Below are 144,179 nucleotides of genomic sequence, written 5' to 3'. Positions count from 1 at the left end.
GCATTAGTACTGCTACAGTTCTGTTATCCCATTAAAGTCAGCAGTCATCCACCTAACTAATTGCAATGGCGTAAGAAACCAAGCAAGAAGCAAAAATGTTTTCATTGCCTCGGATAAGCCGTAATGAAGTGTTAATTAGGTTCAACTTAAGAACAAGTTGTTGAACATATATTAATTTACTGCCCCGTCTTACATTATGCGTTGAAATGAAAAGCTTGTGCTTCCTTTAATGGAAGTAAATAAGAGTTTCCCCGTTACATTATTGGTGGGATCTATTGTGTAAATATAATGAGTTGATAATAATGAGTCTGGGTCTCTGCTGCAGTGACGTAGGAGGTGGGTCTCTGCTGCAGTGACTTAGGAGGTGGGTCTCTGCTGCAGTGACTTAGGAGGTGGGTCTCTGCTGCAGTGACGTAGGAGGTGGGTCTCTGCTGCAGTGACTTAGGAGGTGGGTCTCTGCTGCAGTGACGTAGGAGGTGGGTCTCTGCTGCAGTGACTTAGGAGTGAGTGAAGGCTATTGTGCTGTATTGCCTCCATATAGGAGGAGTATTTATGGGGTTAAACCTCTGCAGTTAAAGACTAAAGTAATTTCATTAATGACTTCCCTGCTGACTGTCCCAGTTGTAGGAAAGAGAGAGAGGGGAGGAGAGACGATGGGAGAGAGGGGGGAGTAGAGACGATGGGAGAGAGGGGGGAGGAGAGAGAGAGAGACGAGGGGGAGAATCTCTGTTGTATTTACTTGATTCTTCGCGTCCCTCTCAAAACGCATTGGTTGAGAAGGGGAGGAACCTCAGATCTTCTGGTCCAATGAGAAGGAGACAAGGAAACAAGGAAATACTGTTGAGATTCACCTGAGGACTTGGGAAAAGTGTGTGTGTGAGAGAGATGGCGCTGACGGCAGAGGCACTGCCTCAGCAGAGAGGAGTTTGGTCCACTGTCTTTAAACATGGCCTGTGCTTAACAACATGGTAACTAACTAAAGCCCACACAGCACAGCAGGTGAGTCCATAGGTGCGCTGATGTTCCTAGTCCTATTTTTAGTGTTACTTAGCAACACTGTTTTATGAGTTCATGGGAGCTCTGATGTTCCTAGTCCTATTTTTAGTGTTACTTAGCAACACTGTTTTATGAGTTCATGGGAGCTCTGATGTTCCTAGTCCTATTTTTAGTGTTACTTAGCAACACTGTTTTATGAGTTCATGGGAGCTCTGATGTTCCTAGTCCTATTTTTAGTGTTACTCAGCAACACTGTTATATGAGTTCATGGGAGCTCTGATGTTCCTAGTCCTATTTTTAGTGTTACTCAGCAACACTGTTATATGAGTTCATGGGAGCTCTGATGTTCCTAGTCCTATTTTTAGTGTTACTCAGCAACACTGTTATATGAGTTCATGGGAGCTCTGATGTTCCTAGTCCTATTTTTAGTGTTACTCAGCAACACTGTTATATGAGTTCATGGGAGCTCTGATGTTCCTAGTCCTATTTTTAGTGTTACTCATCAACACTGTTAAATGAGTTCATGGGAGCTCTGATGTTCCTAGTCCTATTTTTAGTGTTACTTAGCAACACTGTTATATGAGTTCATGGGAGTTCTGATATTCCTAGTCCTATTTTTAGTGTTACTCAGCAACACTGTTATATGAGTTCATGGGAGCTCTGATGTTCCTAGTCCTATTTTTAGTGTTACTCAGCAACACTGTTATATGAGTTCATGGGAGCTCTGATGTTCCTAGTCCTATTTTTAGTGTTACTCAGCAACACTGTTAAATGAGTTCATGGGAGCTCTGATGTTCCTAGTCCTATTTTTAGTGTTACTTAGCAACACTGTTATATGAGTTCATGGGAGCTCTGATATTCCTAGTCCTATTTTTAGTGTTACTCAGCAACACTGTTATATGAGTTCATGGGAGCTCTGATGTTCCTAGTCCTATTTTTAGTGTTACTCAGCAACACTGTTATATGAGTTCATGGGAGCTCTGATGTTCCTAGTCCTATTTTTTTGTGTTACTCAGCAACACTGTTATATGAGTTCATGGGAGCTCTGATGTTCCTAGTCCTATTTTTAGTGTTACTCAGCAACACTGTTATATGAGTTCATGGGAGCTCTGATGTTCCTAGTCCTATTTTTAGTGTTACTTAGCAACACTGTTATATGAGTTCATGGGAGCTCTGATGTTCCTAGTCCTATTTTTAGTGTTACTCAGCAACACTGTTATATGAGTTCATGGGAGCTCTGATGTTCCTAGTCCTATTTTTAGTGTTACTTAGCAACACTGTTATATGAGTTCATGGGAGCTCTGATGTTCCTAGTCCTATTTTTAGTGTTACTCAGCAACACTGTTATATGAGTTCATGGGAGCTCTGATGTTCCTAGTCCTATTTTTAGTGTTACTTAGCAACACTGTTATATGAGTTCATGGGAGCTCTGATGTTCCTAGTCCTATTTTTAGTGTTACTTAGCAGCACTGTTTTTTGGGACACAAAAACATCCCATTCCCCTGTGTCTGTGTCTCTGACTCCCCATTGCTGGGAATAAAATACCAAACGTTTTGTTCAACACGAGATGTGAAGAAAGATATGTTGAGAGATGACAACAAAGGAAAGTCCAGTTAAATTAAATATATATTTCACAATGTTCTCTATTTAGTAATAAACTTTTTATTTACCTAATTATGAGGGTGTTATCAGCTTTCGCTCTGCCTTCAGCGATCCAGGCGTAAAAAAAAAAAACAGCCACTAAATCTTTTAGACGGTTAATTATTTTTCACAAACACATAAACAGGGCAATGGTTTTAGTATTAAAGATAAATGCACCAGAAGTTGACTTCAGCGCGGGCTTAAGCCAGTCTAAACATTTAAATGTGCTCTTGGAAGTATTTTTTTTAAAAACATGACACGTCCTTGTAGCGTTTTAGTCCTGATGTAATTCAGGTGTCAATATAATATCATGGCAATGTCAGATTTTATAGGAGTCTGTGGTTGGTTAGTTACTTTGTACATGGTTGACGCATATAGCCCTCGGTGTAGACAACTCAGGTTGTTCTTGCTAACTTTTCCTTTACTTGTTACTTCAGAGGTTTTTCCGTTGTTTCCCACCGCTTATAACAAACCTCTTTCTTTTTGACGAAGAAAACGTGGGACAGTAATAGCTAAACGGAGAGAAACACATGACCTCCCATCTCAGGGACTCCTCCCCTCTTCATGCATGTTTGTGATCATGCGTGTTACCCCATCAATCGCCATCCCCGCTCTATTTTCTATTACTTTGGTCTGGTCGGTAATACCTCGGTTGGCGTAATGGCAAAGCTATGGAAGTCCTCTGACAATATGGAATGGTTGTGATTTTAAATGACAGGAGTGTTTCAGCGCTGGGTATTTCCTACTGTTCAGTGGTTATTTCTATAAATAATAATATATATATATACCCATTGATTATTGAAGACTATAACTTATAAAATACAGAAACAAACTCGAGAACTTGAAACATGCTTAATACAGCATCTTATGTAAAAGCAAAGTGCAGAGTTGGACAGATGTTACTGATAAGTTATTGAAGAGGCTTTTATTTTGGAGTACACATTTAGCTTGAGGGTTTATTTAGCCATGAGCTGAACATTTCAGACTAGATTTGTGTAAGGGATGGCCTACGCTAGAGCTGTGAAACATACATTGTTAATCCACATCAATAATTGGAAACCTACTGATGTATTCAACCTGCAATTGCATGGGACTCTTGAAACGTTTGGCATTTTATTTATTCAATTGATCTCTCAATCTATACATTCATAAAACTAAATCCATAGCTCCTATCTGATCCCCGGCATTTCATAATTGTATTTCTTCAACTGATATTTTTGAAATCTATACATTCATAAAACTAAATCCACACCGTGGGGTTTTAATTTCTCTCCCTCGTCTCATATCTCTCTCCTCTGTGCTCGTCTTTCTCAGGATGACGTGCACAGTGAGACCCGTAGAAACCCCAGAACCGGACCGACTCCTAAACTGGCTGTGCAGCAAGATGAGGTGAGACACAGCTTTTTTATGTTTGAGCAGATGTTAGTTTGAACAGATACAAACGTGTTTTTTTGTCCCCCTGTCAATAAAACGGTTAAACGGTAGGGGAGACACAGAGGCTGATCAGGGAGGACTATGATAAAGGACTGGAGCCTGGCCTGTAGGCCGTCATGATGTGGAAGTGTCATCTAGTCACAGCCTTTGCCTGGCATGAACTAATGCACGTTTGTGTGGGTAGGGAGGGGGATGTATGATGACAATGCTACTCTATGCTGGGCTTCCGAGTGGCGCAGTGGTCTAAGGCGCTGCATCTCAGTGCTTGAGGCGTCACTACAGACCCCCCTGGTTCGATTCCAGGCTGTATCACAACCCGGCCGTGATTGGGAGTCCCATAGGGCGGCGCACAATTGGCCCAGCGTCGTCCGGGTTTGGCCGGTGTAGGCCGTCATTGTAAATAAGAATTTGTTCTTAACTGACTTGCCTAGTTAAATAAAGGTGACATATGCACCTTGTTTCAATTGATTCTATGTATTCATGTAGAAGCACTAGCACTGTCAAATTTCCCCTCGGGGACAATAAAGTATATAATCTCACAGTCTTTCCATTACTTATTGAACTACTTATGTCATGGTTTCTCCTCCATCTGTAGCCGTCTCCGGCCGGGGGCAGTAAAGACCAGGGCTCCATGAGGCCCCAGGACTCCCAGTCCAGCCTGCAGAGCAGGAAAGAAGGAACGATGCGGAAGATCGGGAGACTTCCTCCAGAGCTCCCCAACATTCTTCGGTAGCAAGGGTAAGAGTTGACACTAACAGTAGCAAGGAATGGCTTGGTGCAACTCTGCACTGACTGCATGACTGTCTATCGCACAAAGAACGGCACTGCAGAGTATAGAGCACCGAGCAGACTGTGTCATTATCATCAGATCAAAGAGACAGAAACAGAAACCACACATCTGCAGTGACACAAAACACACTCTCTCTGTCCACAGCTAGTCCATGGCTGCTGTCCGGTCTCTCTGTCCACAGCTAGTCCATGGCTGCTGTCCGGTCTCTCTGTCCACAGCTAGTCCATGGCTGCTGTCCGGTCTCTCTCAGTCCATGGCTGCTGTCCGGTCTCTCTCAGTCCACAGCTAGTCCATGGCTGCTGTCCGGTCTCTCTCAGTCCACAGCTAGTACATGGCTGCTCTCCGGTCTCTCTGTCCACAGCTAGTCCATGGCTGCTGTCCGGTCTCTCTCAGTCCATGGCTGCTGTCCGGTCTCTCTCAGTCCACAGCTAGTCCATGGCTGCTGTCCGTTCTCTCTCAGTCCACAGCTAGTCCATGGCTGCTGTCCGGTCTCTCTCAGTCCACAGCTAGTCCATGGCTGCTGTCCGGTCTCTCTGTCCACAGCTAGTCCATGGCTGCTGTCCGGTCTCTCTCAGTCCATGGCTGCTGTCCGGTCTCTCTCAGTCCACAGCTAGTCCATGGCTGCTGTCCTTTCTCTCTCAGTCCACAGCTAGTCCATGGCTGCTGTCCGGTCTCTCTCAGTCCATGGCTGCTGTCCGGTCTCTCTCAGTCCACAGCTAGTCCATGGCTGCTGTCCTTTCTCTCTCAGTCCACAGCTAGTCCATGGCTGCTGTCCGGTCTCTCTCAGTCCACAGCTAGTCCATGGCTGCTGTCCGGTCTCTCTCAGTCCACAGCTAGTCCATGGCTGCTGTCCGGTCTCTCTCTGTCCACAGCTAGTCCATGGCTGCTGTCCGGTCTCTCTCAGTCCACAGCTAGTCCATGGCTGCTGTCCGGTCTCTCTCAGTCCACAGCTAGTCCATGGCTGCTGTCCGGTCTCTCTCAGTCCACAGCTAGTCCATGGCTGCTGTCCGGTCTCTCTCAGTCCACAGCTAGTCCATGGCTGCTGTCCGGTCTCTCTCAGTCCACAGCTAGTCCATGGCTGCTGTCCGGTCTCTCTCAGTCCACAGCTAGTCCATGGCTGCTGTCCGGTCTCTCTCAGTCCACAGCTAGTCCATGGCTGCTGTCCGGTCTCTCTCAGTCCACAGCTAGTCCATGGCTGCTGTCCGGTCTCTCTGTCCACAGCTAGTCCATGGCTGCTGTCCGGTCTCTCTCAGTCCACAGCTAGTCCATGGCTGCTGTCCGGTCTCTCTCAGTCCACAGCTAGTCCATGGCTGCTGTCCGGTCTCTCTGTCCACAGCTAGTCCATGGCTGCTGTCCGGTCTCTCTCAGTCCACAGCTAGTCCATGGCTGCTGTCCGGTCTCTCTCAGTCCACAGCTAGTCCATGGCTGCTGTCCGGTCTCTCTCAGTCCACAGCTAGTCCATGGCTGCTGTCCGGTCTCTCTCAGTCCACAGCTAGTCCATGGCTGCTGTCCGGTCTCTCTCAGTCCACAGCTAGTCCATGGCTGCTGTCCGGTCTCTCTCAGTCCACAGCTAGTCTATGGCTGCTGTCCGGTCTCTCTCAGTCCACAGCTAGTCCATGGCTGCTGTCCGGTCTCTCTCAGTCCACAGCTAGTCCATGGCTGCTGTCCGGTCTCTCTCAGTCCACAGCTAGTCCATGGCTGCTGTCCGGTCTCTCTCAGTCCACAGCTAGTACATGGCTGCTGTCCGGTCTCTCTCAGTCCACAGCTAGTCCATGGCTGCTGTCCGGTCTCTCTCAGTCCACAGCTAGTCCATGGCTGCTGTCCGGTCTCTCTCAGTCCACAGCTAGTCCATGGCTGCTGTCCGGTCTCTCTCAGTCCACAGCTAGTCCATGGCTGCTGTCCGGTCTCTCTCAGTCCACAGCTAGTCCATGGCTGCTGTCCGGTCTATCTCAGTCCACAGCTAGTACATGGCTGCTGTCCGGTCTCTCTCAGTCCACAGCTAGTACATGGCTGCTGTCCGGTCTCTCTCAGTCCACAGCTAGTCCATGGCTGCTGTCCGGTCTCTCTCAGTCCACAGCTAGTCCATGGCTGCTGTCCGGTCTCTCTCAGTCCACAGCTAGTCCATGGCTGCTGTCCGGTCTCTCTCAGTCCACAGCTAGTCCATGGCTGCTGTCCGGTCTCTCTCAGTCCACAGCTAGTCCATGGCTGCTGTCCGGTCTCTCTCAGTCCACAGCTAGTCCATGGCTGCTGTCCGGTCTCTCTCAGTCCACAGCTAGTCCATGGCTGCTGTCCGGTCTATCTCAGTCCACAGCTAGTACATGGCTGCTCTTTCTAGCCTACAGTAATGGCTTGCTCTGACTTTAACTTTTTATTGGCTTTATGCTGCTCAGCTTTTTAAAAGCCCTTACGTCCCTCTTTTTCTCTGCAGCTAAAAAGATAATGGGATTGGTGAGCAGGAAATCCCCAGAGACGGAAGGGGGGGGTCCATGAGCTTTAGACCCATGAAGTCCAAGTGGAAGCTGTACAGGCCAGAGATCTCCTCCCACTCGGTGAGAACCCACAGCCAGCTGCCCGTCCGTCTGATTAGGGCTGGGGGGCGATATGGCCAAAGTACATCACAATATTTGTCTTATTGTTGACGGTATAGCGGTATTTTAATGTTTCTGAATAATACACGTTTTAAATATGTTTTATGAGTAGCAGGGGTTGGAACCGGTTCAGGAAACGGAACACCGGGAAAATAATGAAAATTTTCAAGGAACAGAAACGGAACCGGGAATGAAAGTGATCCATACTGTTACGGAACAGAACCGTTATTTTTAAAAGCATGGGAACCGGTTAATAATGTCATTTTACGTTCCAGGCATTTTTGTATAGTTGCGTCTTGCGCCATACGCTACACTTGTCTGTCCATCACTCATGGAAACAACTAGCTTGCCTGCTCTATCCCCACTGGTTGGTGGAGTCATTTAATGAGCCAAATGTAAAAAAACGGTTGATTTCACAGGTAGAAAAAGGAAAAGAATGGAAGAACATAAACCAGTACTTTGTTTGGGGTTCGAACCAGTTCAGAACTTCATTTTGCTGGTTGGAACAGTGGAACGGAACGAAAAGAATAATGGTTCAGAACGAAACAATCGGTTCCAACCCCTGATGAGTAGTGCAGGACCCTAGGATGGCTACAAATGCATTCTACATGGTTTTAATGGGCTTTCTCCATTCTGGTTTTAATGGGCTTTCTCCATTCTGGTTTTAATGGGCTTTCTTCATTTGGGTTTTAATGGGCTTTCTCCATTCTGATTGGTTTATACTCAACCAAAACTGACAGGGAAGTAGTCCAATTTTGTATAACTTGTTTATTTATTTAGCACTGTATAAACAAATCATTAGAGTCGTGTATTGTAAAAATCCATACCTGTAATGTGGATCCATCCGTACGATATAAGGCCCAGCCCTACGTCTGATGACTACAAACAGGGAATATATGATTGGTAGGGCTGCTCCAAACCATGGCCAACATAACTGTTGGGACAGCAGGTCTTCATTTTTAGATTTATTCATCAGCAGGGTTCTTGATCAATTTTCGGGGGGGGGATATGTTGTTTATCACAGGTGTGTGCCCAAATAGCAAGGTGTGCACGAAGGCAAACCTAGCAAGTTCAGGTCCTACGCTGGTCAGCCATGCCCTATGGATAGTGATTCCCATTCATTTGAGGTTGATATGGTGGCTGTCATGTAAAAGGTACTTGTTGATTAACTTCGGTCGTAAATCTGAACCTGTTGACCTCTGTCTCAGATCATCAGTGGCGTTCCAAACGAGAAAGAGAGTGACCATCTCATCATCAAGAGACGACGGAGAAATGAGTTGATTTCTCTCTGTATGACAGCAAGGAAGTCAGACGCTGCTCTTTATGCTACAGGGAAATGAATGAATCGATTTTGTAATGAAGGACATCTTCAGGTTGACTCTTTTTAAGGTAATTTTCCTTTCTAGAAGTCGTGTATTTTTTTAAATCACTTGCACTTCCTCTTAGCTGCCTATTTTCTATCATATACCCTTCATTTATCACTTCATTCTATTTTTATTTCTACGTATTTAATGTTGCACATAGTATGATTTATTTCTCTCATTGTGTGATATGTATAATATGATTTAACAGAATATAATCAAGTATTTTTATTCTCAGTCCAGAACGTCATGGTGGTAATGCACTAACCTGAGGATGTACAGTGTAGTACACGTGCTGATGATACATGGTGTAACTTATAGATGTAGGGCCTTATCCAATCAGCGTAGTATCTAGGGTGAGACGGAACACCGTTACAAACTGCTCTTTTGGTTTCACTCAGTAAACCTTTTTTTATTTCCTAAATGAATCTAAATGTCTTTCCCAGTCTTGATTTACTGCACCCTTCCTTTTCACTGCTACTGCTAACATATACCAAGGTGGCTTAATAAAACACTACTCCTTTGTAATACTGTACTGCTAACATATATCAAGGTGGCTTAATAAAACACTACTCCTTTGTAATACTGTACTGCTAACATATAACATGGGTGTTTAATAAAACACTACTCCTTTGTAATACTGTACTGCTAACATACAGTACCAGTCAAAGGTTTGGACACACCTACTCATTCCAGGGTTTTCTTTATTTGTACTATTTTCTACATTGTAGAATAATAGTGAAGACATCAAAGCTATGAAATAACACATATGGAATCATGTAGTATCCAAAAAAAGTGTTAACCTAATCAAAATATATTTTATATTTCAGATTCTTCAAAGTAGCCACCCTTTGTCTTGACAGCTTTGCACACTCTTGGCATTCTCTCAACCAGCTTCATGAGGTAGTCACTTGGAATGCATTTCAATTAACAGGTGTGCCTTGTTAAAAGTTAATGCGTTTGAGCCAATCAGTTGTGTTGTGACAAAGTAGGGGTGGTACACAGAAGATAGCCCTATTTGGTGAAAGACCAAGTCCATATTATGGCAAAAACAGCTCAAATAAGCAAAGAGAAAAGACAGTCCATCATTACTTTAAGACATGAAGGTCAGTCAATCCGAAAAATGTCAAGAACTTTGAAAGTTTCTTCAAGTGCAATCTCAAAAACCTTCAAGCGCTATGATGAAACTGGCTCTCATGAGGACCACCACAGGAAAGAAAGACCCAGAGTTACCACTGCTGCAGAGGATAAGTTCATTAGAGTTAAATGCACCTCAGATTGCAGCCCAAATAAATGCTTCACAGAGTTCAAGTAACAGACACATCTCAACATCAACTGTTCAGAGGAGACTGTGTGAATCAGGCCTTCACGGTTGAATTGCTGCAAAGAAACCACTACTAAAGATAACCAATAAAAAGAAGAGACTTGCTTGGGCCAAGAAACACGAGCAATGGACATTAGACTGGTGGAAATCTGTCCTTTGGTCTGATGAGTCCAAATGTGAGATTTTTGGTTCCAACTGCCGTGTCTTTGTGAGACGAAGAGTAGGTGAATGGATGATCTCTGCATGTGTGGTTCCCACCGTGAAGCATGGAGGAGGAGGTGTGATGGTGCTTTGCTGGTGACACTGTTGGTGATTTTATTTAGAATTCAAGGCACACTTAACCAGCATGGCTACCACAGCATTCTGCAGCAATACGCCATCCCATCTGGTTTGCACTTAGTGGGACTATCATTTGTTTTTCAACAGGAAAATGACCCAAAACACACCTCCAGGCAGTGTAAGGGCTATTTGACCAAGAAGGAGAGTGATGGAGTGTTGCATCAGATGACCTGGCCTCCACAATCACCCGACCTCTACCCAATTGAGATGGTTTGGGATGAGTTGGACTGCAGAGTGAAGGAAAAGCAGCCAACAAGTGCTCAGCATATGTGGGAACTCCTTCAAGACTGTTGGAAAAGCATTCCTCATGAAGCTGGATGAGAGAATGCCAATAGTGTGCAAAGCTGTCATCAAGGCAAAGGGTGGCTACTTTGAAGAATCTCAAATCTAAAGTATATTTTTTTGGTTACTACATGATTCCATATGTGTTATTTCATAGTTTTGATGTCTTCACTATTATTCTACAATGTCGAAAATAGTACAAATAAAGAAAAACCCTTGAATGAGTAGGTGTGTCCAAACCTTTGACTGGTAGTGTATACCAAGGTGGTTTAATAAAACAATACTCCTTTGTAATACTGTACTGCTAATATATACAGTGAGGGGGAAAAAAGTATTTGATACCCTGCTGATTTTGTATGTCAAAAAACGCATGTCAAAAATGTTATAAATTGATTTGCATTTTAATGAGGGAAATAAGTATTTGACCCCCTCTCAATCTCCCTCGGCCTGGGGCTCCATACAAGACCTCACCTAGTGGAGTTGCAATGATCATGAGAACGGTGAGGAATCAGCCCAGAACTACACGGGAGGATCTTGTCAATGATCTCAAGGCAGCTGGGACCATAGTCACCAAGAAAACAATTGGTAACACACTACGCCGTGAAGGACTGAAAGCCTGCAGCGCCCGCAAGGTCCCTCTGCTCAAGAAAGCACATATACAGGGCCGTCTGAAGTTTGCCAATGAACATCTGAATGATTCAGAGGAGAACTGGGTGAAAGTGTTGTGGTCAGATGAGACCAAAATCGAGCTCTTTGGCATCAACTCAACTCGCCGTGTTTGTAGGAGGAGGAATGCTGCCTATGACCCCAAGAACACCATCCCCACCGTCAAAGATGGAGGTGGAAACATTATGCTTTGGGGGTGTTTTCTGCTAAGGGGACAGGACAACTTCAACGCATCAAAGGGACGATGGACGGGGATGTACCGTCAAATCTTGGGTGAGAACCTCCTTCCCTCAGCCAGGGCATTGAAAATGGGTCGTTGATGGGTATTCCAGCATGACAATGACCCTAAACACACGGCCAAGGCAACAAAGGAGTGGCTCAAGAAGAGGCACATTAAGGTCCTGGAGTGGCCTAGCCAGTCTCCAGACCTTAATCCCATAGAAAATCTGTGGAGGGAGCTGAAGGTTCGAGTTGCCAAATGTCAGCCTCGAAACCTTAATGACTTGAAGAAGATCTGCAAAGAGGAGTGGGACAAAATCCCTCCTGAGATGTGTGCAAACCTGGTGGCCAACTACAAGAAACATCTGACCTCTGTGATTGCCAACAAGGGTTTTGTCACCAAGTACTAAGTCATGTTTTGCAGAGGGGTCAAATACTTATCTCCCTCATTAAAATGCAAATCAATTTATAACATTTTTGACATGTGTTTTTCTGGATTTTTGTTGTTGTTATTCTGTCTCTCACTGTTCAAATAAACCTACCATTAAAATTATGGACTGATCATGTCTTTGTCAGTAGGCAAACGTACAAAATCAGCAAGGGATCAAATACTTTTTTCCCTCACTGTACCAAGGTGGTTTAATAAAACGCTACTACTCCTTTGTAATACTGTACTGCTAACATATAACAAGGTGGTTTAATAAAACGCTACTACTCCTTTGTAATACTGTACTGCTAACATATAACAAGGTGGTTTAATAAAACGCTACTACTCCTTTGTAATACTGTACTGCTAACATATAACAAGGTGGTTTAATAAAGCACTACTCCTTTGTAATACTGTACTGCTAACATATAACAAGGTGGTTTAATAAAACACTACTCCTTTGTAATACTGTACTGCTAACATATAACAAGGTGGTTTAATAAAGCACTACTCCTTTGTAATACTGTACTGCTAACATATAACAAGGTGGTTTAATAAAACACTACTACTTTGTAATACTATACTGCTAACATATAACAAGGTTGAGCCATCCATTGTTTGTTTTGTGCATACACACCCTTGCCTACTAAAATCGTACTTTCTAGTTTGCTGAATTATTGCAGTGACTGCGGCTAGCTACAGTAACTAAGTATATACCCAGTGGTGTAAAGTACTAAAGTAGTTATGGGTATCTGTACTTTACTATTTATATTTTTGACAACTTGTACTTCACTACATTCCTAAAGAAATAATGTACTTTTTACTCCATCCATTTTCCCTGACACCAAAAAGTACTCGTTACATTTTGATTGCTTAGCAGGACTGAAAAATTGACCAATTCACGCACTTATCAAGAGAACATCCCTGGTCATCGCTACTGCCTCTGATCTGGCGGACTCACTGAACACAAATGCACTGAGTGTCTGAGTGTTGCCCCTGGCTACCCGTAAATGCACTGAGTGTCTGAGTGTTGCCCCTGGCTACCCGTAAATGTCTGAGTGTCTGAGTGTTGCCCCTGGCTACCCGTAAATGTCTGAGTGTCTGAGTGTTGCCCCTGGCTACCTGTGAATGTCTGAGTGTCTGAGTGTTGCCCCTGGCTACCCGTAAATGCACTGAGTGTCTGAGTGTTGCCCCTGGCTACCCGTAAATGCACTGAGTGTCTGAGTGTTGCCCCTGGCTACCCGTAAATGTCTGAGTGTCTGAGTGTTGCCCCTGACTACCCGTAAATGTCTGAGTGTCTGAGTGTTGCCCCTGGCTACCCGTAAATGTCTGAGTGTCTGAGTGTTGCCCCTGGCTACCCGTAAATGCACTGAGTGTCTGAGTGTTGCCCCTGGCTACCCGTAAATGTCTGAGTGTCTGAGTGTTGCCCCTGGCTACCCGTAAATGTCTGAGTGTCTGAGTGTTGCCCCTGGCTACCCGTAAATGTCTGAGTGTCTGAGTGTTGCCCCTGGCTACCCGTAAATGCACTGAGTGTCTGAGTGTTGCCCCTGGCTACCCATAAATGCACTGAGTGTCTGAGTGTTGCCCCTGGCTACCCGTAAATGTCTGAGTGTCTGAGTGTTGCCCCTGGCTACCCGTAAATGTCTGAGTGTCTGAGTGTTGCCCCTGGCTACCCGTAAATGCACTGAGTGTCTGAGTGTTGCCCCTGGCTACCCGTAAATGTCTGAGTGTCTGAGTGTTGCCCCTGGCTACCCATAAATGCACTGAGTGTCTGAGTGTTGCCCCTGGCTACCCGTAAATGTCTGAGTGTCTGAGTGTTGCCCCTGGCTACCCGTAAATGTCTGAGTGTCTGAGTGTTGCCCCTGGCTACCCGTAAATGTCTGAGTGTCTGAGTGTTGCCCCTGGCTACCTGTAAATGTCTGAGTGTCTGAGTGTTGCCCCTGGCTACCCATAAATGCACTGAGTGTCTGAGTGTTGCCCCTGGCTACCCGTAAATGTCTGAGTGTCTGAGTGTTGCCCCTGGCTACCCGTAAATGTCTGAGTGTCTGAGTGTTGCCCCTGGCTACCCGTAAATGTCTGAGTGTCTGAGTGTTGCCCCTGGCTACCCGTAAATGCACTGAGTGTCTGAGTGTTGCCCCTGGCTACCCGTAAATGTCTGAGTGTCTGAGTGTTGCCCCTGGCTACCCGTAAATGTCTGAGTGTCTGAGTGTTGCCCCTGGCTACCCGTAAATGTCTGAGTGTCTGAGTGTTGCCCCTGGCTACCCGTAAATGTCTGAGTGTCTGAGTGTTGCCCCTGGCTACCCGTAAATGTCTGAGTGTCTGAGTGTTGCCCCTGGCTACCCGTAAATGTCTGAGTGTCTGAGTGTTGCCCCTGGCTACCCGTAAATGTCTGAGTGTCTGAGTGTTGCCCCTGGCTACCCGTAAATGTCTGAGTGTCTGAGTGTTGCCCCTGGCTACCCGTAAATGTCTGAGTGTCTGAGTGTTGCCCCTGGCTACCCGTAAATGTCTGAGTGTCTGAGTGTTGCCCCTGGCTACCCGTAAATGTCTGAGTGTCTGAGTGTTGCCCCTGGCTACCCGTAAATGTCTGAGTGTCTGAGTGTTGCCCCTGGCTACCCGTAAATGCACTGAGTGTCTGAGTGTTGCCCCTGGCTACCCGTAAATGCACTGAGTGTCTGAGTGTTGCCCCTGGCTACCCGTAAATGCACTGAGTGTCTGAGTGTTGCCCCTGGCTACCCGTAAATGCACTGAGTGTCTGAGTGTTGCCCCTGGCTACCCGTAAATGCACTGAGTGTCTGAGTGTTGCCCCTGGCTACCCGTAAATGTCTGAGTGTCTGAGTGTTGCCCCTGGCTACCCGTAAATGTCTGAGTGTCTGAGTGTTGCCCCTGGCTACCCGTAAATGTCTGAGTGTCTGAGTGTTGCCCCTGGCTACCCGTAAATGCACTGAGTGTCTGAGTGTTGCCCCTGGCTACCCGTAAATGCACTGAGTGTCTGAGTGTTGCCCCTGGCTACCCGTAAATGCACTGAGTGTCTGAGTGTTGCCCCTGGCTACCCGTAAATGTCTGAGTGTCTGAGTGTTGCCCCTGGCTACCCGTAAATGCACTGAGTGTCTGAGTGTTGCCCCTGGCTACCCGTGAATGTCTGAGTGTCTGAGTGTTGCCCCTGGCTACCCGTAAATGCACTGAGTGTCTGAGTGTTGCCCCTGGCTACCCGTGAATGTCTGAGTGTCTGAGTGTTGCCCCTGGCTACCCGTAAATGCACTGAGTGTCTGAGTGTTGCCCCTGGCTACCCGTAAATGTCTGAGTGTCTGAGTGTTGCCCCTGGCTACCCGTAAATGTCTGAGTGTCTGAGTGTTGCCCCTGGCTACCCGTAAATGCACTGAGTGTCTGAGTGTTGCCCCTGGCTACCCGTAAATGCACTGAGTGTCTGAGTGTTGCCCCTGGCTACCCGTAAATGCACTGAGTGTCTGAGTGTTGCCCCTGGCTACCCGTAAATGCACTGAGTGTCTGAGTGTTGCCCCTGGCTACCCGTAAATGCACTGAGTGTCTGAGTGTTGCCCCTGGCTACCCGTAAATGTCTGAGTGTCTGAGTGTTGCCCCTGGCTACCCGTAAATGTCTGAGTGTCTGAGTGTTGCCCCTGGCTACCCGTAAATGTCTGAGTGTCTGAGTGTTGCCCCTGGCTACCCGTAAATGCACTGAGTGTCTGAGTGTTGCCCCTGGCTACCCGTAAATGCACTGAGTGTCTGAGTGTTGCCCCTGGCTACCCGTAAATGCACTGAGTGTCTGAGTGTTGCCCCTGGCTACCCGTAAATGTCTGAGTGTCTGAGTGTTGCCCCTGGCTACCCGTAAATGCACTGAGTGTCTGAGTGTTGCCCCTGGCTACCCGTGAATGTCTGAGTGTCTGAGTGTTGCCCCTGGCTACCCGTAAATGCACTGAGTGTCTGAGTGTTGCCCCTGGCTACCCGTAAATGTCTGAGTGTCTGAGTGTTGCCCCTGGCTACCCGTAAATGCACTGAGTGTCTGAGTGTTGCCCCTGGCTACCCGTAAATGTCTGAGTGTCTGAGTGTTGCCCCTGGCTACCCGTAAATGAAAATGGTCAGGTCTGGTTTGCTTAATGTAAGAAATTTGAAAGGATTTTTTCATTTTGATACTTAAGTATATTTTAGCTATTACATTTACTTTTGATACTTGAGTATATTTAAAAACAATAACTTTTTAGACTTTTACTGAAGTAGCATTTTACTGGGTGACTTTTACTTGAGTCATTTTCTATTATGGTATCTTTACTTTTACTCAAGTATGACAATTGGGTACTTTTTCTACCACTGTATATACCAACCACTCCAAGTATTGTGACCATCTGTTTGTGCACTCTGAAATCAGCTCAGCAGTCACTGCATTGGGACATAATGGATGTTGCTGTTTGTTATTCATAGAATATTTGAATCGCATCCGAATATGCAAAATGATTAAGTGAACAATCAAGACAAGGCAGCTGTTGAGTGCGTGAGGGAATGAGAGGAAAGGCGTTGTGACACCCAGAGCTCTGGCAGTATTGAAAAGGTTTTGTTCTGGGACGGATGTCACAGTTACGGCCATTCTTCCAGCATGGACGGGGTGTTCTCATGCTTTTTCTTTCTCTGCAAAGCTGTAAATGTGTGGAAGTGATATAAGGAGCCTGATTCTCATTCACAGCACACGCATGGGTCTTCACTAAATTTTGAAATGAGGTAGCTATGAGGAAGATAATCATTTGGCAGAGTTCTGGGTTTGGCAGTTGGTACCAGAGATAGGCCTTATAGTCAGCTAATTATATATTACACCACCATCAATTCCAGCTAAAATTTTAAGCTGCAGATTTTCAGAGTGCTTAGTGACCCAGGAGAGAAGGAAAGGAGCCTTCATCTAAAGTCCTCATCAGGAAACTTTTGGTATTTATTAGAATCCCCATTAGCTGTTGCAAAAGCAGCAGCTAATCTTCATGGGGTTCACACAAAACATGAAATAATACAGAACATTAATAAACAAGAACAGCTCAAGGACAGAACTACATCAATAAAACATCTATTTAAAAAAGGCACACGTAGCCTACATATCAATATCAATACATACACACAAACTATCCAGGTCAAATAGGGGAGCGGCGTTGTGCCGTGAGGTGTTGCTTTACCTGTTGGGACCAGGTTTGCTGTTCATTTGAGCAATATGAGATGGAACGGAGTTCCATGCGATAATGGCTCTATATAATACTGTACGCTTTCTTGAATTTTTCCTGGATTTGGTGACTGTGAAAAGACCCCTGGTGGCATGTCTGGTGGGTTAAGTGTGTGTGTGTCAGAGCTGTGTGTAAGTTCACTATGCAAACAATTTGGGATTTTCAACAAATTCATGTTTTCTTATAAAAAGAAGAAGTGATGCAGTCAGTCTCTCCTCAACTCTTAGCCAAGAGAGACCGGCATGCATAGTATTTATATCAGCCCTCTGATTATGGTTAATCTATTTCATTTTGCCGAGATTGAGTTTCAGAAGTTGTGAAGGCACTCAAATCTATTGATATTAAGAAAGCGGCTGGCCCGGATGAATTAAACCCTTATTTTCAAGAAATTGGTGCAGAGATTATTGCTGCCCCTCTCACTCATATATTAAATATTTAATTGGTGAGTAATACCGTCCCAAAAGTCTGGAAAGCAGCCTACGTCATGCCTTTACATAAGGGTGGAGGTCCGTCCCAGTTGGAGAACTATCGTCCCATATCTAAACTGTCTGCACTGGCGAAAGTTTTGGAAAACATGGTGAACTCACAGTTGAAATACTTTCTTTATAATAACTCAGTTTTATCTCAATTCCAGTCAGGTTTTTATAGCCAAGCATAGTACAAGTACTGCAGTAAGGAAGGCTGTAGGTGATATTCTAGATGCTCAGGACAAAAAGAAAAATCACAGTGTTTCACTTTTTATTGATTTATCGAAGGCCTTCGACACTGTTGACCATGCCCTGCTGTTGTATAGACAAAAAAAAAAGGTTGGTTTAAGTGTTGATGCATTGGATTGGTTCCAAAACTGCCTTTCTGACAGATCACAGTGTGTAGCACAGGAAGGTATGAAATCAGAGTTTCAAAGGCTTACAAAATGAGTTCCCCAGGGCTCAATTTTAGGTCTGATCCTTTTTACACTGTATATAAATGATATAGGGAAGACTGTTGACTCTGCAAATCTCCATCTGTATGCTGATGACACAATTATTTATTCAAGCGCATCTAATATTGAGAAGGCTTTCGGTGCTTACAGTTGGCTTTTGATGTTATTCAAAGGCAGCTTTTCGAATTGAAACTTGTGCTTAATGCAAGGAAAACAAAATGTATGGTTTTCTCTTCCCTGAAAGTAAACAGATGGAGTCACTTGCAGATTTCAACTATAAAATGGCAGCAAATTGATAGGGTCACCTCCTATAAGTATCTTGGTATTTGGTTAGATGAAAAGCTGAATTTTAAACAGCACATTTATAACTTGACCAAGAAGCTGAAGTTGAGTTTCTATTTTAGGAACAAATCTTGCTTTTCAATGTTAGTCATCTTGTTCAAAGCACTTTTCTATCAGTGCTGGATTATGGTGATGTTGTCTATATGCAGGCCTTAGCAAGTACCTTAACTCTGGACACAGTGTATCATGGTGCTTTAAGATTTATAACAAATGCTAGATCGCTCACCCATCACTGTTGATGTGTATGCTATGGTGCAATGGACCTCTCTCTCCACCAGGAGGCTAAAGCACTGGTATACTTTTTAAAAATGTAACTAGGCAAGTCAGTTAAGAACAAACTCTTATTTACAATGACGGCCTACCCCGGGCCAAATCTGGACGACGCTGGGCCAATTGCGCACCACCCAATGGGACTCCCAATCACAGCCTGATATCGAACCAGGGGCTGTAGTGATGCCTCTAGCACTGAGATGCAGTTCCTTAGAACGCTGCGCCACTGCACTTTTGTGTACAAACCACTGATAGGACAAAACCCTTTGCATCTCTGTTCCTTACTGACCAGATCAGTCACTCAATACAGTCTTCGTTCACGGTCGTTGCTGTCCTTGTCTGTTCCTAAGGCTAGAACTGAGATGGGGAAACAATCTATTTCCCATAATGCCCCTTCACCCTGGAACATGCTTCAAAATATATTAAAGTTAGGGTAGTTAGTGTCCTTGCCTGTTTTTAAGACTCTGACAACACTGGAACTTGTGACACTGTCTTTTGTGTGTATTTTGTATTTTCAGTAATATTTCATGTACACGCTGTTATTTCCCTGTTTTGCCTTCTTGCCAGGTCGCCCTTGCAAAATTGGTTTTTAACCTCAATGGGTCTTACCTGGTTAAATAAAGGTTAAATAAAAATGTTTAAAAAGCAATTAAGAGCAATACGTGCCGCTCTGTTCTGGGCCAGCTACAGCTTAACTACATATTTTCTTGCAGCACTCCACACCACACGATTGGACAATAATCAAGATAAGACAAAACTAGAGCCTGCAGGACTTGCTTTTTGGAATGTGGTGTCAAAAAAGCAGAGCATCTCTTTATTACGGACAGACCTCTCCCCATCTTTACAATCATTTAATCTATATGTTTTGACCATGACAGTTGACAATCTAAGGTAACACCAAGTAATTTAGTCTCCTCAACTTGTTCAACAGCCACACCATTCATTACCAGATTCAGCTGAGGTTTAGAACTTAGGGAATGATTTGTACCAAATACAATGCTCTTAGTTTTAGAGATGTTCAGGACCAGTTTATTTCTGGCCACCCATTCCAAAACAGACTGCAACTCTTTGTTAAGGGTTTCAGTGACTTCATTAGCTGTGGTTGCTGATGCGTATATGGTTGAATCATCAGCATACATGGACACACATGCTTTGTTTAATGCCAGTGGCAGGTCATGGGTAAAAATAGAAAAGTAGAGGGCCTAGAGAGCTGCCCTGCGGTACACCACACTTTACATGCTTGACATTAGAGAAGCTTCCATTAAAGAAAACCCTTTGAGTTCTATTAGATAGATAGCTCTGAATCCACGATATGGCAGAAGTTGAAAAGCCATAACACATCCGTTTTTTCAACAACAGGTTGTTAGAAAGAAAAATGCTATTGCAACCTTTTTTTCAGAAGTTTCATGTGTTTAATACCAAGGATGCCGTCAGCTGAGTGCATACATTTAGAAAGTTCACCACACATCTTATACTCCTCCCTCCTTTTGGTCACCACCCTCTTGTAGGTGTCTCCTCCCCAGCTATACATCTTATGACCCCAATGAGTTTCCCTTATCGCCCCTGGGGAATGTCCATGGTCCTCTTTTGGTTAGCTAGATGTCATAATCACACCCAGTCCATCTTCATTGACCTGGGCCTGACCCTGCTCCCTGATCCGAGACAATTTCCTCTTATCTGATTAGGTCAACCTTTTCAAATTAGCATACACACAGTTTCATGGCCTAAACTACATTCATACTCACAGTAATCATTCACTAAACAGGATACCAACAAACTACAGTTTAACTTGAAACATGTTACATTTTAACAGAATCCATCAAGGTTATGGTCAATAATGTCAAAGGCTGCACTGAAATCTAACAGTACAGCTCCCACAATCTTCTTGTTATCAATTTCTTTCAACCAATCTTCAGTCATTTGTGTCAGTGCAGTACATGTTGAGTGCCCTTCACTATAAGCATGCTGAAAGTCTGTTGTTAATTTGTTTATGTAGAAATAGCATTGTATTTGGTCAAACACAATTCTTTCCAACAGTTTGCTAAGAGCTGAAAGCAAGCTGATAGGTCTGCTGTTAGAACCAGTAAAGGCCGCTTTACCACTCTTGGGTAGCAGAATGACTTTGGCTTCCCACCAGGCCTGAGGACAAAGACTTTCCTCTAGGCTCAGATTAAAGACATGACAGATAGGAGTGGCTATAGAGTCAGCTACCATCCTCAGTAGCTTTCCATCCAAGCTGCTCTGGATAAGAGCGTCTGCTAAATGACGTAAATGTAAATGTAAGTTGTCATTGCCAGAAGGTTTGTCATTATTGATCGTTAACAATATTTTTCCACCTCTCCCGCACTAACTTTACAAAATTCAAACTTGCAATGCTTTTCTTTCATTATTAGTTGTTTTATGCATGAATACGATGGCTCACTGTTCGTTGTTGGCATTTCCTGCCTAAGTTTTCCCACTTTGCCAATGAAGTAATCATTAAAAGAATTGGCAACATCAAATGGTTTTGTGATGAATAAGCCATCTGATTCGATGAAAGATGGAGTTGAGGTTCTCTTTCTACCCATAATTTAATGTAAAGTACTCCAAAGTTTTTTTCCATCATTCTTTATATAATTGATCTTGGCTTCATAATACAGTTTCTTCTTCTTTTTGTTGAGTTTAGTCACATTGTTTCTCAATTTGCAGTAAGTCAGCCAGTCAGATGTGCAACTTCCGGATGCTCCTTATTAATCACATCAGACCAACAAATATTTGTAACATCATCCACATAAGAGTCACAGCAAAATATTTTGTATGACTAATAATAACTGACAGGTTACAGCACTGTAGAGCTGAAAATAACAGACAGACAGGTTACAGCACTGTAGAGCTGAAGATAACAGACAGGTTACAGCACTGTAGAGCTGAAGATAACAGACAGACAGGTTACAGCACTGTAGAGCTGAAGATAACAGACAGACAGGTTACAGCACTGTAGAGCTGAAGATAACAGACAGACAGGTTACAGCACTGTAGAGCTGAAGATAACAGACAGACAGGTTACAGCACTGTAGAGCTGAAGATAACAGACAGACAGGTTACAGCACTGTAGAGCTGAAGATAACAGACAGGTTACAGCACTGTAGAGCTGAAGATAACAGATAGTTTACAGCACTGTAGAGCTGAAGATAACAGACAGACAGGTTACAGCACTGTAGAGCTGAAGATAACAGATAGACAGGTTACAGCACTGTAGAGCTGAAGATAACAGACAGGTTACAGCACTGTAGAGCTGAAGATAACAGACAGACAGGTTACAGCACTGTAGAGCTGAAGATAACAGACAGACAGGTTACAGCACTGTAGAGCTGAAGATAACAGACAGACAGGTTACAGCGCTGTAGAGCTGAAGATAACAGACAGACAGGTTACAGCACTGTAGAGCTGAAAATAACAGACAGATAGGTTACAGCACTGTAGAGCTGAAGATAACAGACAGGTTACAGCACTGTAGAGCTGAAGATAACAGACAGACAGGTTACAGCACTGTAGAGCTGAAGATAACAGATAGTTTACAGCGCTGTAGAGCTGAAGATAACAGACAGACAGGTTACAGCACTGTAGAGCTGAAAATAACAGACAGATAGGTTACAGCACTGTAGAGCTGAAGATAACATATAGGTTACAGCACTGTAGAGCTGAAGATAACAGACAGACAGGTTACAGCACTGTAGAGCTGAAGATAACAGACAGACAGGTTACAGCACTGTAGAGCTGAAGATAACAGACAGATAGGTTACAGCACTGTAGAGCTGAAGATAACAGACAGGTTACAGCACTGTAGAGCTGAAGATAACAGATAGACAGGTTACAGCACTGTAGAGCTGAAGTTAACAGACAGACAGGTTACAGCACTGTAGAGCTGAAGATAACAGACAGATAGGTTACAGCACTGTAGAGCTGAAGATAACAGACAGACAGGTTACAGCACTGTAGAGCTGAAGATAACAGACAGACAGGTTACAGCACTGTAGAGCTGAAGATAACAGACAGACAGGTTACAGCACTGTAGAGCTGAAGATAACAGACAGATAGGTTACAGCACTGTAGAGCTGAAGATAACAGACAGATAGGTTACAGCACTGTAGAGCTGAAGATAACAGACAGACAGGTTACAGCACTGTAGAGCTGAAGATAACAGACAGACAGGTTACAGCACTGTAGAGCTGAAGATAACAGACAGACAGGTTACAGCACTGTAGAGCTGAAGATAACAGACAGGTTACAGCACTGTAGAGCTGAAGATAACAGACAGACAGGTTACAGCACTGTAGAGCTGAAGATAACAGACAGACAGGTTACAGCACTGTAGAGCTGAAAATAACAGACAGACAGGTTACAGCACTGTAGAGCTGAAAATAACAGACAGACAGGTTACAGCACTGTAGAGCTGAAAATAACAGACAGACAGGTTACAGCGCTGTAGAGCTGAAGATAACAGACAGGTTACAGCACTGTAGAGCTGAAGATAACAGACAGACAGGTTACAGCACTGTAGAGCTGAAAATAACAGACAGACAGGTTACAGCGCTGTAGAGCTGAAGATAACAGACAGGTTACAGCACTGTAGAGCTGAAGATAACAGACAGACAGGTTACAGCGCTGTAGAGCTGAAGATAACAGACAGGTTACAGCGCTGTAGAGCTGAAGATAACAGACAGACAGGTTACAGCACTGTAGAGCTGAAGATAACAGACAGGTTACAGCACTGTAGAGCTGAAGATAACAGACAGACAGGTTACAGCACTGTAGAGCTGAAGATAACAGACAGACAGGTTACAGCACTGTAGAGCTGAAGATAACAGACAGATAGGTTACAGCACTGTAGAGCTGAAGATAACAGACAGACAGGTTACAGCACTGTAGAGCTGAAGATAACAGACAGACAGGTTACAGCACTGTAGAGCTGAAGATAACAGACAGACAGGTTACAGCACTGTAGAGCTGAAGATAACAGACAGACAGGTTACAGCACTGTAGAGCTGAAGATAAAAGACAGACAGGTTATAGCACTGTAGAGCTGAAGATAACAGCTAGGTTACAGCACTGTAGAGCTGAAGATAACAGACAGACAGGTTACAGCACTGTAGAGCTGAAGATAACAGACAGACAGGTTACAGCACTGTAGAGCTGAAGATAACAGACAGACAGGTTACAGCACTGTAGAGCTGAAGATAAAAGACAGACAGGTTACAGCACTGTAGAGCTGAAGATAACAGACAGATAGGTTACAGCACTGTAGAGCTGAAGATAACAGACAGACAGGTTACAGCACTGTAGAGCTGAAGATAACAGACAGATAGGTTACAGCACTGTAGAGCTGAAGATAACAGACAGATAGGTTACAGCACTGTAGAGCTGAAGATAACAGACAGACAGGTTACAGCACTGTAGAGCTGAAGATAACAGACAGACAGGTTACAGCACTGTAGAGCTGAAGATAACAGACAGACAGGTTACAGCACTGTAGAGCTGAAGATAACAGACAGGTTACATCGCTGTAGAGCTGAAGATAACAGATAGATGTATGACTGGAAGGCCATGCTCCAAAATCAATGCTGCTCCATCTTCCCCACATACAGTGCATTCAGAAAGTATAATGACCCCTTGACTTTTTCCACATTTTGTTACCTTACAGCCTTATTCTGAAATGGATTAAATAATTTTTTTGCTCATCAATCTACACACAATACCCCATAATTACAAAGCGAAAACAGGTTTTTAGAAATTGAGCTCAGGTGCATCCTGTTTCCATTGATCATCCTTGAGATGTTTCTACAACTTGATTGAAGTCCACCTGTGGTAATTTCAATTGATTGGACATGATTTGGAAAGGCACACACCTGTCTATATAAGGTCCCACAGTTGAAAGTTAATCTCAGAGCAAAGACAAAGCCATGAGGTCGAAGGAATTGTCCGTAGAGCTCTGAGACAGGATTGTGTCGAGGCACAGATCTGAGGAATGGTACCAAAACATTTCTGCAGCATTGAAGGTCCCCAAGAACACAGTGGCCTCCATCATTCTTAAATGGATGAAGTTTGGAACCACCAAGACTCTTCCTAGAGCTGGCCGCCTGGCTAAACTGAGCAATCGGGGGAGAAGGGCCTTGGTCAGGGAGATGACCAAGAACCCGATGGTCACTCTGACAGAGCTCCAGAGTTCCTCTGTGGAGATGGGAGAACCTTCCAGAAGGACAACCATCTCTGCAGCACTCCACCAATCAGGCCTTTATGGTAGAGTGGCCAGATGGAAGCCACTCCTCAGTAAAAGGCACATGACAGCCCACTTGGAGTTTTCCAAAAGGCACCTAAAGACTCTCAGACCATGAGAAACAAGAATCTCTGGTCTGATGAAACCAAGATTGGACTATTTGGCCTGAATGCCAAGCGTCACGTCTGGAGGAAACTGGCACCATCCCTACGGTGAAGCATGGTGGTGGCAGCATCATGCTGTGGGGATGTTTTTCAGCGGCAGGGACTGGGAGACTAGTCAGGATCGAGGGAAAGATTAAGCAAATTACAGAGAGATCCTTGATGAAAACCTGCTCCAGAGCACTCAGGACCTCAGACTGGGGCGAAGGTTCACCTTCCAACAGGACAATGACCCTAAGCACACAGCCAAGACAACGCAGGAGTGGCTTCGGGACAAGTCTCTGAATGTCCTTTAGTCGCCCAGCCAGAGCCCGGACTTGAACCCGATTGAACATTTCTGGAGAGACCTGAAAATAGCTGTGCAGCGATGCTCCCCATCCAACCTGACAGAGCTTGAGAGGATCTGCATAGAAGAATGGGAGAAACTCCCCAAATACACGTGTGCCAAAGAGGACTCGAGGCTGTAATCGCTGCCAAAGGTGCTTTAACAAAGTACTGAGTAAAGGATTTAAATACTTACGTAATTGTGATATTTCCGTTTTTTATTTGCATACATTTCTGAAAACCTGTTTATGCTTTGTCATTATGGGTTATTGTGTGTAGATTTGATTTGATTGCGTGAAGATTAGCTTAGCAACCGCGTGACGCAGCATGACAACGTGAACGCGATTGGTCGACAGCCTGCTGGGCGGGACGTTATACGTTCCTTCATTCATTGGATTCCTATCTCCTTTCTATAATATCTCTGGCAACGGCATCATGCAATGCACCCTGGACTAAAGAGGCAGACATATAGGGAAAATGTGGTAGACCCTCTGTTAAATTACACATTTCTTGAGGTAGGAATATCGCTAAAATATTATCAATGGCTCATTCAAGAGAATACATCCTCCCGAGTTATGACATTTGCCAGTATTGAAATCTGACGTGTGATAGATGTTTTCACGATCTAAAAGTTGTAGCAAGGCTGGGCTCCCTGCCTGTGCCATTAAACCCCTACAACTCATCCAGAATGCCGCGGCCCGTCTGGTGTTCAACCTTCCCAAGTTCTCTCACGTCACCCCGCTCCTCCGCACACTCCACTGGCTTCCAGTTGAAGCTCGCATCTGCTACAAGACCATGGTGCTTGCCTATGGAGCTGTGAGGGGAACGGCACCTCCGTACCTTCAGGCTCTGATCAGTCCCTACACCCAAACGAGGGCATTGCGTTCATCCACCTCTGGCCTGCTGGCTCCCCTACCTCTGCGGAAGCACAGTTCCCGCTCAGCCCAGTCAAAACTGTTCGCTGCTCTGGCACCCCAGCGGAGTCACTCACCACCTTCCGGAGACATTTGAAACCCCACCTCTTTAAGGAATACCTGGGATAGGATAAAGTAATCCTTCTACCCCCCCCTTACCCCATTCCTGGGACCACCCATACATAAAAAATGTATGCACGTGTTACTGTAAGCCACTTTATAATAATAATATGCCATTTAGCAGACTCTTTTATCCAAAGCGACTTACAGTCATGTGTGCATACATTTTTACGTATGGGTGGTCCCGGGGATCGAACCCACTACCCTGGCATTACAAGCGCCGTGCTCTACCAATTGAGCTACAGAGGACCACCACTTTGTATAGAAGCATCTGCTAAATGGCTTATATTATTATACACTGAACTAAAATATAAACGCAACATGTAAAGTCTTGGTCCCATGTTTCATGAGCTAAAATAAAAGATCCCAGACATTTTCCATATGCACAAAAAGCTTATTTCTCTAAAATGTTGTGCACTAAGATGTTTACATCCCTGTTAGTGAGCATTTCTCCCTTGCCAAGATAATCCATCTACCTGACAGGTGTGGCATATCAAGAAGCTGATTAAACAGCATGATCATTACACAGGTGAACCTTGTGCTGGGGACAATAAAAGGCCACTCTAAAATGTGCAGTTTTGTCACACAACACAATGCCACAACACCAGATACTGACTGGTTTTCTGATCCACGCCCCAACTTTTTTTTAAAGGTATCCACGACCAACAGATGCATGTCTGTATTCCCAGTCATGTGAAATCCATAGATTTGGGCCTAATCTATTTATTTTAATTGACTGATTTCCTTATATGAACTGTAACTCAGTAAAATCGTTGAAATTGTTGCATGTTGCGTTTATATTTTTGTTCAGTATATTATATATTATTGGTATCCTCACTCTGGTGATTAATCCACAATTGAAAGGCTTGATTTTAGGCCCTCCTGTAGCTCAGTTGGTAGAGCATGGCGCTTGCAACACCAGGGTTGTGGGTTCGATTCCCACGGGGGGCAGGTATGAAAAATGTAAGTTGCTCTGGATAAGAGTGTCTGCTAAATGACTAAAATGTAAATTTTCTGAACATTGTATAATATGCGTGACCAATCAAACAGATATTATTTTTTTATCCAATATGGATTGTTTTAGTGTGGCAAAAGTCTGAGGATGACGCCCTTCATCCTGAAGAGGCAACATCCTGCTCTGATTGCATCATATTTCCATGGTAACACACCAACATAGACATCCATATGCCATGTTGTCAACAGTGAATACTGTAGAAACTGTAGATCCACAGTGTAGCTGTAGGCTTATTAGGTTGGTAGAGAGCTACACTGGTCACTGGTATACTTTTATTTACAAAGCCATTTTGGGTTTACTACCATTTTATCTATGGATGTTTACTAGATTACTTGTAGTTTTTCCATGTTGTCTGTCTGTAATGACTTGGTGCTGCCTCTCTTGTCCGGGACTCTCTTGAAAAAAGAGATTTCAAATCTCAATGAGCCCTTCCTGGTTAAATAAAGGTTAAATAAATAAATCAAATTAAATCAATACAAAGCTACAAGCTGAAAAGAGAAGGAGGCAGAAAGCGGTTCTCTGAGATGGTCTGCCAGCTGGCCACAACTGGGCTTCAGTTTTACCACCACAATGATTAAATTACTGTTTTACTGTTTTAAAGGGGATTTAAATAAAAATGGCAGCAAATCAACAAAAACACATTTCCTCCAGCCCAATAAAAAGACATGTTTATGGTTGATGGCTCTAATTGTGTTTTTATGACAACTAAACTCAATACTGGTTCTCAGGCCTACTGAGTCTCGTTTTAGGGTGTGGAATTTTGAATTGAATTTATTTGGATAAAAAAACATATACAGTAGGATGTACAATGTATTCCCAGAGGATATTACTGAAAAGTATTCATTAAAACACTTGTTTCCAAACTGGTCCTCGATCTATGGTTAAAACAAGTAAAACATCTAATGATTGAAAGACAAAATTACAAACAACCACATTATATTTCATATTGATGTACCAAAAAAGTGGCACTCTATATCTGATGAATTTGATTAATGATAGAGACGTCCCATACACAGATACAATGCTCTCAGCATTCTGGGTTTCTGAGTGTGATTTATTGGGGGATAACGCTATTTGCAGGGAGGAAAATCACAATGTGTCTTATCAGTGTCCCAGGCAGTCTGAGCAGATAGCCTTAAAAAAAAACATTCATCACACCTGAATGCTGAATGCCGTAGCGCGACTGTCACTTTGATAAATGTACCTACGTTTTCCTGAAACATATTATAGGCAGATACAGAAGAGGAGATTCGGTAAACCTTTGAGTTAAGGTACAATGGGGGAAATTGAACAAAGGCTCAATTTAACGAACGCCTATTGTTAGATTAATTTGTATTTTAGGAATAATGACTAAAGGATTTCACCCCAAATGCAGTATAAATGTGTGAACTGTGTTAGAATTATAATGTAGTGGCAACCTACTAACAGAGGGGGGCGGGACTAAACATTCCAGGGTGAAGGGGACTGAGGAAACGGGTTACAGGGGGCCTCCTAGAGGTGGGCGGAGCAGGGTGCCTTGGGGTGTCGAGGTATAGAACAGGAGGGTATGGGTTTTGGGCGCCATAGCTCTCCATGAATAAAGATACAGATAATCCTTGTGGGTTGTGGACCTTGAATCATTTATGATTAAAACCAGAGCCTTACAACCTCTGGTAATGATTCAAGCTTAGGTTGAATTAGAGATATAAATTCTCGTAACGCCTATATTAGATAAGTTGCTATTTATGGCATCATCCTCTATAATGGGGGCTCCCTTTTCAGCCTTTCCTAGTGATCTGTTAGGTTAATAAGGAATGGACCAGGGAGAGAGGCCAAACCCCTCCTCTGGTACTCTACTGTTCTGAGTCTGGTGTACATAATCCGAAGCGTTCTTGTTGAATCACACAAAATGTTCATTATTATTTTTTTAGTTTTATGACATGTGGTATGTAGTAGGTGCTATGTACAGGTTTAACTCTACATGTACAGTATGTTCCCTCCCGAGTGGCGCAGTGGTCTAAGGCGCTGCATCGCAGTGCTAGCTGTGCCACTAGAGATCCTGGTTTGAATCCAGGCTCTGTTGTAGCCGGGAGACCCATGGGGCGGCGCACAATTGGCCCAGGGTAGGGGAGGGAATGGCCGGCAGGGATGTAGCTCAGTTGGTAGAGCATGGCGTTTGCAACGCCAGGGTTGTGGGTTCAATTCCCGGGGGGGGGGCAGTATAAAAAAATAATGTATGCACTCACTAACTGTAAGTGGCTCTGGATAAGAGCGTCTGCTAAATGACTCACTAACTGTAAGTTGCTCTGGATAAGAGCGTCTGCTAAATGACTAAAATGTAAATGTCTCCCTGGATGTGTGATGCCATGAAGCAGTCACTGGTGACTGAATTTACATAGCTGACGTCAGACAGACTCGTAACTCTTCCCTTATGTCAACTCCCACTATGGCGGTTGTGGTTTGTACCTTGGGAACAACAATCACTACCCACTGGGCACAGACGTCAATTCAACGTCTATTCCACTTTGGTTCAACGCAATTTCATTGAAATGACGTGGAAACAACGTTGATTCAACCAGTGTGTGCCCAGTGGGTAGGGTCAACAATTTGTACAAAATGTAAAACTAATAGCTGGATGAGTTGTTTTTTGTTGTTCCAGCTTCGCTGACCTTTCGGCACTCAGTTGAGGTTGTGTGTGTAAAGGGATTTTTTGTTATTGTTGAGCCTCCTCTTCATTTGCCATACTCTACAGAGGGTGACTTGGGATAAATATTCAATACAGACCAGTAAAAGGCTATTTATGGCCCTTATATTGTGTTTTCTTGTGGTCAAACAATAAAAAGCTCATATGGAATTCCAGTTCTAAGGGGAAGGGCTTAAGGAGCAGACAGGAAGGGCTTGGACTGCTCCATGGAAACCAAGCACCATGGCAACAGATGTGGGGTCGAAAGGCCCTGTGATATTACAAACTTCAATTAAATTTGGTTAACTTTTCAAGTGTGATGGTTTTTACGACGCTATTGTCACAGCTCTCTTAGCCAAAGGCAACAAAACCTATTAAACCAAACCCTGTTCAAAGCAAACCTTAGTCTACAATGGCAAGGATCAAACTACTATGTGTTTGAAATAAAAAAGTAAGACACCTTGAATAGATGTGCACCGAATATCTCATCTAATAAATATAATAGTATATTTCATCTAATGAATAGAAAAGTGGCTCTTGTCTTTGAGTGCTGACAAGGCTGAGAAGAGGACAGGTCCATGAATCTAAAAGGAGATTTTCAGGAGTGGGCTTCTAAGTCATTCACTTCCAGACAGCATGAGCATTCATCATGCTGTGAAGACTGGAAATGTAATTCTGCACAAGAATCCATAAGATATCATTTTAATATTAAATTATGCCAAATAAATAAGCTTACTATAAATGATCTTTGAACATTTTGCTATTGCAGTCACATCCCCCTTCTGACATCTTGGAGAAATAGTCTGTTATTATGTATCACTTAGCAAACCCACCATCGCTTAGCAAACCCACCATAATTTAGCAAACCCACCATCACTTAGCAAACCCACCAACACTTAGCAAACCCACTATCACTTAGCAAACCCACCATCATTTAGCAAACCCACCATCGCTTAGCAAACCCACCATCACTTAGCAAACCCACCATCGCTTAGCAAACCCACCATCACTTAGCAAACCTACCATCACTTAGCAAACCCACCAACACTTAGCAAACCCACCATCACTTAGCAAACCCACCAACACTTAGCAAACCCACCATCACTTAGCAAACCCACCAACACTTAGCAAACCTACCAACACTTAGCAAACTCACCATCACTTAGCAAACCCACCAACACTTAGAAAACCCACCAACACTTAGAAAACCCACCAACACTTAGCAAACCCACCAACACTTAGCAAACCCACCAACACTTAGCAACCCACCAACACTTAGCAGACCCACCAACACTTAGCAGACCCACCAACACTTAGCAAACCCACAATCACTTAGCAAACCCACCAACAATTAGCAGACCCACCAACACTTAGCAAACCAACCAACACTTAGCAAACCCACCATCACTTAGCAAACCCACCAAAATGCAAACGTAACAAAAGTAAGACTCATGACATAGACTGACCAGGTAAATCCATGTGAAAGCTATAATCCCTTATTGGTGTCACTTGTTAAATCCACTACAATCAGTGTAGATGAAGGGGAGGAGACAGGTTAAAGAAGGATTTTAAGCCTTGAGACAATTGAGACATGGATTGTGTATGTGTGCCTTTCAGAGGGTGAATGGGAAAGACAAAAGATTAAAGTGCCTTTGAACGGGGTATGGTAGTAGGTGCCAGGCGCACCGGTTTGAGTGTGTCAAGAACTGCAACACTGCTGGGTATTTCACGGTCAACAGTTTCCCGTGTGTATCAAGAATGGTCCACCACCCAAAGGACATCCAGACAACTTGACACAACTGTGGGAAGCATTGGAGTCAACATGGGCCAGCATCCCTGTGGAGCGCTTTCGACACCTTGTAGAGTCCATGCCGTGACGAATTTAGGCTGTTCTGAGGGCAAAAGGGGGTGCAACTCAATATTAGGAAGAAGTTCCTGATGTTTTGTACACTCAGTGCATAGGCTACATATAAAATATGACTGAAATAATTTTCTATCATGGTCCCACTAGCAAGAGTTTCCGATATGGTGGTGGCGTGATGCAAGTACGCTTCGATAAAATATTATAGCTATGAACAAACCTACCCTGTTATTGGTGATTGTGTGAGGTTAGCATGTTTTCAGGGGAATGATCTTTGTGCATCTGTAACTTTCTCACTCATCATTATTCACGATTAATTATGATTATCCATAATCATGGTAGCGTTCAGATTAACGTAGAAGTGTGCAGAAACATATTCTATTCTATTTACAATAAAAAGTGACTCCAAAATGACACAAATCATTATTTATCATTCATTTCCATTGGGCACATAATCCGAAACTCAACCAAAACAAAATGCATCTGATCCAACAAGTTTGTAGAGTCACAAGCTTGATGTATTTGGAATATGGGACCAAATACTAAACTTTTCACTAAATTAAATACACTATAAGTGAATTTGTCCAAATACTTATGACACCTTCAAATGGGGAGACTAGATACAGTGCATGAAGTGCATTCATTTCTAAACGGTAAAACAGATAAGTATGAAAATACCATCAAATAAAAGGTGACATTCTGTACTGTCGCCTCATATAAAACATTTGATCTCAAATCCAAAATGCTGGAGTACAGAGCCAAATTAAATGTTTTAGCAATGTCCAAATAAATACGTAGGGGAGTATATATAGTTGAAGTGGAAGTTTACATACACCTTAGCCAAATACATTTAAACTCAGTTTTTCACAATTCCTGACATTTAATCCTAGTAAAAATTCCCTGTCTTACAGTGGGGGAAAAAAGTATTTAGTCAGCCACCAATTGTGCAAGTTCTCCCACTTAAAAAGATGAGAGAGGCCTGTAACTTTCATCATAGGTACACGTCAACTATGACAGACAAACTGAGAATTTTTTTTCCAGAAAATCACATTGTAGGATTTTTTATTTATTTATTTGCAAATTATGGTGGAAAATAAGTATTTGGTCACCTACAAACAAGCAAGATTTCTGGCTCTCACAGACCTGTAACTTCTTCTTTAAGAGGCTCCTCTGTCCTCCACTCGTTACCTGTATTAATGGTACCTTTTGAACTTGTTATCAGTATAAAAGACACCTGTCCACAACCTCAAACAGTCACACTCCAAACTCCACTATGGCCAAGACCAAAGAGCTGTCAAAGGACACCAGAAACAAAATTGTAGACCTGCACCAGGCTGGGAAGACTGAATCTGCAATAGGTAAGCAGCTTGGTTTGAAGAAATCAACTGTGGGAGCAATTATTAGGAAATGGAAGACATACAAGACCACTGATAATCTCCCTCGATCTGGGGCTCCATGCAAGATCTCACCCCGTGGGGTCAAAATGATCACAAGAACGGTGAGCAAAAATCCCAGAACCACACAGGGGGACCTAGTGAATGACCTGCAGAGAGCTGGGACCAAAGTAACAAAGCCTACCATCAGTAACACACTACGCCGCCAGGGACTCAAATCCTGCAGTGCCAGACGTGTCCCCCTGCTTAAGCCAGTACATGTCCAGGCCCGTCTGAAGTTTGCTAGAGTGCATTTGGATGATCCAGAAGAGGATTGGGAGAATGTCATATGGTCAGATGAAACCAAAATAGAACTTTTTGGTAAAAACTCAACTCGTCGTGTTTGGAGGACAAAGAATGCTGAGTTGCATCCAAAGAACACCATACCTACTGTGAAGCATGGGGGTGGAAACATCATGCTTTGGGGCTATTTTTCTGCAAAGGGACCAGGACGACTGATCCGTGTAAAGGAAAGAATGAATGCGGCCATGTATCGTGAGATTTTGAGTGAAAACCTCCTTCCATCAGCAAGGGCATTGAAGATGAAACGTGGCTGGGTCTTTCAGCATGACAATGATCCCAAACACACCGCCCGGGCAACGAAGGAGTGGCTTCGTAAGAAGCATTTCAAGGTCCTGGAGTGGCCTAGCCAGTCTCCAGATCTCAACCCCATAGAAAATCTTTGGAGGGAGTTGAAAGTCTGTGTTGCACAGCGACAGCCCCAAAACATCACTGCTCTAGAGGAGATCTGCATGGAGGAATGGGCCAAAATACCAGCAACAGTGTGTGAAAACCTTGTGAAGACTTACAGAAAACGTTTGACCTGTGTCATTGCCAACAAAGGGTATATAACAAAGTATTGAGAAACTTTTGTTATTGACCAAATACTTATTTTCCACCATAATTTGCAAATAAATTCATTAAAAATCCTACAATGTGATTTTCTGGATTTTTTTTTCTCATTTTGTCTGTCATAGTCTGTCACAGGCCTCTCTCATCTGGTGGGAGAACTTGCACAATTGGTGGCTGACTAAATACTTTTTTCCCCCACTGTAGGTCAGTTAGGATCACCACTTTATTTTAAGAATGTGAAATGTCAGAATAATAGTAGAGAGAATGATTTATTTCAGCTTTTATTTCTTTCATCACATTCCCAGTGGGTCAGAGGTTTACATACACTCAATTCGTATTTGGTAGCATTGCCTTTAAATTGTTTAACTTGGGTCAAACGTTTCGGGTAGCCTTCCCACAATAAGTTGAGTGAATTTTGGCCCATTCCTCCTGACAGAGCTGGTGTAACTGAGTCAGGTTTGTAGGCCTCCTTGCTCGCACACACTTTTTCAGTTCTGCCCACACATTTTCTACAGGATTGAGGTCAGGGCTTTGTGATGGCCACTCCAATACCTTGACTTTGTTGTCCTTAAGCAATTTTGCCACAATTTTGGAAGTATGCTTGGGGTCATTGTCCATTTGGAAGACCCATTTGCGACCAAGCTTTAACTTCCTGACTGATGTCTTGAGATGTTGCTTCAATATATTCCAAATAATTTTCCTTCCTCATGATGCCATCTATTTTGTGCACCAGTCCCTCCTGCAGCAAAGCACCCCCACAGCATGATGCTGCCACCCCTGTGCTTCACGGTTGTGATGGTGTTCTTCGGCTTGCAAGCCGCCCCCCTATTTCCTCCAAACATAACGATGGTCATTATGGCCAAACAGTTCTATTTTTGTTTCATCAGACCAGAGGACATTTCTCCAGAAAGTACGATCTTTGTCCCCATGTGCAGTTGCAAACCGTAGTCTGGCTTTTTTATGGCGGTTTTGGAGCAGTGGCTTCTTCCTTGCTGAGCGGCCTTTCAGGTTATGTCGATATAGGACTCGTTTTACTGTGGATATACACTGCTCAAAAAAATTAAGGGAACACTTAAACAACTCAATGTAACTCCAAGTCAATCACACTTCTGTGAAATCAAACTGTCCACTTAGGAAGCAACACTGATTGACAATAAATGGCACATGCTGTTGTGCAAATGGAATAGACAACAGGTGGAAATTATAGGCAATTAGCAAGACACCCCCAATAAAGGAATGGTTCTGCAGGTGGTGACCACAGACCACTTCTCAGTTCCTATGCTTCCTGGCTGATGTTTTGGTCAGTTTTGAATGCTGGCGGTGCTTTCACTCTAGTGGTAGCATGAGACGGAGTCTACAAACCACACAAGTGGCTCAGGTAGTGCAGCTCATCCAGGATGGCACATCAATGCGAGCTGTGGGAAGAAGGTTTGCTGTGTCTGTCAGCGTAGTGTCCAGAGCATGGAGGCGCTACCAGGAGACAGGCCAGTACATCAGGAGACGTGGAGGAGGCCGTAGGAGGGCAACAACCCAGCAGCAGGACTGCTACCTCCGCCTTTGTGCAAGGAGGAGCAGGAGGAGCACTGCCAGAGCCCTGCAAAATGACCTCCAGCAGGCCACAAATGTGCATGTGTCTGCTCAAATGGTCAGAAACAGACTCTATGAGGGTGGTATGAGGGCCCGACGTCCACAGGTGGGGGTTGTGCTTACAGCCCAACACCGTGCAGGACGTTTGGCATTTGCCAGAGAACACCAAGATTGGCAAATTCGCCACTGGCGCCCTGTGCTCTTCACAGATGAAAGCAGGTTCACACTGAGCACGTGACAGTCATGGTGTGGGGTGGCATTTCTTTGTGGGGCCGCACAGCCCTCCATGTGCTCGCCAGAGGTAGCCTGACTGCCATTAGGTACCGAGATGAGATCCTCAGACCCCTTGTGAGACCATATGCTGGTGCGGTTGGCCCTGGGTTCCTCCTAATGCAAGACAATGCTAGACCTCATGTGGCTGAAGTGTGTCAGCAGTTCCTGCAAGAGGAAGGCATTGATGCTATGGACTGGCCCGCCCGTTCCCCAGACCTGAATCCAATTGAGCACATCTGGGACATCATGTCTCGCTCCATCCACCAACGCCACGTTGCACCACAGACTGTACAGGAGTTGGCGGATGCTTTAGTCCAGGTCTGGGAGGAGATCCCTCAGGAGACCATCCGCCACCTCATCAGGAGCATGCCCAGGCATTGTAGGGAGGTCATACAGGCACGTGGAGGCCACACACACTACTGAGCCTCATTTTGACTTGTTTTAAGGACATTACATCAAAGTTGGATCAGCCTGTAGTGTGGTTTTCCACTTTAATTTTGAGGGTGACTCCAAATCCAGACCTCCATGGGTTGATAAATCTGATTTCCATTGATAATTTTTGTGTGATGTTGTTGTCAGCACATTCAACTATGTAATGAAAAAAGTATTTAATAAGATTATTTCATTCATTCAGATCTAGGATGTGTTATTTTAGTGTTCCCTTAATTTTTTGGAGCAGTGTAGATACTTTTGTACCTGTTTCCTCCAGCAACTTCACAAGGTCCTTTGCTGTTGTTCTGGGATTGATTTGCACTTTTCGCACCGAAGTACGTTCATCTCTAGGAGACAGAACGCGTCTCCTTCCTGAGTGGTATGACGGCTGCGTGGTCCCATGGTGTTTATACTTGCGTACTATTGTTTGTACAGATGAACGTGGTACCTTCAGGCGTTTGGAAATTGCTCCCAAGGATGAACCAGACTTGTGGAGGTCTACAATAATTTTTCTGAGGTCTTGGCTGATTTCTTTTGATTTTCCCATGATGTCAAGCAAAGTTTTCCAGCCGTGGGTGAGCGAGGTCCAGCTGGGTGGAGGCCGGGTGGGAGTGGACAGATAATTAGATGTATTATATGGGAGAAGGATGCCGGACGCGTAATGAGATCTGCAATGTAACGGAAAAGGACAACAGATGAGGAAAAAGTGTTATTCATTACTCACACTTTGGTATCTTGAAATCTGTTTTATTCATTTTATCAATAGTCTTCTGTTGACACGTTATGTATAACTACTGCCTGCTCTCACATTTCTGATCCTTTATGGGTTGAATGTACTGTAGTTCTGGGAAGAGGACAATGAAGGAAAATCTATCTGCAAATGATAACACAATATCCTAAAAATGTTAGTAACTGACGATGACTTAAAGTAAGTCATAAACCATAACAAGAAAATGTGGAAAAATTATTAAAACATCTTTATTACTAGCTCAAACATTGACTCAATAACTGCTTGAGTGTGTGTTAGTGTGTGTTAGTGTGCATGGGAAAGTGTTCAGAGTAAGAAACGTTATTGAAGTGTCCAACTCAAGCACAGGGGGTTGGTGCCACCTTAATTGGGGAGGAACGGGCTCGTGGTAATGGCTGGAGCGGAATCAGTGGAATGGTATCAAACAGACGGTTACCATGGTTTCCATGTGTTTGATGCCATTCCATTTGCTCAGTTCCAGCCATCATTATGAGCCGTCCTCCCCTCAGCAGCCTCCACTGACCTCAAGCTACCGGTACGTTCAGAACCCTGGAAGTGTTAAGCCATTAATCATGTCCTACACCCCTGTTGGATGGTTCAGTGATAAATAACATTTTGTTGCATGTTCAACCTTTCATAGAGCTGATGTAGGCAGGCTGAATTGTTGAAATCGACCTCTCCCTATCATATTCCATTGATTTCTCATTTCCTCTGCAGTGGGGATACAACAGGACAGGGCCACTGGACCAGGGTTAAGCATGTTCCTTGTGCTGCTGGGAGATCACAGGAGCCTGTGGTAATCATCCACTCAGAGGGGGGGGTCAGGGGCTAACAGGTGTCCTTTCCCATAATGCCCCAGCATAATGACCCCGGCCCGACGGCAGTAAACAGATCATAGTATGATCATCTACAGTCACACCCAGGGATGGAAATGAAGATAGCCCGCTAGCCCGAGGCAAGTACCTTTCAGACCGGGATAGTAGAAAATGTGCCCAACTAGCCCACCGGCTGGTTAAAATGTGTAGTTTCAAATATCGCATGGCACAGATTTTGGACCCGGCTGGCCTGTGCCCAGAATCCTTCAGTTCTAGCCCTGGTTACTGCTCACCACGCGCTAGTGCTACATCACTAACCCCTAGTGCTACATCACTAACCCCTAGTGCTACATCACTAACCCCTAGTGCTACATCACTAACCCCTAGTGCTATATCGCTAACCCCTAGTGCTACATCACTAACCCCTAGTGCTACATCACTAACCCCTAGTGCTACATCACTAACCCTCATCACACCAAGACGACATGCATTCAGACATTTAGACTACACATCCAGGATACACCTCCCCTACACTTTAATTATATGAAAGTGCCAGTATTCCCTTCCTAATGAGAGCCATTATATTGGAGGTATCAGCGAGAGAGATAAGGAGAGCTGGGTGGGTTTAGAATGAGAGAGATAAGGAGGAGAGCTGGGTGGGTTTGGAATGAGAGAGATGAGGAGAGCTGGGTGGGTTTAGAATGAGAGAGATAAGGAGGAGAGCTGGGTGGGTTTAGAATGAGAGAGATAAGGAGGAGAGCTGGGTGGGTTTAGAATGAGAGAGATAAGGAGGAGAGCTGGGTGGGTTTAGAATGAGAGAGATAAGGAGGAGAGCTGGGTGGGTTTAGAATGAGAGAGATAAGGAGGAGACCTGGGTGGGTTTGGAATGAGAGAGATAAGGAGACCTGGGTGGGTTTAGAATGAGAGAGATAAGGAGGAGAGCTGGGTGGGTTTGGAATGAGAGAGATAAGGAGGAGAGCTGGGTGGGTTTAGAATGAGAGAGATAAGGAGACCTGGGTGGGTTTAGAATGAGAGAGATAAGGAGAGCTGGTGGGTTTGGAATGAGAGAGATAAGGAGACCTGGGTGGGTTTAGAATGAGAGAGATAAGGAGGAGAGCTGGGTGGGTTTGGAATGAGAGAGATAAGGAGGAGAGCTGGGTGGGTTTAGAATGAGAGAGATAAGGAGACCTGGGTGGGTTTAGAATGAGAGAGATAAGGAGAGCTGGTGGGTTTGGAATGAGAGAGATAAGGAGAGCTGGGCATTAGATAAGGAAGACCGTAAGCAAATCAGAGACAGGCATTGATACAGGGCCTCTGGGTCCATGCAAAATAGGCCAGGTATATTCAAATCTACAACAGGGTTCCCCCCAAAAAATGTCCATTAATTATAATATAACACATTTCCTGTTGCTGCAGGATTATTTTACTGCTGTAGCAAACTGGCTCAAATTAAGATCCTAAATCTGTACATTGTTTAAATAATAGGGCATGTATGCTGAATGAATGAGCCAAAGATAGCCCTTCACCGGACAGCAGATGGGAAAAGGTAGCGTGGCCAGCCAAAAGAAACCTGGTGAAGAACCGTGGAGAAGGAGATGAAGGAGTTCCCCAAAAAGGCAGAAGACTGGCAGCAGTGGCACTCTCTGGTGAAAGCCTTATGTTCCACATAGGAACGACGAGGACTAAAAGTAAGTAAGTACATAAAAAAATACACATTTTCTAAATAAATCATAATTGAATTCATGAATAACAGAATTCATGAATAACAGGACTGTCATTATTTTGTTTAATTAAGAAGGGTGTATTGACAGGCCATGACCCTTGTTTGAATTTTAGGACCCCTGTAGGAATAAAAAAATAAGAATAAAAAAAATATATGATAAAATATTGCATTTGGCCTTTACTACTAAAGCCCATAGAAGTGCATTGAATAACACATTCATAAATGGCAAAAAAGAGAGTAAAGAAATACACTATATATAGAAAAGTATGTGGACACCTACACCTCTTCAAATTAGTGGATTTAGCTATTTCAGCCACACCCGTCGCTGACAAGGTATATAAAATTGAGCACACAGCCACGCAATCTCCATAGACAAACATTGGCAGTAGAATGGCCTTACTGAAGAGCTCAGTGACTTTCAATGTGGCACCGTCACAGATATCTCTAGCTTAAACAAATGGATTTTAATGGGGATTTTTTTAGTATTTTACATTTTAGTCATTTAGCAGATGCTCTTATCCAGAGCGACTTACAGTTAGTGAGTGCATACATTTTCATACTTTTTCATACTGGCCCCCCGTGGGAAACGAACCCACAACCTTGGCGTTGCAAGCGCCATGCTCTACCAACTGAGCTACACGGGGCCATATATTACGTTAAATAGATTGACACTGGTGCGTCAATCGACTTTTAAAGATGAATTAAGAGGGTGTATTGATAGGCCATGAAGCTTGTTTAATTAAGAAGGTTGGATTGACAGGCCATGAAGCTTGTTTTAATTAAGAAGATTGTATTGATAGGCCATGACGCTTGCAAGGCTGTTTAGTCTCAGCAACCTGTGACTGGTCATGTATAGTCATTATCTCTCATCTGCCATCCATAGCCCTACAGCAGTCTGACATAGCTTTGCAACCTAGGATTACTTTATCCTATCCCAGGTATTCCTTAAAGAGGTGGGGTTTCAAGTGTCTCCGGAAGGTGGTGAGTGACTCCGCTGTCCTGGCGTCGTGAGGGAGCTTGTTCCACCATTGGGGTGCCAGAGCAGCGAACAGTTTTGACTGGGCTGAGCGGGAACTGTGCTTCCGCAGAGGTAGGGGGGCCAGCAGGCCAGAGGTGGATGAACGCAATGCCCTCGTTTGGGTGTAGGGACTGATCAGAGCCTGAAGGTAAGGAGGTGCCGTTCCCCTCACAGCTCCGTAGGCAAACACCATGGTCTTGTAGCAGATGCGAGCTTCAACTGGAAGCCAGTGGAGTGTGCGGAGGAGCGGGGTGACGTGAGAGAACTTGGGAAGGTTGAACACCAGACGGGCTGCGGCATTCTGGATGAGTTGTAGGGGTTTAATGGCACAGGCAGGGAGCCCAGCCAACAGAGAGTTGCAGTAATCCAGACGGGAGATGACAAGTGCCTGGATTAGGACCTGTGCCGCATCCTGTGTAAGGCAGGGTCGTACTCTCCGAATGTTGTAGAGCATGAACCTACAGGATCGGGTCACCGCCTTGATGTTAGCGGAGAACGACAGGGTGTTGTCCAGGGTCACGCCAAGGCTCTTCGCACTCTGGGAGGAGGACACAACGGAGTTGTCAACCGAAAAGGCGAGATCATGGAATGGGCAGTCCTTCCCCGGGAGGAAGAGCAGCTCCGTCTTGCCAAGGTTCAGCTTGAGGTGGTGATCCGTCATCCACACTGATATGTCTGCCAGACATGCAGAGATGCGATTCGCCACCTGGTTATCAGAAGGGGGAAAGGAGAAGATTAATTGTGTGTCGTCTGCGTAGCAATGATAGGAGTGGCCATGTGAGGATATGACAGAGCCAAGTGACTTGGTGTATAGCGAGAATAGGAGAGGGCCTAGAACTGAGCCCTGGGGGACACCAGTGGTGAGAGCACGTGGTGCGGAGACAGCTTCTCGCCACGCCACTTGGTAGGAGCGACCGGTCAGGTAGGACGCAATCCAGGAGTGAGCCGCGCCGGAGATGCCCAACTCGGAGAGGGTGGAGAGGAGGATCTGATGGTTCACAGTATCAAAGGCAGCAGACAGGTCTAGAAGGACAAGAGCAGAGGAGAGAGAGCCACCTTTCCAACAAGTCAGTTCATAAAATTTCTGTCCTGCTAGAGCTGCCCCGGTCAACTGTAAGCGCTCTTATTCGGAAGTGGAAAGGTCTAGGAGCAACAACAGCTCAGCCACAAAGTTGTAGGCCACACAAGCTCACAGAACGGGACCGCCGAGTGCTGAAGCGCGTGGCGCATAAAAATTGTCTGTCCTCAGTTGCAACACTCACTACCAAGTTCCCAACTGTCTCTGGAAGCAACGTCAGCACAATAACTGTTCTTCGGGAGCTTCATAAAATGGGTTTCCATGGCCGAGCAGCCGCACACAAACCTAAGATCACCATGCACAATGCCAAGCATCGGCTGGAGTGGTGTAAAGCTCGCCGCCATTGGACTCTGGAGCAGTGGAAACAGGTTCTGGCAGTCCAATGGACGAATCTGGGTTTGGCGGATGCCAGGAGAACGCTACTTGCCGGAATGCATAGTGCCAACTGTAAAGTTTGGTGGAGGAGGAATAATGGTCTGGGGATGTTTTTCATGGTTCAGGCTCCTTAGTTCCAGTGAAGGGAAATCTTAACGCTACAGCATACAATGAAGGCCCTTTCCTGTTTCAGAATGACAATGCCCCCGTGCACAAAGCAAGGTCCATACAGAAATGGTTTGTTGAGATCGGTGTGGAAGAACTTGACTGGCCTGCACAGAGCCCTGACCTCAACCCAATCGAACACCTTTGGGATGAATTGGAACGCTGACTCCGAGCCAGGCCTAATCGCCCAACATCTGAGCCCAACCTCACTAATGATCTTGTGGCTGAATGTAAGCAAGTCCCCTCGGCAATGTTCCAACATCTAGTGGAACGCATTCCCAGAAGAGTGGAGGCTGTTATAGCAGCAAAGGGGGGACCAACTCTATATTAATGCCCATGATTTTGGAATGAGATGTTCGACGAGCAGGTGTCCACATACATTTAGTAGTGTAGTGTAAATCGTAAGGATCAAGGTTTTGAATAGTCTGTCCTATATCTAGGAGACATAAGAAAGCTCAAGAAATATATATATATTTTTGGACACATATTTAACCCCTTATTTTTGTTGGCACAAAACTACTTCCATACTTCATTCATTTTTTTAACTGGTTACCTTCAGAGGAGTCCCAAGACACCTGTGGGAGTCGAAGAGCAAAATGTAGAACACCATTGTGTACGTGAGAGTCTCATCTTTACATAGAGACTCATCTTTACATAGATACTCATCTTTCCATAGAGTCTCATCTTTACATAGATACTCATCTTTCCATCGAGACTCATCTTTCCACAGAGTCTCATCTTTCCATCGAGACTCATCTTTCCATAGTCTCATCTTTCCATAGAGTCTCATCTTTCCATAGAGTCTCATCTTTACATAGTCTCATCTTTCCATAGAGTCTCATCTTTACATAGAGTCTCATCTTTATATAGTCTCATCTTTCCATAGAGTCTCATCTTTACATAGAGTCTCATCTTTCCGTATGAGTTTGTAGGCCAAACGGTTCGGATGCTACAAACGTTTTCATGAACAGAACGAGATTCGGGACGTCTCCTGGTCTGACAAACACCGCTGTAGCTCTGCCACTTTCCACCACAGATGCGGAAAGCCGCCAGATGGCGGATGTGGTGGATTAAAACGCAGCCCATACAAAAAAACAGATATCTCTAGCTTAAACAAATGGGTTTTAATGGGGATTTTTTTAGTATTTTACATTTTAGTCATTTAGCAGACGCTCTTATCCAGAGCGACTTACAGTTAGTGAGTGCATACATTTTCATACTTTTTCATACTGGCCCCCCGTGGGAAACGAACCCACAACCTTGGCGTTGCAAGCGCCATGCTCTACCAACTGAGCTACACGGGGCCATATATTACGTTAAATAGATTGACACTGGTGCGTCAATCGACTTTTAAAGATGAATTAAGAGGGTGTATTGATAGGCCATGATGCTTGTTTAATTAAGAAGGTTGGATTGACAGGCCATGAAGCTTGTTTTAATTAAGAAGGTTGTATTGACAGGCCATGAAGCTTGTTTTAATTAAGAAGGTTGGATTGACAGGCCATGAAGCTTGTTTTAATTAAGAAGGTTGTATTGATAGGCCATGAAGCTTGTTTAATTAAGAAGATTGTATTGATAGGCCATGACGCTTGTTTAATTAAGAAGATTGTATTGATAGGCCATGACGCTTGCAAGGCTGTTTAGTCTCAGCAACCTGTGACTGGTCATGTATAGTCATTATCTCTCATCTGCCATCCATAGCCCTACAGCAGTCTGACATAGCTTTGCAACCTGGTCTCAGAGCATTTCATATTATTCTGTACGTAAATCCGAGACTCTCCATTTAGTATGATATGGTACGTTTGGTATGATTACACAAGACAGATGGTTACTTATGTCAAAAGCGAAAGGAGGATGGTTTGTCGGGGTGGGCATATAACGCGAACGTCCTAGTTACCTATATACAAAGGTTGTGAGTTCGAATGTCATCGACAACTTCGGAATTTTAGCTAATTAGCAACTTTTCAACATCTTAATACTTTTTAGCTACTTTGCAACTTCTTAGCATGTTAGCTAACCCTACCCTTACCCTATCCTTAACCCTTTAGCTAACCCTTCACCTAACCCTAACCATAACCCATTTAGCTAACCCTTCCCCTAACCCTAACCTTAACCTTTAACCTAACTCCTAAACTTAACCCCAACCTTAACCCTAACCATAACCCCTAGCCTAGCTAACATCAGCGAGCTAGCTAACATTAGCCACCTAGCTAGAATTCATAACATATCATATGTTTTGCAAATTCGTAACATATTGTACGTTTTTTGCAAATTCGGAACATGTTGTAAGTTTAGCAAATTCTTGGGCCTCCTGAGTGGCGCAGAGGTTTAGGGCAATACATCGCAGTGCAGAGGAGTCACTACAGACCCGGGTTCAATCCCCGGCTGTGTCACAGCTGGCTGTGACCGGGTGACCCATGAGGCAGCGCACAATTGGCCCAGCGTCGCCTGGGTTAGGGGAGGGTTTGGCCGGCCGGGATTTCCTTGTCTCATCATGCTCTAGGGATTTCTTGTGGTTGCCGGGCGCCTGTAAGCTGACTTCGGTCGGCAGTTGGACAGTGTTTCCTCCGACACATTGGTGCGGCTGGCTTCAAGCGAGTAGTGCGGCTTAGCAGGGTTGTGTTTCGGAGGACTCATGGCTCTCAACCTTCGCCTCTCCTGAGTCCGTAGGAGAGTTGCAGCGATGGGTCAAGACTGTAACTACCAATTGGATACCATGAAATTGGGGAGAAAAATGAGTAAATAAAATAAAACAGTTTAGCAAATTCTTAACATATAATACAAATTGTAATTCATAACATATCATACGAAATGGATGATGGACATCCACAAATTAATACATACCATACAAAACGTAACATATCATACTAAATGGAGTGTCTCGGATTTACGTACAGAATAATACTAAATGCTCTGAGACCAGGTTGAGCTGTTAGAGCGGATGTGTTATGAAATGACATAACCCAGAGCCTTGTGGACCTCTGGTGCTAATACCTCATTTAGATCTGTTTGGTCAATAACCCACCACTGGATTTGTCACAAATTCCGTCGCAGTAATTCATTTAAAATACGTGTTTTACCGTTGGTCACGTGACCTGTCAGGGCACGGAAGTGCTGGGCACGAAGACACTGGACATCTGGACACTCAACACACGTGTGTGTGTGTGTGTGTGTGTGTGTGTGTGTGTGTGTGTGTGTGTGTGTGCGTTGGGGACTGGCCAGGGGGGGGGGGGGGGGGGGTAGATGATGGATGCATAAGAAATCTATTTAATTCTAATAGATAATTAAGGAATGCTACAAACAGGAAAGCCTCTTCATACAGTTCCAACTGTGGAAAGGGTTAATTCCCTCAGGGGTATAAGCGTTTGAGGACAGACAATTTTTCATGTCCGTTTTTGTATATAGCTAACTAGGATAACTTGTTTTTCCATAATGTGTTGATTTCTATTATAACTAATACGTGTTTCTTCAGTGTTTTTTCCCCCTCAACTTTGCTAAGTGAGTGACTGGCTAAATGTTGGATTTAGACCAGGAATAGAATGTCAGCCTAATCCGTTTTCTTCCTTCAGCTGTCTTGGTTTTGACTCATAATAAGACATTAAGATGACTTTGTGGCGTATGATTCAGTGGTGTTATGACTGCCTACACCTCTATGCTTTCCTGTCCTTCTCTGGGCATTGATGTAACATCCTGTATGACTGAGCAGACGCAACATTTTATCTTTGTTTCACTAAACAATTACAACCCATCACACAACAAGGATTTGCTACACAGAGCAATTTAACTGAGAGAATACTGATATTTTAGTCAAGAAAATGTAAAACACAAATTATGACAACTGTAAACATTTGATAAATTATTATGTAAAAAAAAACGATTCATAATGCTATGTAAATTAAACAATGTTATCGCCATTCTATAAAAAACATTAATGGTTCACAGTATACCCTCTGATTATATTTACACTTAGGATATTTACACCATTACTACCAAAACCATGCAATTCTGTCTGTTTAATTATTTAATCATTTTAAAAAGTACATAATGATTTGTCAATCACATTTATATGCTGCCATTCAACAAACATTGAACACCATTGAACATAAATTAACAGAGATTTAAAAAAATATCTTTATACAATTGAATGGGCATACGCATAACCATGGGACAACATCAACACACCATAGTTGATTTTTGACCGAGCCACAACATTGTTGCAGTGACATTCAGAAAATGTTTATATCCAACTCTTGAGGGGGAAATTTGCAGTTTTAACATTAACAAAGCTCACCCCGACACTTTTTAATAAACAGCTGAGGGATGGGTTTGGAGAAATGTAACTACTCTCAAATTCGTAGACAGAGCTATGGATGCAAGGACTGACCATCCATCAAATCAAAATTTTTAAAACTTCTACGGGATCGCTGTCCCGTATAAGGGACGGTTGAGCTAACATGTGCTAATGTGATTAGCATGACTGTTGTAAGTAACAGCAAACTTTCCAGGACATAGACATGTCTTATATGGGCAGAAAGCTTAAATTATTGTTAATCTAACTGCATTGTCCAATTTACAGTAGCTATTACAGTGAAAAAATACCATGCTATTGTTTGAGGAGAGTGCACAACAACAAAAAACGTATCATGGCAACTGGTTTGATACATTATATTCACCTCTGAAGGTTAATAATGTACTTACATTCGATAATCTTGCTCTGATTTGTCATCCTAAGGGTCCCAGAGATAACATGTAGCATAGTTTTGTTTGATAAAATCAATTTTTATATTCAAATGTAGGAACTGGGTTCTACAGTTTGAACCCCTGCTGTCTCTGGCTCCACACCCACCCCACCCGGCCATCTAGATGTGTGAAAGTTAGTGTATAAGCAAATGATCCATCATGTATGACATTCCTGGGAGTGTGTAAACTTACATTTTGTATTACCATATCATTTTTGTATGTTCTCTATAGTTATGTACTTGAAAATGTATCAATTGACCAATTCGGCACATTTGGGCAGACTTGATACAAAATAGTCCAGTATTGCAATGCTTCACTGGATCAATCTGAAACTTTGCACACACACTGCTGACATCTAGTGGCCAAAATCTAAACTGCGCCTAAACTGCAATATTATATTGTGGCCTTTCTCTTGCATTTCAAAGATGATGGAACAAAAAAATTAATAGAAAATGCATGTTTTTTTGTTTGTATTATCTTTTACCAGATCTAATGTGTTATATTCTACATTAATTGCACATTTCCACAAACTTCAAAGTGTTTCCTTTCATATGGTATCAAGAATATGCATATCCTCGCTTCAGGTCCTGAGCTACAGGCAGTTAGATTTGGGTGTCATTTTAGGCGAAAATTGAAAAAAGGGTTAGATCCTTAAGAGGTTATGTTTTGGGACTAAACAGGGGTTGTTTACATTTACTTTGTTTACAAACATTGGAGTAAAACAAGCTTATATTTTGGGTTCTGATGGGGTACAACCGTTGAACTAAGCTCATGAGGCATTTCTAAGTTATATTCTTCAAGAATCAATGGGTATATCATTAATTTATGTACAAAAATGGATGTAGAAACTGCAGATTGCACCTTTAAGCAACAGCTAACCATCATTTATTGTTCTGAGGTGTCATGTTTGGGCAACCATAGCACAACTGGAAAATACAACACCCCATAGTTGATTTTTGACAGAGCCACACCACTGTTGCAGTGACATTCTGTACAAATAATGTTCTGTTCCATGCAACAGCTTACCATCATTGATTGCTGTGAGACATCATGTTTGTGCAACCATAGCACACCAAGGGGAAGAACCGTAAGGTCATGGACACAAAGACAATGACCATGGACTCACATTCAGATGGAAAGATTGCTTCTTATTTGTTTCATAATCAGACCTCTCCAATACTGTACCAGGGCTCTCCAACCCAGATCCTGGAGAGCTGTAGGTTTTCGCTCCAACCCCAATTGTAACTATCTCTCCAGGAACAGGGTTGGAGTTAAAACCTACAGGAGGGTATCTCTCCAGGAACAGGGTTGGAGTGAAAACCTACAGGAGGGTACCTCTCCAGGAACAGGGTTGGAGTTAAAACCTACAGGAGGGTATCTCTCCAGGAACAGGGTTGGAGTTAAAACCTACAGGAGGGTATCTCTCCAGGAACAGGGTTGGAGTAAAAACCTACAGGAGGGTATCTCTCCAGGAACAGGGTTGGAGTGAAAACCTACAGGAGGGTATCTCTCCAGGAACAGGGTTGGAGTTAAGACCTACAGGAGGGTATCTCCAGGAACAGGTTTGGAGAGCCCTGTTTTAGACTGTGTCTGGACATGCAAGATCTTGAGTAGAGGACCAGGCAAGCAGATACCATTTACCTAAGACTTTCTCAGTGTGGCAGCTCCCACAATACCACAACAAGAACACCATTTAGATGGCAGCTCCCACAATACCACAACAATAACACCATTGTCACATTTAGATAACAGAGTTAGTCTTTTCAACCAGTTTGAGGGCCTGGTGCATCCCGGCGGCAGACAGCTTGCGGTTGATATTGCGGTAGCGGCAACGCAGCAGGTTGCTGTAGGTGGTCCTCAGGTCCCTGTTGAAGAAGGCGTAGATAAACGGGTTGAGGAGGGAGTTGGCATAGCCCAGCCACAGCAGGGTCCTCTCCACCCACAAGGGCACACAGCTAGGGCAGTCCACCCTGCAGATGAAGGGTCTGGCCGTAGAGAGCAGGAAGAATGGCATCCAGCAGACGCTGAAGGCCCCTACCACGATCCCCAGGGTGGCCGCTGCCTTCTGCTCCTGCTTGAAGATGGACATGTTCCTCCGGTTGCTCCTCATGAGGCGCGAGAATCGCGTGCACTCCTCAACTTCCCTGTGGAGCCTCAGGGCGGCCGACACACAGTCCACGCTCTCCTCCTCCTCCTCCTGCTCCTCAATGGCCTCCTCCTCTCCCCCCCGCGCCTCCTCCTCCTCCCCGACCCGCGGGAAGCCCGTGATGGTGTGTTTGGCGGCGCTGAGCTTGGCGGCGCGGTAGATGCGGTAGTACATAATGAGCATGACGGACACAGGGATGTAGAACGCCACTGAGGTGGAGTAGATGGTGTAACCAAAGTCCTGGCTAATCAGACACACCTTGTTGTCGTTGACGTTCTGGGCCCAGCCGAAGAGGGGGGGCAGGGTGATGGAGGCGGAGAGGAGCCACACGGACACCACCATCTTGGCCATGCAACAGCCATTCTGCCTCACAGGGTAAGTCAGAGGCTTGGTTATGCCCAGGTACCTCAGAACGAACAACAAAAAAGCATATCATTAAATAGTTGCTAAACATAGACTGTCTATACATACAGAACATACTACTGTAAATACATTACATGAACAGAAAACACCTTCCAACAGAAAACAAACACTGGGGAGTTATTCACCCCAAATGAACTATAGCAATTATAATAAGATACTGTATAACAATCTTATTAGAATGTAGCCTATACTTATACTAGGCTATATAGCTAGGCTATACTTTTGAGAATGGAATTCCGAACTCCTTACGTGCTTGTATTAATATTATTACGACATGATAGGAGCAGAAGCAATGAGAGAGGGAGGCGCATAGGGCTGATATGGGGATGGAACCGCTGCAGGGAGAGAGGGAGACGCATAGGGCTGATATGGGGAGGGAACCGCTGCAGGGAGAGAGGGAGACGCATAGGGCTGATATGGGGATGGAACCGCTGCAGGGAGAGAGGGAGACGCATAGGGCTGATATGGGGAGGGAACCGCTGCAGGGAGAGAGGGAGACGCATAGGGCTGATATGGGGAGGGAACCGCTGCAGGGAGAGAGGGAGACGCATAGGGCTGATATGGGGAGGGAACCGCTGCAGGGAGAGAGGGAGACGCATAGGGCTGATATAGGGATTGGAACCGCTGCAGGGAGAGAGGGAGACGCATAGGGCTGATATGGGGATGGAACCGCTGCAGAGAGAGAGGGAGACGCATAGGGCTGATATAGGGATTGGAACCGCTGCAGGGAGAGAGGGAGACGCATAGGGCTGATATGGGGATGGAACCGCTGCAGGGAGAGAGGGAGACGCATAGGGCTGATATGGGGAGGGAACCGCTGCAGGGAGAGAGGGAGACGCATAGGGCTGATATGGGGAGGGAACCGCTGCAGGGAGAGAGGGAGACGCATAGGGCTGATATGGGGAGGGAACCGCTGCAGGGTGAAAATATGGTTCTGGAAGCGAAAGTGTTACCCACTCAATTTACTATGTAAATATGTATGATCGATTTAAAATATATATATATATATTTGATTTAGTTTAATTTAGTACACCAATTGGTGCCCATCCCGTATGGGATTATAATACACCATTTCATCAAATAGCCTATGTGTGCACGAAACACAATTTTTATTTAACAAATTAAATGCAATAAACAATTAAATGCATAATTAACAATCATAACAAAACGGATTTCACCTTGTCACACAACACAAACAATACACTTGTCCTTCTATGTAGGTAATAGCAGTGCTTCACCGGAGCTGGAGCTGAGTACCGGCACTTCAAATGTTCTACTGCTTGAGCTCAAAAGTATTGTGGAGCTCCTGCACCTAAATATAAACAGCACCGGCACCCAAAATGAGTACCGGCACCTATTTCAGTCCATCAATCACTGGTTACTAGGAGTTGGAATAGCACTTACCTGTCTATACTAATTACGCACAGCGTCATTATGGATGCAGTGCAACACATCACGTCCATGGCAATAAAAACATTGCAGAAGACTTGGCCAAAAACCCATTGCCCCCCAATAAGGTCCGTTATACTGACAAATGGCATAACTGCAAGCGCGATTGAAAGGTCGGCAACCGCCAGAGACACGATCAGATAGTTGGACGGCTGCCGCAACTTCTTCACAAAGCACACCGAAATCACCACCAGCAAGTTCCCGCAGATAGTAAACAGCGTGAGCATGGTGAGGATCGCTCCAATAAATACTTTCTCCACCTTGTCGTAGTTCAGAATTTGTTCCCCGCACCAGGTGCCATTCTCCATCAGCAGAGGTGAAGGCTGTGAAGTGGCGGATACCGCCTCTGCCGCCTCTTGCACAATCTTCAGCAAGTGTGGAACGAGCGCCTCCGAAATCATGTTTGTTGCGCCGGGCTCTTTTTCTCTCTCTATCACGTAAGATCTCATGTTGCTGTTGTTGAAAGTGCCATTTGCATCCACGACCATGCTGGTTGGTTTTTATCCATGAACATGCAACCCCCTTAAAATGCCTACTCACAGATGTGCATGTGTGATGTAAATGACTAATCTGCATCGTCCGCCCAGAGCGCACATTCATAGTAACCTAGTCAGAAACACGCACATTGCTCTATTTTGAGGACATTACTCATAACGCACGGCGTAACTGGACGCCACCTAGAAATAACAGCTCCTGGGGGGCATGTCAGCGCAATTATAGCTGAGTAACAAGCGACATCAGGAACAACTAGAATATTGGACTACTAGCAAATGTATTTAAAAACAAAACAAATGTATCAATGATTTATTCAAGACAATAAATAAATATGTCATTGGTCTGAATAGCCAACCAATCCAATGCGGCCATGGACAATTACGCATGGAGACACGGGGAACTGTATCCAAATACCTTCCATTTATTGGCTGTAATAGAGTTACAAAGTAGGCCTAATAATTATGTAGGCTGCAATATGGCCACAATAGAATCATTTTGGATTAAAAAGAAATTCATATATACTATAACAACTTATTGGAGCTGTGGTTGTTAGCAGGTCTAGGGGCTGGGAGACCTAGGATCAAGACCCGCAAGGGGCATTACACTGTCGCTGTTCGCATATAATCGTTACGTTGGTGTCAGAAGTAGGATGGAGCCCGTGAGGCCATTGTATGTGCACGTGAGGGACATAGAAAAAGGGTAAATCCATTTGAATTCAATCACTTTTTGACAGAATCCCTTTTAATTTGAACCAAACCTTCCATACATACTTGCCCATTGTAGAAGTGGTCAGAAAGTGACTTTTTGGAACTGTATGGCAAAACATTCAAGAGATAAACTAATTGTAAGTCGCTCTGGATAAGAGCGTCTGCTAAATGACTAAACATTTAAATATAAAGGTGCTCAAAGTTGACCTATTTTGCATACCCCACCTTTAAAAAAATATATACAAATTGTCTTCTTTTTATTTTTTTATTTGAATCTTAAAACGTCAATTAGGCATATCTAAAAACGCGCAAACTACTTATTTTTTAATATTCGCATATGTTGTAGCTTAGACCCTATTTTACATTATCTGAGGTTTTTGTGTCGTGCCCGCTCGCCATCGGTTGAGACACAACATGCTCTTGAATACAGGGTGGGTGTCATATTCTGACTGATTAATTTACTAAAATGGGAATCAAATTGAAATGTCGCCTTTCAAATGGCACCACAAAGATGGTTGGAGGTCCACACATCAGAGAATTTTGACTTGAATGGGAAAACATGTTGTTTTAAATCCTAATGTCAATTCTCCATAGGAAATCTATTGAAATCATAGAAATATAGATAATAGAATGGACATGACCATTTACATCTTTGTGCTAGTAATTAGAAGTTACAATTTCAATTCAATGTAGCGAGTTTAAGCCAACACCTAGCAACCTCGTCAAGAGGTTCGGACCTCATGGCGTAATGGTTAAGGTGCTGGCTTGACAGTCGCTGGTCGAGGCTTCCCGCCAAATATGAGCAAGGCACTTGACCATTAAGTGGTCCAGGCGCGCTGCTCCCAGCCTGTGAGGTTGGGTACTGGAACAGCAAAATAAAGAATATTCGTGCAAATGTGCAAATATAGTACTGATCGACACCTGATCACAGCAAAGTATGTCATAGGGCCATCATGTATTGAAGTGTGTTTATCTGACCTTCCTGCATTATTCATAAGACTAAAGTCAAATCGGCCGATTTCTTACAATACCCAAGATTATATGTTGAGGATTTTTGGAGTCACTTTTCAATTATCCTCTCCTCCTTGAGAAGCACAAAACAATACATGTAGGGGTTTCACCAGATATAGGCAAAAAAGTGACTATGAACCACTGAGCAGAATCGTTTATGTTGAGGACAGTATATTACATAGCACCACCGTGTGGCCTTATTGGGTATCAGTATTTGTCCTCATGGCAAAGCTGTGATCAACTTTAAAGTCTTTAGCTTAAAGTATTTTGAAGACACTGATGATTATTCAAACGAACCATCATCTTCAATTTGAATACACTGTAATCACTCCTGTGTTGGCTGGGGCTGCAGAGCAGAGCATCTTCCCAAATAAGATGGCAAGTGATGCTATAGCAATTGTTACATAGGACCCTTTCACATTGTTAAAAGTGTTACATAGGACTTTGATATGGTAGCAAGTTTGAACAGTAGGCTACACAAAAAAGCTGTTGACACATTATACGTTTTAAATTGAAAAAATCCCCACACAATAATTGTATATACATTTAATGTTATTCTCATGAGAGAAATTTGAATACTATACTGTAAAATATTATAACGTGTTTTACATTTAAAAATTTATAATTTGCTTTTAATTAGGCTAAAGAACTGTAGGTTAAAGGAAAGGTTCACTCATTTTGAATATTATAATGTTTTTGTGCATATCTGAGGGATGTTATATCGATTCCCTGGGTCATTTCATGTTTTCATGTGTTTCTGAGTTATTGGCGTTCAAGCAGGCAGAAATCCGGTCGGTATTACATAGCACCGTGACAAAGTCGCTCTCACTACACCGGAAGTTAATAGGAATTTGACTTTTAAGATCGCGAAAACGTCTATCATACATGTCATAACTCGGGAGGATGTCTTCAATCGAATGAGCCATTGATCATTTTCCTACCTCGAGAAATGTGTAATTTAACCGAGGGTCTAACACATTTTTCCTTTCGACCCCTTCCCAGTAGACGACGTCACGCACAGATGCGCGCTACTCTTGGCGGCAGTATTTAAGCCACCGCCATCTGCGCCCATTCAACATAGCCTAGATTTACGTTTTTATTACTTCTAAACAAAATAACCGTTTTGGGTTCTCATACGCTTACAGTTATGTTTTTATTCTTGCTTGAACAGTTGCTAAGATTATATTTGGTTGTGATCTTTGCAAAATAACTATTTTGGATGCAGCAGTTGTTAGCTAGAATGCTAACGCTCATTGATATAGGCTGTAGCAAAAGCTAGCCAAAGAGCCATTTTACTGGTTGATGTTGAAGTGTAAAAAAAACTGTGTAATGCAGTTGATTTGCGATGATGACACAAACATTATATTAAATCAGAATCATGTAATTACACATGCATAGCATTTACTTTTGGGTATGTCTACATTTTGCCATTACATTTAAGAGGTTAAAAGTATAATGCAGTTGATTTGCGATGATGACACAAACATTATATTAAGCAGGACATTCATACAAGCCTTAAAATCCAATTATAATCCAAAAGTAGTGTGAAATGCACTCATAAAAATCATGTAAATTGATTCTTTTTTTTTTGCTGGTGTTCTATAAGACCTCCCCCTTGTTCTGCCACCAATTTGCGCCCGTCACCCTCGTGCGGCAATGTTTGCAAACACAGAAAGGGGTCTATTGTACATTTACATTTACGTCATTTAGCAGATGCTCTTATCCAGAGCGACTTACATTATTATTATTTTTTTCATACCCCCTGTGGGAATCGAACCCACAACCCTGGCGTTGCAAACGCCATGCTCTGTAGACCCCGTGTAGCTCAGTTGGTAGAGCTCAGTTGGTAGAGCATGGCGCTTGCAACGCCAGGGTTGTGGGTTCGTTTCCCACGGGGGGCCAGTATGAAAATGTATGCACTCTGGATAAGAGCGTCTGCTAAAATGTAAATGTATTAGCTGCCTCTTTAGTCCAGATGCCAGAGAGATTATAGAAAGGAGATAGGAATCCAATGAATAATGAAACGTCCCACCCAGCAGACTGTTGACCAATCGCGTTTTACGTTGTCATGCTGCGTCACGCGGTTGCTAAACTAATTGTCACCCAATCCCTTCTCAAAGTCAGTGTATATGTCGAGAAACGTACCTATTCTCCTCGAAAGTACGTAATGTCACGATTACAACGCTATACGATACTACATATAACAAGTTAATTATTTCGGAAAATATTCGTAATGTTGTACTTCTTGTTGACGAAATTCGTGCTTATGTTGGGTTTTTGAGCTAGTGCCCAATAGACTCCCGTTCACTCCTTGAAGGATAGTACTCCTTGTCCCATAATCGCCCTGAATGCACCCGGCGGCCCATTGACGTGGAATGGACAACGTTTCCCATCTCCACAAAAGTATATCTGCCGTTGCGAATGTCAGACTCCACTGTGAGGCACATCGACCTGCAGGTTGAACATGGAGATATTGTAGACTCCTAAATTGATAGTGCAGTTTGTTTAGGCCATTTTACATCTAACTAGCTACTTTACATGCTGATATTGTCTCTGGTATTATTGTGTGGAGCTACGTTTGCTAGCTAGCTAACTAGCCAGCCCATAGAGAGAGCATTGCATTGTGGATGTTGTAGTCAACTTGAGGTGCAACAGATTTCCACAACGATTTTCCATGTTGCTACCAACCTTATTATAACTCCAAAATGAAATATTTTTTCACAAAAAAATATTGTTCTCACATATTAGTATTATTGAACACTGTAAATTAAAGGAATGAGTGGTTTTGGGTGGATTTTTCCTTGAATGGTTGTGTTAACATTGTCTATATGGAATACAGTTTCATGATATTACAAGGGTATAGAATGTTAAGATCACAAAGGGCCTAGATCTCATTAATTCACCAGTGAGATGTTTGGTATACCAATGAATGGCAGAGAGTTGACATGACAGCGCTAACAGAAAGGCTAGCTAGACTGACGAGTGTTCGTTACAAAACAAAAGCACGTTGGGTTGTGTAAGTTTCCTTCTCTACGACCCACAGAGGGCGTTGCTGTGGGTTCATCACATTCACGTGTGTCATGGCTGCCGTAGCACTGGTACAGGGTGCGAGTAGGGGACTTGGACTCGAATTTTGCAGAAATATCTTAATAAACAAAGCCCCAGGAGCAGTGATCGCGACATGCAGAAATCCGGACACTGCTGCGGAGTTGATGAGCTTAGTTGCGCAACACCCGGGAAAAGTGACAGTTCTGAAACTGGACGTAAGCAGAGAAGATGACATCCAAGACGCGGCTGAACATGTTAAAAAGGCATTCGGCAAAGTTGACCTGATCATCAACTCCTCAGCGATGCTTCATCCCTCTGGCAAAGGCGAGACCAGCCTGAGGGATGTTTCTGCACAGGTAAACTAGCTAAAACGAGTCAAGTCATACAACTGTCAGTGATGGAGCTGGTCAAAAGTGAAACAAACGGATTGTTGAACAGTTCAAGCTAATCTGTGATAGGTACAAAGCTGGGCTAAATTGGCAAATACATTTTTGGAATTTCAAATCAATTACAGTTATTTTCTTGAAGAAAATTGTACAACTTTAATAGCCATCAGAAGCCATAATATATTTACTTATTGATTGTAACAGTGTCATTCAACATTCTTCACAACATGGTTAAAACTATCATGTGGATGTCATGGACTGTCAGTCCTTAAATTGAGAGCACTGTCTATGGATTTGAGAGGTGTTACATTTTCCCAGCCCCATCCCTCAGCTGTATACCTTTTAACAAGTGGTTTTTCAAATTGCAGACTCATTCATTGTTGTGTTTTTAGGGAATAATCTCAACATTGACAACAAACACTGTGGGACCATTGGTGATGGCCAAGTACTTCGCTCCACTATTGCAGAAGGGTAGTGGTGCATTTGGCCAGCAGCCGCCAGAGAAAGCCAAACAGCATAGTGGGATCATTGTCAACATCACCGCAAAAGTCGGATCCATCGGTGATAACGGTATGCATCATATGTATAATTTCGGAAGTCAATCCCATCAATCATAGAATCATCTTAATTGATCGAATTGTTAAAATATTAAAGAAATCCTTATGAATGGCCCTTATTTGCCCTCCTGTAGCTCAGTTGGTAGATCATGGCGCTTGCAACGCCAGGGTTGTGGGTTCGTTTCCCACGGGGAGCCAGTATGAAAAATGTATTCACTCACTAATTGTAAGTCGCTCTGGATAAGAGCCAAAAAAAAAAGAATGATGAAGTGTCTAATGGCTTCTTCTATATCTAATAGAGCACATTGATGTAGGCTAATATGATTTGACAGTTTTATCAACTTAAGTTTGTGGTTACACATTCACACATCAAGCAGTCTATACTTGTCGTTTAAAAGCAAAGGTCATTGTGGGGGGGTGTAGGGGGGTGTGGGGGGGGGGGGGGGGGGGTGCATTATATAGCCTGCATGTGGCCATTCAACTTGTAATTTGAACAACTTCAGAATAAGTCTGTGTCTGTCTGTGTCTGTCCATCTAGGTCTTGGCGGGTGGTACAGCTACAGAATGTCCAAAGCAGCACTTAACATGGCCACACGTAACCTGTCCATCGAGCTGGGGAGGAGCAGGCCCAGAGTGGTGTGCGTGTCCATGCATCCCGGCACAGTGAATACCGATTTGTCCCGCCCCTATCACAAGAACGTGCCCAAGGACAAGCTCTTCAGCACAGGCCACTCCGTGCACTGCCTCATGAGCATTATAGATAGCCTGAATATTGACAAAACAGGGAAGGCCTACAACTGGGACGGTTCAGAACTGCCCTGGTGAAAAATAACAACACTACGCACATTCCTCGACAAAGCTTGCCAACCTCAGTCAACTCAGGTTCATCTTATATTTTGACCGACTGTACCAACTGTACCCAAAATAATGAGTTTCCGCGTATGGGGATTTCCATGAATGATGGTGGTATCTTGTATCCTGGTATAGTGATATTACATGAATGATGATGATATGTTGTGTCCTGGTATAGTGATATGGTGGTATATTGTGTCCTAGAAGCTGGCATGAGAAAATAAAGATACTTTAGTGCTGTTGTTTTACTTATATTGAAATTGAATTATTATCGGTGTAAGATTCTTGGTAAAAGAGTGACAGTAATACAGACCCTTCCTTCAACCCCTCAAATAGATCATGAAAAGTTTGGGGCTTCTTTTTGAAACAACGAAAGCAATAAAGAGAAATGATAAGAGTACTGTCAAAAAATCTTATTGAAAAGGTGATCTGTTGCATTCTATTGGTGATGTGATACTTTGGAATAGCTTCTTTCTTTAGTTCTGTAAATTTGTTCAGGAGCTGCTGGTTATGAGATTAATTAAACACCAAAGACAACATATCCTACTTGTTCCAAATATAAAGAGCAAACCTCTGACAGCCCATTTGTTCTCTTTATACTACTTAATATTTCTGGCCACTAGATGGTGTTAATATTTCAGTTTTCCAACACAAGTCAGGCAACCCTCCGTTTTTTTTATCTATGGACAATAGTCAAAATTCAATTTGCCAGGTGAAAGCCTACTCTACACCAAGCCTATTTGAAACCACTCCTCATAGGCTACATGCTTAATGAGTCTTTATTCACAAGACATTTGTGATGCAAATATGACAGGAACTGCACATACTGGTGGACATGTAAGTCCTACAAAGATTGCAGACATGAACAAGACAAGGATAAAATCTCTCATAGGGTGAAACCGATGATTAGAGTAAAACAAACTTTTTGATTTCAACAGACACAAATAATATCCTTTTAGGCACTTGTTACATGGTGCAGACAGAACAATCAGATTATCACACACTGGTGTGCATATAGGCCAAGGGTTATTGTAGTTTTTTATTTATTTATTTTTTACATAGAGTTAGTATAATAACAATAAATCCCCATAAAAATCTGTCAATTTAAGTTAGAGATGTGCCCTAGCTGCGGTGAAAGGTGACAGAGTTAGAGCGGTGTTTGTCAGACCAGGAGGCATCCCGAAAATCAGTCTTCTCACTAAATAACGTCTGTAGCGTCTGAGCATCTGAACGGCTACAAACTATTACTATGGAAACTGTTACTATGGAAACTATTACTATGCCCTCTTATGGAAAGATGAGACTCTCACGAACACGATGGTGTTCTCCGTTTTCCTCTACGACCCCCACAAGAGTCTTGAGACTCTTCTGAAGTTGGTACAGCCGATCTGCCAACTTCTGTCTGTAGCGTCCGAACAGTTTGGGCTTCCCCTCTGTGGAAAGGTGAGACTCTAGGACGCCCACAGCTCTCACAGGACTGTTTAGTGCCAAAAATAAGGGGTTAAATACATGTAATAAAACAATTTAATGTTTCCTGATCTTTCTTATATCTCTCAGATATACAACAGACACTTCAGAAACTTCCTTTTGATTTTTTGGGGGGACTATCTGTTGTTCCATATAGTGAATCTGTTATTCAATGCGTTTGTATGGGCTAATAGCAGTAAGTCAATGTTCCCATGTTTCAGAGTAAACGCTGTAGTGTAGCAAAGGCTATATGTCCGCTCAATCGGAAATTACCTTCAAAAGCCGCAATGCCCATAATCTGTGATTGGATTGAATCCCGGCCCTAGTTTGGTTTGGTTTGGTTATTTTCTATTAGTAGCCTACACACAATCGCAGCTAAAAGCTTTGTTCCTACAAACATTTATAGTATAGCTAGATAAATAAACAACTGATTGAAATACTAAATTAACACTACTTTAAAATACATAATTTAACTACACAGTAATTAATCAGTCTCACAAACTACTGAAACTAAGGGATAGAGAGCTTTAGGAACAGTTTCACTCATGAACCTGAGTAGCCTAGCCTCAGCAGCCTAGGTCTAATCATGATGCAAGTATATGAATAACAGGTTGGCCTGCAAGGCTGTTACACAACAATTTCCACTCGGAATATTTGACTGTACTGTCGGTGTTCACAGTAGGCCTATGGCAAAATAATATAACTTCTTATAAATATATATTCTGATCAAATCATATCAACCTCACCAGACCAGATGTTAGTGTGTGCCCAGATAAGAACCACTTAAAAATAAATGTGAGGAACAATCCCTGTACAGTTTGTGCCAGAACAAAACAGAAGGCAATGATGGCAACACCCAAAGACGCACTCTTGAGTTATGCAGGCTACAAACTATCAACAACTCACCGTTCACCTCTGACCCACAGAGATGCACAGGTGTAAACACATTTTCATAATCACATGTGAAAAGCAAGGTTTGGGGAAAAACAACATGACACAGCGAGAAGTAAACAGCTAGTCTGTGTTTGTGTGTTATAAATCATCTCAACATGACTGTCTAGGCTACTAACATCACGAATGACCATTGCATGATGCATACCTTAGAAATATGGCAGAGCCATGGCTGAACGTTACTCCAGAGAGAATAACATTTAATAACCTTACAATAATTAAATGATCCATTGCCTAGGCTATAACACGACTGTTCTGCTTATTAGGCACATAAAACTGAACGCTAGTTTTGTATTTTCTCTATAGAACAGGAGCGCATTGCCTGTGTCCCCGGGAGAGGGCAAACCGGTTCGGGTGCCATTATGTGTGACGTAACTAGCTAGCTAACAACCTGGCTGTTTGACTCCCGCAGCGGACTGTTAAGTGGGAAAATGAGCTCGACCAAACCGTGTTTTAGCGGATAAGGTCTTCACACCTTTTATCAACAGAATAAAGGTTATCGGTACCAAGAGCGGATAAATATTTTCTACCATTTAAGAGCAATTTCATATGAAACACATTTTCCCTTGAGCGGGTTGCATTTTATCGCACGGGCTAACGTCAGCTATAGCAGCTCGTTTCCTTTAGCTTGGTAGCAAGCCTTCTATCACACGTAGCTAGTTAGCTGCAACAATGGATAAAGCCAAATCAATTATCGATAAAAAAGGGTCGGGATCGTGTTATGCCAACGGACTGCAAAGGGGGTTTCATTCTCAGGCTAACAACGGTGGATGCAATGCATACAAATCAAGTGGAAACTGTAGTGGTGCTAGTAGCAATGTTGAACACTTCCATCATCTGCATACCTATGATGTCGAAGCCAATGGGTCCTCTCCTGCGAAAAGATGCAGGTTACGAAGAAGAGTTGAATCAGTGAAGAGGAACAGGCCACGTAAGTGTCGCTGTCAATGGGTTTTGCAGGTGTAGCTTTTGCATTTAGTCATTTAAGGGTTTTACTCATCAAATGACACAATTACAATATGTTACATTAGGCTTCATCAGGGGTTTTCAAACATCACCTCGGTGACCCCCACCAGCCATTCCATCTATTTGAACTATTCTTCCACAGCTATCACATTCACACCGGATTCAACTTGTCAACTACTCATCAAGCACTTAAGTAGATGGATCAGGTGAGCTAGTTCAGGGCTACAATAACATTGTGAAACGCCCGGGGGTCCTCGGGGAGAGGTTTGAAAACCACTGGGTTACACGCATGCTGCAGGCAGTTGAATGTAGAGAAGTTGCATAGTCAGCTGGCCATAGCTATGCATGGAGATACTGACATCTTGCATAATCATATGGGTTTGCGAGGCAGCCGCGGTGTTTTGGTCGCTGCACGTGTATTGTATATACAGTATGAACAGTATTTTTCAATTCCTTTTTTCTATTGCTAGGTAGTTGATGGAATCGAACGGTTCTCATCATCAGCTATAGCCTATATTGCTTCCTGGTAGGCCCCCTATGTGTAACACATTGTAAATGTACTTGGCGAATAAAGGTGATTCTGAATCAAGGGACTGTGGCTGCTGCGACTATCATGACTGCTTTTGTCTGTCAGCAAACCATTCTATTAAACTATTTTTTTCTCATAATCTTGACGATAATGTCCTGGATATGAGCTATCGTTAGTTCCAGCTACGTTGTTTTTAATGGAGCTACGTTGTTTTAGAAAATAAGTGACTCCTTTTGTTTTTGCAATGGGGACACCGTGATTGGTTTCTTCTCAGTCAGAAGTTGTGCTGAAATCGCTCCTGATAAGAAGGCTTGGCGTACTTCGGCCAATTAGCGGCCGCCCTCTGTCTCGGCAAGGCTGGGTTAAAGAGCCAGGCCACCGCCCCCGAATGTACACAATTCCCTTTCCCCTGGTTTCTAGGATGCTGTTAAAGAAGTTACAACTTTTAGTCGAAGTCACAGTACAAAAAAAAGTTGCGTTTTCTTTGCTGTATAAACTGGGGAAACTAAAATAATTGTAAACACTGATCTTAACTTTGCAGGCCTGTATTTTTTTCGGGTATTAATAAGTATTTTTGCATGCACCTGAGCGCATCGATATGAAGCTGAGAAATGTGAAGAAGCCAGGTAAGTTGTTTGCTATTGTTTACATGACAGTGGAATTTGAGACTCTCGAAACTCGAACATATGATGGGAATAGGGTAGTGTTAATTTGTCAGCGTAGACTACAATTGTTGTCCCAAGTAGGGCACTTCTGAACTGCCATTATTGAACAACACCCTCTGGGACATTGATAAACATTCTTTTCGGTGTTGTTGAGCTGAGTTTCTTTCTAGAAAAGACCTAGGGCAAGTTCAACGGTCCACTGGCTTAGCCTGCTAGTCAGCATTCCTCTCTGCTCCATCTCTAATTGTGTTAGACCTGAGAGAGAATTGTCTGCTGTGCCCTAGTTGTCGCGCCAGCCTGGTCTCATAGACTAGACGTAGCATAGTAAAAGTAAATGTAAATCAAAGAAACTGGAATTTGTATGATATGTTACCTTTGGTATGGTTACAAAAGACAAAATGTTACTTAAGGGAAAAACGAAAGTAGGGTGGTTGGTCGAGAAGGGTGCAATTGCGGCCTGCAATTCGAGGCGTTCCTGCATGTTGGGGTGTTGCTACATGTTGGCATGTGGGTGTTGCTGCATGTGGGTGTTGCTGCATGTTGGCATGTGGGTGTTGCTGCCTGTTGGCATGTGGGGTGTTGCTTCATGTGGGGTGTTGCTTCATGTGGGGTGTTGCTGCATGTGGGGTGTTGCTGCATGTGGGGTGTTGCTGCATGTAGGTGTTGCTTCATGTGGGTTGTGTCGCTGCATGTAGGTGTTGCTTCATGTGGGGTGTTGCTGCATGTGGGATGTTGCTGCATGTAGGTGTTGCTTCATGTAGGGTGTTGCTTCATGTGGGGTGTTGCTGCATGTGGGGTGTTGCTGCATGTGGGGTGTTGCTGCATGTAGGTGTTGCTTCATGTGGGGTGTTGCTGCATGTGGGTTGTTGCTGCATGTGGGGTGTTGCTGCATGTAGGTGTTGCTTCATGTGGGGTGTTGCTGCATGTGGGGTGTTGCTGCATGTAGGTGTTGCTTCATGTGTGGTGTTGCTGCATGTGGGGTGTTGCTGCATGTGGTGTTGCTGCATGTGGGGTGTTGCTGCATGTGGGGTGTTGCTGCATGTATGTGTTCCTGCATCTGCAGCAACCCTCATTATACTTTCATTTATATATTTTTTAGTTAGGACAGGTGGGAGGCGGGGGCACTCCAGTAAAGTAGGGGGCATTAATGCACAATGATGTTGGATGCCAGCCACCGATAAACTCCACAGAAGAATGGACGGGGGTGACAACAGTAGCTAACCCTACACCGGTAGACAGTGTCCTTCACCCCCGACTGTCGGACACTGTTTCTCCGCTGTTCTCTTAACAACGGCAAGGGCATGTGTTTGGCAGGCGGGAGCAAATTACACAGTGCTAGCTTAGCCAGCTAGTCCTAAGGAGGACACCGGTACACAGCAGGCGGGAGGCGGGGTCGACACAGTGTCGCTAACTATCATGCTAGCTAGCACACAGTGTTGTTAACTATCAAGCTAGCTAGTTCACTGTGTCGCTAACTGTCAAACTAGCTAGGACACTATGTCGCTAACTTTTAAGCTAGCTAGTACACTGTCACTAACTATCAAGCGAGCTAATACACTGTGTCGCTAACTATCAAGCTAGCTAGCACACTGTGTCATTGACTATCTGCTGTGCTATTGGGAGGCGGGGACGACCAATGGGGTGCTCGGGGGGGGCGTTCATGCAGGAACCAATGGGATGCTTGATGATCACATGCAGGAACTCCCCGAATTGCGGGCTGCAGTTGCACCCTGTTGGGTTGGTCAGGCGTGTACGTCTAGCAAAGGTTAAGTCTCATCAAGGGGAACATTAGGATTTTAGCTAATTAGCAACTTTGCAACTACTTACTACTTTTGATCTACTTTGCAACTACTTAGCATGTTAGCTAACCCTTCCCCTAACCATAACACTTTAGCCTAGCTAACCTTAACCCCTAGCCTAGCTAATGTTAGCCACCTAGCTAACATCAAATTGGAATTCGTAACATATCATACATTTTGCGAATTCGTAACATGGTAATACATATGAAATGTAGCATATTTGACTAATCTGAGTGTCGAGGATTCACCTTTACTATGTTACGTCTACCCCTGAGTCCAGGTTGGTCGCATGTCCCCCTCTGTTTTTAGAGATTTCCAGTGGAAGCATCCATCCACACCAGCAGTTAATGTCTTGGTCTTTTCGAGTGTATTACGGTATCAATATTCAGATACGTTTTTGGAAAGAGCCTGATTGTTCACAGCAAAGCCCATATGTTGGTTAATCATTAATCAGTTGTTTCAAATCTCAATGGTGATCTTTGGTGCCGTTTGATGGGTCTGACCCTGAGATTTTTTCATATGCTGATGTTGCAATGTATACTTCAAGTTCACTGAAGCCATTTTAAACCATCAACTATATGATTTAAACCACTAACTATGTCTAATGCCATGCAGTATGTAGGCACATAAAAGGCAAACGGGGTGGCAGGTAGCCTAGTGGTTAAGAGCGTTGGGCCAGTACACAGCCCATCTGAAATTAGCCAGCCCAACTACCTCATCCCTATATTGTTATTTATTTTGCTCATTTGTACCCCAGTATCTCTATTTGCACATAATCTCTTGCACATCTAGCATTCCAGTGTTAATACTAATTGTAATTATTTTGCACTATAGCCTATTTATTGCCTTACCTCCATAACTTGCTACATTTGCACACACTGTATATATATATGTATTTCTGTTGTATTTTTGACTTTGTTTTGTTTTACCCCATATGTAACTCTGTGTTGTTGTTTTTATAGCACTGCTTTGCTTTATCTTGGCCAGGTCGCAGTTGTAAATGAGAACTTGTTCTCAACTGGTTTACCTGGTTAAATAAAGGTGAAATAAAAAAAAAACTTGTTGATGTGCCCGTGAGCAAGGCACTTAACCCTAATTGCTCCTGTAAGTCGCTCTCGATAAGAGTGTCTGCTAAATGACTAAAATGTCAAACGTAAATACAAACTGAGGCTATAGATGAACATATCAGTAACACACAATGTACCTAAATGGTGTGATCAATATCAGCGTAATTATAGAGATTTCAAATGAGCCCTAATTGATCTGAAGTGGTGTAGCGTATTACACAAGATGCACATTCAGCTTGGCAATGCCCTCAACATTCTTGCTGAGCTCTCATTTGGATAACCTCAAGTCTTAACATTTACCATTGATTATTATAGCTACAGGTTATCTACCCAGGGATATTGCATGAAGTACTGCATCAGTTGGTTAAAGAAAACACTCTTCCTATTTGCCTACATCTAAGCTGGTAATGAATTGATCAATACTGTACTTAAATATGCTCTGACTTTTTAGTATCAATGAATCATAACATCACACCAGGTTATTTGGCAGCCACTGCAGAAAATTCCAAAATTAGACGCGTTTAGAAAAACGTTGGCTAAAACCACGGTGTAGGCTAACCAATATAAAGCCTTTCAATGGAGCATCTGGGAGTAGTGTGAAGTTGACCCTGATCAGTTTAGCATTTTCCACACTAATGGTTAAGGTTAGGATTGGGTTTGGGGAAGCTGATCCTAGCTCAGTACCTAGGGGAACCTTCACCCAGGAGTGTGAGGAGGAACGGTCGGTTTTGAAAGTGTCGTTGTCTTTGTTTGCACGGAACGTCTCTCATAAAGAGATCCCAGATTAGAGATCTGTCAATTTTCTACCACTAGTTACAGTTCACAGATGACTGACACGTTTTGTGGACACTGACACTGGTTTCACTGGTATGTGTAGGTCCATTTTATTTATACTTTTTTTTGTTGTTCACCTTTATTCACCAGGAAAAGCCCATTGAGACACACTGTTTTGCAAGGGAGACCTGTCCAAGAAGGCATCAGCAATCAATACAACATTACACAATACAAGCAACACAACAATACTATCCAATGAAGGGTGGGTTCTGGTCTCTTGGTTTATAATGGAAATCAAGAGGAGGGGTGGAGTATGGTAGACTACACAAGGGTTGGGCTCCATTCCATTTCAATTCCAGTCAATTCAGAAAGTAAACCAAATTCCAATTCTAAATGTTCCTCATTGAAAAGCATTGAAGAGAATTGGAATTTCAATGTACTTCCTGAATGTAAATGGAATTGAGCCCAACCTTGGTCTACACCGTATGTCCCATCACTAATCCTGTAGCATTGATAGAGTAAAGAGAAAGTTAGGGAACAGAACATTTTCAAAACCCACCTGAACGCCAACAGATATTACGATTTATAGCGACATGTCATACAGGATGTGAACGAGCATCACATACCAGAACTAGAAGACATTCTGAATGAAGAACACCTACAGATGGATATGAATGTAGATAAAAATCTTATCTCTTCTGTGATTTTCCATCTCCACCATACAGCCTCTCTATTCACACTTCCTCTCTCTACTGACACTCACTCACTCACTCACTCACTCACTCACTCACTCACTCACTCACTCACTCACTCACTCACACAAAGCACCTACAGCAGGGCAGGGCAGGAGTCTCACTGGTGGGGTGACTTTCATGTGCTCCCTGATAAAGAATGATTCTACTACCCCCAACTGCCCCTAACCCTGCTCCCTGAAAAAGAATGATTCCACTACTCGGGAGGCTGGTTTGCCTCTCATCTAGTAATCCTTCAACCTAAGGAAAGCTTGTAGCAGTCTCATTCCATCAGTTGTTAGGGTTAGGGTTAGGGTTAGGGTTAGGGTTAGGGTTATGGTTATGGTTAGGGTTAGGGTTAGGGTTAGGGTTAGGGTTAGGTCCCTCAAGCTAAGGAATGCTTGTAGCAGTAGACCCTGGTCTCATTCCATCAGTGGTTAGGGTTAGGGTTATGGTTAGGGTTAGGGTTATGGTTAGGGTTAGGGTTAGGGTTAGGGTTAGGGTTAGGTCCCTCAAGCTAAGGAATGCTTGTAGCAGTAGACCTTGGTCTCACTATCAGTTGAGGGTCCACTTCCCGGTATGTTTTCATGGAATCCTATCAGATATGGTATAACCAGTTTTGGCAGAATGTTATATAATCACTTTATAGAGGTCTTGCACACTAATTGAACTCTGGGAGTCATAATCTCAACGCAGACTTTGCCTCTTGTCAAGTAGTGACTCTCCTAAACCTAGATATGACATTTGACCAGAAAAGAGGCTTCTTTAGAACAGAATAACTTGTCTACCAGCAAAGAGGCTGCTTTAGCAAGCAAGCAAGTTTATTTATATAGCACAATTCATACATCGAAGCAATTTAATGTGCTTTACAAAGATGTTTATCAAAAATTATGAAAACATCATAATAATAAAAATACAATAAAAAAACAAAACATATAAAGATTAAAAATAAAAATAAAAAAATAAGATAAAAACATAGGAAGCTCTAAGGCTAAACAGTGTGGTTCAGTTTAAGTGCTCAGTCGTAGGCACGTGAAAAGAGAAGTGTTTTTAACCTGGATTTAGAACAGAATAACTGGTCTACCAGCAAAGAGGCCTCATTCTATGATGCATCTCAATGAATGTTCATCCCTGAAATATAAGTGCGACTGTAATGCCCCCGCCCACACCCCAAAAAACCCCAACAACAAACACCACCACTCTAGGAAAAATAAAAAATATTCATCTCGAAAGCAGGTTTCCATGTCAACTTGAGCTGTGTTGTAGCTGTGAATTTAGCCTACAGTGTTTATTTTTTAATTTTTACTCCACCTATCTGCCTGGTCTGCATGCGTAAGCAAACATATGTACAAATAACCTACTTAAAATGGCACCACCAGCCATTGAAATATCTCAAATGAGATAATAATAATAATAATAATATGCCATTTAGCAGACGCTTTTATCCAAAGCGACTTACAGCTGAAACAACCGGGAAACGATGTGGTAATAACATCTTCAATGCTTATGTATCTCTCGCTTTGCCTTGACAGCCTTCCCCTGGTTCGGGATGGACATCGGCGGTACTCTGGTGAAGCTGGTCTACTTCGAGCCCAAGGACATCACGGCGGAGGAGGAGCAGGAAGAGGTGGAGAGCCTGAAGAGCATCCGTCGCTACCTGACCTCCAACACGGCGTACGGGAAGACGGGCGTGCGAGACGTTCACCTGGAGCTGAAGAACCTGACCGTGTGCGGCCGGACGGGCAACCTGCACTTCATCCGCTTCCCCACGCAGGCCATGCACCGCTTCATCCAGATGGGCCGGGACAAGAACTTCTCCAGCCTCCACACCACGCTCTGCGCCACTGGCGGCGGGGCCTACAAGTTTGAGAATGACTTCAGAACGGTGAGTGATCGGGAGAGTCTCCTTTGGGCAAAAGACCGTCCTCGACTCCTCTGTCCTCTCTCCTCCTTGATCCGGAAACCGATAAGTGGTCAAGAAGAGCGTCAATACGTTAGTTTTTTGAAACACTGGGCTCTGGACCTTTTTGAACCCTGTGCTCTACTGTACTGGTGTTGAAACGTGGTGTGTTGTCATAAAGTTCATTGTGGTGCCGGCTGGCTGTGCTTCTCTGCTTTGTTATATAACCAGTCATTCATCATCATTAACCCTGACTGCTGTTTGCTTTATACACATGCTCTGATCTTACTCTGCATGATTTGATTTGCCTCACACCACATCTCCTTTCTGTCTGTCTGTCTGTCTGTCTGTCTGTCTGTCTGTCTGTCTGTCTGTCTGTCTGTCTGTCTGTCTGTCTGTCTGTCTGTCTGTCTGTCTGTCTGTCTGTCTGTCTGTCTGTCTGTCTGTCTGTCTGTCTGTCTGTCTGTCTGTCTGTCTGTCTGTGTCTCTCTCTCTTTCTCTCTCCCTCTCTCTCTCTCTCTCTCTCTCTCTGTCTCTGTCTCTGTCTCTGTCTCTGTCTCTGTCTCTCTCTCTCTCTCTCTCTCTCTCTCTCTCTCTCTCTCTCTCTCTCTCTCTCTCTCTCTCTCTCTCTCTGTCTCTGTGTCTCTCTCTCTCTCTGTGTCTCTCTCTCTCTCTCTCTCTCTCTCTCTCTCTCTCTCTCTCTCTGTCTCTGTCTCTGTCTCTGTCTCTGTGTCTCTCTCTCTCTCTGTGTCTCTCTCTCTCTCTCTCTCTCTCTCTCTCTCTCTCTCTCTCTCTCTCTCTCTCTCTCTCTCTCGTTCTTTCTTTCTTTCTACCAAATTCCCACCTCCGCCCCCTCTCCAGATGGCTGATTTAGAGCTGTTGAAGCTGGATGAGCTTGACTGTCTGATTCGTGGCCTGCTCTACGTGGACTCAGTGAGCTTCAACGGTCACCCTCAGTGTTACTACTTGGAGAACCCGTCAGACACCCAGAACAGTGTGAAGACCCCGTGCAGTCTGGCCGACCCGTTCCCTATGCTGCTGGTCAACATTGGATCTGGGGTTAGCATCCTGGCTGTGTACTCCAAAGATGACTACAAACGGGTCACCGGTACCAGGTAAAGCACAGGACAAAACGGACAGGGATTCTCTTTTATATTTTTAAAAGCCTTGAAGGTCTGCATTTATGGTAGTGTTTAAAATCTGAAATGTTTAGGCTATTAAGGACAGTGCTGTTCACCAGTGCCAATTCAAATCCATTTTATTTATCAGCGGTGAACTGGGTTTTCCCAGGTGAATGACCCAAATAAATACTTTTATAACATGGTGGGTGTCATTGTACAGAAAGGAACTGTAATCTTCAAAAAAGACACTGGTACATTTTTCATAATAAGAAGAGAGAATCATCATACGTTGTCATGTCAACATAGATTACAGAGAAAAGCAATAATGTACAATTGCTGTGCGTCATTCATAGTAGCTGTTTTTTGTAGTTGAATTGTGACTCACAATGGATAATAGTTAGACTGCTTTTATTGTTATTAGCAAGCCAGGTTTGAACAACGTCTACGTCAGAATACAAAGCGCTGCATGTGCAGCATGCACCCTAGACAGTAGGGACTGTCTGCCTGCTCGTTGCTCAAGGACAGTCTATATTTACGGCAGTTCAACCTTGGAACGTCTCAAAATAGAAAACGGCACCGGGGTGAAAGAGCTCATGCTGGTATTTACAGTGCCTACAGAAAATATTCATACCCCTTGACTTATTCCACAGTTTGTTGTGTTACAGCCTCACCCATCTACACACAAAATACCCCATAATGACAGTGAAAACAAGTTGTTCGATTTGCAAATCTATTGAAAATGAAATACAGAAATCATTAATTTACATAAGTATTCACACCTCTGAGTCAATACTTTGTAGAAGCACCTTTGGCGGCGATTACGGCTTTGAATTGTCTTGGGTATGTCTGTATCAGCTTTGCACATCTGGATTTGGGGATTTTCTTCCATTCTTCCTTGCAGATTTTCTCAAGCTCTGTTAAGTTAGATGGGGAGCGTCAGTGAACAGCAATCTTCAAGTCTTTCCACAGATATTCAATGGGACTCAAGTCTAGGCTTTGGCTGGGCCACTCAAGGACTTTCACATTCTTGTTCTGAAGCCATTCCATCGTTGCTTTGGCTGTATGCTTGGGGTCATTGTCCTGTTGGAACGTAAATCTTTGCCCCCAGTCTCAGGTCGTTTGCACTCTGAAGCAGGTTCTTATCAAGGATTTACCTGTATTTGGCTCCATTCATTGTTCCCTCTATCCTTACCAGTCTCCCAGTTCCTGCCGCTGAAAAGCATCCCCATAGCATGATGCTGCCACCACCATGCTTCATGGTAGGGATGGTGTTTCGACAGGTGATGAGCTGTGCCTGGTTTTCTCCAGGCTTTGCAAATAGGCCAAATAGTTTAATTTTTGTCTCATCAGACCACATAATATTTTGCCTTATGATTTTAGAGTCTTTTAAACTCCAGGCGTGCTGTCGTGTGGCTTCCGTCTGGCCACACTCTCATAAAGCCCAGATTGGTGAAGTGCTGTAGAGACTGTTGTCCTTCTGGCAGGTTCTCCCATCTCAGCCAAGGAACTCTGTAGTTCTGTCAGAGTGATCATTAGGTTCTTGGTTACGTCCCTGACCAAGGTCCTCCTTGCCTGGTTGCTTAATTTGCCCGGTTGCTCAATTTGCCCAGATGGCCAGCTCTAGGCAGAGTCTGGGTAGGTCCATATTTTTTCAATTTCCCAGTGATGGAGACCACTGTGCTCTTGGAAACTTTCACCACTCTAGAAATTGTTTTATACCCATCCCCTGATACACAGTACTAGTCAAAAGTTTGGACATACCTACTCATTCAAGGGTTTTTCTTTATTTTTACTATTTTCTACATTGTAGAATAATAGTGAAGACGTCAAAACTATGAAATAACACATATGGAATCATGTAGTAACCAAAAAAGTGTTAAACAAATCAAAGTATATTTGAGATTCTTTAAATAGCCACCCTTTGCCTTGATGACAGCTTTGCACACTCTAGGCATTCTCTTAACCAGCTTCATGAGGAATGCTTTTCCAACAGTCTTGAAGGGGTTCCCACATATGCTGAGCACTTGTTGGCTGCATTTCCTTCACTCTGCAGTCCAAATCATCCCAAACCATCTCAATTGGGTTGAGGTCGGGTGATTGTGGAGGCCAGGTCATCTGATGCAGCACTCCATCACTCTCCTTTGTCAAATAGCCCTTACACAGCCTGGAGGTGTGTTTTGGGTCATTTTCCTGTTGAAAAACAAATGATAGTCCCACTAAGCGCAAACCAGATGGGATGGCGTATCGCTGTAGAATGCTGTGTTGGTTGTGTCCCTTAAATTCTAAATAAATCACTGACAGTGTCAACAGCAAAGCACCCCCACACCATCACACCTCCTCCTCCATGCTTCACGGTGGGAACCACACATGCAGAGATCATCCGTTCACCTACTGTGCGTCTCACAAAGACACAGCGGTTGGAACCAAAAGTCTCATATTTGGACTCATCAGACCAAAGGACAGATTTCCACCAGTCTAATGTCCATTGCTCGTGTTTATTTTTATTTTTATTTTTTAAAAGTAATTTAGCAGACGCTCTTATCCAGAGCGACTTACAGGAGCAATTAGGGTTAAGTGCCTTGCTTAAGGGCGCATCGACAGATTTTTCACCTAGTCGGCTCGGGGATTAGAACCAGAGACCTTTTGGTTACTGGCACAACGCTCTTACCCACTAAGCTACCTGCCGTGTTTCTTGGCCCAAGCAAGTCTCTTCTTCTTATTGGTGTCCTTTAGTAGTGGTTTCTTTGCAGCAATTCGTCAATGAAGGCCTGATTCATGCAGTCTCCTCTGAACAGTTGATGTTGAGATGTCTGTTACTTGAACTCTGTGAATCATTTATTTGAGCTGCAATCTGAGGTGCAGTTAACTCTAACTTATTCTCTCATTCTTCCTTTCCTGTGGCAGTCCTCATGAGAGCCAGTTTCATCATAGCGCTTGATGGTTTTTGCGACTGCACTTGAAGAAACTTTAAAGTCTTGACATTTTCCGGATTGACTGACCTTCATGTCTTAAAGTAATGATGGACTGTCATTTCTCTTTGCTTATTTGAGCTGTTCTTGCCATAATATATATTCTGGATACCACCCCTACCTTGTCACAACACAACTGATTGGCTCAAACACATTAAGAAGGAAATACATTCCACAAATTAACTTTTAAGAAGGTACACCTGTTAATTGAAATGCATTCCAGGTGATTACCTCATGAAGCTGGTTGAGAGAATGCCAAGAGTGTGCAAAGCTGTCATCAAGGCAAAGGGTGGCTACTTTGAAGAATCTAAAAATATATTTTGATTTGTTTAACACTTTATTGGTTACTACATGATTCCATATGTGTTATTTCATAGTTTTGATGTCTTCGCTATTATTCTACAATGTAGAAAATAGTAAAAATAAAGAAAAACCCTTGAATGAGTAGGTGTGTCCTAAATTCTGACTGGTACTGTATGCCTGATCACAATTCTATCTCGGAGATCTATGAACAGTTCCTTAACTTCCTGGTATAGTCTCTGCTCTGACGTGCACTGTGGGACCTTATATAGACAAGTGCGTTTCTTTCTAAATCACGTCCAAACAATTGAATTGCCCACAGGTGGACTCCAATCAAGTTGTAGTGACATCTCAAGGATGATCAAAGGAAATTGGATGCGCCTGAACTCAATTTTGGAGTGTCATAGCAAAGGGGTGTGAATGCTTATGTAAATGAGATATTTCAGTATTTCATTTTCAATACATTTGCAAAAATCTCTAAAAACATGTTTTCACTTTGTCATTATGGGGTATTGTGTGTAGCTGGGTGAGGAATATGAATACTTTCTGAAGCACTGTATGTCATTTTTAAGCTTTCAGTTATAGTGCCTTCAGAAAGTATTCAGACCCCATGACTTATTCTACATTTTGTTGATACAGCCTGAATTCAAAATTGATTAAATATATTTGTTTTATCTCACCCATCTACACACAATAACCCATAATGACAAAGTGAAAGCATGTTTTTAGAAATGTTAGCACATTTTTTGAAAATGAAATACTGAAATATCTCATTTACATAATATTCACACCCCTTTGTAGAATAACCTTTTGGTAGCGATTACAGCTGTGAGTCTTTCTGGGTAAGTCTCTAACAGCTTTCCACACCTGGATTGTGCAACATTTGCCCATTATTATTTTCAAAATTCTTCAAGCTCTTTCAAATTGGTTGTTGATCATTGCTAGACAGACATTTTCAGGTCTTGCCATAGATTGAAGTAGTCAAAACTGTAACTCGGCCACTCAGGACCATTCACCTTCTTCTTGTAGATTTGGCCTTGTGTTTTAGGATATTGTCCTGCTGGAAGGTGAATTCACCACCCAGTGTCTGGTGGAAAGCAGACTGAACAAGGTTTTCCTCTAGGATTTTGTCTGTGCTTAGCTCCATTCCATTTATTTTTTATCCTGAAAAACTCCCCAGTCCTTAACGATTACAAGCATACCCATAACATGATGCAGCCACCACTTTGCTTGAAAATATGGAGAGTGGTACTCGGTAATGTGTTGTATTGGATTTGCCCCCGAACATAACACTTTGTATTTAGGACAAAAAGTTTGTTGCTTTGACACATTTTTTTGCAGTATTACTTTAGTGCCTTGTTGTAAATAGGACGCATTCTTTGGAATATTTGTATTCTGTACAGGCTTCCTTCTTTTCACTCTGTCAATTAGGTTAGGATTGTGGAGTTACTACAATGTTGTTGATCCATCTTCAGTTTTCTATCACAGCCATTAAACTCTGACTGTTTTAAAGTCACCATTGGCCTCATGGTGAAATCCCTGAGCGGTTTCTTTCCTCTCCGGCAACTGAATTAAGAAGGACGCCTGTATCTTTGTAGTGACTGGGTGTATTGATACACCATCCAAAGTGTAATTAATAACTTCACCGTGCTCAAAGGGATATTCAGTGTCTACTTGTTTTTTATTTTACCCATCCACCAATAGGTGCCCTTCTTTGCGAGGTGTTGGAAAACCTCCCTGGTCTTTGTGGTTGAATCTGTGTTTGAAATTCACTGCTCGACTGAGGGACCTTACAGATAATTGTGGGGTACAGAGATGAGGTAGTCATTCAAAAATCTTGTTAAAACTATTATTGCACACAGAGTTCATGCAACTTATTATGTGACTTGTTAAGCAAATCTTTACTCCTGAACTTATTTAGGCTTTCCATAACAAAGGGGTTGAATAATTATTGACTCAAGACATTTCAGCTTTTCATTTTTAGTTAATTCCACTTTGACATTATGGGGTATTTTGTGTAGGCCAGTGACACAAAATCTCAATTTAATCAATTTTAAATTCAGGCTGTAACACAACAAAATGTGGAAAAACTTCAGGGGTGTGAATAATTTCTGAAGGCACTGTAACTCTTTCAAAGAAGGATAACTTGGCTGTGGTTTAGTCAAGGTTAGATTAGTAAAAGTGTTTGGGTAACCAAGGAGAGACCACCCAGGTCATTGTGACAGTTCCTAATGTCTTGTGACAGTTCCTGTTGGCTTGTGACAGTTCCTGTGGGCTTGTGACAGTTCCTGAGGGCTTGTGACAGTTCCTGAGGCCTTGTGACAGTTCCTGTTGCCTTGTGACAGTTCCTGTGGACTTGTGACAGTTCCTGTGGGCCTTGTGACAGTTCCTGTGGGCCTTGTGACAGTTCCTGTGGGCCTTGTGACAGTTCCTGATGGCTTGTGACAGTTCCCGTGGGCCTTGTGACAGTTCCCGTGGGCCTTGTGACAGTTCCTGTGGGCTTGTGACAGTTCCTGTGGGCTTGTGACAGTTCCTGTGGGCTTGTGACAGTTCCTGTGGACTTGGGGTCATCTTACAGTTCCTATGGGACCTGTTCTGCCTACCCTCACTAACTCTCCCTGTCTCAGGCTGAGAAGAGACTCATTTTTAGGCCTCTGCTGTAAGTTAATTCAGGACCTCTTTCAATGACCCTTCCTCAGCATAAGGGACGAGACCGTAACTTTAAGCACGCATGGGTGTAACTACAAAATGTCACACATTTCCCATTGATGTCAATGCATGATTTACAGTCTTGGTGGGGGTACGCTCCTGGGCCTGATCCCTTCTCTGTGTCCTCCCCTCAATTTGGAGTGTCATAGAAAAGGGGTGTGAATACTTATGTGTAAATGCGATATTTCAGTATTTCATTTTCAATACATTCGCAAAAAAATCTCTAAAAACATGTTTTCACTTCGTCATTATGGGGTATCGTGTGTAGCAGGGTGAGGAATATGAATTCTTTCTGAAGGCACTGTATGTCTCTGTTTTCCTCCCCTCAGTCTTGGTGGGGGAACGTTCCTGGGCCTGTGCTGCTTGCTGACGGGGTGTGAGACGTTTGAAGAGGCGCTGGATATGGCTAGCAGAGGGGACAGCAGCAATGTGGACAAGCTGGTGAAGGATATCTACGGAGGAGACTATGAGCGCTTCAGTCTCCAAGGATCTGCTGTGGCCTCCAGGTGAGCGAGGGACCACTCAGTACCGGAACATTATACTGGCTCTACCATGATAATATATACCATTATATCTACCATTAATATATACGCTGAGTAAACATTAAGAACACCTGCTTTTTCCATGACATAGACTGACCAGGTAAATCCAGGTGAAAGCTATGATCCCTTATTGATGTCACTTGTTAAATCCACTTTAATCAGTGTAGATGACAGGGAGGAGGCAGGTCAAAGAAGGATTTTAAGCCTTGAGACAACTGAGACATGGATTGTGTATGTGTGCCATTCAGAGGGTGAATGGGCAAGACAAAACATTTAAGTGCCTTTGAACGGGGTATGGTAGTAGGTGCCAGGCGCACCGGTTTGTGTCAAGAACTGTAACGCTGCTGGGATTTTCCCGCTCAACAGTTTCCTGTGTATCAAGAATGGTCCACCACCCAAAGGACATCCAGCCAACTTGACACAACTGTGGGAAGCATTGGAGTCAACATGGGCCAGCATCCTTGTGGAACACTTTCGACACCTTGTAGAGTCCATGCCCCGACGAATTGAGGCTGTTTACTTAGGGCAAAAGGGGGTGCAACTCAATATTAGGAAGGTGTTCCTAATGTTTTTTACACTTAAGTGTATGATGAGTTATATCTACCACTTAATTTACACTTATTGGCAAGTTTATTAGGTACATCCATCTAGTACTGGGTTGGACCCTCCTGTAGCCATGGAAGGCTGCACCTGGTCAGCAACAATGTTCATATACACTGTGGCGTTCAGCCGTTGCTCAATTGGTATCAAGGGACCTAACGTGTGCCAGGAGAACATTCCCCACACCATTACACCACTGCCACCAGCCTGTACCGTTGACACCGGGCAGGATGGGGCCATGGACTCATGTTGCGTATGCTAAACCCTGACTCTGCCATCAGCATGATGCAACAGGAACCGGGATTCGTCAGACCAGGCAATGTTTTTCCACTCAATTGTCCAGTGTTGGTGATCGCGTGCCCACTAAAGCCGGCGTCTTCTTGTTTTTAGCTGATAGGAGTGGAACCCGGTGTGGTCGTCTGCTGCAGTAGCCCATCCGTGACAAGGACCGACGAGTTGTGCGTTCCGAGATGCCGTTTTGCACACCACTGTTGTACTGCGCCGTTATTTGCCTGTTTGTGGCCCGCCTGTTAGCTTGCACGATTCTTCTCATCAACGAGCTGTTTTCGGCCCACAGGACTGCCACTGACTGGATGTTTTTTGTTTGTCGCACCATTCTCGGTAAACCCTAGACACGTCGTGCGTGGAAAGCCCAGGATGCCGGCCGTTTCTGAGATACTGGAACCGGCACGCGACTATCATACCACGCTCGGTCGCTTAGGTCACTCGTTTTTGCCCATTCTAACGTTCAATCGAACAGTAACTGGATGCCTCGAAGCCTGTCTGCCTGCTTTATATAGCAAGCCACGTGACTCACTGTCTGTAGGAGCGAACCATTTTCATGAATGGGGTGGTGTATCTAATAAACTGGCCACTGAGTGCAGCCAGGCATCGAGGCATTCGGTTACGTTAGGTCCCTTGATACCAATTGAGCAACGTTTCTATGTCCTGAAGAATTCTGGCTGTTCTGGTGGCAAAGGGGGTCTGACCCAGTACTAGCCACTGAGTGGATGTACCATTTATATCTACCATGATAATATATGTACCATTATATCTACCATGATAATATATATACCATTATATCTACCATGATAATATATGTACCATTATATCTACTATTATATCTACCATGATAATATATATTTACCATTATATCTACTATTATATCTACTATGATAATATATGTACCATTATATCTACTATGATAATATATGTACCAGGGTTGGTCAATTCCATTTAAATTCCAGTCAATTCGGGTAGTACACTGAAATTCCAATTTGCTTCAATTAGGAAAATGTGGTATTGGAAATTGGTTTACTTTCTGAATTTTAAATGAGATTGATTTTGAATTGACCCCAACCCTGATATGTACCATTATATAATCATTATTAAGATCATTATGATGAACATTAGGCTATATCTACCATGATAAACCGGCCAGTCATGCCTTCTTATTCATTAAACTGAGTTAATTTACATAGTCATATGTTGAATTATGTAGGCTTTTATTCGTAAGAGATGGCACATGAAACACACTTTGTCATTTCAAGAGCTCCCTCTGAAAATATGCCATACTGGGATTGGTTTTAGAAATATATACTTATTTGGGTATTTAAATTCTTGTTTCTTAGAAATGCAGGGGTCTTTTCTAACGGAGCGCTGGCACCGAGGAGCTCAGAGGAAAAAAGGTGTTGCTAGTTGCTTCCGCAATAGTATAAATTCTGCAACTAATCCTGAATTAATTCTTAATTCTTGGTAATAATTCAGTATGTCTGTGTAATAATTCAGTCTCGGTGTAATTAATTACCAATGAAGTTCAAATAGTTACCCAGTATTAAGTGGGTTATTATGGTAGTTAATGAACTGTAAAAGCAGGTACACAGATATAAGGTGCAATGTACAGGTAACTGCCAAAATAATGAAAACGCTTGAGTAAACGAGGGACAGGCGTATTGAAAGCAGGTGCTTCCACACAGGTGTGGTTCCTGAGTAATACAATTGACATCCCATCATGCTTAGGGTCATGTGTAAAAAAAAACAAATTCGGGGCAGGCCATTATTTTGGCACCATGGTTATGTCCCTATAGGATGACAATGCGCCCATCCACAGGACACGAGTGGTCACTGACTGGTTTGATAGACATGAAAAATGATGTAAACCATATGCCATGGTCGTCTCAGTCACCAGATCTCAACCCAATTGAACACTTATAGGAGATTCTGGAGCGGTGCCACCCAATAGAGTTTGAGACATTTGTAGAATCTATGCCAAGGTGCATTGAAGATGTTCTGGCTCGTAGTGGCCCAACACCCTATTAAGAAACGTTATGTTCGTGTTTCCTTTATTTTGGCAGTTACCCGTAGGTGCAGTAACACAACAGTGTCCTTGTCCCAGAAGGCATCTTTATCACTGGCCTTATGATATGATGTTCAATTCCCTTACATTTCTAACAAAACAATCCCTTATTGGTACTAGGGTTTCAAAATTCATGGAACTTTCAATAAATTCCCTGTTTTTCCACAAATCCTGGTTGGAGGAATACGGGTTTGCTGCTTGTTCCCTCCTGATTCTGGGAGTCTTGTGCAACCCTAATTGGTATTGTTTAAATTTAAAGAAGCATTTGTCGATTCATGTAAGCACCTTTATAAGAAGCACCTTTTGATTCTCCTGTTGTGTTTCTGTTCTGGGGTGACCTTTAACCCACAGCTTTGGCCACATGATGAGCAAGGAGAAACGAGACTCCATCAGCAAAGAGGACCTGGCCCGGGCTACGCTAGTCACCATCACCAATAACATAGGTTCCATTGCACGCATGTGTGCCGTCAACGAGGTAACCACACACACATTCTCCATACAGTTTGCATTATTACACATTAACATGAATTCACTAATTTACACTATATATACAAAAGTATGTGGACACCCCTTCAAATTAGTGAATTCGGCTATTTCAGCCACACCCGTTGCTGACAGGTGTATAAAATTGAGCACACAGCCATGCAATCTCCATAGACAAACATTGGCAGTAGAATGACCTTAAAGAGCTCAGTGACTTTCAACCTGGCACTGTCATAGGATGCCACCTTTCCAACAAGTCAGTTCGTCGAATTTCTGCCCTGCTAGAGATGCCCTCGGTCAACTGTAAGTGCTGTTATTGTGAAGTGGAAACGTCTAGGAGCAACAACAGCTCAGCTGCGAAGTGGTAGGCCACACAAGCTCACAGAACGGGACCGCCGAGTGCTGAAGTGCGTAGCGTGTAAAATTAATCTGTCCTCGGTTGTAACACTCACTACCGAGTTCCAAACTGCCTCTGGAAGCAACGTCAGCACAAGAACTGTTCGTCAGGAGCTTCATGAAATGGGTTTCGATGGCCGAGCAGCCGCACACAAGCCTGAGATCACCATGCGCAATGCCAAGCATCGGCTAGAGTGGTGTAAAGCTCACCGCGATTGGACTCTGAAGCCGTGGAAACGCGTTATCTGGAGTGAAGAATCATGCTTCATCATCTGGTATTCCGATGGACAAATGTGATTTTGGCGGATGCCAGGAGAACGCTACCTGCCCGAATGCATAGTGTAAAGTTTGGTGGAGGAGGAATAATGGTCTGGGGCTGTTTTTCATGGTTCGGGCTAGGCCCCTTCGTTCCAGTGAAGGGAAATCTTAACGCTACAGCATACAATGACATTCTAGACGATTCTGTGCTTCCAACTTTGTGGCAACAGTTTGGGGAAGGGCTTTTCCTGTTTCAGCATGACAATGCCCCTGTGCACAAAGCGAGGTCCATACAGAAATGGTTTGTCGAGATCGGTGTGGAAGAATTTGACTGGCCTGCACAGAGCCCTGACCTCAACCCCATCGAACACCTTTGGGATGAATTGGAACACCGACTGCGAGCCAGGCCTAATCGCCCAACATCAATGCCCGACCTCACTGATGCTCTTGTGGCTGAATGGAAGCAAGTCCCTGCAGCAATGTTCCAACATCTAGTGGAAAGCCTTCCCAGAAGAGTGGAGGCTGTTATAGCAGCAAAGGGGGGACCAACTCCATATTAATGCCCATGATTTTGGAATGAGATGTTCCGACGTGCAGGTGTCCACATACTTTTTGATCATGTAGTGTATGTTTTCAGGAGAAGTAGTTGTCTGAAGGGCATATTTGCATTTCCACGTTAGTCATTTAGCAGACGCTCTTATCCAGACCGACTTTAAAGTTAGCGCATGAATCTTAAGGTAGCTAGGTGGGACAACCGCATATTAAAGTGATTTGGGTGGTTTTCTGTGTGCTTTCAGCTTCTTGACAGTGTTACCAGGGCTATCAAATGGCACACAGCTTCAGTGCCGCCGCCACCATCTGACCTTTAGACTTTGTCCTAAAGCATGAACCACAGAAAATAGAATACTTAATTGCCCGAACAACAATGGTTGATAGGAACTTGTTTTAGTGTCATAGTGATTGTACAGGACAGGACAAACAGTGCAAGGCAGTTCAGTTCAACAGGGACACAGCAGTACAGATACATACTGTACCTAGCGTTTCAAGGTCCAACTGATTTCTCATCTCTGGCGTTGTAAATTGAATCACATTGAGTACAGGGCCGGGGACGTACAGCAGACTCCTGTCTTTTAGCTTCGCATTGTGGTCGTAATTCATATTTTTCTTCCAATGTTGCTACAGTTTTATGTGTATGTACAGTGGGGGGAAAAAGTATTTAGTAAGCCACCAATTGTGCAAGTTCTCCCACTTAAAAAGATGAGAGAGGCCTGTAATTTTCATCATAGGTACACGTCAACTATGACAGACAAATTGAGAAAATAAAATCCAGAAAATCACATTGTAGGATTTTTAATGAATTTATTTGCAAATTATGGTGGAAAATAAGTATTTGGTCACCTACAAACAAGCAAGATTTCTGGCTCTCACAGACCTGTAACTTCTTCTTTAAGAGGCTCCTCTGTCCTCCACTCGTTACCTGTATTAATGGCACCTGTTTGAACTTGTTATCAGTATAAAAGACACCTGTCCACAACCTCAAACAGTCACACTCCAAACTCCACTATGGCCAAGACCAAAGAGCTGTCAAAGGACACCAGAAACAAAATTGTAGACCTGCACCAGACTGGGAAGACTGAATCTGCAATAGGTAAGCAGCTTGGTTTGAAGAAATCAACTGTGGGAGCAATTATTAGGAAATGGAAGACATACAAGACCACTGATAATCTCCCTCGATCTGGGGCTCCACGCAAGATCTCACCCCGTGGGGTCAAAATGATCACAAGAACGGTGAGCAAAAATCCCAGAACCACACGGGGGACCTAGTAAATGACCTGCAGAGAGCTGGGACCAAAGTAACAAAGCCTACCATCAGTAACACACTACGCTGCCAGGGACTCAAATCCTGCAGTGGCAGACGTGTCCCCCTGCTTAAGCCAGTACATGTCCAGGCCCGTCTGAAGTTTGCTAGAGTGCATTTTGATGATCCAGAAGAGGATTGGGAGAATGTCATAGGGTCAGATGAAACCAAAATATAACTTTTTGGTAAAAACTCAACTCGTCGTGTTTGGAGGACAAAGAATGCTGAGTTGCATCCAAAGAACACCAAGGGGCTGTTTTTCTGCAAAGGGACCAGGACGACTGATCCGTGTAAAGGAAAGAATGAATGGGGCCATGTATCGTGAGATTTTGAGTGAAAACCTCCTTCCATCAGCAAGGGCATTGAAGATGAAACGTGGCTGGGTCTTTCAGCATGACAATGATCCCAAACACACCGCCCGGGCAACGAAGGAGTGGCTTCGTAAGAAGCATTTCAAGGTCCTGGAGTGGCCTAGCCAGTCTCCAGATCTCAACCCCATAGAAAATCTTTGGAGGGAATTGAAAGTCTGTGTTGCCCAGCGACAGCCCCAAATCATCACTGTTCTAGAGGAGATCTGCATGGAGGAATGGGCCAAAATACCAGCAACAGTGTGTGAAAACCTTGTGAAGACTTACAGAAAACATTTGACCTGTGTCATTGCCAACAAAGGGTATATAACAAAGTATTGAGAAACTGTTGTTATTGACCAAATACTTATTTTCCACCATAATTTGCAAATAAATTCATAAAAAATCCTACAATGTGATTTTCTGGATTTTTTTTTCTAATTTTGTCTGTCATAGTTGACGTGTACCTATGATGAAAATTACAGGCCTCTCTCATCTTTTTAAGTGGGAGAACTTGCACAATTGGTGGCTGACTAAATACTTTTTTTCCCCCACTGTACTTGTGTTTTGTAATATAATTTCGTCAAAATAACTTGAATCATGTTAAAATGTTAACCGTTCCTGTTGTTATGATTCAGAACTGTTAATCTGTTGTGTTTCGCAAGACTCACTGCAGTATTGGTTTTGTAATGGTGTTCTTAGTGGGAAAACGAGTGAATTGGACACATGACATATATTTTACTACCTTTTTTCACTTTCAGAAAATCGAGAGAGTTGTGTTTGTTGGGAATTTCTTACGGATCAACACCATTTCAACTAAGCTGCTGGCCTACGCCATGGACTTCTGGTCAAAGGGGCAACTGAAGGCCTTGTTCTTAGAACACGAGGTAGAGCACTCGATTTTAGTTTGGATTTTAGATCCTGGCAGACTGAACGTAAACAAAGCCGTCAACCCCATAGCTCCCCAGATTCCATAATCAATTTCCTTGATTCCATTCATTAGTGTGGTAATAGTACTCGTACTGCATTTGAGTATTTAGTAATAATACTATATTTACCGCGTTGTGTGTTTTCTGTAGGGCTATTTTGGAGCGGTTGGGGCCTTACTGGAGCTTCTAACGTCGTCTGAGGAGCCGTGAAGAGATGCCCCCGTGTCGACTCTATAGAAGCTGCTGAAAAGGTTTTCACGGAAGCCACCACAGGAAACTGGAAAAAAAACTGGGGGAAAAGCCATTTTAAATAATTTTAACAACTGTAAATATCATTTAACTCCCTCCCCCTAAACTCCCCTCAAATATAGGTTTTTTAATAAAACTAATGTCATGTCTCATGTCATGGACCCTGGGTGGCAGGTAAATGCTAAGGATCACAGAGACGGTGTTAGTTTTTGGCACTTTGTGTAAATACCGGTACCTATTTGTGCAGTTCTAGAGTGCACTAAAGCCAAAACCTGCTGAGATTTGACCTGTGTTGACAGTCGAGTTACGTCTGAGGTATAGAGGAAAATTAGCTTATGTTATGTTCTGTCCAGCTATGTAAAAAAAGTCTGACAGTGGGAAAGGGTTTAGTTTCATTCGTATTAAATGAAGGGACCAAGAGGCTGTTTCATCATCATTGACTGGCCCTTTAATTCAGCGGGTCACAACAAGGGTCCACTTTCCTCTGTCGCCGTCATCATAGCTTTAATTATCACAGCATGGTTAACAGTAATGGGGTGTTTTTAAAAACCACTGGTTCACCAACCTCCTCAAACTCTCTTTTAGTGATGGGAGTTCTGTGATCTGCTAGTACGTCAGTCACTTTTCAAGAGATGTCACGATCTTGATACTTTGGTTGTTTTGAGATGCTGAACTATGAGTGTGCCTTTCTCACTAAGAAAGTGCCCTCTTCTCTCCAAACCCTGGCCCATGACGACACCCACTCTACAGCCAGTCATGCTGCAGAATCGCCTAGTGTTTGAATTGCCTAGTAAGGACTTTTTTGGTGTTTTTATCTATTGTAGTTGTAAGAAAGGTACAGAACTACTGCCAGCAGTTAGTCTATATAGGGATTTAAGAGATTTTCTCTTCCTGTGTCTGTGGGAGTTCTTCTCCCAGTGCAAAGTCTCCATTACCTGCAGTTTGGACAGGAAGTCTCTCTTTTGGCCCCCAAAGTAATTCCCATAGCTGCTATGAGTTTTCTTGTTTTAGTCATCAGTTAAAGCTATTCAATGTGAATGTGCTTGTAGCTAGAAGATTGAAGGACCATCACACTAGACATGTATTACCTGTTGGCCTAGGTATTTCAAACGGTAGCATTAACTGAGCAGCAAGTAGTCAAAGAAACATAAATGTATTGCATCCATCAAACTTCTATCATAATGACCTCCATAAAATGTTGCATAAAAATAGCTTTGGCACCTCCTCCAGTTAGAATAATACCGTTGCATCCAATGTCTCAACCTTTGGTATTATGACATCACAGAATGTTCTGTTCTGTTTGTGTTTTTCCTTACTTTGCTCCATGTTGGTTAATGGTCTCATCCTGTCAGGTGCCACTCTGTTGTCAAACTGGGGAACAGTTCACTTACTGGCTACTCGGTGCCACCCTCTTCTCGACTCAACCCTATTTGTTGCCTTTGTGGTGTTTTTAGTGGAATTAAACTGAACAAAAATATAAACGCAACATGTAAAGTGTTAGTCGCATGCTGAAATAAAAGATCCCCAAAATTGTCCATATGCACAAAATGATTATTTATCTCAAATTTTGTGAACAAATTTGTTTACATCCCTGTTAGTGAGCATTTCTCCTTTTGCCATGATAATCCATCCACCTGACAGGTGTGGCATATCAAGAAGCTGATTAAACAGCGTGATCATTACACAGGTGCACCTTGTGCTGGGGACAATAGAAGGCCACTCTAAAATGTGCAGTTTTGTCACACAACACAATGCCACAGATGTCTCAAGTTTTGAGGGAGCTTGCAGTTGGCATGCTGACTATAAGAATGTCCACCAGAGCTGTTTCCAGATCATTGAATGTTAATTTCTCTACTATAAGCCGCCTCCAACGTTGTTTTAGAGAATTTGGCAGTACGTCCAACTGGCCTCACAACCGCAGACCACGTGTATGTCGTCGGGTGGGCGAGGGGTTTGCTGATGTCAACGTTGTGAACAGAGTGCCCCATTGTGGGGTTATGGTATGGGCAGGCATAAGCTACGGACAACGAACACAATTGCATTTTATCAATGGCAATTTTGAATGTACAGAGACACCATGACGAGATCCTGAGACCCATTGTCGTGCCATTCATCCACTGCCATCACTTCATGTTTCAGCATAATGCACGGCCCCATGTCGCAAGGATTTGTACACAATTCCTGGAAGCAGAAAATGTCCCAGTTCTTCCACGGCCTGCATAGTCACCATACATGTCACCCATTGAGCATGTTTGGGATGCTCTGGATTGACTTGTACAACAGCGTGTTCCAGTTCCCGGCAAGATCCGGCAACTTTTCACAGCCATTGAAGAGGCGTGGGACAACATTCCACAGGCCACAATCAACAGCCTGATCAACTCTATGCGAAGGAGATGTGTCTCACAGCATGAGGCAAATGGTGGTCACACCAGATACTGACTGGTTTTCTGATCCACGCCACTACTTTTTTTTTTTTTTTAAGGTATCTATGACCAACAGATGCACATCTGTTTTCCCAGTCATGCGAAATCCATAGATTAGGGCCTAATTATTTTATTTCAATTGACTGATTTCCTTATGTGAACTGTAACTCACAAAAATGTTAGAAATTGTTGCATGTTGCGTTTATATTTTAGTTCAGTATACATGTCTGTGCCATACTTAGTCTTCTTCCTTCATTTAGTTTTTCATGTAAAGTGTTTACGTATCAGTGTGGTGGTTTGTGAAGGCTCCAGTTAGGCCTATGTGAAATCAGGGCCCCACTGCAGCAAGCTGCCACATGGGGTTCAGCCAGGTCAGTACATTTCATTCATCAGCGTAGGTATTCAGACTTCATTTTCACAAACATCACAACAATCTTTTTTTTTTTTTTTTAGATTTTTCAAACGTTGATTTTGTGGTTGTATGTATTGTTTGTTGTTCTATAGCCAGTCTGCTCTGAGAGTTATTGCAAGTATCCCCTGTTCCCAAACTTTGCATGTATGCACTTATGATTGGATTAGGCCTTACATTAGCCCCTGGTACTAGTCTGGATTAATGGCTAAACCTTGGACTACCATTTCATTATTTTTTACCCCCAATAGCAGATCTTTTCAAATGTATTTTAAAAGTAGGTCCCAATTTTACGTGTGTGTGTGTGCGTGTGCATGTTGAGGTATCACAACTACTGATAAGATGAAATGATGAAACACCTCAAGCATCTAAACCAGGGGTGTCAAACTCATTCCACGGATGGCCTAGTGTCTGCTGGGTTTACCTTTCAATTAAGACCTAGACAACCAGGTGAGGGGAGTTCCTTACTAGTTAGTGACCTAGACAACCAGGTGAGGGGAGTTCCTTACTAGTTAGTGACCTAGACAACCAGGTGAGGGGAGTTCCTTACTAGTTAGTGACCTAGACAACCAGGTGAGGGGAGTTCCTTACTAGTTAGTGACCTAGACAACCAGGTGAGGGGAGTTCCTTACTAGTTAGTGACCTAGACAACCAGGTGAGGGGAGTTCCTTACTAGTTAGTGACCTAGACAACCAGGTGAGGGGAGTTCCTTACTAGTTAGTGACCTAGACAACCAGGTGAGGGGAGTTCCTTACTAATTAGTGACCTAGACAACCAGGTGAGGGGAGTTCCTTACTAGTTAGTGACCTAGACAACCAGGTGAGGGGAGTTCCTTACTAGTTAGTGACCTAGACAACCAGGTGAGAGGAGTTCCTTACTAGTTAGTGACCTAGACAACCAGGTGAGGGGAGTTCCTTACTAGTTAGTGACCTAGACAACCAGGTGAGGGGAGTTCCTTACTAGTTAGTGACCTAGACAACCAGGTGAGGGGAGTTCCTTACTAGTTAGTGACCTAGACAACCAGGTGAGGGGAGTTCCTTACTAGTTAGTGACCTAGACAACCAGGTGAGGGGAGTTCCTTACTAATTAGTGACCTAGACAACCAGGTGAGGGGAGTTCCTTACTAGTTAGTGACCTAGACAACCAGGTGAGGGGAGTTCCTTACTAGTTAGTGACCTAGACAACCAGGTGAGGGGAGTTCCTTACTAGTTAGTGACCTTCATTCATCAATCAAGTACAAGGGAGGAGTGAAAACCCGCAGACACTCGGCCCTCCGTGGAATGAGTGTGACACGTGCTGTAAACAATGTCCTGTAAAAATGTGCCAGTAACTGAAGTCCCTGTGCTGTGAGAAGGCAGTATTATCAAATTACCTTTCTCTTTGCTTCCAAAGCTCTAGTTTCCTGGCCAGTGAAATTGTTTAGTCAAGTTTTAAATGTAAAGTATTTTTCCTTTTTCAGTGGTCCGTATGTTATATCCATGGATTAGACACACCTACAAGTCTAATATTGAAGCATTGTGAGTCCATGACGACCCTTCAAGTCAGTGTTTTAGTATGTTAGTCTGGCTCAATGTGAAGCTGCTCTTCCACAGTATTTACACACTGTGTTTGCGTCATGAATTGAGCCATCAAAACTGTCTGTTTTGTACAGAATTGTGTACAGAGATATTGCTTGCCACAGCACAAGGACAGCAATTACCTCATGCACCCACTTTTTAAGCCCATACTAAAGCGATATTGAGTGATTGGAGTTAAAGCAGAAGCCTTAGAAGTATCCCTTTGCCTGCTCATTACAGTGTTGTTAATGAACAGGAGTTTGATCTCTGATAACAATCAGAGAACATGCTATGCAGTAGCTTCTGTGTTGATCTCTTTGGTAATGTTCTAGCAATGCTGCAAACTCTGCCAATAACCCCCAAAACAAGTAAGTGATTGTTCAAAGCTGTTTTGTAATGTTAAGGATTATGCAAACTTGCTCTGAGAATCCGGTTTTATCTTGAATGTGTTTCTTCTTCTCGAGACCTGCTGAAGTTTTATTTAAAATAACTGTATTCTGTTTTAGAGGATGGACCTTTTATCATTGTTGATCTGAAGGTACACAGAGACCTATGAATATATCCACCAGCAATCTCTGCTAATGCAATGTCTAACCTGATGGTTACTTATCGTGTGTAAGGCCGTGTTTACACAGGCAGCCCAATTCTGATCTTTTGCCAATAATTGGGCAAAGATCAGAATTAGGCTGCCTATGTAAACGTAGACTTAGTGCTTAACTCTCTTGCTTAAGAAAAAATGACAAGAAAAGGAACACAAAATATTCTGTGTGCAATGTGTACGTACTGAAATTGACGTATTTGTTTCTAAAAGAAATAAAATTGTACAGCTATAGAGATTGGTGATTCTTGATGCTGTCAAGGAGAGGGGGGGATTGGGGATTATTGATGCTGTCAGGGAGAGGGGGGGGGGGGATTGGGGATTCTTGATGCTGTCAGGGAGAGGGGGGATTGGGGATTATTGATGCTGTCAGGGAGAGGGGGGATTGGGGATTCTTGATGCTGTCAGGGAGAGGGGGGGATTGGGGATTCTTGATGCTGTCAGGGAGAGGGGGGGATTGGGGATTCTTGATGCTGTCAGGGAGAGGGGGGATTGGGGATTATTGATGCTGTCAGGGAGGGGGGGGGGGGGGGATTGGGGATTCTTGATGCTGTCAGGGAGAGGGGGGGGGGGGGGGTTGTCCAGATGGGAAAACGTTTGTGGAGATAATAGGTGTTGGTTGCAACTTATAAACATAATAACATTTCTCAGAGTATCAAAAAAAGAGTTTCTTCCTTCTGTATTTCTCCATTTCTGTTTTGTAGTCTTTGAGAAGTATGTTGATTTTGGGGGAAATCTAGTTTCACATTGATGTACAGTGAATTCAGAAAGAGTGGGACATCACCAACTGGGACAGCTTAATCCTGATGGGTTTATTTCGGAATAGTTTCCATCAGGGACCCCCTGTACTTAGGTTAGGCAGGGCTCTGGTCCTTCTAGTAGTTACTAGTGCTGTTATTTGAGTGAATTCTGAAAAAGTGGGACACTTCTGAGTGACATCTATCCAACATATTAGCCCAACGCATGATACACTTCAGAAATCCTTAGATGTTTCCTAATCACACAAAATGGTATTGAATTGCCATTGGAGTACAATTAGGACTGTAATAACAGTGTCCCAGTTTATCTAACCTGATATCCCAGTCAGCCAAATGCAAACTGAAAATATGGATTGTGACTCAGTGTACAGAAATAGGTGTGTCGTGCCTCCTGTGAATATGATAATATCAACATTTTTATTTTGTGTGTGATTAGGAAACATCTTGAGGATTTTAGAAATGTGTCATGATGGGCTAATATGTTGGATAGGTGTCTGAAGAGGTCAGAGGACAGAAATGCAGAAAGTGTCCCACTTATTCTGAATTCAGCCTTCACACACTGTGTTTGACATTCTAGTCTAGTTCTGTGAGTTGGCCAGTTGAAAAAGTCCAAAAGCCAAAACGTTTTGGGGGGCAGGACCGAGTTTGGGAAACCCTGCACTAGACAGTGTCTACAGACAGTCAATAGACAGTAGGAACGGAATGTTCTCAGCTAGGCTGAGGTAAATTGTAACAGATTCTCTATGGTTAACAAGGAAATACATCATTTCCGTTGTATGGAATAATTGTCAATAAATTACATCTGTGCTTTGTGTGCTCAACTAGAAGGTTTAATTTATACCGAAGATAATACCCACCAGAGGGCGAAATAGTCTTGAAAAATATTGACACCAACCAGGCCTAAAAGTTAACACTGCTTCAACTTTAGGGAGCGGTAATATATGATGGTATCGTATCGGGTGAATGGTGGCAATTATTGCTGATAAACAAAGGAGTCCGCTCATACTGAACTTGGATCATAAGGTTTATTCATATCACAAGCTTCAGCATAAGTGACAGATGTCATGACATCCGGAGAACGGCGTCCCAGATTGCAATGGCCGTTCTGCCCTTTCTTTGTCTAGCCCCTATTTATAAACAATGCAAAAAGATGGGTGGCTCCCTCTTCTGGCCAATCACCAGTCTCCCCTGGGGCGTCACCCTCCAAACGGCTACATTTGACCTAACATAAACAACATTCCATTTCTTCAAGAAAAACATTTAACAAAGGCATAATCCCAATACACGACATTTCCCCCCCTCGAGACTAAACAGTCTCGAAAACAAACAGAATAGGATTATGACAAGTGACAATTTATCTTATTGAGTATCTTTAACATTAAACCAAAAACATTCTTCTCTAGAGTGTAAATACCTTTCTATGAAATATGAATAACTGTTTATGAAGTGTGAATACATTACTATGAAATATGAACAAATCTTTATGGAGTGTAAGAGCGAAAAACTGTCCGGCAACCTTCGTTCCAAATCCATCCATCAATCAAGACAGTAAAATTCTCTCACGGTCCCTCTGCCCCAGGCAACCACCTCGGTACTCCAGATAAACTCATAAACAATGTAAATGCATTTGAAACTATGATGCAATTAAATACACATGTAAGCCCCTGCAAACAAAATCCTATCCAAAAAATATCCACTCTAAGGCTGGTCAACCCATTGGACCCTACAGTGGACCTCTCCCTGCCTAGACTCCCTGTCCCTAAGCATTCACGAAATAAACAAAAACATCTAAGTTCCCCACATGTATTCAATAACATCAAACATCATTCTACAAAAATCAATACCTAAGAATATTACACAAATTATGTATTACACATGTCTATATTTCATTGCCGACACTGGAATGTAGTCCACTACACTTCATCTCCCCGTAGTCTCGACTTCCAATGCATTGTTGATGATGGAATCGGCCACACCCTCCTTGTTTCATCTCCTCCAGTCATATTGTCCTTTCATATTGTCCCTTCATATTGTCCTTGTTTGAGTATTTCAATCTCCACATGTTCCCCCAAATGCTTCTGAAAGAAAAGAAAAGACCAAACAGTATCTTTTGCAAAACAACACTTTCAAATTAAACATCAATATCAACTAAGAATATAGAAATGATATATAAATGATGTATGAATCACATTAACCCACTTCCCCCCTTTGATTCATAAAATCATACTAAAATCACACTAATATTGAAAAAAAATTGAAAAATGATCAAAACATCAAAAATGATATTTATCTATTCAGTTCCACTTGTCCATCTTCATCCAGATCAGGAACAGTCAACACCGGCATCTGAGTGTTGTCTCCAGGCATCACTCTCCAACCTATCTCAATATCATAGCTTTCTCAAAGGTCAGTAACAAATTACAAACCTCACACACAGTGCTATCAAAGCTGCAACTAAAATCTGAACCATCACTGCCCCTACTGGGCCTACCTGATCTTGCAACCAAGTCTTCGCTGACCTCCGCTCCTTCAGATCTACCAAATGCATCCCTTATATTCTTCAATGCATATATAACCCTAGTGATAATATCTGAACTATCTGGACTCAAAGTATAACTAACATTATCAATAGGATCTTCCCAAATGTTACACCATACCATGGAAAAAGTCCCCCCTTCTCTCTTAGATTTATCCTTCAATGATAGGCTTGAAGACTATGACATGTCTCCATGTCTCTTTCATCCTATTTCCAACCCTAGATTTATCTGTGTCCGGTGGTACCCCTCTTTTAATGGTAGAAACCTCATATGGAGGCTTCAACGTTGACATGTAACAACCTCCTATCCATCCATAGGGTAAGAATATATATGCTTTATCACCACAAACCCTCAAAATATCTCTAAAATTTCCCATAGTCACATTGTCAGGCAAAAGCTAATCTTTTAACCCTCAAAGTCCTGCTCTTCTTACTACCTGGTACATAAAAAGTAACATATTTCTCATTACTACCCTTAAGGTCATGCATACCCAAAGTTATCATATAACATCACAATCTGATATTCCCATGAACATACCCTTTACATCATATGTTTTATTAGAACAAAAACAATTTTTAGCCCTCAATGGTTTCACCTCAAACGCTCCAGGGTTCGCTGTTACCTGAGTTTCCTTCCCATCTAACAAATGCACACAAGTTAATTCACTTAACCCAATACCACCTAACCCTAGGCTTAAACAAATGTTTTGACAACGACATTATTTTATCTGTTACGGATTGTTGTTGCTGACAGCCATGACAAAGCCTAAGATTGACCAATACTTGATAGAGGTCGAGCGACCGTCTCTAACATGTTTGTCTGGAATTCTCAACAGACATGGACCCTCAAGATTCCTCACTGATATTACAGAATGAGCTGCTGGAACCTGCCCATCTATCTCTAATTTTCACAACAGAAGAATCAAACCACTCCATTTAGTTTCTCTCTTCCCTAACGAGCGGTACTGATCAGATACCTCTCCTTGTCTGTCATTAAAATCAAAGACCTCATCCTGTACCTCCATGATAGTATCTTTCACTATTTCAGATGAACCTATATTGTTCTCTACTAATATCTGCTCTCCTATTTTAACCCTATTCGTACTATCATTGACAGCACTCTCCAATTCGTACCATAAACCCCTGAGTCCTTCTTGCTACCCCCTTTAATTTCAGAAAAGTTGTTGTCGGTGTCATACTTCCTACATTTGCTATTGCCATCGTATCATTAATCCCTTCCAAAGTTACCATTAAAGTAGTTGATTTAGTTGATGTATTACCACCTTTAATTACTTCTAGTGGGAAAGTTACCAATATACTCTGTGTATTATTTACTGTTGGAGTGACTACTGTAACATATTCTTCCTGAACTCCTTTGGTGACTGTGGAAACTTCAACAGACTTCAAATCTTCCATTATAAGCGTCACTTTACGAATTACATAGTCTTTTAACCAATAATTCTTAACCGGAACAAATTTTAATGCTTGCACTAGATAAGTACACATATATTCTCCCTGATCTTTCTCTGTAACATTACGCAAAATGAATGAACAGTCACTCATAACCCTCTTCCACTTCATATTGTTGTACAAACTATCCCTCCTTTGACTAGGTGCAACAGCTTGCTTCTACTTCTGGTCCTGATAACAATACTTCTCCATAATTATCTCTCCATGTGGGAGGAACGTCCCCATCCTAACCCTAATACGTATTTTTCCCCCTAAAATTGGTGCTGGAGCTATTGCTTCCCTTATAATCAAATGCGATATATTTATGGCTTTAATAACTATCAATGTTGAAAGAGTTCAATTGCTTCTCACTGTTGTTTTAATAGACTGAAGTGTTAATGTCCTTAGTTACTTCATCCATTTTCCCCAAAGCTTTGAACTCTTTGCTTGTACTTCCATCTATCACCACTAGTGTGACTTTTTCCCAACTCTCAGTCCTATCTCTAATCCCTGACTTTCAAACTTTTGATTATAAAAAATACACCTATAATTACCTTGATCTCCCTGCTCTAAAGTGTCCTTCACCACTGTTCTCTCTCTCTTACTACTAACTTTGAAACTTAGCTTACTGTCTTAGAGTTCCTTCAACCTAGTTCTCCTAACTTTTTAATCTAATCTTTTCTCCTAACCTTTAAAAACCTTTTCCCACTGATTTATTCACAAAATCCCTTTACCACCAATTTTTAGGATATGTGATAGGGAAAGTCCCCACCTGCTTCTGACTTCTTTACACACAGACTTGGCAAACGACTAAACACCTTTTAGCCTAGCCTGAAATCCCTTGGTGTAAGAATGTAACCCAGAATAACAGTCACCCCTTTTAACTTTATTTTCCAGACAGATTGTCTAATAGGCAGTCTAATAGATTATCATCCTTCCTATGATATTATCTTTTTAAGCCAATATGATTCCCCAAAAACCCTACTTTTTAAAATCTTCTACCAGACAGCCGTTTAGTGTACATCTTATTGTACAATTCAATTTAAACAATGCATCTCTTCCCAACACTGCAATAACAGTATCTTCTAATATTAGTATGTCTATTTTAATTTCTCCTTGATTTTTTATAGCATAGCTCAATTGGTTCCCTAAGAGTAATTAGCTGTTTTACTACCTCAAATCCCTATCCTAATTAGTTAATTTTACATAGTGAGATGTTTAACCTCTTTAGGCTGAACACAGATAAGTTTTTCCACTATTCACTATCACTTCTCATAGTCCTGTTTTTACTTCAATTGTTGGATATTTTCTCTTCTTCTCTAATCGATGCTATCAGCTGACACCCCCCTTTCGGATCTTCTAGGCACTCTAGAATCCTTAGGGTTCACCTGGAGAACAGGTGATCTTGAATGGCCCCTGTATCTTCCTTAAAAATGTTCTCTGTTGTTTCCTCCTGACTTGTTGCACTCACAGGTAAAGTGACCAACCTGTCCATAATTATAACAGTCTTCTGGAGATTGCTGGAAGTGTAGCTGAAATCTTCCTCCTCTTTCTAAGCCTTCTCGTCCTCTTCCTCTCCAATTCTGTCTGTCCAGAAACTGGCTGTGGATATGAAACATCTGGTACCCCCCTTGGTGGCTGGTACATTGCATTTGATATTGTTCAGTTGAAGCTGTAACAGTGATTGTTGATTTGGTTCACTCTGATTCTTCATAACCAAAGCTTCTCTTCTCCACCAGTTGTATGATTGAGTTTTCTGAGAGTTTCTTGATCCTGTTCTTTCTTGCTGTTGACATATCAGGATTCTTCAAAAGCTTATATTCTAAGTTCTGTCCTCAAAATATCATCTTCCATCATCTTCCTACTTTTCTTCAGCATCTTGGCCTCAATGTATTCTTCTCCTCCAATTCTTGGGATTATTTTCTCAGCAGGTTTTCTCCTTCTGTATCTTCATCCTCATCTTTCCGAACCTCATTCGTCTCTTAGTTTCCAGACATCTCGGTTTTTCTTCCTTCTGGAGTTTTGGATTCATCTTCATTGTCGTTTCTGCTTGTCCTCTATCTATTATTCATCTTCATCTCTGATGCAACAATCACCCTCCTGGATGATCCCTGGAAGCTGAGGATAAACATCCCTAAGCTCTACTTCCTTCTCGTAAGGTGGGTGTCTTTTTGCTGAATCCGTATGTGAGAAAGGTGTACTAACTTCTGCCATTAGTTGTCCTGTCGCCTTTTCTTCCTTTAGCATTTTCTCTATACCTTTATCTTATCGCTGGAATCTTTTATCAGTTTTTGTTTGAGACTGAAGGGCAACTTTTGTTTCATTTGCCGGATAACCTAACACTACTTTAGTTAAAGGATTACTATTTTTCCCATATCAACCAGTGTAATCACTTTCATAGCCTTGCTGTCCTTTCTCCCCATTGTAACAACCCTTTTATATTCCTTTATCGTGAATTATTTTATTTTAGACTATATAGCCTATGGCTTCCCCCCTTTAATTATTAATATAACCCAACAACCAAATATGAACATGAACAAATTCAATTAAATTTTTTATTCAAAAACCATTTCTAATTAAAATAAAAAATCAATTAAAAAAATAAAAATAATAATAATAATATGAATAATTAAAACCAATTATTATTTCTATATCCTATCTTACCCATTTTATCAATTAGTGGCTATCTTACCACAACCCATCAAATGCAAGTAAATGTAAGTTAGTCAACTTCAAAGCAATCCCAAAAACAAAGCCTGTAACCCTACAACACTACAATTCCCATAAACAATTATCTTAATTTTACAGAATAATGTCAGTCCTTGATTCCCAACACAACTGTAATTAACCCCAGTGATGCACATAGCCTCCCAAATGCAATTTTTAATGAATTTGCCAAGCCTATGTGAAATTGTCATAACATCAAATATCCTGTAGGGGGAAGATTTTGTAACCAGACCAGTCTCAAACCCTTGACTCGATCCTCTGCCGCGTCACGTGACGCTACGTCATCACCCCCTCTCTCTCTCCTGTCGTATCGTCCTATTGCTCCTCTCATATGACAGAAGAACAGAGACACAGGAAAAGATTTTAGTAGTTAATGCAATCACTGAGTTATTTCAACCATATTCAATATTCCTTCGTTCACATTCGCTCTAAGACTGAACTCAGAACTAAATAGATCGCTCAAAAACATTTTTATTTTAATCCGTCATTTAATTTAATTCATTACGTCAACATATATTTAATGTATAAATTCACTACATCTCAACAAATAGTTTCATGTTCAAACACCAGCCGCTTTAACGATTTAGAAGATTCGTGTCCAAATCTCTCCTCTTTGTGGCTATTTCTCTGTCTATTCCTGCAGCACGCAGCCCCCCAGAAATATGACACGTTACCCACAATCCCGTTTTGTAGTTTTAGTAAACAACGTTTTGTAGTTTTAGTACCGGAACCCAACGTCTCATAATCTCGTGCCATAAACTACAACTCCCACGTTTTGTAGTGTAGTGTCATAAAATTAAACGCATGCGCAAATGCATTCAATGATACGATTCCCAGACAATAGAACGATAGCATTACGCTACAGCTTCACTATTTTATACCTTATACTCACACAATTACACATAACAGAGCTCACATTTGCGTAGAACTCTGAATTCTACACACACATACATATTTTAAGAGGCTTAGTCCATCGCAATGGGACCTCTAAGGACACGTTAGCATGTAGCACGCAACACAATTAGCATTTAGCCTTAGCATTTAGCATTAGCCGCTATGTATAATGTGGCATGAACCACACTCCCATTTAGCATTAACATTAGCCTTAGCCTTTAGCTAACTGTGGCCTACCACGCCCTAAGTAACCTGCATTGTGCCTAAATCATTGTCCATTTATCCCCTGCTAACTTTATGCTGCCGTAAGTTCTGGATAATCATATGAGCGGTTACCCCAAACAAATAACCCGTCGACTATAAGATGAGCATAACATACAATATAACCGTCCACCTCATGGTTCCTAGAACCAACCTGACACCACACTAGCGCGTTGCCCGGATTTATGGCCCACTCCTAAGGAGTCGCCTCGTTTCGAGGTCTTTAACAGATTCACAATGCTCTAATTGCATACGTATTCCTGACTTTATTCTGCCAATATCTGCCTTAATCTCTACCATCGATTGCTCTAAAATTCCAAGCCTACTCTCCCCCCTTTTGCCCTGTCTACCAGTGCAACAATTGATAATGATTAGCCAGACCCCCAGTTATCAGCAATAACGCCACACGAGGCACGGTCGTATGGTACATTTCTCCAGTGTACACAAGCAGTATCCAACCTAACAAGCTCCAAAGCGGTAAGAAAAACTCACCCTTGTCTGGCCATGGCTTCAAAGCGAGTTAGCCTGGCGGCTGAATGAAACAGAGGAGAGACGCAGACCAGCCCCACGTTGGGCGCCATTTGTCGTATCGGGTGAATGGTGGCAATTATTGCTGATAAACAAAGGAGTCCGCTCATACTGAACTTGGATCATAAGGTTTATTCATATCACAAGCTTCAGCATAAGTGACAGATGTCATGACATCCGGAGAACGGCGTCCCAGATTGCAATGGCCGTTCTGCCCTTTCTTTGTCTAGCCCCTATTTATAAACAATGCAAAAAGATGGGTGGCTCCCTCTTCTGGCCAATCACCAGTCTCCCCTGGGGCGTCACCCTCCAAACCGCTACATTTGACCTAACATAAACAACATTCCATTTAATTCTAGGTACAAGAGGGCACTGTTTACCTGCAGATAAATTACAATTCTCAGTCGTGGATTGCTGATGCTATGTATCGGCCATTGAGAGGCGTTGAAGCTCCCGGACAGCCATATTGGCACTCCCTAGAAGGCTCAGTCCTCCATAGGAATTAATAGAATTCTACAGTATTTCAATTAATTGATTCAAGTACAGAATTACATGTATATAAGTCGTTTTCTGTTGTAGTTGAGACAGTAACATTTGGTACTCTAAAAAAAATATACTTTAAAGAATTTTCTGAAATATATATTTTCATGTTTTATTTTGTATGTTTAGCTCACATAATATAATTTAAAAGTATGCATTCATGTGTCTGCAATAGAATACATGTGTCAAAAACGAATGTAGACCTTATTAAATGCATTTCTATAGCTTCCAAAATATATACATATTTTCTTTTAACAATTTGAGGAGTACCAAGATAGCTGTGCCGTGGCTTCAATACAGTTTACCCTGTCAGTCATACAGGGTTTATACACATCATTGATTTTACCTCGACGTTAGGGCCTCAAGACTCTCTGTAGTGGTGTCCGAATGGCGCGTTCATATAGATCACGGCACAGTAAGACGGCACATATTGGGTGGGTTTTTGACAACCACCAAAAAAGCAATACAAAACTGCCATACATACAGAGGTGAATATGACGGACGGTTCTGAGAGGACGCTCCAAGTTGCAATCGCCGTTTCATTCGCAGTAGGCTTTCTTTCTGGATGGCAGGCGCCGACCGAGCGAGGAGGAAGTTATTGGATTGGAGAAAGAAACGGCTACAGGATAAACTCTCAGAAACACAGAAGAAACTGGATTTGGAATGAGAGTGCTGTGTAAGTAAGTAAGTGGCATGCTATGGGTTGATTGACATGCAGTTACATTTGAACAACATTATGCTGTTACATAACATCAGCGAAGTTAGTGACTGGAAACATTGTAGCCAGAAGCCTACATTCAGTGTAAAAATGGCACAACAATGTAAATGAAAATTGATTGACATACATTTGTTGAAAGGGGTTGCTACCTGACATTCTAGCCTAATAAGTCTTGGGAGTCATTTGAAACTTTACTAATTTCACAAGGGAAATACAAAAGAATCTTAACTACGTTAGTTATACATTTTCCTCAAGTGTATCTTTGTTCTGCATTTTGTTTGATTTCCCCTGGAAAATTATAGCAGCAAATGTAGAACTGCTGGTGATCTGGCACATTAGTCTATGCAACTGATTGTTGCATTTCTTTGGTAGCCCTAGCCCTAGCCCTAGCTTACATAGGCATAATTGCCTCTGACTGAATGTACAGCATGATGTAATAATGTCTGTTCTGTTTTCAGGTCATCACCAAAATATATGTTCATCTATCAAAGGGAGCTGCACCACTCGGGAGGCCCCTTCATTCTTAAAAAGAAGAAGTTTGTAACCACCAAGACTCTTCCTAGAGCTGGCTGAGGTGACCAAGAACCCGATGGTCACTCTGACAGAGCTCCAGAGTTCCTCTGTGGAGATGGGAGAACCTTCCAGAAGGACAACCATCTCTGCATCACTCTACCAATCAGGCCTTTATGGTAGAGTGGCCAGACTGAAGTCACTCCTCAATAAAAGGCACATGACAGCCCGCTTGGAGTTTGCCAAAAGGCACCTAAAGGATTCTCAGACCATGAGAAACAAGATTCTCTGGTCTGATGAAACCACGATTGAACTCATTGGCCAGAATGCCAAGCGTCACGTCTGGAGGAAACTAGGCTCCACTCATCACCTGGCCAATACCATCCCTACGGTGAAACATGGTGGTGGCAGCATCATGCTGAGGATGTTTTTCAGCGGTAGGGTCTGGGAGACTAGTCAGGATCGAGGGAAAGATGAACGGAGCAAAGTACAGAGAGATCCTTGATGAAAACCTGCTCCAGAGCGCTCAGGACCTCAGACTGGAGCGAAGGTTCACCTTCCAACAGGACAACAACCCTAAACACACAGCCAAGACAACGCAGGAGTGGCTTCGGGACAAGTCTCTGAATGTCCTTGATTGGCCCAGCCAGAGCCCGGACTTGAACCCGATCGAACATCTCTGGAGAGACCTGAAAATAGCTGTGCAGCGACGCTCCCCATCCAACCTGACAGAGCTTGAAAGGATCTGCAGAGAAGAATGGGAGAAACTCCCCAAATACAGGTGTGCCAAGCTTGTAGCGTCATACCCAAGAAAACTCGAGGCTGTAATCGCTGCCAAAGGTGCTTCAACAAAGTATTAAGTAAAGGGTCTGAATACTTATGTAAATGCTCTATAAACCAATATGTATTCCATATATATTTCTAAATAAAAGTAAAAAAATATATATATGTGTATATATATATATATGTGTATATATATATATATATATATATATATTTTACTTTTATTTAGAAATGGGGGTCACCATTGAGACCAGGGTCTCATTCTCAGCCCTGTGAACATGAACACACAATTCAATACAACATAAAGCAAAATGGCAACATCAATACAACAAGATGAATCAAAACAAACACAACTATCACATATTGTCTCCCTCAAAATGTATCTAAACTGTCCAATGGAGACCAGCGAGTCCAGCCTGAAGGCTACTCCACGAGCTGGGGTCAGAAAAACTAAAAGCATTTTTCCCCAGCTCATTGGAGACCCGCGGGACCTCCAGAACCAGCCAGTACAGACAGAGGGTCTGAAAATTGTTGGATCTCCAATTAATACAGCTTTTTATTTATTTTTTAAAGTAGCCAATGCTGGGCCCTTCTGGTATTCAGACTCCCATACAGAAAAGTTATATATGTCCATATATATCAAAGAACGTGACATATATTTAAAATATATGATCATATATTTATAACCCATACAGTGCTGTGAAAAAGTATTTGCCCCCTTTCTAATTTTCGCTATTACATATTTTTGATAATGAATGTTATCAGATCTTCAACCAAAACCTAATATTAGATAAAGGAAGCCTGAGTGAACAAAAAACACAACAATTACATACTTATTTCATAAACAAAGTTATGCAACACCCAATGCCCCCGTGTGAAAAAGTAATTGCCCCCTTACACTCAATAACTGGTTGTGCCACCTTTAGCTGCAATGACTCCAACCAAACGCTTCCTGTAGTGGTAGATCAGTCTCTCACGTCGCTGTGGAGGGATTTTGGCCCACTCTTCAATGCAGAACTGCTGTAACTCAGCGACATTTGTGGGTTTTCTAGCATGAACTGTTCGTTTCAAGTCCTGCCACAACATCTCAATTGGGATTAGGTCTGGACTTTGACTAGGCCATTCCAAAACTTCAAATGTGTTGCTTTTTAAACATTTTCATTTAGGCTTGTGTGTTTTGGATCATTGTCTTTCTGCATGACCCAGCTGTGCTTCAGCTTCAGCTCACAGACGGATGGTCTGACATTCTCCTGTAGAATTCTCTGATACAGAGCAGAATTAATGGTTCCTTCTATTAAGGCAAGTCGTCCAGGTCCTGAGACAGCAAAGCATTCCCAAACCATCGCACTAACACCACCATGCTTGACCATTGGTATGAGGTTCTTACTGTGGAATGCAGTGTTTGTTTTTTGCCAGGCATAATGGGACCCATGTCGTCCATAAAGTTACACTTTTGACTCGTCTGTCCATAGAACGTTCTTCCAAGAGTCTTGATGATCATCCAGGTGCTTCCAGTGGCTTTTTGGCAAACTTGAGTCAACTTTTTGGACGAAATGGGTTCTACAGACCCTTAGTTAGCCCACTTTTACATCGGCACAAATAATAGTTTTTCCTGTACAGTGCTATATTTGTACCGTATAGTGTCCAGGCATGCCATTGTAAGCCGTTGGACCACAGTAAAAGGCCAGCAACACAATATTATTTAAAGGGCTGCTGGGTATTTAGACCACAGTCATCCAATAAATAACACCATATATAGACTCTAGCGCTAGATCAATAGGGTCTGTAGAATATAATGTTTTTTTACATTAATTTAGTTAAGCACCATTTCTCAATGTGCTCCACCGTATAATATTACATTTATCTTGTATAAAGTAGCAATTTTCCAATTTAGCTGGAAAGCTTAGATTTCCCCCCGATGTAGTTATAATTTTTTTACATTATGCACTATGCAAAAATGATTGATTTCGTGTCATTCGTTTTACCGCAGACTTTTATTTTGAAGGCAAAATCGGAAAGCCGGAAGTCTTAATGTTGCTGCCATATCGCTAGTTAGCTGCGTGTTCACGTTTTCTAACAAATCTAAAATATGTGCCATTTACTACGCAGGATTTGAGCCATACCGATAGTTAGCTACACCTTCTCCACAAAACTGCTTTGGATCAATCGTATAGTTGCAAGCCATGAGTTCCATCAACGTTTCCCTGTCAAAAGGTAAATATGCCACGCTAACTAGCAACAAGTTGAAGCTAGCTTCTCCTAGCTAGTTAGACAGCTTGCTAACGTTACGTTACTTAGCTAGTTACGAAATTCTGTTATTTAGCAAATATTTCAGAAAAATGTGAGCTAGTTTATGACATTGGTTAATGTAATCTGTAAACGTTTTGACGATGGCATAATAGCTAGCATGCCTGTCATTTCGTAAGACTGCGACCTTGACTTGTTGCCTCCTGTTTTGTCTAGCCAGGCAGTTACTTAAGAGTTCATAACCCCTTTTCCCCATAAAAACGACAACATTAACGCGCTAGAACTTATGCGTATCAAGAAATAACGGCGACAAACGCCCTGGAAAACTGTTGAAATGGACTTTAGATGAACTCGCTCGGAGGAGGTGGTTTTTAACTCAATTCTTATATTATGTCGACTTTGCTTATGGAAAACCGTATCAAGCGAGTTAAGGGTTGTACGCTCAGTTGTTGGGTCTCCAGCGCTGCGGATATTTGAAGTGGAAGTTCTGGAAAGTTGACCATGAAACGGACATTAAATAAGGGGAATGGTACATTTGTATCTGTTGGCCATCATAGATTGATTTCGATGTCATTCTAGGCTACTGTAGCCTGCATTTGATACAAGAAATATGTTGGAATGGCGAAATCACTAGTCATTCATTGCAAATCAAAATGTTGCCACCTGTGTATCCTACCTGGAGCTGGCAAACGGATTTAATAAATAGCCTATAAATTCAGTTTATTGCTTATTGCTGTTGTAGCCTTATGTTATTATGCGATTATTAATGGAGGTTATCGTTTGTGATCATGGTCACAGCTCGCCTCTTATCGCAATTGCCGATCAGATGTTAGAATGGATGCATTAGATTGACGGAAACAAGTCAGTCAGATTAGGCTAAAGTAAAAAAAAAAACACTGGCTGTTGTTGACAAGCTTATTCAGTTCATATTCATATTATTCATATTTGATTCAGTTATTGAAATGAAGACCCCATCCTCAGTAGCCTATTCCAGCATTAACCTATAGGCTATTGGGCAATACAAGCACTTCTTACCTCGAAATCGCCTTGCTATTCAGGTTGAATAAATTAGTCTGTCAATTTGATAAATCGTTCAGTTTAGGATATCTTGGGGTTTCCCCTAACTCGGTCCTGAGATTTCGAGAACCTCTGTCCAACTTTCATCACTCAAGCTCTCCCTTATGATTTATTTATAGTTAAGCGCAAAATGGATTAAAGTTAAATCGACATCCATTGATGGAAAATGACCTGGCGAGTTTATTAAGTGCGAATTATATTTTATCTTGCGATATTTTGCATTTTATGTCGCTACAGGTTAGGTCGACATTATGGAAAAGGGGTTCATATGAGGCAGAGAAGAGTATTTCTGTGTAAGACAGGGTTTCCCAAACTAGGGGTCGTGACCTGATTTGAAATGGGGTCTCGAGAGAACATTCGCGCATGGTTCATAGAACCGGGCTTATGCCAGTATCCTCCTGTAGCTTCTCGATGCGGTTGTAATAAACAGAGCGGTTTCTGTTTTCTTCCTACAAATGTGTCTCTATATTTTAAATATAGTAGTAGTATGCCATTTAGCAGACGCTTTTATCCAAAGCGACTTACAGTCATGTGTGCATACATTTTTACAAATGGGTGGTCCCGGGGAGCAAACCCACTACCCTGGCGTTACAAGCGCCATGCTCTACCAATTGAGCTACAGAGGACCACCAAATACTACAAAATATTATGACGGCATAACTGAAAGGTAATCCTCTCAGGAACATGGTACATACGCACTCTACTACGCCCACAAGCCATTAGAACTGAGTGGACAAGACCAGGAAATAAATCAGAATGGGGGGGGGGAATAACATATTTTATTATTATCTACACAGAAGATCATACCATATCTTTGCCTGATGATCTTCTGAACTTCCCCAATACCTTTCTGATGCATTTCAGTCACTTCAAACCATACTGTCTTCAGATTGAAATACTGTCAAAAATACCAATAGCCTGCCTCCCGAGTGGCTGCATCGCAGTGCTTGAGGCATCACTACAGACCGGGGTTCGATCCCAGGCTGTGTCGCAGCCGGCTGCGACCAGGGGACTCATGAGGCGGCGCACAATTGGCCCAGCGTCATCCGGGTTAGGGGAGGGTTTGGCCTGCCGGGATGTCCTTGTTCTATCGAGTTCTAGCGACTCCTTGTGGCGGGCCGGGCGCATGCACGCTGACTTCGGTCGCCAGTGATACGGTGTTTCCTCCGACACATTGGTGCGGCTGGCTTCCGGGTTAAGCGAGCAGTGTGTCAAGAAGCAGTGTGGCTTGGCAGGGTCGTGTTTCGGGGGACGCATGGCTCTCGACCTTCGCCTCTCCCGAGTCTGTATGGGAGTTGCAGCGATGGGACAAGACTGTAACTACCAATTGGATATCACGAAATTGGGGAGAAAAAGGGGTAAAAAATGTATGTGTGTATATATACCAGTAGCCACAGCAGCCATTATAGAATGGCATGTTGCATTGAACAACAAAGGAGCTGATTGGCTGACCCTGACATTCCAAAATGGCTGCGGTGGCAACTGGTAGCTAGCATGAAGAAGAAAAGGGCAGTTTTCCAGGAAACTAGCAGTATTTCAATCTTCTCGATGTATCAGTGTGGATAAAGGTAAAATGTGGAGTACAATGACATATCCCATCCCTGTCTTGAGGTCTGTGTTTTTCTACCAATATCTCGCGCCGGCTCCACGGTGTCCTAATGATTGCGTTCCGACCGCCGTGCATCTCAGTGTAAACAAGCATAACAGTAGGGTCGGTATCTTCTGGGGAAGCAGCCCCCATTCCAATTAATTCCATTCATGTATCAACGTTGAAGCAACAGAATGTGACAACTGCAAGATATGGATTCTTTACATAAGCAATGCAATACATTAGAATGTATTCTTCTTATGTGTTTGTTTGTAGTGTGGTTGGAGGCATACCTGAACTAGATACTGGATCAGTCTACATAAAAAAATTAAAAAAACTTTATTTAACTAGGCAAGTCAGTTAAGAACAAATTATTATTTACAATAAAGGCAAAAGGCCTCCTGTGGGAACGGAGGCTGGGATTAAAAGTAAAAATGTAGGACAAAACACACATCACAACAAGAGAGACACCACAACACTACGTAAAGAGAGACCTAAGACGACGACAACATGGTAGCAACACAACATGGCAGCAGCACAAAACATGGTACAAACATTATTGGTCACAGACAACAGCACAAAGGGCAAGAAGGTAGAGACAACAACACATCACGCGAAGCAGCCTGTCCTAAGTTTTTGTTTTACAGCTGAATTGGCGGCAGCCATTGGCGTGACTGCAGGAGCTACAGCTGCGGGCATCCTCCTCTTCCAGTACTTCTCCAAGGGGTCAGGGGTCAAGCCCAAGGTCAACCTGGACCTGCAGAAAGACAACCCCAAAGTGGTGCACGCTTTTGACATCGAAGATCTCGGGGACAAGGCGGTGTACTGCAGGTGTTGGAGATCCAAGAAGGTGGGCTAGCTCTCCGTTTTGATACTCTTTGTTTGATTTCTATCACCATTATGGAAAAAGGAAGCGGAGAGACGTATTAAGGCGTGGTTCCTGTACAGGGGAGCCATGTCTTAACCACTGGAAATCCATAGACACGGCATGGAAAGATGTTGTGGTTGTGAGGAGTGCTTTCTTAAAACGGGCCAACTGAAACTAACTGTAGGCTAGTAAGGCTACGTTATTACTTGCATTTGAGCAGGAACAAGGCAAGGAATGTTAAGATGTATTTTGTGTGTGTTCTAACAACCTTTCTCGCCCTAGTTTCCCTACTGTGATGGAACTCATGCTAAACATAACCAGGAGACGGGGGATAACGTCGGCCCCCTCATCATGAAGAGAAAGGAGGCCTGAACAATCAATCAATCAATCAATCAATCAATCATGCGATTCCATGACTGCCGCTGCTAACATTCTGACGCACGCCAAGTGCTCTTCGCTACGGAAAGGATGGCAGAGGTTGACTTGACATTACACGTGTAACAGTCATTACGTTACTCTATGTTAATAACCAAATAATCACCTTTTGGTTATAATTTATTGATTGATCGGACTAACATTTGTCGCAGGACCAAGCAGTTGTGTGGAAGTACTGTAAAATAAAGTATCAGGCTGGTTGTATTTATTTAATTTAGCTGTCGTCTGTGCGTTATGTGATTTTCAGAATGCAAAGACTTGCTTGTATGTTGGATCAATGTCTGCCTTCCCCTTGTTTTTGTTGATACCATAGAGATGTTTAGCCGTCGCAGCGTTGTCTGTCCCATTGTGGCGTCTGTGAGAGCACAGGTAGTACCATTGAGGCCATCTCCATTTTGAAGTAGTCCATTTTCTTCTTCTACTACTGGTATGAGTTGGTAAACAAACTGAAAGGGTGTGTACTCCCACCTGGAATGTGTTGTTTGAAAAGGTATAAAGCCAAGGTTGGCGATTTTACTGCCACCTGCAGTTATGGAATGTTTGCTCCTGAGTATAATTCATTGGCTGATCCTTCCTGATGACCTGGATGGAATTATGAGATCCTTCCTTAACCCATAGGAAGTCTCACCCAGTTGACTAATTAAAAATGGTGAAAGTCCTCAATGGAGCTGCCCATGTTAAAACAGGCTTTTGGCCACTAGAGTCCTCTATCATTCTCTATGCTGTCTGTCTACGTGATGAGGCACTAGAGTCCTCTATCATTCTCTATGGCTGATACTCAGGAGTTTTTCCTGACCACAGGACCTGATCATGGATATCTCTGGACCTTTATATTGTAAGCCATAGCTAGGGCACAGTGCTTTTCCATGGTCAGGTCATGTGGTTAGGAAAAACGTCTGGTCCTACTGAAGCACTATCAAGGAAACAGTGAGGTGTGATTTCATTTGATTGTTTTGATTCAACTTGTGAAATCAACATTTTGTAAATGGTGTCACTTTTCAATGGATTTGGGAGATAAAGGTTCTGCAGGTTTCTTAGTTGGAGATGAAGTAGTCGGAAGGATTGCTTTGTTTCCCTAAGTCTGTTAACGGGGAAGCGACAAGTCTAAACTTGTTCTATACTACAGGTGGCGGAGGTGGCCAGGACCGAGGTTGGGAAACCCTGCTGTAGTGTGAGAAGAATGTGTAGATGTCTACTGTCTGTGTGATCTCCTCCACAATATGTGATTTCATCCAAATCCATCACTTATTTATCAATAAAAACAATCAATATCAATGTTCTTTTTGAGCGAAATATCAATGTTTCTCTAGTGCTAGACACTGTGTTATTTCCAAATGCATTGAGCCAGTTCACACCAGTTATTTATTAGATTGACTTATAATGAACCTTTCAATCAAAACCAATCAAAGGGATTTAATGGAAGGAATATGAAGTGCTGATATTGAGCATATTCCTCTCCCCAAAAGGTGTCCTCATTCAGAACTTCATCTCTGGCTGATGTGTGGGCATCGGTGATGCAGACCTGGATCAAATTATTTCAAATATGCTGCGCTTTATTAGGAATACCTGGTAGCCTACAATCATTACAATGGAAATAGATGTGAAAGTGGAGTCTTACCTTGACGACCAGTTTCAACACCAAGGACGGCGACAATTGATTTTGACCTATGATTTGACCATTTTAAACTTCTTGATTAACTTTTAAATTTCTCTTTGTGTGTGTGTGTGTGTGCATGCGCGGGTAAATCTGAACAGTTGGTGCAATTACAGTATATTGTTGATATAGAATTAATGGTATAACGGTTAATGATAACTACTGATAATTCAAGGGTTTCTCTATATCCAACCCTTAATGGTGCCCTCTTAGATTAACTTGGACAGGATAACCAAATTAATCAGATCAATTAATTATTCCAATAATTAATCAGTAAATTATCTTGAATATTAATAAGCCAAAAGTCACAACGTTGTTGCATTGTCGAGAAGGAACCTGCAAGTAAGCATTTCGTTGGAGGATGTATACCATGTGTATCCGGTACATATGACTAATAAAACTTAAAATTTTAATTAAAGGGTAGATTTTTTCCCCAGACCTCAAAGGTCGACTGCTGATGCGGTTTAAGCCTTGTTGTGGAACTTAGAACATTCGATGTTGTTGTTTTTCTATTGAGAAAGTGTGACTTTGAGGAGCGAAAATATATAAATGGATCATCGACAATTGACATTATCCACGTAAATAGTTTTTTTGTTTTCATATCAACTTTGAACTCTGATTGAACCGATTGATGCTGGTAGTATCAGGGTAAAGTGGTGCTCTTTGGACTTTTAGATTCTACTGAGCTTGTAGGCATAGTTACCCTCTCCAGCTCATCTACGGACATCCACTCTTGGTCCTGAATACTGCTAATAACACACTAGTAGGCTATAGTGCTCCACTTTTGACCACAAGGGGGTTCATTGAGATGCACCCTGCAATTTCGTACAGACCTGCCGAGTACCACTAATGATAATGAGAATCTTATGAGTGATTGATTATGATTGATTGTTGTTAATTATAGCCTGACAAAGTGTGTTACATAATGGATGACAAGTGTATCTATACTGTAACCACGTCTGCTTAATTTTGTATTGTATATTTACATTTTCTATAGTCAATTTCATGGAACAGTTACAGCCACAATGAATGTTCATCTGCCATTCTACTGTCCAGTCTCTCTTCGGGAAAGGTTATTATAGTTCTGGTTATTATGTTTCTCGGTATACACTGGATGGACAGATGGACACATTGATGGACATGATGGGACACGCTGGTAATAGAAAGACAGTACTTATGAAGATACACTAGGTGGCGATGTTGGCCCTAAAATATGTTGAAATGCTCAAGAGTAATGGACAACTGGAATTTTACAATCAAATTTGATGTCATTGTCAAATGTCATATATTCCAAAGTGCTTTCATTTGACACAGTGTTGTTGTTAGATGGTTCAGCTAAATCTAACAGCACAAATAAACCACAAATTAGAAGGAGGCATTTGATGGACATATGGTTGGAGGCGGCATTGCAGGCAAAGCTTGAAGAAAGGTTATTTCTTGGTTGATTATTGATCCAATGTCGATACAGTTTTATTGCTGTAAGACAAAATATGTTAAACTCATAAAAAGCTCGTAAAATCATAAACAAATTGACCAAATATCTTACAGAAACAGACAGAAAATAAATCCTGATTTGCAACGTTCAACATGTTCAACTCATAAATAATCTGCCACTATGCTGTGCACTAAACATTGCACAGCATATACTATTAATTCATTTTCTCCTATTAATTAAAAACATAACTCCAATAAAATGACTGATTTAAGAGATTCATTATTAAATATGAATCAATAAAATTACTACTGAATCACACTGAGAATATTACTGCTATTTTGATATTATTATTGAGCGTATGCAGTATGTTACAGAACACAATCTTAAAGCAGATAGAATTAGTCACACAACATATGATTTCTTTGAAGATTCCAATCTACCTTAAACATACATGTACTATCAATTAATTTTATCCAATTAAAAACACAATTCCAATAAAATGACTGATTTAATATAAATGTATTATTGAATAAATGAAATTACTACTTAATCAGAATGAGAGTATAATATTGTTATTTTAACATTATTATTATTATTATTAATATTATTATTATTTGCATTTAATTTAATAAAACATTTTCAAATCAATTATGTCATTTTAATTTGTCAGTTCAAGGCATTGAACTGAAACTGTTGACATAAAAAAACATCAACACGAGGAGAGGTGCTTACTTCTGCCCTAAGACTCACAGCCCCTGCACATCAAGTCCCACTTTTACAAACCAAACATTCTCACAAAGGTACGAGAGTGTTATTACACTATACAGAGTGTTATTACACTATACACAGTGTTATTACATTATACACAGTGTTATTACATTATACACAGTGTTATTACACTATACACAGTGCTATTACACTATACAGAGTGTTATTACACTATACACAGTGTTATTACACTATGCACAGCCTGTTATAACACATGTTGTGTTTTAGACCAGCTGAAATTTGTTAATTAGCCAATATCTACAGGCTACACCCTCCTAATGTTACATTTCAAATAGTTTAAATATTAATATTTCGTAAAACAGACTCAATGCACAGAGGCCTTAAGGTTAAGGAATCTGTTTGGTTTTACAGCAACACTAGCCTGCAACAACACTTCTCCACTTCAATAAACCTCCAGTCATAATCAAACAATCAGTAAAAAAATAAATAAAGAAATCTAAATCATAATGACTCCGCCCATCTTATTTTTAGATGCAGTCTCCTTAAAGACACAGTGCGGTAAATATTCCGTTTTTCCTGTGTTTATATCATATTGTACAACAGCTGATGAAACTAACGCTGTAAAAGTGTGACAGTATTTGATCAGTGTTATTTCCTTATAGTGGCTGGTTGAAAATACAATCTACACAGGAAACTTCTAAACAACAGGTTTGCATGGGCGGGAGTTTCGGCTTTCCATGGTGACATCACTAACCATGCTGTAAATTGGTTAATAGACCAATAAGAAAGAGAGTTCTAAACCTCTCTGCCAATAACAGCTAGTTTTCAGTTTTCCCCTACCCACTCAAACCACTCCCAGACAGTCTTAAAAACATTTTTGCATGAGAAATATTTTTTGGGCCAAAAGCTATTTTTGTCAATTTTTATGGAAATCTATTACAGTAGCTACGTTTACATCCGCAGTTTTTATGCGAATAAAGTCACACCGCACCAAAAATAAAATCACGACAGCTGTTTTGGTACCATTTTATAAATGCAGACAGATCATTTTTTCGTTCGACATGGAGGGATCTTTTTGTATCGGTAAGATTCATTATGTGAGAAATGGTAGCGGAAGCGCCTTTCTGCACAAATCTTGATATAATAACCATCATATGAAAGTAAACTTGGAGTGATGCGATGATATGGTGTTTGGTCCTCTCCCTACCATTCAGGAAGCCATGCAGTTTATTAGGCTACAGAGGAAATAAGTTATGATGAACTGCACAGAGATATTGATGCTCCTTTCCAACAAATATCGAGGGTTTTATTCTGGTGACATAATGATCGATGCTTGACTGCCATTTGACAAATACAAATGTTATCCATAATAATCTCACAAAGCTTTTATATATATATATATACAGTGAGGGAAAAAAGTATTTGATCCCCTGCTGATTTTGTACATTTGCCCACTGACAAAGAAATGATCAGTCTATAATTTTAATGGTAGGTTTATTTGAACAGTGAGAGACAGAATAACAACAAAATAATCCAGAAAAAAGCATGTCAAAAATTTTATAAATTGATTTGCATTTTAATGAGGGAAATAAGTATTTGACACCCTCTCAATCAGAAAGATTTATGGCTCCCAGGTGTCTTTTATACAGGTAACGAGCTGAGATTAGGAGCACACTCTTAAAGGGAGTGCTCCTAATCTCAGTTTGTTACCTGTATAAAAGAGACCTGTCCACAGAAGCAATCAATCAATCAGATTTCAAACTCTGCACCATGGCCAAGACCAAAGAGCTCTCCAATGATGTCAGGGACAAGATTGTAGACCTACACAAGGCTGGAATGGGCTACAAGACCATCGCCAAGCAGCTTGGTGAGAAGGTGACAACAGTTGGTGCGATTATTCGCAAATGGAAGAAACACAAAATAACTGTCAATCTCCCTCGGCCTGGGGCTCCATGCAAGATCTCACCTCGTGGAGTTGCAATGATCATGAGAACGGTGAGGAATCAGCCCAGAACTACACGGGAGGATCTTGTCAATGATCTCAAGGCAGCTGGGACCATAGTCACCAAGAAAACAATTGGTAACACACTACGCCGTGAAGGACTGAAATCCTGCAGCGCCCGCAAGGTCCCCCTGCTCAAGAAAGCACATATACATGCCCGTCTGAAGTTTGCCAATGAACATCTGAATGATTCAGAGGAGAACTGGGTGAAAGTGTTGTGGTCAGATGAGACCAAAATCGAGCTCTTTGGCATCAACTCAACTCGCCGTGTTTGGAGGAGGAGGGATGCTGCCTATGACCCCAAGAACACCATCCCCACCGTCAAACATGGAGGTGGAAACATTATGCTTTGGGGGTGTTTTTCTGCTAAGGGGACAGGACAACTTCACCGCATCAAAGGGACAATGGACGGGGCCATATACCATCAAATCTTGGGTGAGAACCTCCTTCCCTCATTCAGGGCATCGAAAATGGGTTGTGGATGGGTATTCCAGCATGACAATGACCCAAAACACACTGCCAAGGCAACAAAGGAGTGGCTCAAGAAGAAGCACATTAGGGCCCTGGGGTGGCCTAGCCAGTCTCCAGACCTTAATCCCATAGAACATCTGTGGAGGGAGCTGAAGGTTCGAGTTGCCAAACGTCAGCCTCGAAACCTTAATGACTTGGAGAAGATCTGCAAAGAGGCGTGGGACAAAATCCCTCCTGAGATGTGTGCAAACCTGGTGGCCAACTACAAGAAACGTCTGACCTCTGTGATTGCCAACAAGGGTTTTGCCACCAAGTACAAAATTTTTTTTGCAGAGGGGTCAAATACTTATTTCCCTCATTAAAATGCAAATCAATTTATAACATTTTTGACATGCGTTTTTCTGGATTTTTGTTGTTGTTATTCTGTCTCTCACTGTTCAAATGAACCTACCATTAAAATTATAGACTGATCATTTCTTTGTCAGTGGGCAAACCTATAAAATCAGCAGGGGATCAAATACTTTTTTCCCTCACTGTATATACAGTTGAAGTCAGAAGTTTACATACACCTTAGCCAAATACACAATTCCTGACATTTAATCCTAGTAAAAATTCCCTGTTTTAGGTCAGTTAGGATCACCACTTTATTTTAAGAATGTGAAATGTCAGAATAATAGTAGAGAGACTGATTTATTTCAGCTTTTATTTATTTCATCAGTGGGTCAGAAGTTTACATACACTCAATTAGTATTTGGTAGCATTGCCTTTAAATTGTTTAACTTCGGTCAAACGTTTCGGGTAGCCTTCCACAAGCTTCCCACAATAAATTGGGTGAATTTTGGCCCATTCCTCCTGACAGAGCTGGTGTAACTGAGTCAGGTTTGTAGGCCTCCTTGCTCGCACACGCTTTTTCAGTTCTGCCCACAAATGTTCTATAGGATTGAGGTCAGGGCTTTGTGATGGCCAGTCCAATACCTTGACTTTGTTGTCCTTAAGCCATTTTGCCACAACTTTGGAAGTATGCTTGGGGTCATTGTCCATTTGGAAGACCCATTTGCGACCAAGCTTTAACTTCCTGACTGATGTCTTGAGATGTTGCTTCAATATATCCACATAATTTTCCTTCCTCATGATGCCATCTATTTTGTGAAGTGCACCAGTCCCTCCTGCAGCAAAGCACCCCCACAGCATGACGCTGCCACCCCCGTGCTTCACGGTTGGGAAGGTGTTCTTCGGCTTGCAAGCCACCCCCCTTTTCCTCCAAACATAACGATGGTCATTATGGCCAAACAGTTCTATTGTTGTTTCATCAGACCAGAGGACATTTCTCAAAAAAGTACGATCTTTGTACCTATATGCAGTTGCAAACCGTAGTCTGGCTTTTTTATGGTGGTTTTGGAGCAGTGGCTTCTTCCTTGCTGAGCGGCCTTTCAGGTTAAGTCGATATAGGACTTGTTTTACTGTGGATATAGATACTTTTGTACCTGTTTCCTCCAGCACCTTCACAAGGTCCTTTGCTGTTGTTCTGGGATTAATTTGCACTTTTCGCACCAAAGTACGTTCATCTCTAGGAGACAGAACGTGTCTCCTTCCTGAGCAGTATGATGGCTGCATGGTCCCATGGTGTTTATACTTGCGTACTATTGTTTGTACAGATGAATGTGGTACCTTCAGGCATTTGGAAATTGCTCCCAAGGATGAACCAGACTTGTGGAGGTCTACAATATCTTTTTCTGAGGTCTTGGCTGATTTCTTTTGATTTTCCCATGATGTCAAGCAAAGAGGCACTGAGTTTGAAGGTAGGCCTTGAAATACATCCACAGGTACACCTCCAATTGACACAAATGATGTCAATTAGCCTATCAGAAGCTTCTAAAGCCATGACATCATTTTCTGGAATTTTCCAAGCTGTTTAAAGGCACTGTCAACTTAGTGTATGTAAACTTCTGACCCACTGGAATTGTGATACAGTGAATTATAAGTGAAATAATCTGTCTGTAAACGATTGTTGGAAAAATTGCTTGTGTCATGCACAAAGTATATGTGGAGTGGTTGAAAAACAAGTTTTAATGACTCCAACCTAAGTGTATGTAAACCTCCGACTTCAGCTGGATATGCCAACAACATTTAGCAGACACTTTTATCCAAAGGGACTTACAGTCATGCGTGCATACATTTTCGTGTGTGGGTGGCCCCAGCGGGAATCAATCCAACTATCTTAGCGATGCAAGTGCCATGCTCTACCAACTGAGCTACAGAGGACAACATCTCTGTTATGCTTGCTCATACTGATGGCCTCAAACACTTTGTGTATGTAGACTTCCGACTTCAACTGTATATAACACGCCGGTAGAGATGTGATTCTGAAAGTAGCCGGATGCATAACTTGAAAACATAGCTAATAATATTACAATATTTGGAAACAGTAGCTTGTTATATTACTCCGTTACTCATAAAGTTAATATATTACTATGTAGCCCATGGGACCTAATGGCTGGTGTGAGACGAGGTGAGATTCAGTGATAAGTTAGCGAGACGGAACTCTCGATTAGCGAGCCAGTGTTTTCTGCCACGGACGACAAAGGAGGGTGCACACTCCTTATCCCTGTAGACCAGGGTTTCCCAAACTCGGTCCTCGGGACCCCAAGGGGTGCACATTTTGTTTTTTTTGCCCTAGCACTACACAGCTGATTCAAATAATCAACTAATCATCAAGCTTTGATCATTTTAATCAGCTGTGTACTGTTAGGACAAAAAAACAAACCCTTGGGGTCCCGAGGACCGAGTTTAGTTCACGTGTCAAACTCATTCCACGGTAGGCCGAGTGTCTGTGGGTTTTCGCACCACCCTTGTACTTAATTGATGAATTAAGGTCACTAATTAGTAAGGAACTCCCCTCACCTGGTTGTCTAGGTCTTAATTGAAAGGGAAAACCAAAAACCAGCAGACACTAAGCCCTCCAGTTTAACACCCCTGCCGTAGTTGTAGAATTTCGGTGAAAATCACTACAATAAAGAAGCGGTTATCTGGCAGGCTAAGAGCGGTTCTCTGGCAGGCTAAGAGCGGTTCTCTGGCAGGCTAAGAGCGGTTCTCTGGCAGGCTAAGAGCGGTCTCTGGCAGGCTAAGAGCGGTTATCTGGCAGGCTAAGAGCGGTTCTCTGGCAGGCTAAGAGCGGTTCTCTGGCAGGCTAAGAGCGGTTCTCTGGCAGGCTAAGAGCAGTTCTCTGGCAGGCTAAGAGCGGTTCTCTGGCAGGCTAAGAGCGGTCTCTGGCAGGCTAAAAGCGGTTCTCTGGCAGGGTAAGAGCAGTTCTCTGGCAGGCTAAGAGCGGTTCTCTGGCAGGCTAAGAGCGGTTCTCTGGCAGGCTAAGAGCGGTTCTCTGGCAGGCTAAGAGCGGTTCTCTGGCAGGCTAAGAGCGGTTCTCTGGCAGGCTAAGAGCGGTTCTCTGGCAGGCTAAGAGCGGTTCTCTGGCAGGCTAAGAGCGGTTCTCTGGCAGGCTAAGAGCAGTTCTCTGGCAGGCTAAGAGCGGTTCTCTGGCAGGCTAAGAGCGGTTCTCTGACAGGATAAGAGCGGTTCTCTGGCAGGCTAAGAGCGGTCTCTGGCAGGCTAAAAGCGGTTCTCTGGCAGGCTAAGAGCGGTTCTCTGGCAGGCTAAGAGCGGTTCTCTGGCAGGCTAAGAGCGGTTCTCTGGCAGGCTAAGAGCGGTTCTCTGGCAGGCTAAGAGCGGTTCTCTGGCAGGCTAAGAGCGGTTCTCTGGCAGGCTAAGAGCGGTTCTCTGGCAGGCTAGGAGCGGTTCTCTGGCAGGCTAAGAGCGGTTCTCTGGCAGGCTAAGAGCGGTCTCTGGCAGGCTAAGAGCGGTTCTCTGGCAGGCTAAGAGCGGTTCTCTGGCAGGCTAAGAGCGGTCTCTGGCAGGCTAAGAGCGGTTCTCTGGCAGGCTAAGAGCGGTTCTCTGGCAGGCTAAGAGCGGTTCTCTGGCAGGCTAAGAGCGGTCTCTGGCAGGCTAAGAGCGGTTCTCTGGCAGGCTAAGAGCGGTTCTCTGGCAGGCTAAGAGCGGTCTCTGGCAGGCTAAGAGCGGTTCTCTGGCAGGCTAAGAGCGGTTCTCTGGCAGGCTAAGAGCGGTTCTCTGGCAGGGTAAGAGCGGTTATCTGGCAGGCTAAGAGCGGTTCTCTGGCAGGCTAAGAGCGGTTCTCTGGCAGGCTAAGAGCGGTTCTCTGGCAGGCTAAGAGCGGTTCTCTGGCAGGCTAAGAGTGGTTCTCTGGCAGGCTAAGAGCGGTTCTCTGGCAGGCTAAGAGCGGTCTCTGGCAGGCTAAGAGCGGTTCTCTGGCAGGCTAAGAGCGGTGTTCTGGCAGGCTAAGAGCGGTCTCTGGCAGGCTAAGAGCGGTTCTCTGGCAGGCTAAGAGCGGTTCTCTAATAGCTTTCCATGCCTGTATTGTGCAACATTTGCCCGTTATGCTTTTCATAATTCTTCTAGCTCTGCCAAATTGGTTGTTGATAATTGCTATACAACCATTTTCAGGTATTGCCATAGCTTTTCAAGTAGATTTAAGTCAAATCAAATAAAGCTTCATGTATATAGCACATTTCAAACATTGATGCAACGCAATGCGCTTCAAAGGAAAAAACATACATCAAATACAATGAAAATTAAAACATAAATATTTACTACACTACAAACATAAGAGGATAAAAAAACTAAAGAATAACAATAAAAACTGAAAGACTAAAAAAGTTGCTTTAAAATCTTGTTTAATTAAATATACTACCAGTCAAAAGTTTGGACACACCTACGCATTCAAGGGTTTTTCTTTATTTGTACTATTTTTAACATTGTAGAATAATAGTGAAGACATCAAAACTATGAAATAACACATATGGAATCATGTAGCAACCAAAAAAGTGTTAAACAAATCAAAATATATTTTATATAGGACCGCCACAGGAAAGGAAGACCCAGAGTTACCTCTGCTGCAGAGGATAAGTTCATTAGAGTTACCAGCCACAGAAATTGCAGCCCAAATAAATGCTTCACAGAGTTCAAGTCACAGACACATCTCAACATCAACTGTTCAGAGGGGACTGTGTGAATCAGACCTTCATGGTCAAATTGCTGCAAAGAAACCACTACTAAAGGACACCAATAAGAAGAAGAGACCTGCTTGGGCCAAGAAACACGAGCAATGGACATTAGACCGGTGGAAATGTGTCCTTTGGTCTGGAGTCCAAATTTGAGATTTTTGGTTCCAACCGCCGTGTCCTTGTGAGACGCGGTGTGGGTGAACGGAAGATCTCCGCATGTGTGGTTCCCACCGTGAAGCATGGAGGAGGAGGTGTTATGGTGTGTGTTTTTTTTACTGGTGACACTGTCTGTGATGTATTTAGAATTCAAGGCACACTTAACCAGCATGGCTACCACAGCATTCTGCAGCGATACGCCATCCCATCTGGTTTGCGCTTAGTGGGACTATCATTTGTTTTTTAACAGGACAATGACCCAACACACCTCCAGGCTGTTTAAGGGCTATTTTACCAAGAAGGAGAGTGATGGAGTGCTGCATCAGATGACCTGGCCTCCACAATCCCCCGACCTCAACCCAATTGAGATGGTTTGGGATGAGTCGGACGGCAGAGTGAAGGAAGAGCAGCCAGCAAGTGCTCAGCATATGTGGGAACTCCTTCAAGACGGTTAGAAAATAATTCCAGGTGAAGCTGGTTGAGAGAATGCCAAGAGTGTGAAAAGCTGTCATCAAGGAAAAGGGTGGCTATTTGAAGAATCTCAAATATAAAATATATTTTGATTTGTTTAACACTTTTTTGGTTACTACATGATTCCATATGCGTTATTTTATCGTTTTGATGTCTTCACTATTATTCTACAATGTAGAAAAGAGTCAAAATAAAGAAAAACCCTTGAATGAGTAGGTGTGTCCAAACTTTTGATTCGTACTGTATGTCCACTGTTTCGGCCCCCCTCAGGTCCTCTGGCACTGGCCTTTTAACTATCCCAAAGCCTAGCACCAAGAGGCATAGAGAGGCAGCCTTTAGTTACTATGACCCCAGCCTCTGGAATAGCCTGCCAGAGAACCTGTGGGAAGCCAAAACTGTGGACATATTTAAAATAGATTTTAAAACACCTTTTTAGATTTGCTTTTCCTTAGGGTGCTGTTTTACTCTTTCAGTTTTTATTGTTATTCTTTAGTTTTTTTATCCTCTTATGTTTGTAGTGCATCCATGTCTGAAATGTGCTATATAAATAAAGCTTGATTTGATTTGATTACTATAACATTATTAATGGGGCACCAGTCCAGTTAAAACACAACGGTCATCTAAGAAGACCTGAATTATGACTTATCTTAGTAATAACTGTATATGAATAATAGTAATACATTGATTAATCTGAAGGTATGAAATATTTGAGAATCAATTGGAGTTCTTTAACAGAATAACAAGTTCTTTATACAATCAACATTTAATAACACTAATCAAAATATTTACACACATAATGACAGTGATCATGAAAAGGTCATCATGGGAAAATCTAAAGAAATCAGCCAAGACCTCAGAAAAAATATTGTAGACCTCCACAAGTCTGGTTCATCCTATGGGAGCAATTTCCAAACGCCTGAAGGTACCACGTTCATCTGTACTTGAAACCGTTTTAATCTGTTTATAATTGTATAATTAGCCTAGCAGTTTTAATTATCGTGTTATGGATTAGATGGAATGCTCTATGTGCATTGTATTTGTAGCAGTAGTAATTATCGTGTTTTGGGTTAGATGGAATGCTCTATGTGCATTGTATTTGTAGCAGTAGTAATTATCGTGTTTTGGGTTAGATGGAATGCTCTATGTGCATTATATTTGTAGCAGTAGTAATTATCGTGTTTTGGGTTAGATGGAATGCTCTATGTGCATTGTATTTGTAGCAGTAGTAATTATCGTGTTATGGATTAGATGGAATGCTCTATGTGCATTGTATTTGTAGCAGTAGTAATTATCGTGTTTTGGGTTAGATGGAATGCTCTATGTGCATTGTATTTGTAGCAGTAGTAATTATCGTGTTATGGGATAGATGGAATGATCTATGTGCATTGTATTTGTAGCAGTAGTAATTATCGTGTTATGGGATAGATGGAATGCTCTATGTGCATTGTATTTGTAGCAGTAGTAATTATCGTGTTGTGGGTTAGATGGAATGCTCTATGTGCATTGTATTTGTAGCAGTAGTAATTATCGTGTTATGGGATAGATGGAATGCTCTATGTGCATTGTATTTGTAGCAGTAGTAATTATCGTGTTATGGGATAGATGGAATGCTCTATGTGCATTGTATTTGTAGCAGTAGTAATTATCGTGTTTTGGGTTAGATGGAATGCTCTATGTGCATTGTATTTGGGCAGAGGGAAATGGGGCCTGTCTCTGAGTGCCAGAATGATTCTATAAGGGTTGAATAGGAGCCATGTGTCTGGGGTTAGCGCTGATAGATCATAATTACTGTTCTATAACACCGTCTTATATCTTCACTGTTTTATATTGTTACATACTCTTAGTATGAATATACCGTTTTATATATATTCTTAGAGATTGAAAGTAGTGTTAGGTTTAAGGTCTTTGTGTATGAGAAGTGTAATTATCTAGTGAACAGCAGTAGACTGTAGGAATGTGTACTCCCAATAACTCAAGGCCTCTGACTGATAAGACCTGTGAAAGGCACGGAGGAGCACATACCTTCTGGACTCAGGCTGGGCCACGACAACACCAATAGGAGGAACATGCTCAGTTGTTGCCCAGCAACAGAGACTGATTGCTTATCATAGAAATACAAGGAGGTGACTCCGCCTAATTGGAAGGTATAAATATATGTGCTTGTGTGACCTGTATGTGTGCTTTTGCAGCTGCAATATAGATCTAGCTTGAGTTTTTCTCAGAGTCCATCTGGATTATTGTACCAGAAATTAGAACCTAACAGACGCTGACTATTAGCACTTGGTGGCCTATAGCACCCTAAAAGAATAGGCTTTAGATGAGGCAGGTGAACCTGCTGCAACAACAACACTTCAATAACACTTGACATGAGATGCTCTCTAAGCATTACAGGGATATGGCTCTGAAAAAAAAACCAGCAACACCTTCCCCATAGGCATTCCTGTCTCTTCAGCAGACGGTATGTCCTTGTATTGCTACTGCTGTATCATCAAAGGAGTTATCTAAGTGAGTCTCAGAAATTGCTAATATATTAATGTTATCTGATGTTAGCAAGTTATTGATTTCATGAACCGTATTTCTAAGGCTACATATATTATTATGGGCTATTTTCAGCCCTTTCCTGGGTAGCTTATCAGAGATAGACTTAATATGGAAAAGAACAAACAAAACTAGAAAATAATAACATTATTTAGTAGTCCATCAATCAGTTGGTGTATGTACAGTAAGTGTGTGTGTGCTGCGGGGTTGAAGCTACGAACCCACAGGCTTGGTTCTGTCATCCCTTCCAGGGTTTTAGGAGGGAGGGTGGACAATGAGCCTGTCATAGCGGATTTAAGCAATGTCCCCACGCACTCTGGCAGCTTTCATGGCTGGGATAAGTTCTTTCCTCTTTCGGCTCACAGCTTTAGGATAGTCCTTTGTTGAGGAAGATGTACATTCCTCTCAAGTTCTTGGCTCTTTCCAGAACAGCTACATTGTCCTTGAACCTCATGAACTTGACCACTATCGGCCTGGGCCTGTCACCTGGGCCGGTGGTGGGTTTTCCAGTCCTGTCGGCGCGCACCACCTCAATCTTCCTGTCACACTCTGGCTCCAGGACTTGTGTATTTGAGCCAGGGTGTATGTTGTTTGTTGGGTTTTGGGTGTATTTTATGTTTGCAGGTCTGTCACGTTTATTTCTAGGTGAGGAGTTCTGTTGTGTCTATTTCTAGGTTGGTGTTGTGTTTCCTTGTTTGTATTCATTGACTCCCAATCGGAGGTAACGAGTGTCAGCTGTTCGGCTCGTTATCTCTGATTGGGAGCCATATTTAAGATGTAGGTTTTCTTGTGTTAGTTGTGGGTTATTGTTCCATGTTCCAGTGTATCTGTTTATTGGACTTCACGCATCGTCTTTGTTTGTTTTGTTTTTCGTGAGTACGTTAATTAATAAATCATGTTCACTCGCAACGCTGCGCTTTGGTCCGCTTCTTCATATGTAGACGATCGTGACAGAATAACCCACCAAAAGAGGACCAAGCAGCGTAACAAGCGGCAACAGGACCTACCTCCAACGGATTCATGGACATGGGAGGAGATACGGGCTGGAAAGGGTCCTTGGCCACAAATGGAGGAATATCACCGCCCTCGTGAAGAGCTGGAGGCGGCTGCAGCCGAGAGGAGGTGGTACGAGGAGGCAGCGCGGAGTCGAGGCTGGAAGCCCGTGGTTACTCCCCAAAAATTTTTTGGGGGGGGGCACATGGCTTGGGCGCCTGGGCAGCAGGAGGCTGCCACAGGTAGAGCTGGAGAGAAGGCATTCGGATTACGGGAGCCATTGGCGAGTGGAAAGGGGGAAGTTGTTGTGGCACGGCATGAGAGACTGAAGTGTGTTCCCAGTCTGGTCCGGTCCGTTCTTGATCCCCAGTTAAGGCCAGTGGTGGGTGTTCCCGGTACGGGCCGGTCTGTTCCTACTCCACGCACCAGGTCCACGATGTGCGTCGCCAGCCGGCCAGAGTCTGCCGTCTGTCCTAGGACGTCTGAACTGCCCGTCTGCCAAGCGCTGCATAAGCCGCCCGTCTGTACTGAGCCTGCAAAGCCGTCCGTCTGCCATGAGCCTGCAGAGCCGTCCGCCAGACAGAATCAGACACCTGCTATGGAATCAGCAGGAGCCGGCGCAGCCCATACTAGACTGGAAGCTCAGGTTCGGGACCAGAAAGAGCAGATCCTGCAGATGGGAGCCGCCCTGCTGGAGGTGATGACTGCTATCCGAGGCTGGGGTCCGCCTCCACCGCCAGCCTCCCAGCCAGCACCATCAGCCAGCCATGAGCAGCCAGATCTGTCAACCAGCCATGAGCAGCCAGACCCGTCAGCCAGCCATGAGCAGCCAGACCCGTCAGCCAGCCATGAGCAACCAGATCCGTCAGCCAGCCATGAGCAGCCAGATCCGTCAGCCAGCCATGAGCAGCCAGATCCGTCAGCCAGCCATGAGCAGCCAGACCCGTCAGCCAGCCATGAGCAGCCAGATCCGTCAGCCAGCCATGAGCAGCCAGACCCGTCAGCCAGCCATGAGCAGCCAGACCCGTCAGCCAGCCATGAGCAGCCAGACCCGTCAGCCAGCCATGAGCAGCCAGATCCGTCAGCCAGCCATGAGCAGCCAGATCCGTCAGCCAGCCATGAGCAGCCAGATCCGTCAGTCAGCCATGAGCAGCCAGATCCGTCGGCCAGCCAGGATCCGCCAGAGCCGGTCAGCCCGGATCCGCCAGAGCCGTCCCGCCAGGATCCGCCAGAGCCGTCCAGCCTGGATCCGCCAGAGCCGTCCAGCCTGGATCCGCCAGAGCCGTCCCGCCAGGATCCGCCAGAGTCGTCCAGCCTGGATCCGCCAGAGTCGTCCAGCCTGGATCCGCCAGAGTCGTCCCGCCAGGATCCGCCAGAGTCGTCCCGCCAGGATCCGCCAGAGCCGTCCCGCCAGGATCCGCCAGAGCCAGCCAGCCAGGATCCGCCATCTAGTCAGGTACTGCCCCTTAGCCCGGTGCTGCCCCTTAGTCCTGTACTGCCCTTCAGCCCGGTGCTGCCCCTTAGTCCGGTGCTGCCCCTGAGTCCGGTGCCGCCCCTTAGCCCGGTGCTGACCCGTAGTCCGGTACTGCCTCTTAGCCCGGTACTGCCCTTTAGTCCGGTACTGCCCCGTAGTCCGGTGCTGCCCCTTGTCCCGGTGCTGCCCCTTATCCCGGTGCTGCCCCTTAGTCCGGTGCTGCCCCTTAGTCCGGTACTGTCCCGTAGTCAGGTGCCGCCCCTTAATCCAGTGGGGTTGAGTTGGGGGGTGGTCATGAGGAAGGGAGGACGGAAGCGGAGAGTGACTAAGGTGGGATGGGGACCACGACCAGAAGCAGAACCGCCACCGTGGACAGACGCCCACCCAGACCCTCCCCTAGACTGTATGCTGGTGCGCCCGGAGTTCGCACCTTTAGGGGGGGGTACTGTCACACTCTGGCTCCAGGACTTGTGTATTTGAGCCAGGGTGTATGTTGTTTGTTGGGTTTTGGGTGTATTTTATGTTTGCAGGTCTGTCACGTTTATTTCTAGGTGAGGAGTTCTGTTGTGTCTATTTCTAGGTTGGTGTTGTGTTTCCTTGTTTGTATTCATTGACTCCCAATCGGAGGTAACGAGTGTCAGCTGTTCGGCTCGTTATCTCTGATTGGGAGCCATATTTAAGATGTAGGTTTTCTTGTGTTAGTTGTGGGTTATTGTTCCATGTTCCAGTGTATCTGTTTATTGGACTTCACGCATCGTCTTTGTTTGTTTTGTTTTTCGTGAGTACGTTAATTAATAAATCATGTTCACTCGCAACGCTGCGCTTTGGTCCGCTTCTTCATATGTAGACGATCGTGACACTTCCTGTGGTCCATCTTCAGTTTCTCCAAGATCATTTCCCTCACTTTGTCCTCAGACTCCATCCAGGTCTCGTGGAGATTCTGCGATTCCATCCACAACAATGTTGTTCCATCTTTGATTGTCCCTCAAGATAATCTGATTTCTCCGTCATTGTTATCATGGTCTCTCTCAATGACTTACAGATTGCTGTCATCTTGCTGTTCACCTGTTTAAACTCATCGAGCTGACCCTGGGAGAAGAGATGGCCGTGTGTTCTCTGGTCCTGAGTTGATTCTTTGAGCTTGATGCCTGCTGATGGTTGTGTGTCCTTTCTTGTTGCTCTTTTCCTCTCCTCTGAGTTGGGTGGTTCCTTGGGCTACTCCTTTGGATCCTTGGGCTGCTCCTTTGGATCCTTGGGCTGCTCCTTTGGTTCCTTGGGCTGCTCCTTTGGATCCTTGGGCTGCTCCTTTGGTTCCTTGGGCTACTCCTTTGGTTCCTTGGGCTACTCCTTTGGTTCCTTGGGCTACTCCTTTGGTTCCTTGGGCTGCTCCTTTGGATCCTTGGGCTGCTCCTTTGGTTCCTTGGGCTGTTGCTCTGTTTGTTGGCTCTAAAGTGTATCCTTCTTTTCTCGAAGAAGGTGAGCTTAAAGGTACCATTCAGTTAGCTCTTTAAAGTCTTCTGTCTTCTTCTGAGACTGTTTAGTATATGGGCTCTTCTGTCCCAATTCCCATACTGAATAGGTACTACTTCCCTAAAAAGGTACTTTCCCTAGCTGAGCCCAGAGCAGGGCAAAGAGGACAAGGAAGAGAGGCTAAGAGCTAAGAAAAGGAGAGAGGGGGGAGCAGTGCTTTTCTAGTCCTGTGAGGTCACATCGTACCTACGTGTGAAGGGCCACTTTTATTACCCTTTGTCTAATATCCCTTTCATCCTAAGATGTTTTTCCTCCTTTTCTTCATATCTGAAAGGTATTGCCGGTATCAGGCAACACGGCGCCTCACCGATGAAGCTAGACCATTATTCCACCGTCTCCGGGAAGGTCGGGTGTATGGTGAGTACCCAGCTATTCATATTATTCTTTTTACTTTTACCCCCTTTTTCGATCTTGTCTCATTGCTGCAACTCCCTAACGGACTTGGAAGGTGAAGGTCAAGTCATGCGTCCTCCGAAACATGACCTGCCAAACCACACTTCTTAACCTGGAAGCCAGCCGCACCAATGTGTCGGAGGAAACACCATTCAACTGACAACCGGGGTCAGCCTGCAGGCGCCCGGCCCGCCACAAGGAGTCGCTAGAGCGCAATGAGCCAAGTAAAGCCCCCCCCTGGCCAAACCCTCCCCTAACCCGGACGACACTGGGCCAATTGTGTGCTGCCCTATGGGACTCCCGATCACAGCCGCTTGTGATACAGCCTGGGATTGTACCCGGGTCTGTAGTGACGCCTCTAGCCCTGCGATGCAGTGCCTTAGACCGCTGCGCCACTCGGGAGGCCCCAAGCAATTGTTGATAGTAATTTAGGAGCAAGGTTCTCAAATTACTTTTGTTAAAGTCCTACAGGACAATGAATGCTGCTTCCGGATACGCAGTCTCCAGTTTGTTCAGGTTCCAAAGAAGATCTTTGAGAGCAATTTTGGTGTCGGCTTGGGGCAGGATGTACACAGCCGTGGCGATAATCCCTGAGAACTGTCTTGGAAGGTAAAAAGAGCAACATTTGATAACCAAGTAGTCCATGTCAGGAGAAGAAGCTTGCAAGTTCCTGTACTTTTCCTCCGTCGCACCAGTGGTCATAAAGCAGAGCCCTCCGCCTTTGTTGTTGCCAGAAAGAGCTCTCTTCCTATCCGCTCGATGAACTGTAAAGCCTGCTGGTTGTATGTAATCCTTTTGGATGTCGAAGGAAAGCCAAGTATGCTGCAGGATCTGATGTCCCTCTGGAAGGAGATCCTCACTCTGAGTTCGCCAGGTTTATTACTAATGATTGAACATTGGCGAGTAGTATTTGACATTTTAGTCATTTTAGTCGACGCTCTTATCCAGAGAGACTTATAGGTAGTGAGTGCATACATTTTCCATACTGGCCCCCCGTGGGAATCGAAACCACAATCCTGGCGTTGCAAGCGCCATGCTCTACCAACTGAGCTACAGGAGGCCTCGGTAATGGAGGACGGGTCGTCCGGCGTCTCAATCCTACGAAGACTCCCCACGTCTGCCTCTCCATCGGCATCTTTGTTTCCTACTCTCCAGTAGGGCTCCCAGGCAAGCCGGACTCCCAGGCAACCCGGCGCCTCACCGAAGAAGCTAGACCATTGTTCCACCGCCTCCGGGAATTCGGGAAGGTCGGGTGGATGGTGAGTACCCAACGATCCATTTTCCAATAGTTCTACCTGGGTGAATGAAGTAATGGGTGTATATTTTTATGGCACACCAGACACCTGTCTTATTCGCGCCCATCTCAGTGAACTAATCCATTGCGGAGGCCGAGACTAATCCATTGCGGAGGCCGTGGGAATGGCACAGTCCAAGAAGGATTGTGGCTGCACAATGGATGTCTCTCTCCAGAATGCACTCTCTCCCGCCAAATTGTGCACATTCATTGTTTCATAACTTAAGTGTGTACTGTTTGCATTTGATTGTTAGTGTCTATCGATTCCCCATTACATACAGTATATCACCAGTAGCACATTTACCGTTAATTCCTATAATGTCTAATCTACAAAGTTTGTTTGGTTACGGTAATGTCTGTTAATGCATTCAATATATTATTATTCCAGTCTTTTACCATTCTCATTGTCGGAGTGGACACATTGTTTGCAGAGTGCACAACCTATGCTACACTTGTGAGAAACAAGTTTAGGTTTATTTCATTCCATTTACAAGTTTTGTCAATTTAGTCATTGTCTTCTGTTTGGCTCCTGTCAATGTTGAGTAAGGACGCGCACCTGATTACGCGTAGAAGTAGTCCTATAGGCTACCTGGCCTCAGTGCAAATGTAGGTATATAAATGTGCCCATTTGGGGATCTGATAGTATTTCTGATTGGCTTAACGCACCACCACTAATGACCTGTGGAGCTTCCCAAAGTAATGTTTTCTTCACCTCAAACAGCAAGAAAACAAAGTCTGTTTTTAAATCCATTTAGAATTACAATAATTCCTCAATTTATTTGAATAATCTTTCCAGCTCTCTCCCTTTCGATAACCACTCAGCGTGAAAGGGAAAAATGTCATTCTCTTATCCAGTGGAAACGTCATAAAAACAGGCCTACCTGATTACTTCTTATCCCTTGGCGCAAATAGCCTACAGCTGTGTCTGTCCCGAGCTCACTGACACAGGAAACGCTGAGGGCCCAGAATATTTTATACAATTTTGCAAGGAGCTTCAGGCAGACCCAAGTTAATAGTTGACTCAACGTTTCAAGTTCGTTGCAGATAGGCCATGCGCTACCAACTGTGTAGGTTAGTTAGCATGGCGCCAGGGTTGTGGGTTCAATTCCCATGGGGGACCAGTACGAAAAAAGTATTAAAATGTATGCACTCACTACTGGTAAATGTAAAATGTAGCAAATGCGATGTACATAATAATTATTTTTATCAGGATATTTTCTACCTGCAGGCTGCAATGTTTTTATTTGTTGGCTTTATGGAGGCTATTTTTACATAGTTTGCAATGGCAATAGATGTAACTTTTAGATTTATATCATTTTCATTTAGATAGGATTTTGATTAACCACATGACATTGATTTTGAGATATGAAGACTTTATTATAAATGAAATGAAAACTGTTCCACTAAAATGTGCATATGAAAACCATAACTGGAACGAAGATTGGTAGAAATGGTAAGATAAATTGGCATTCCACATGAGAAAGGTTGCCGACTCCTCCTGTAGCCCACTACCAGCAACTAGATCTAATTTGTGTCTTATTGAATCAACAGTGAGCTTAAAGCATCAGACAAGCTCAATGCACATACAGTTGATATTATTAAAACATAGGTTGTGTCTATATATGGAAAGATACACGTTTTTAAAATTTAGACCAATCGATTGGTCGAAAGAACTGACTACTTTCGGTCGACCAATAATATCTTTAGCCGAGGACAGCCATACTATTATTTCATCGATGATTTAATTTACTTATTTCAGCAATTTGAGGGTTTTCTGTATAGTTATTTAATGTTGGTGGGGCATATTATTCTGTTTTAATGTTACTCTTGAATCACTATGATAAATAAAACATAGTGTATGTTTAACAGAGCTGAGATTTACTTTGACGTGCAAAGTGTAGGAATTAATACAGGTATGATTGAGACAGACATAGTGGTGTAGCAGGAAGATTGGTATTTCTTCATCCAAGAGGTTGTTAGTTCAAATCCCAGGTGAGGACATGTTGAAAAATAATTACTGCATAAATAAAGATACACGCTGTACCACTCATTTGGACATGAAGTGTGAAAAATGCATATTTACATTCACGTCATTTAGCTAACGCTCTTATCCAGAGCGACTTACAGTTTAGTGCATACATTATTATTTTCATACTAGCCCCCCGTGGGAAACGAACCCACAACCCTGGCGTTGCAAACGCCACGCTCTATCAACTGAGCTACCTCCCTGCCTGCCATTCCCTCCCCTACCCTGGGCCAATTGTGCGCCGCCCCATGGGTCTCCCGGTTGCGGCCGGCTACAGCAGAGCCTGGATTCGAACCAGGATCTCTAGTGGCACAGCTAGCACTGCGATGCAGTGCCTTAGACCACTGCGCCACTCGGGAGACCATATAACGTTAGCATTTGGAAACAGTGGCAAGGTAAGCAAAACATGGGTTGCTGTCATACCTGTCATTCCATAGGCTGCTTACAGGGTGAGGAAACCAATTTGGATGAATTAACACTTTAATCAAACATACAGCATATCTGTATCTTGTACTTACGAACAAACACCTTCACAAGGCATAAATAATTAAACTGTAAACTCTCCCTCCAGACTCACATTAAGCATCTCCAATCCAAAGTTAAATCTAGAATCGGCTTCCTATTTCGCGACAAAGCCTCCTTCACTCATGCTGCCAAACATGCCCTCGTAAAACGGACTATCCTACCGATCCTTGACTTCGGCGATGTCATTTACAAAATAGCCTCCAACACTCTACTCAGCAAATTGATGTAGTCTATCACAGTGCCATCCGTTTTGTCACCAAAGCCCCATATACTACCCACCATTGTGACCTGTACACTCTCGTTGGCTGGCCCTCACTACATATTCGTCGCCAAACCCACTGGCTCCAGGTCATCTATAAATCACTGCTAGGCAAATCCCCGCCTTATCTTAGCTCATTGGTCACCATAGCAACACCCACCCGTAGTATGCGCTCCAGCAGGTATATCTCACTGGTCATCCCCAAAGCCAACACCTCCTTTGGTCGCCATTCCTTCCAGTTCTCTGCTGCAAATGACTGGAACGAACTGCAAAAATCTCTGAAGCTGGAGACACATCTCCCTCACTAACTTTAAGCATCAGTTGTCAGAGCAGCTTACCGATCACTGCACCTGTACACAGCCCATCTGTAATTAGCCCACCCAACTACCTCATCCCCATATTGTTATTTACATTGTTATTTTTTTTGCTCATTTGCACCCCAGTATCTCTATTTGCACAGCATCTTCTGCACATCTATCACTCCAGTGTTAATACTAAATTATAATTGTAATTATTTTGCACTATGGCCTATTTATTGCCTTACCTCCATAACTTACTACATTTGCACACACTGTATATAGATTTTCTATTGTGTTATTGACTGTACGTTTTGTTTATTCCATATGTAACTGTGTTGTTGTTGTTTTTAATCGCACTGCTTTGCTTTATCTTGGCCAGGTCGCAGTTGTAAATGAGAACTTGTTCTCAACTGGCTTACCTGGTTAAATAAAGGTGAAATAAAAATTAAAAAATTAAAAATTGACTACAGCTCAGCGTTCAACCCCATAGTGCCCTCATAGCTCATCACTAAGCTAAGGATCCTGGGACTAAACACCTCCTTCTGCATCTGGATCCTGGACTTCCTGACGGGCCGCCCCCAGGTGGTAAGGGTAGGTAACAACACATCTGCCACGCTGATCCTCAACACGGGGGCCCCTCAGGGGTGGGTGCTCAGTCCCCTCCTGTACGCCCTGTTCACCCATGACTGCATGGACAGGCACGACTCCAATACCATCATTAAGTTTGCCAACGACACAACAGTGGTAGGCCTGATCACCGACAATGATGAGACAGCCTATAGGGAGGAGGTCAGAGACCTGGCCGTGTGGTGCCAGGATAACAACCTCTCCCTCAACGTGATCAAGACAAAGGAGATGATTGTGGACTACAGGAAAAAAAAGAGGACTGAGCACGCCCCCATTCTCATCGACGGGGCTGTAGTAGAACAGTTTGAGAGCTTCAAGTTCCTTGGTGTCCACATCACCAACAAACTATCATGGTCCAAACACACCAAGACAGTCGTGAAGAGGGCACGACAAAGCCTATTCCCCCTCAGGAGACTGAAAAGATTTGGCATGGGTCCTCAGATCCTCAAAAAGTTCTACAGCTGCACCATCGAGAGCATCCTGACTGATTGCACCACCTGGTATGGCAACTGCTCGGCCTCCGACCGCAAGGCACTACAGAGGGTAGTGCGTACGGCCCAGTACATCACTGGGGCCAAGCTTCCTGCTATCCAGGACCTCTATACCAGGCAGTGTCAGAGGAAGGCCCTCAAAATTGTCAAAGACTCCAGCCACCCTAGTCATAGACTGTTCTCTAGGTACAAAATGCTTTTCAACAGCTTCTACCCCCAAGCCATAAGACTCCTGAACAGCTAATCATGGCTACCCAGACTATTTGCACTGCCCCCCCACCCCATCCCCCTCTTTTACGCTACTTCTACTCTGTTAATTATTTATGCATAGTCACTTTAACTCTACCCACATGTACATATTACCTCAATTACCTCGACCATCCGGTGCCCCCGCACATTGACTCTGCACCGGTACCCCCCTGTATATAGCCTCCCTACAGTTATTTTATTTTATTAGTTATTTGCTTTTATTTTTTAACTTAACACTTTTTCTATTTTCTATTTTTTTATAAAAAAAAAAAAAAGTATGCATAGTTGGTTAAGGGCTTGTAAGTAAGCATTTCACTGTAAGGTCTACTACACCTGTTGTATTCGGCGCATGTGGCAAATAAAATTTGATTTGATTTGAAACCAGATATTGGGAATTGCCTTCAAAGACACTACTTGTGAATGTGCACTAGATGGCGCAGTTGGTCCTAAAATAAATCCTCAGATTAAATCCTCAAGAATTATCAGGACGACTGATGTACTAGGAACACATTTTCCAGTTACAATTGGTGTCATTGTCAAATAGTTGAAAAGCACATTTATTTTAAATAATTGTTTTATTCCAAAACTGCATACAAAAGAATTGTGAGCGACCGGGTGACGAGACAGGCATGCAAACTGAAAATTCAATGGGATTTTGACTCACAATCCCATTCAAGCAGAGAAAAAACGAATAGTTCAGTCCTCAGAAAAACGGGATCAGTCCCTTTTCTAAAACGATTGTTGTCGATCTTTTACAATAGTAATTCGGCCTACTCACTCACTGACAGTTTTGATGACAGTTGAAAAAAAAATAAAAAATCCCTTGCTGTCTGTCTTAAAATATGTCCCACATACAACAATGTTGAACACAGTCCAGTCCGAGTTACATATTATTCTTTGCATTCAAGAGAATTGACATTCATTTCAAATCAATTCCAATAATGATATACTCTGCATCCAATTAAATATGGATGCAGAGTGTAGCAGAGCTGGTTGAGCACGGCGCTTGAAACGCCAAGGTAGTGGGTTCGATCCCCGGGACCACCCATACACAAAAAAAAAAAAATGTATGCACGCATGACTGTAAGTCGCTTTTGATAAAAGCGTCTGCTAAATGGCATATTATATTATTATAAATATGTCATCTATAGACCACAAAATAAAATAAACGATGAACATCATCTATAAATTATATAAAATTTGTAAGAAAGCCTGTCCCTTTAAGAGTGAATGTTGACGTCACAGCTAACGCAGGCCTGCAGAGTGTTCAATTAATTGTGCAGCTGACCATCTGCTGCTGTGACCATCTGCTGCTGTGACCATCTGCTGCTGTGACCAGAATCTCCGGTTTTGTACATTATTATTTTCTAACTGTTTTATCCATATTGTCGTCATTGTTACAGCATGTAGCATGCTTTGTATCTCGTGTCTATGTTAGCTTTTTAACATTGTTAGCTACATTTTCATATCTACATTTTTTCCAACTTCATGGCCGATCCATTAAATACAGTGCCTTCGGAAAGTATTCAGACCCCTTGACTTTTTCCACATTTTGTTATGTTACAGCCTTATTCTAAAATTGATTAAATCGTTTTTTTCCCCCCTCATCAATCTACACACAATACCCCATAATGGCAAAGCAAAACCAGGTTTTTAGGAATTTCTGCTAATTTATATTTAAAATATATATAAATTATATGACATATACATAAGTATTCAGACCCTTTACTCAGTACTTTGTTGAAGCACCTTTGGCAGCAATTACAGCCTGGAGTCTTCTTGGGTATGACGCTACAAGCTTGGCACACCAGTATTTGGGGAGTTTCTCCCATTCTTCTCTGCAGATGTTCTCAAGCTCTGTCAGGTTGGATAGGGAACATTGCTGCACAGCTATTTTCAGGTCTCTACAGAGATGTTCGATCGGGTTCAAGTCCAGGCTCTGGCTGGGCCACTCAAGGACATTCAGAGACTTGTCCCGAAGCCACTCCTGCGTAATCTTGGCTGTGTGCTTAGGGTCGTTGTCCTATTGGAAGGTGAAACTTCACCCCAGTCTGAGATCCTGAGTGCTCTGGAGCAGGTTTTCATCAAGGATCTCTTTGTACTTTGTTCCTTTCATCTTTCCCTCGATCCTGACTAGCCTCCCAGTCCCTGCTGCTGAAAAACACCCCCACAGCATGATGCTGCCACCTCCATGCTTCACCATAGGGATGGTGCCAGATTTCCTCCAAACGTGACGCTTGGCATTCAGGCCAAAGAACGGTTTCATCAGACCAGAGAATCTTGTTTCTCATGGACTGATTGTACTTTAGGTCCCTTCTGGCAAACTCCAAGCGGGCTGTCATGTGCCTTTTACTGAGGAGTGGCTTCCGTTTGGCCGCTCTACCATAAAGGCCTGATTGGTGGAGTGCTGTAAAGATGGTTGTCCTTCTGGAAGGTTCTTTCATCTCCACAGAGGAACTCTAGAGCTCTGTCAGAGTGACCATCGGGTTCTTGGTCACCTCTCTGACCAAGGCTCTTCTCCATCAATTGTTCAGTTTGGCCGGGCGGCCAGCTCTAGGAAGAGTCTTGGTGGTTCCAAACTTCTTCCATTTAAGAATGATGGAGGCCACTGTGTTCTTGGAGACCTTTAATGCTGCAGAAATGTTTTGGTACCCTTCCCCAGATCTGTGCCTCGACACAATCCTGTCTTGGAGCTCTACGGACAATTCCTTCGACCTCAAGGCTTGGTTTTTGCTCTGACATGCGCTGTCAACTGTGGGACCTTATATAGACAGGTGTGTGCCTTTCCAAATCATGTCCAATCAATTGAATTTACCACAGCTTGACTCCAATCAAGTTGTAGAAACATCTCAAGGATGATCAATGGAAACAGGATACACCTGAGCTCATTTTCGAGTCTCATAGCAAAGGGTCTGAATACTTATGTAAATAAGGTATTTCTGTTTTTTATTTTTTATAAAGTTGCTACAATTTCTAAAAACCTGTTTTCATTTTGTCATGGGGTATTGTGTGTAGATTGATGAGGAAAATGTTTTATTTAATCCATTTTAGAATCAGGCTTTAACGTAACAAAATGTAGAAAACGTCAAGGGGCCTGAATACTTTCCGAAGGCACTGTATATCTAAACAATTTGTTTAATGTTTCCTCTAAATAACCTTTGTTACACAATTAAATGCCAGGACATTGCATTTCAAACAGTCAGGAATAATCTAATGAATCCCGGGCTTGTAAAAATTCTACCCAGGCTAAATCTAAGCCTTCCACAGCCATAAGACCCACTCATTATTTTTATCAAAATAGTTTCACCTGCTTTTTTGCAATAATGATCGGACTTTCAAGTCTGTCTATGAAAATGCCCTTTTTTGTTACAAATGTAACCAGAACCATTCACAATGCACTAATAATGACCAACTGCTCTTAGCAGATATACATATAACACATGTCCCCTAAACAATCTCTCAAGCACAAGCCCACCTGCTAGTGAGTAGCCAGCTACTCTTTATATTTAAAGTCCACCTGCTAGTGAGTAGCCAGCTACTCTTTATATTTAAAGCCCACCTGCTAGTGAGTAGCCAGCTACTCTTTATATTTAAAGCCCACCTGCTAGTGAGTAGCCAGCTACTCTTTATATTTAAAGCCCACCTGCTAGTGAGTAGCCAGCTACTCTTTATATTTAAAGCCCACCTGCTAGTGAGTAGCCAGCTACTCTTTATATTTAAAGCCCACCTGCTAGTGAGTAGCCAGCTACTCTTTATATTTAAAGTCCACCTGCTAGTGAGTAGCCAGCTACTCTTTATATTTAAAGCCCACCTGCTAGTGAGTAGCCAGCTACTCTTTATATTTAAAGCCCACCTGCTAGTGAGTAGCCAGCTACTCTTTATATTTAAAGCCCACCTGCTAGTGAGTAGCCAGCTACTCTTTATATTTAAAGCCCACCTGCTAGTGAGTAGCCAGCTACTCTTTATATTTAAAGCCCACCTGCTAGTGAGTAGCCAGCTACTCTTTATATTTAAAGCCCACCTGCTAGTGAGTAGCCAGCTACTCTTTATATTTAAAGCCCACCTGCTAGTGAGTAGCCAGCTACTCTTTATATTTAAAGTCCACCTGCTAGTGAGTAGCCAGCTACTCTTTATATTTAAAGCCCACCTGCTAGTGAGTAGCCAGCTACTCTTTATATTTAAAGCCCACCTGCTAGTGAGTAGCCAGCTACTCTTTATATTTAAAGCCCACCTGCTAGTGAGTAGCCAGCTACTCTTTATATTTAAAGCCCAGCTGCTAGTGAGTAGCCAGCTACTCTTTATATTTAAAGTCCACCTGCTAGTGAGTAGCCAGCTACTCTTTATATTTAAAGTCCACCTGCTAGTGAGTAGCCAGCTACTCTTTATATTTAAAGCCCACCTGCTAGTGAGTAGCCAGCTACTCTTTATATTTAAAGCCCACCTGCTAGTGAGTAGCCAGCTACTCTTTATATTTAAAGTCCACCTGCTAGTGAGTAGCCAGCTACTCTTTATATTTAAAGCCCACCTGCTAGTGAGTAGCCAGCTACTCTTTATATTTAAAGCCCACCTGCTAGTGAGTAGCCAGCTACTCTTTATATTTAAAGTCCACCTGCTAGTGAGTAGCCAGCTACTCTTTATATTTAAAGCCCACCTGCTAGTGAGTAGCCAGCTACTCTTTATATTTAAAGCCCACCTGCTAGTGAGTAGCCAGCTACTCTTTATATTTAAAGCCCACCTGCTAGTGAGTAGCCAGCTACTCTTTATATTTAAAGTCCACCTGCTAGTGAGTAGCCAGCTACTCTTTATATTTAAAGCCCACCTGCTAGTGAGTAGCCAGCTACTCTTTATATTTAAAGCCCACCTGCTAGTGAGTAGCCAGCTACTCTTTATATTTAAAGCCCACCTGCTAGTGAGTAGCCAGCTACTCTTTATATTTAAAGCCCACCTGCTAGTGAGTAGCCAGCTACTCTTTATATTTAAAGCCCACCTGCTAGTGAGTAGCCAGCTACTCTTTATATTTAAAGCCCACCTGCTAGTGAGTAGCCAGCTACTCTTTATATTTAAAGCCCACCTGCTAGTGAGTAGCCAGCTACTCTTTATATTTAAAGTCCACCTGCTAGTGAGTAGCCAGCTACTCTTTATATTTAAAGTCCACCTGCTAGTGAGTAGCCAGCTACTCTTTATATTTAAAGCCCACCTGCTAGTGAGTAGCCAGCTACTCTTTATATTTAAAGCCCACCTGCTAGTGAGTAGCCAGCTACTCTTTATATTTAAAGCCCACCTGCTAGTGAGTAGCCAGCTACTCTTTATATTTAAAGCCCACCTGCTAGTGAGTAGCCAGCTACTCTTTATATTTAAAGTCCACCTGCTAGTGAGTAGCCAGCTACTCTTTATATTTAAAGCCCACCTGCTAGTGAGTAGCCAGCTACTCTTTATATTTAAAGCCCACCTGCTAGTGAGTAGCCAGCTACTCTTTATATTTAAAGTCCACCTGCTAGTGAGTAGCCAGCTACTCTTTATATTTAAAGCCCACCTGCTAGTGAGTAGCCAGCTACTCTTTATATTTAAAGCCCACCTGCTAGTGAGTAGCCAGCTACTCTTTATATTTAAAGCCCACCTGCTAGTGAGTAGCCAGCTACTCTTTATATTTAAAGTCCACCTGCTAGTGAGTAGCCAGCTACTCTTTATATTTAAAGCCCACCTGCTAGTGAGTAGCCAGCTCCTCTTTATATTTAAAGCCCACCTGCTAGTGAGTAGCCAGCTACTCTTTATATTTAAAGCCCACCTGCTAGTGAGTAGCCAGCTACTCTTTATATTTAAAGTCCACCTGCTAGTGAGTAGCCAGCTACTCTTTATATTTAAAGCCCACCTGCTAGTGAGTAGCCAGCTACTCTTTATATTTAAAGCCCACCTGCTAGTGAGTAGCCAGCTACTCTTTATATTTAAAGCCCACCTGCTAGTGAGTAGCCAGCTACTCTTTATATTTAAAGTCCACCTGCTAGTGAGTAGCCAGCTACTCTTTATATTTAAAGCCCACCTGCTAGTGAGTAGCCAGCTACTCTTTATATTTAAAGCCCACCTGCTAGTGAGTAGCCAGCTACTCTTTATATTTAAAGCCCACCTGCTAGTGAGTAGCCAGCTACTCTTTATATTTAAAGTCCACCTGCTAGTGAGTAGCCAGCTACTCTTTATATTTAAAGCCCACCTGCTAGTGAGTAGCCAGCTACTCTTTATATTTAAAGCCCACCTGCTAGTGAGTAGCCAGCTACTCTTTATATTTAAAGTCCACCTGCTAGTGAGTAGCCAGCTACTCTTTATATTTAAAGCCCACCTGCTAGTGAGTAGCCAGCTACTCTTTATATTTAAAGTCCACCTGCTAGTGAGTAGCCAGCTACTCTTTATATTTAAAGCCCACCTGCTAGTGAGTAGCCAGCTACTCTTTATATTTAAAGCCCACCTGCTAGTGAGTAGCCAGCTACTCTTTATATTTAAAGCCCACCTGCTAGTGAGTAGCCAGCTACTCTTTATATTTAAAGCCCAGCTGCTAGTGAGTAGCCAGCTACTCTTTATATTTAAAGCCCAGCTGCTAGTGAGTAGCCAGCTACTCTTTATATTTAAAGCCCACCTGCTAGTGAGTAGCCAGCTACTCTTTATATTTAAAGTCCACCTGCTAGTGAGTAGCCAGCTACTCTTTATATTTAAAGCCCACCTGCTAGTGAGTAGCCAGCTACTCTTTATATTTAAAGCCCACCTGCTAGTGAGTAGCCAGCTACTCTTTATATTTAAAGCCCACCTGCTAGTGAGTAGCCAGCTACTCTTTATATTTAAAGCCCAGCTGCTAGTGAGTAGCCAGCTACTCTTTATATTTAAAGCCCACCTGCTAGTGAGTAGCCAGCTACTCTTTATATTTAAAGCCCACCTGCTAGTGAGTAGCCAGCTACTCTTTATATTTAAAGCCCACCTGCTAGTGAGTAGCCAGCTACTCTTTATATTTAAAGCCCACCTGCTAGTGAGTAGCCAGCTCCTCTTTATATTTAAAGCCCACCTGCTAGTGAGTAGCCAGCTACTCTTTATATTTAAAGCCCACCTGCTAGTGAGTAGCCAGCTACTCTTTATATTTAAAGCCCACCTGCTAGTGAGTAGCCAGCTACTCTTTATATTTAAAGCCCACCTGCTAGTGAGTAGCCAGCTACTCTTTATATTTAAAGCCCACCTGCTAGTGAGTAGCCAGCTACTCTTTATATTTAAAGCCCACCTGCTAGTGAGTAGCCAGCTCCTCTTTATATTTAAAGTCCACCTGCTAGTGAGTAGCCAGCTACTCTTTATATTTAAAGTCCAGCTGCTAGTGAGTAGCCAGCTACTCTTTATATTTAAAGCCCACCTGCTAGTGAGTAGCCAGCTACTCTTTATATTTAAAGCCCACCTGCTAGTGAGTAGCCAGCTACTCTTTATATTTAAAGCCCACCTGCTAGTGAGTAGCCAGCTACTCTTTATATTTAAAGCCCACCTGCTAGTGAGTAGCCAGCTACTCTTTATATTTAAAGCCCACCTGCTAGTGAGTAGCCAGCTACTCTTTATATTTAAAGTCCACCTGCTAGTGAGTAGCCAGCTACTCTTTATATTTAAAGCCCACCTGCTAGTGAGTAGCCAGCTCCTCTTTATATTTAAAGCCCACCTGCTAGTGAGTAGCCAGCTACTCTTTATATTTAAAGCCCAGCTGCTAGTGAGTAGCCAGCTACTCTTTATATTTAAAGCCCACCTGCTAGTGAGTAGCCAGCTACTCTTTATATTTAAAGCCCACCTGCTAGTGAGTAGCCAGCTACTCTTTATATTTAAAGCCCACCTGCTAGTGAGTAGCCAGCTACTCTTTATATTTAAAGCCCACCTGCTAGTGAGTAGCCAGCTACTCTTTATATTTAAAGCCCACCTGCTAGTGAGTAGCCAGCTACTCTTTATATTTAAAGCCCACCTGCTAGTGAGTAGCCAGCTACTCTTTATATTTAAAGCCCACCTGCTAGTGAGTAGCCAGCTACTCTTTATATTTAAAGCCCACCTGCTAGTGAGTAGCCAGCTACTCTTTATATTTAAAGTCCACCTGCTAGTGAGTAGCCAGCTACTCTTTATATTTAAAGTCCACCTGCTAGTGAGTAGCCAGCTACTCTTTATATTTAAAGCCCACCTGCTAGTGAGTAGCCAGCTACTCTTTATATTTAAAGTCCACCTGCTAGTGAGTAGCCAGCTACTCTTTATATTTAAAGCCCACCTGCTAGTGAGTAGCCAGCTACTCTTTATATTTAAAGCCCACCTGCTAGTGAGTAGCCAGCTACTCTTTATATTTAAAGCCCACCTGCTAGTGAGTAGCCAGCTACTCTTTATATTTAAAGCCCACCTGCTAGTGAGTAGCCAGCTACTCTTTATATTTAAAGTCCACCTGCTAGTGAGTAGCCAGCTACTCTTTATATTTAAAGCCCACCTGCTAGTGAGTAGCCAGCTACTCTTTATATTTAAAGTCCACCTGCTAGTGAGTAGCCAGCTACTCTTTATATTTAAAGCCCAGCTGCTAGTGAGTAGCCAGCTACTCTTTATATTTAAAGCCCACCTGCTAGTGAGTAGCCAGCTCCTCTTTATATTTAAAGTCCACCTGCTAGTGAGTAGCCAGCTACTCTTTATATTTAAAGCCCACCTGCTAGTGAGTAGCCAGCTACTCTTTATATTTAAAGCCCACCTGCTAGTGAGTAGCCAGCTACTCTTTATATTTAAAGCCCACCTGCTAGTGAGTAGCCAGCTACTCTTTATATTTAAAGCCCACCTGCTAGTGAGTAGCCAGCTACTCTTTATATTTAAAGCCCACCTGCTAGTGAGTAGCCAGCTACTCTTTATATTTAAAGCCCACCTGCTAGTGAGTAGCCAGCTACTCTTTATATTTAAAGCCCACCTGCTAGTGAGTAGCCAGCTACTCTTTATATTTAAAGTCCACCTGCTAGTGAGTAGCCAGCTACTCTTTATATTTAAAGCCCACCTGCTAGTGAGTAGCCAGCTACTCTTTATATTTAAAGTCCACCTGCTAGTGAGTAGCCAGCTACTCTTTATATTTAAAGCCCACCTGCTAGTGAGTAGCCAGCTACTCTTTATATTTAAAGCCCACCTGCTAGTGAGTAGCCAGCTACTCTTTATATTTAAAGCCCACCTGCTAGTGAGTAGCCAGCTACTCTTTATATTTAAAGCCCACCTGCTAGTGAGTAGCCAGCTACTCTTTATATTTAAAGCCCACCTGCTAGTGAGTAGCCAGCTACTCTTTATATTTAAAGCCCACCTGCTAGTGAGTAGCCAGCTACTCTTTATATTTAAAGTCCACCTGCTAGTGAGTAGCCAGCTACTCTTTATATTTAAAGCCCACCTGCTAGTGAGTAGCCAGCTACTCTTTATATTTAAAGCCCACCTGCTAGTGAGTAGCCAGCTACTCTTTATATTTAAAGCCCACCTGCTAGTGAGTAGCCAGCTACTCTTTATATTTAAAGCCCACCTGCTAGTGAGTAGCCAGCTACTCTTTATATTTAAAGCCCACCTGCTAGTGAGTAGCCAGCTACTCTTTATATTTAAAGCCCACCTGCTAGTGAGTAGCCAGCTACTCTTTATATTTAAAGCCCACCTGCTAGTGAGTAGCCAGCTACTCTTTATATTTAAAGCCCACCTGCTAGTGAGTAGCCAGCTACTCTTTATATTTAAAGCCCACCTGCTAGTGAGTAGCCAGCTACTCTTTATATTTAAAGCCCACCTGCTAGTGAGTAGCCAGCTACTCTTTATATTTAAAGTCCACCTGCTAGTGAGTAGCCAGCTACTCTTTATATTTAAAGTCCACCTGCTAGTGAGTAGCCAGCTACTCTTTATATTTAAAGCCCACCTGCTAGTGAGTAGCCAGCTACTCTTTATATTTAAAGCCCACCTGCTAGTGAGTAGCCAGCTACTCTTTATATTTAAAGTCCACCTGCTAGTGAGTAGCCAGCTACTCTTTATATTTAAAGCCCACCTGCTAGTGAGTAGCCAGCTACTCTTTATATTTAAAGTCCACCTGCTAGTGAGTAGCCAGCTACTCTTTATATTTAAAGTCCACCTGCTAGTGAGTAGCCAGCTACTCTTTATATTTAAAGCCCACCTGCTAGTGAGTAGCCAGCTACTCTTTATATTTAAAGCCCACCTGCTAGTGAGTAGCCAGCTACTCTTTATATTTAAAGCCCACCTGCTAGTGAGTAGCCAGCTACTCTTTATATTTAAAGCCCACCTGCTAGTGAGTAGCCAGCTACTCTTTATATTTAAAGCCCACCTGCTAGTGAGTAGCCAGCTACTCTTTATATTTAAAGTCCACCTGCTAGTGAGTAGCCAGCTCCTCTTTATATTTAAAGCCCACCTGCTAGTGAGTAGCCAGCTCCTCTTTATATTTAAAGCCCACCTGCTAGTGAGTAGCCAGCTACTCTTTATATTTAAAGCCCACCTGCTAGTGAGTAGCCAGCTACTCTTTATATTTAAAGCCCACCTGCTAGTGAGTAGCCAGCTACTCTTTATATTTAAAGCCCACCTGCTAGTGAGTAGCCAGCTACTCTTTATATTTAAAGCCCACCTGCTAGTGAGTAGCCAGCTACTCTTTATATTTAAAGTCCACCTGCTAGTGAGTAGCCAGCTACTCTTTATATTTAAAGCCCACCTGCTAGTGAGTAGCCAGCTACTCTTTATATTTAAAGTCCACCTGCTAGTGAGTAGCCAGCTACTCTTTATATTTAAAGCCCACCTGCTAGTGAGTAGCCAGCTACTCTTTATATTTAAAGTCCAGCTGCTAGTGAGTAGCCAGCTACTCTTTATATTTAAAGCCCACCTGCTAGTGAGTAGCCAGCTACTCTTTATATTTAAAGCCCACCTGCTAGTGAGTAGCCAGCTACTCTTTATATTTAAAGCCCACCTGCTAGTGAGTAGCCAGCTACTCTTTATATTTAAAGCCCACCTGCTAGTGAGTAGCCAGCTCCTCTTTATATTTAAAGCCCACCTGCTAGTGAGTAGCCAGCTACTCTTTATATTTAAAGCCCACCTGCTAGTGAGTAGCCAGCTACTCTTTATATTTAAAGCCCACCTGCTAGTGAGTAGCCAGCTACTCTTTATATTTAAAGCCCACCTGCTAGTGAGTAGCCAGCTACTCTTTATATTTAAAGCCCACCTGCTAGTGAGTAGCCAGCTACTCTTTATATTTAAAGCCCACCTGCTAGTGAGTAGCCAGCTACTCTTTATATTTAAAGTCCACCTGCTAGTGAGTAGCCAGCTACTCTTTATATTTAAAGCCCACCTGCTAGTGAGTAGCCAGCTACTCTTTATATTTAAAGTCCACCTGCTAGTGAGTAGCCAGCTACTCTTTATATTTAAAGCCCACCTGCTAGTGAGTAGCCAGCTACTCTTTATATTTAAAGCCCACCTGCTAGTGAGTAGCCAGCTACTCTTTATATTTAAAGTCCACCTGCTAGTGAGTAGCCAGCTACTCTTTATATTTAAAGCCCACCTGCTAGTGAGTAGCCAGCTACTCTTTATATTTAAAGCCCACCTGCTAGTGAGTAGCCAGCTACTCTTTATATTTAAAGTCCACCTGCTAGTGAGTAGCCAGCTACTCTTTATATTTAAAGCCCACCTGCTAGTGAGTAGCCAGCTACTCTTTATATTTAAAGCCCACCTGCTAGTGAGTAGCCAGCTACTCTTTATATTTAAAGTCCACCTGCTAGTGAGTAGCCAGCTACTCTTTATATTTAAAGCCCACCTGCTAGTGAGTAGCCAGCTACTCTTTATATTTAAAGCCCACCTGCTAGTGAGTAGCCAGCTACTCTTTATATTTAAAGCCCACCTGCTAGTGAGTAGCCAGCTACTCTTTATATTTAAAGCCCACCTGCTAGTGAGTAGCCAGCTACTCTTTATATTTAAAGCCCACCTGCTAGTGAGTAGCCAGCTACTCTTTATATTTAAAGCCCAGCTGCTAGTGAGTAGCCAGCTACTCTTTATATTTAAAGTCCACCTGCTAGTGAGTAGCCAGCTACTCTTTATATTTAAAGCCCACCTGCTAGTGAGTAGCCAGCTACTCTTTATATTTAAAGCCCACCTGCTAGTGAGTAGCCAGCTACTCTTTATATTTAAAGCCCACCTGCTAGTGAGTAG

The 144,179-nt window shown here is 43.0% G+C and overlaps 4 protein-coding genes and 1 pseudogene across 11 annotated transcripts in view; 4 read left to right on the top strand and 1 right to left on the bottom strand.

Annotated features, from left to right (window-relative positions):
- The window catches only part of LOC311134349 (kinesin-like protein KIF20B), a 31,344-nt pseudogene extending 26,540 nt beyond the window's left edge, over positions 1-4,804 (top strand). Inside the window, exons 25-26 of the transcript in view lie at positions 3,952-4,026; positions 4,667-4,804. The product of the transcript in view is annotated as a kinesin-like protein KIF20B (transcript). The remainder of the gene's footprint in view (positions 1-3,951; positions 4,027-4,666) is intronic.
- Positions 4,805-49,104: 44,300 nt separating this feature from the next.
- On the bottom strand, positions 49,105-51,869 carry LOC311134340 (5-hydroxytryptamine receptor 7-like; the record flags this gene model as incomplete). The annotated part of the gene is made up of 2 exons (XM_084167988.1): positions 49,105-49,915; positions 51,337-51,869. 2 exons carry the CDS (start codon positions 51,867-51,869, stop codon positions 49,105-49,107), a joined length of 1,344 nt encoding a protein of 447 aa, XP_084024114.1.
- A 4,769-nt stretch (positions 51,870-56,638) lies between these two features.
- Positions 56,639-58,689, top strand: LOC311142222 (C-signal-like). Its single transcript, XM_084177830.1, has 3 exons — positions 56,639-56,998; positions 57,421-57,598; positions 58,124-58,689. Exons 1-3 carry the CDS (start codon positions 56,675-56,677, stop codon positions 58,408-58,410), a joined length of 789 nt encoding a protein of 262 aa, XP_084033956.1. The 5' UTR covers positions 56,639-56,674; the 3' UTR covers positions 58,411-58,689.
- Positions 58,690-61,222: 2,533 nt separating this feature from the next.
- Positions 61,223-89,623, top strand: LOC311100676 (pantothenate kinase 1-like). 4 transcript variants are annotated; one of them, XM_084141621.1, is made up of 8 exons: positions 61,223-61,786; positions 68,919-69,271; positions 70,148-70,401; positions 76,715-76,891; positions 79,159-79,215; positions 80,235-80,358; positions 83,987-84,112; positions 84,305-89,623. In XM_084141621.1, exons 1-8 carry the CDS (start codon positions 61,528-61,530, stop codon positions 84,362-84,364), a joined length of 1,410 nt encoding a protein of 469 aa, XP_083997747.1. In that variant the 5' UTR covers positions 61,223-61,527; the 3' UTR covers positions 84,365-89,623. The 4 variants fall into 4 exon arrangements, with proteins under 4 accessions (XP_083997747.1, XP_083997748.1, XP_083997749.1 ...); XM_084141623.1 differs by lacking the exon at positions 61,223-61,786 and adding an exon at positions 62,734-62,976; XM_084141622.1 differs by lacking the exon at positions 79,159-79,215 and having other exon boundaries at positions 61,224-61,786.
- Positions 86,494-108,587, top strand: LOC311100959 (CDGSH iron-sulfur domain-containing protein 1-like). Of its 4 annotated transcripts, none has more exons than XM_084141946.1 (3): positions 86,494-89,159; positions 106,653-106,855; positions 107,156-108,587. In XM_084141946.1, the coding sequence occupies exons 1-3, from the start codon at positions 89,078-89,080 to the stop codon at positions 107,243-107,245; spliced, it is 375 nt and encodes a 124-aa protein (XP_083998072.1). In that variant the 5' UTR covers positions 86,494-89,077; the 3' UTR covers positions 107,246-108,587. The 4 variants fall into 4 exon arrangements, with proteins under 4 accessions (XP_083998072.1, XP_083998073.1, XP_083998074.1 ...); XM_084141947.1 differs by lacking the exon at positions 86,494-89,159 and adding an exon at positions 101,313-103,307; XM_084141948.1 differs by lacking the exon at positions 86,494-89,159 and adding an exon at positions 103,323-103,704.
- The last annotated feature ends 35,592 nt before the right edge of the window (positions 108,588-144,179 follow it).

Source organism: Coregonus lavaretus, assembly GCF_964263955.1.
Source record: "Coregonus lavaretus genome assembly, chromosome: 1".
Lineage (NCBI taxonomy): Eukaryota > Metazoa > Chordata > Actinopteri > Salmoniformes > Salmonidae > Coregonus > Coregonus lavaretus.
Note: the sequence above shows the minus strand (reverse complement) of the source record. Positions and strands in the feature narration are given on the sequence as shown.

Excerpts from the sequence above, each read along its gene's own strand:
- LOC311100676 (XM_084141621.1), top strand. The coding sequence starts at position 61,528 with ATGGATAAAGCCAAATCAATTATCGATAAAAAAGGGTCGGGATCGTGT. Across the intron at positions 69,272-70,147 it reads TTGAGAATGACTTCAGAACG|ATGGCTGATTTAGAGCTGTT; the intron begins GTGAGTGATCGG and ends CCCCCTCTCCAG. Across the intron at positions 76,892-79,158 it reads GGATCTGCTGTGGCCTCCAG|AAATGCAGGGGTCTTTTCTA; the intron begins GTGAGCGAGGGA and ends CTTGTTTCTTAG.
- LOC311100959 (XM_084141945.1), top strand. The coding sequence starts at position 106,532 with ATGGCAGCAGCACAAAACATGGTACAAACATTATTGGTCACAGACAAC. Across the intron at positions 106,856-107,155 it reads GGTGTTGGAGATCCAAGAAG|TTTCCCTACTGTGATGGAAC; the intron begins GTGGGCTAGCTC and ends TTCTCGCCCTAG.
- LOC311142222 (XM_084177830.1), top strand. The coding sequence starts at position 56,675 with ATGGCTGCCGTAGCACTGGTACAGGGTGCGAGTAGGGGACTTGGACTC. Across the intron at positions 56,999-57,420 it reads TGAGGGATGTTTCTGCACAG|GGAATAATCTCAACATTGAC; the intron begins GTAAACTAGCTA and ends TTGTGTTTTTAG. Across the intron at positions 57,599-58,123 it reads CGGATCCATCGGTGATAACG|GTCTTGGCGGGTGGTACAGC; the intron begins GTATGCATCATA and ends CTGTCCATCTAG.